The sequence below is a fragment of the Ursus maritimus genome, unplaced genomic scaffold (assembly GCF_017311325.1).
Source record: "Ursus maritimus isolate PB19 unplaced genomic scaffold, ASM1731132v1 scaffold_6, whole genome shotgun sequence".
NCBI lineage: Eukaryota > Metazoa > Chordata > Mammalia > Carnivora > Ursidae > Ursus > Ursus maritimus.
The window spans coordinates 53,461,600-53,605,778 of NW_024426774.1; the positions used below are offsets into that span (position 1 = coordinate 53,461,600).

Consider the following 144,179-nt stretch of genomic DNA (forward strand, 5'->3'; position numbering starts at 1 on the left):
TATTATGAAATAATTTTCCCAGTGAACGTAAATCCCATTTCACTTTAAGGCTTAAAATGCAGACAATCCTTGGAGAATCAAAATTCCAGCAAATGCTTTCCTAAGAGATCATTTTGATGGAAGAAGGAGAGGAAGAAGAGACACAAGTCAAACGTCTATTCCTCAATTTTTCACATATCACAAGTGGGATAATAACAGTGTCCTAACATCAGCCATCAGAGAGATCAAAGTGTCCTGAACATTTTAAAACTGTAATATTATCATTACTAACCAGCCTGTATACAGCTAGCTTTTATTGTGGGAAAGCTCTCATGCCTTTCATGCCTTACACTCTTTTTTTGAGGCAAAGAACAACAGTTTCAATGAGACCACCTCTCAAAATTTTCCCCAGCATCTTTCTTTGAAAACCTGTTGAGTCGTTCCTGTCTGACTCTGAACTCACTAGAAAACTGAGTTTCATAATCGATGTCTACAGAAGGTATAATGTAGGCATAGAAGAGACAGGAAAATAGGAATTCCTCGTATAAATATGGACTCAAAATCCTTTTTGTATCTAGTAGAAATACTGGAGTAGGAAGCAATGACACAAGAAAAGACACCTGTTTCTTAACGTTGTTCACAGTTCTGTCTGGTGTCAAATACCCAATACAAAATAAGCCTGTGCTTGCAGTGAACCCTTGCATACCTTCTCAGAATTGGGGAGGATAAAGAAGGCTCTTGGGCATAAATTAGGAGGCTGGGCTGCCATCAAGTCTCCTCCTTGTTTTAGGATCTATGACTATTGTACACTGACTAATGAAATTCACCACATATTTCTGGTTCATTCTTTCTACCCTTGATGTTAGGTACATCCATGTGACTTGCTTTGGCCAGAGAAATGTGAGTAAAAGTGAAAAGTAACACCTTGATGCAATTCATTCTATTCTCCTATTTGTTTCCTGCCATGGCAATGGCAACACTACAGAAGAAGTGCCCATCAGCCTGGGTTCTGAGGTCAGGATAATGCAAAGAAGCACCCCCGGCTGACCTGCAAAGAATATGGAGCATGAGCAAACCAGACTTTTTTTTTAACACAGTATCTCTAGATGTGGACTGAAGAGTCCACTCCCATCAATCTAGCATCCTAAACCCTACCTAGCTATGTCTTCCGCTAGCTTTTGTGTCCTTATTTCTCAACATGCTCCAACACAAAATGGAGATCTATTCATTTTTTTGATTGCTGTGTAACAAATTACCACAAATTTAGTGGCTTAAAACAACACCATTTGTCATCTCTGTTTAAACAGGTCAAGAGTCTGGCATGGCCCCTGCTCAGGAGGCCTCTGATCCAAATGCTATAGTCAAGGTGTTGGCCAAGGCTGTGGTCTTATCTGAGGATTGAGGTCCTCCTCTAAGCTCATCCAGGTTGTTGACAGGATTTTGGTTTTGGTGGCTATAGGACTGAGGCCCTCCGTGTGGTGCGTGAAGGCCACCTATCCCCTTAGGCAGTTAACATGGGTGTGTGATTTCTTCCAGGCTAACAGGCGAGTCTCTCTCATGCAAAGGTTCACTTGATTAGGCCAGGCCCACCATGAATATCTCCCTTTTGACTGACTCAAAGGCAGCTAATCAGAGAACTTAATTACATCTGCAAAGCTCCCTCTGTCTTTGCATATAACACAACATAATCACAGAAGCAACTTCCCATCATATCATAGGTCCTGGCCACACTCCAGGGAAGGGAACTGTGAAGGGTATGAGTCACTGGGGGTCATCTTGGAATCCTGCCTACCAAAGGAGGCCATTCTGCCTTGTCATGTCCATACACGAGGTCCAACCTTTCTTGTGGCTTGACTGATACAACACCCTCTTAAATGCAGTCTCTTCTTCCCCCTACGTTAGTCCAGAATTTCTACATCCTCTGGCCTAAGACAGGCCCCTCCTCTTGAGAGCCTCCTCTAAGACTGCCACCATGTGCAGAGAGCACTTTCAACTGCCTACTTCTCAAGTCTCAGCTCTAAGTCCTCATCACTGTATAGCACACACAGAACGGGAGATAAACTCTCAGGACCTTAATCATCTGTGTAACACATGTAGTAGGATGGTAAAATGAAAGTTTAAAATGATGCACAAAAATTCAGTATCTATGAAACTCCTACATGAAGCACCAGATGCAAATTTTCAAAAGAAATAACTAAGAACAGGTTTCCTAAGTCAACAAACTTCTTTCCCACAAGGAGAATATAAAGGAATTAAGAGACCTGGAATTGCAGAAGAGTATTTTTATAACAGCTGTTCAGCAGCCTCAAACCTCCCCTGTTGGTGGGGGGGGAGGGGGAAGAGTGCTTCTTATTCACCCCAAGCAAGAAGGGCGTCAGCAAGCAGCGTGGGGAGCTCATTATGTGAGAAGGTCAACAGAGCCTATGAGCAGACAGAACTCCCCTCCAATGACTGGTTAAACGTTTTAAGTCCTGAGGACCAAATGTTCAACTTGTCCCCCAGAGAATCTGCCTTGATGGTATAAGGGGAACCAGAAGTGAATGCTATGGGGGGAGGGGATGGAGCTAAACATGGGAATCAGGAGAGAAGTCAAGAAACCAACAGTGCTTACGTCAAGAGAATGGTGGGTGGGATGTCCAGAAGGTAATGTCAGTATAAGCCTGAACTTTCTCCAGGAGAGACAGAGTCATCTTCAACCCTCTGCTAGAACTTCCTGTCCAGAGAAAGCAAAGCCAGCTTGCAACAGGATCAGTCATGAAACAACTTTCCTTACTTCTTTCTAAAACCACGAAGGGGGTCTGAGATGGCAATTACGCAGTGGAGGAGAAGCCACCTGAGGAATAAGGGAGGCAGCAGGCAGGTGGCCAGGTGCCAGGTGGGCAGACTGGAGTGGGGAGGTGAACACTTACCTCTGTGTGAACTTGAAAAGTTGATTTGGAGTGCCCATCTTCACTTCTAAGTGGAGACTGTTGGGGTTTTTTTCTCCCTTGAGGTGGACATTGAATTTTTACCATCTGAAAATAAGCACAAAGGCCACAGGAGCCCATCTTTATCCGGTGGTAGAGAAAAACCTTTCCTCATTGAGCAGGTTTAAAGGGAGAAGTGGGGACAAAAATAAAGTCGCTCTTACGATTCCGCTCTGTAAGTCCTGTTGCTTCTTGTAAAATGTTCCTATCCAGCACACCTGTCTCTTCATGTGGTTGTGAGCTCTTTTAGGGGGACTACTTGTTGATTTTAAAGTTCAAAGTCATGGATTAGAGTCAGTCTTGTCACACTCATGGGAAACCAAGATGTGGCATTTCTTGTCTTTTCTGAGAAGGAAGAAACAGTGCAGATTTCAGCTACTACACACACACTCTCTCTCTCTCCCCTCCTCCGGTCTTCTTCAAAGGAGGCAGCACAATTCCAAGAACACCATATGTGCCACCATTTTACGTCTCTAGCAGCCAGCCTCCTCATCTCACATTAAATGCGGCACTGGGTCTTCTCTCTAGTTACTCAGCTTCGATTTGGGGGCTAAACAAGAATTCCTGGGGAAGGAGATTAAAAGATTCAAAGTGGGGATCAGAGATTTTATGCGAATGTACTGTGATTTGACTGATGAGAAAGCAATCGAGTTGAAATATCTCAGTGTTTTTCAGATGTTTGGAGAGTGAACAAGGAACGGAGCAGGGGGTGTCTCAAATGCCAAATATAATCATAAATATAATATAATCATACCTACAACTGATTTGTTTGAAGAAATAAGTCATAGGCTACTTCAGCACTCATTAACAAACAATTTAAGGGGAAATGTCAGTATCACAAAGGAAACACATATGCAGAGCCAAGTTAATGTGTGTGTATATGCATGTGTGTGTATATGTACTTTCACATAGCTATGAATTCCTCTTATATGATCACCCCTACCACCCTACCTGCCAAAGACCAGAAAAATCAGCCAGTGGAATCAGATATTGTTTCTAAAATGTTCATCTGCTTCTCCAATTACAGATACACTCAAGCCCTCCGTTCTACTTCTGTGTATTTATTTGTTTGCTGTTTTTTGCCAGTAAACCCCAACCACTGCAGCTCAGTGACAATATACTGACATTTGCTGCATGGCAGCATGAAAAATAAACCCAAAGGAGTCTTTTATTAAATGGCACTCTACAAAGACATTTCCCAGTGGCAAGGAGGCGAGAAGAGGCGTCCTCCCCTGGGCTGCCCTTGCACGGGGCTGGCGCAAAGTGAGCCGCATTCTCCAGATTACGTCAGGGACACTGGCTGTGGATGACCCAGGCCTGTGCATCAACCACATGCCATTGAATTGAGGAATCAGAGCCAAAGAAAAAGAGGAAAGTGATCTGGGATAAATTGGGGACTAATTGGGAAAGAGGGGCCAAGGAGCAGATTTATTTGTTTTGTGAATTATTAGCAAATTCCCTTGAGGTGCTGCTGATAAAGTGATACAGATCCCAGTGTTATGGAAGAGGAATGAGTCTGAGATATGAAAAAGACCGAGAGATGTATTATGAATATTAATACTTCTGTTAACAAGGCCTTAAATGTGCCTTCCTTGTATTGAAGCCTCAAAGGAACCTGTGTCTCCAAATGGACTTGAACAGGCTCCCTGCTGTATCACAGTCTTCTAAAAGCTGATAAATTGCTGTCTTCTGGGGAAAGAAAGGAACTTCAAAGCAGACATTTCACGGGGATAAGGATTTAGAGATTAAAAAAATAATAATAATTAATTTAAAATGTTTCAAAAAAGCAGGAAGCTGCATCTCTATAGTTTGTCATTTATTACAATGGAATTAAAACCTTAACCATGGATTGATGATGGGAACTCAAAATTAATAATGTCAGACACGTACTCATCTACTAAATTCTTGGAGAAACTGGTGCATGCTGCCCCTAGGGAATGAGCTGAACGTGTGGGGGTGGGGGCAGCCCAGGTACCCCAAGAAAGCACTGTAGTGACCTACGTGTCTGCCCCCGTTCAGTTCTCACGATGGCACTCTGAAGTAGGTTCTCTCATCATCCCCGATTTTACAGACGAGGAAACCAAGTCTGGGAGGATACAGAACTCTCTCAAGGTTGAGCAGATAGGCTCTGGCAGGGCCAAGATGATGGCACATTTTAGCCCAGCTCCAGAGTCCATACTCTCAATCACAACATCACTCCGTGAACTTGTAAGACCTCGAGTTGCAGTGGGAGCAAGTAAGTAGCAGCGGAAGTGAAGAACAAGTCTCGCAGCTAGGTGACAGACCAGTATGAAGACCGGAGAATGATTCCATAATCCCTTGAATGTGCCAGAAGCGTCATTCCTCCCTGCCATTGTGCAGGCTGATTCCTCCGCTGGGAAACCTTCTTCCTTTCTCCATCCCCACTCCTGCCTTCTGCTGGCAGGTGGGCCCTCCATTGTCTTTATGCCTGTGCCTCTGCTGCGGGGCTTCCCGTGTGGTACTCGCGATACTTCCGTTACCATATGTTGCATCATAAAGCGGGCTCTACCTATGTCTTTGCCGCTAGATGCCTAACAGAAGAGCAGAACCAATAGATAGATGAATCTTACTTAAATTGCCCTAGCTGTTAGCACGGAGCTAGCACAGAAGGGGCATCCATAAAAGAAATGAATTAATAAATGACTATGAGGCTAGGAGAAGTGGATGCCACGTTCATGTTATAATGAGAAAACTAATTTGGGCAAAGGAAAATAACATGAGGGGCAGAAATGGAGTTTGGGGTCAGATCATGGAGGTCATTCATCGAGTGCAAAGTTAAGGTACTTGGACTTGATATGGTATAAGCAGTAGGAGGCTGCGTAGGCTTTAGGCCAAGGGAATGACATGCTCCTCAGGGTTTAGTCAGTTAGCCTAGACCTTTAGTTGTAGAATAATGGGAAGTTAAGAAAGCCAGAAGTGAGCTCGTTGACAAAGGACAGATCTGGTATCATTAGTACGAAACTTCAGTTGGTTTTATCCTCTCCTTGACTTACGCACAATGAGCATGGACTCAAATACTGGCCAAGTCCACTCGACAATAATATATATATTGGTAACGACGTCCAAGCCAGGCACTCTTATTTGTAACATGTATTCCCTTTTGACCTTCACAACCTATCAGAGCCAAAAGAAGCCCAGTTATTTATTTTCTTTGTTCTAGGAAGCAGCATAAGTGTTAGTTTTCTTATTCTAGGATAGCTTATGTGACTGGCCCATAGTAATAGAGCTGGTAAGCAGTAGAGGTGAGACGTGACCCCAAGAAACCTCCCTCTAGAGCTCCCTTTTATCCCAGTATGGTGCTGTCGCTTGGATGCCTCACAGGTATTTCAAACTTAGTATTTCCCAAAGAGAACTCTAAATTCACTCCTTCCCAGCCTGCCTCATCTCAGTAAATGCCACCATAATCCACCAATTGCTGAAGCCAAAAACAATTAGTCCTCATTCCTTCTTTTATTAACTTCACCCCTCTCCCATCTGAACCACCAGTAAGCCCTGTCAGGCCTATCCCCAAATCTATCCCCAGTCTGCCCACACTTCTCCATCTCCTTTGCCTCCGCCCTAGTCCCAGAGACCATCAGCTCTCGCCTGGATAACACAACCACCTCCAGACAAGGATCCCTGTTTAATGTCCTGTACAAGTTATTCTGGACACAACAACCAAAGCAAACTTTTAGAAATTATAATGTCACATCACTGCTTGTTTAAAACCCTCCAGTGGCAACTCTGACTTCTCTTGGTCCTGACCAGTGGCTTTGGCCTTCTCACTCTGTGGAATGTTCTTCTTTGCATAACTGGCTTCTTATCAGTCAAGTCGCATTACTGTCACCTCCTCAGAGAGGCCTTCCTTGACTACTTTGTCCAATGAAGTCCCCTGCCAGGCACTTGCTATCACATCACACAGTCTTACTATCTTTAAAGCTTTCATCTCTACCTGAAAGTGTCTTCTTTATTTGTTGGTTGACATTTATGACTCTTCTATCTAGAACTCAACTCTCTGGGTGGTAGCCTTTCTTCTTCTTTTTTTTCTTTACCCCTTCATACCCAGTAACTAGACCGGTGCCTGACGTATAGTATGTACTGGATAAACATTAACTGAATGAGTGAAACACTGACCCTGCTCCTTATTTTCCGTGTAACGCAGAACAAGTGATTTGACTCTCTAAAATCTACCCCATAGAGTGATTGTGAGATTTGCATGGTATGAATTATGTGACATACATAGCACAGTACTTTGCACATATCAAGTGTTCGATTCGTTTCTGTCCCTCTCAAATACTAGAACGCATACCCATGTGTTACGTTTCCTTTAATTTTCCTTTAATTATTTATTCCACTGCCTGTTTCTGTTGCTGATAAGCATCCCTCCTGCTCTACCAGCACTTGCCTCCTGTAATGCTCCATTATGCTTCTTTTTCTATTGTCTGAAACAGCACTGGGAAAAGAGGTGCTCCTGGGGTGGGGTCATGTGACCGCACAAGCAGATTTTGCTAGTCGAAAGTGTCCAATAAAAATGGGAAGCTGCTTCCTAAATGTCTCTGGAAGTCTGTGGTTTAGTTCACAATATCTTAACAGATTAAGTTAATGCAAATAGCAGATGTATTTTGTAGCAACAAGACAAATGTTCAGGAGAATTAAAGTTATTCATGTGTAGTCACACTGGGAATATTTGCATGATATTTTGCTAATTGATCCAAAATCTGACTTATAGCAAATAAACAAATGGGAAAAAAATAAACCAGACAAAATTAGCCCCAGGCCTCTCTGGTTTCTCTTAAGCTCCCGATGTCTTTCTTCAATCCCTCAACCTTTTGCTCTTAAAACCCTGGTGGCATTTCTCAGTCTCCCAAACATGTTTTTGGACCCATCATTTCTGTGGAGACATGGTTTTCCCCTGGTAGTGAGAGGTCTTCGGAAGCACCAGATATTTTTCTCTCGCCGACTCCCAGTACCCTCCTCAGCCTTCAAATCTGTCTGCTTCTGTTTCCTAACTAAAGGATCATATTGATAGATTGCATCCCTTGGAAACAGTGTAAATTTGTCAAGTTTTCTTAAAATATTTCAGATGATTTTTTGTCAATATATACGAGGTGTATTACTTTCTGAGAGCTGACATAACAAAGCACCACAGACTGGGCTTGAAACAACAGAAATATATTGTCTAACAGTTTGAAGATCAGAAGTCTGAGGCCAATGGTATCGTAGGGTTGGTTCTGTCTGAGGGGTCCGAGGGAAAATTTGTTTTCCACACCCTCCTCCGAGCCTCCTGTGATGGCTGGCAAATCCTTTGCATTCCTTGGCTCCTAGATGCATCACTCCAATCCCTTCCTCCATGTTCACATGCCACTTTCCTTGTGTACCTCTGTCCACCTACGGCCATCCTATCAGGACAGCAGTCACACTGGATTAGAGCCCTACTTTCTCCAGTATGACCACATCTCAACTAAGTACATCTGTCACAATCTTATTCCTAAATAAGGTCACATTCTGAGGTACTGAGGGTTAGACTTTCAACAAATCTTTTTTTTGGTGGGGCGGGGGGACACAATTCAACCCGTAATACTAGGGGTCTCCAACTTTTATAAACATACATCCTTAGTAATTAAAATATCCATGCACACGCCTCCATATGTCTGTGTGTGTTTGTGTGATAGAAATATATATATATATATACATATATATATATATACATAGAAACATATATATATGTTATACATGTGTAAAGACTAATCTATTAATGTGTCATATATATTATAAAGCAAGCACAAAAATAGAAAAATTAAATAATAAAATTTTTTTTAAAGATTTTATTTATTTATTTGAGAGAGAGAGTGAGAGAGAGAGGGAGTGAGAGAACGTGAGTGGGAGGAGGAGCAGAGGGAGAGGGAGAAGCAGACTCCCCCTGAGCAGGGAGCCCGATGTGGGGCTCAATCCCAGGACCCTGAGATCATGACCTGAGCCAAAGGCAGATGCTTAACCGACTAAGCCACCCAGGTACCCCCCAAAATTTTTAAATGATGAGAAAAAAAGAGATTAGAAGTGACAGTACTTAGTACCCTCACTCCCAGAAGATCCTCTTGTCCTTCCTTTTTGAAAGACCACTTCCTGAATAACATGAAGGAGATGAATCCAACTCTATGAGAAAGAAAAAGGAAAAATAAATCATTAAAGAAAGAAAAGTAAGGCAACTGAACTTGAAAGATCTAGACTGGAACAAAATTGAAGAGTTTGTGGTGAAATGCACATTCTAAGTTCAAGTTCCTCATAATTAAAATAACTCACCATTAAATTAGAAATGGGAATTTTATTCCAAAAGAATAGGAATCATCGTAGTCTGCCCATGTACAATATGGTGACTAACATAATATAATAAAAAAATATTTTTTTAAAAAAAGCCCATTCTGTCTATTTCAGAAGGATTTTTAAGAATAAAATGGGAACATGGACAAAGAAATCCTTTACAATCAGTAAAAAAAATGCACCATACTGTAACACTGTAAGATTTTATTATTAGTGGATTGAGAATGCAAACATAGTTTTCTGATTCATGAATTTACTACGTGAAAGTAGAAATCAGTCTTCAGCTTTGAGAGACCAGAAGAGGAAACTCGGTGCCCTCAGCTGGTTAGTGTGTAAGCCCAGATCCAGACTTTACTGAGGAGGGCAGTAAAGTCCAGCGCCTGGATGCACTTCCAGCTAAGAGGGAGAAACCCACATTGAAACTACAACATGAGAGTACAACCTATAGTCTTCGATTTTCACATCACCAGTACCTACTAAAATCTTAGAGAAAATTATAGAAAAGCCTATCGTGTAAATTATTGCTCACTGTCTATGAGCTCTATTGTCTATGACCCCCTTTCTCTTCACCTCACCCCCAGCTCAGTTGCTCTTTTTTCTTCTGAAATTTGCGTTTTGGTTTAACCTTTTAGGACGCAGAAGGGTTGAAAACATGGAGCTCTGAAGACAGTCCTGGCTTCTGCGTAGCCGTCACTCAGGATCCTGCCTTCCTCTGTGGACGTCTGGTGAGGCTGTGCCTCCATGAGGATGGGCTGCATCCTGAGAAGACACTCCCCGAACATCACATGCCATCAGAGTGTCACCCAAGGGCTCCTGTGCAAAACAAATTATAGGGGCTCCGCCGCTTGGACAAAGAGCTCTCTGACACAGCGCTCCTACACTGGGGGTCTGGCAAGTGTGTTCGGTCTGAGTCTTGCTTGCTGTCACGCCCCTGGCTTTCCTCTTGATCTCAAGCACCTGCTATGATTTTCCTTCTCCTCACCACAAATCCACCTCCAAGCTTCCTCCCAGACCAATCTCTTCACCATCCGCTCTGCACAAGCTCCAATGTTCTACTGCCAAAGCCTCTCTCCCCATTTGTAAACATGTTTAGAAATTCTCACTTTTTTTCCAACCACTCTTCTGCAATCAACCAAAGAAGCATCTGGCAAGTCTTCTTTAGCCAACACAGGTATAGATATACAGGCTAAGGTTGCCCACCTCTAGTCTATCAGTCCTTCACTCTTCTGGGTCCGTTATTTATCATCTTACTTTCAGTTTGCATCTGAATCAAACTACAGCGGCCTCCTCTTATCTTAGCCGAACATTCACTCCACTTTTTGTCTGCCCCCCTCCACTCGCCTATGGAAAACTGCTCTCCATCTTAGAAGGCACATGGGAAGATGTCAAAAACAGGGCCCACTCAACTCTATTGCAGAGTAAGAGAGGGCCTGGGGCTTTGAAGCTGAGAATTAAGATCTGATCCTAACTTTGTGATTAAAAACTGTGTTTGAGGGGCGCCTGGGAGGCTCAGTCGTTAAGCGTCTGCCTTCAGCTCAGGGTGTGATCCCAGAGTTCTGGGATCGAGCCCCACATCAGGCTCCTCCGGTATGGGCCTGCTTCTTCCTCTCCCACTCCCCCTGCTTGTGTTCCCTCTCTCGCTGGCTGTCTCTCTCTCTGTCAAATGAATCAATAAAATCTTTTAAAAATTAAAACTAAATAAATAAATAAATAAAAATAAAAAATAAAAACTGTGTTTGAGGGCAAGCTCTCCGAAGCTCTGTTTCCTCATCTATAGAATAAAGACGGCAATACCCCCGTCATGGGATTTTCGTGAAGATTAAATTCAGTGAGATAATAAACTAAGCTCCAGGCACACTGACAACATTCAGTTCGTTAATAGCCATCCTCGCATTCTGCATAACACATCCACGGCAGTGAGCTATTCTAAAGACACGGATGAAGCTAGCACGCCTTTAGATTAGAGATTCACAACCCTGACTGCACAATTAATTCACTGGCGAGCTTTAAATGTCCTGATGCCCAGGCCACACCCAAGACCAGGTAAATCGGTCTCTCTGACACAGGACCCGAACATAGGTATCTTTAAAGTTCCCCGGATGATTTCGCAGTGCAGCTAAGGTTGGAAACCCCTGCTTTAGATCATCGTGTTTGCTTTTCCAAAGTACAAAAGATGAGGAGCACTCAGCTTGCTAACCTTGAGGATGAAGGGAGGAGGATGAAGAGGAAAACTGGCTCCAGAAATGTCCAGTTTAATACAACCGTACTGTCAAAAAAATACAAATTCCGTGTCCAAATACATTCCTTTCCATGCAGGTGGTAAACATCTAAATGACCTGTTTTCAGTCACCATATTTGGGGAAGGCCAACTGGGGACATCAAGACAGTACTTCTTTATAAGACTTCATGGAAAGCCAGCAAGAGTGTAAGAACATTGCACACCCCTGCCCCCCCCTACCCAGTCACACTTGGAAATCTAGAGTGTGTTAGCATAGGTTGGGTTAATGTTTCCCCTATAACCTTGGGACTGCAATACCCCCAAAATAGAAGTTTCTACTAAGCCAAATATACAAAACCTCACCTGATATTGCAGAAGCCAAATTATCAAACTCAGCACAAGCACAATTTAGTTTTTCTTTCTTAAAAAAAAAAAAAAAGGCCCAAAATAGTATTCTTGCAGGAAGCATAAATTGTATTGCTAGAAGTAATAGCAATCTCTTTAGCTATATCCCCTAGGACTCACTTCAGTCTATTTTCTTAAGTGCTGTATTTTTAAAGCTCTGTTGCATACCTCCCTCTTAGACATACTGAACTGAACATTCTACATTCTGAGCACTTAGTGATGCAAGGTTGGTTGAAGATGTACTCTTAGAAAAATGAGTCCCTTTATCAATCACTATTGCTATGTGAGACTCTGGGGAAGAAATTATTCACAGATCTGGCCTCAATTTAGAATTTCTTACTTGTTATTATACTTAGTGGTAGACTGATTATTGCTCAAAAATATTTACTCCTGACTTCCTATTTCTATAGGAGAAACATATTTCCCTGAGCTTGGACTCTGCCACGTGACTTTCTCTGCCAATGAGACATTAGCAGATATGATGCAAACTATGGCTTAAAATGTATTTATACAAATGAGCTTGCCCTCTTGTGCTTCTATCATCAATATGAGAAGAACTTGGGCCAGGATGAGTGAAAGCATATGGATCAGTCTGCAATAAGGAACTGGCCCTAGCCAGACCTGCAGCCATGATTCAGAATCACACAGCCAAGCCCAGCCTGGATTAGTCAACTCCCACACAACCCACAATTGTATGGGTCAGAATAAATGACTTCTCTTTTAAGCCCCTGTGTGTTTGGGATGGTTTGTTATACAGCAATAGCTGACAGATATACACCACAAAACTTGGTTTTAAATAAATAAGAACCCACGGCGGGGGGGGGGGGGGGGGGCTCAGTCAGTTAAGCAACCAACTCTTGATTTCAGCTCAGGTCATGATCTCAGGGTTGTGAGATTGAGCCCCACGTTGGCCTCTGTGCTTAGGCATGGAGCCTGCTTAAGATTTTCTCTCTCCCACTCTCCCTGCCCCCCCAAAATATATTTTTTGAAATGAGTTCCTGGGATGAAAGATTCATTTATGCTACAAATAATCATGCTATTGCAATCACCATTGAATGGCTGTTATTGGTATATGTAAGGAAAGCGAATAATTACTTCTCTGAATAACTATTTTAGACGGTTCAAAATTCTGTATCTTTGAAGCTAAATGGAAGAGTTGGCTACAGTCCACAGTGACATAAATAACAATTTTGCTATTAGCTGTAGAATAGTAATCATTACAGTTGTCATTCATTGAACACTTACTACAGTACTTTACCAATATTATCTCAAAATACTACACTAAGGTTGTGGTTATTTATACCTGTTTTATAGATGAGAACATTGAGGCTTGAACTGTTTAAGTAACTTGCCCAAGGGCACCAAGCTAGGAAGCAGCAACATGGAATCTGTCCCAAGTCTGTCTGGCTCAAGAGCGTAACTTCGACAAATGTGTAAGCAGAATGATGCAATAAGAATAAGGTCATTAACATGGTTCTTTTCCAATCAAGAATAAGTCATAACGTAAATCTCTATGACAAAATGTGGCTTTCTGGTTCCCCTCTTCTACCAACCATCTTGAGTTAATGTCTCAGATGTAAATATTCAATGCAATTGAACAAATATTTCTTTGGTCCTAATAGGTACCAGGCTTTATGTGCAGGCTCCGAATTACAGTTGAGTGTAGGACACCGTTCTTTCTTTTTAGAAGCTTTCAGTCTAGTAAATAATTGATGTTGAAAAGATCCTAACCAAAAATCCCAGTGTGAGCTCTATCATGTTCTAAACGCAGGGTGAACAGATGTTCCAACTAATGATTGCTGGGGTGGGAAGAGGGTGAGGGTTGGGGAGTTAGTTACATTTACTCACTGAGAATGTTCATTCCTTTCTGAAGGCAGCCAGCAGCCAAGAAAGAAGACAAATTCTAAATTAAAGGGGAGATCAAGCTGTGCAAGACTGCTGATTATAATGAGAGCGGAAAGATAATGGCTGCACGAGACAGTGCGTTCTAGTCCATCGTGGATGAACCGGGAGAGCAGCACACCCAGGCCTGGTGACTCAGATGGGAGTGTTGCTGGCCAACAGATAGTAAATTAAGGAAATTACGGGGGAAAAGGATGGATTCTGTGGAGCAGTCTGAGGCTGTCTCTTATATAAAAGGATCACAAGTTTATTAAGTGGAGATACTTTGCTTAAGTGAAAGTTATAACACAGTGTTATGGAGCTACTGTCCACATGGGTCGAATTTTCTACTGTCCCAAGACTATAGATTACAACAGATCCAAACGCCGACTCTGTTCCCTCAAACAAGCTGACATTTTCCAGCCCCTTTTTTCTATCCAGCCAGAAGGTAGGCCTCATCAGAGCTTCCCCCTACTTCTCCATACCATTTAAAGAGGAGGAATGAGGGAGTTTGCTAAAGCCATTTCACAAGTGGGATGCTAAATGTCAAGAGGTATTTATCATGGAGAGAAAGCATCCAGTGTTCCATAACTTTCCCTCACCGATTTAAAAGAAACCATTCTAATCTTAACTGTTTCATAAACAATTACCATCAGGGTATATTGATGTCATCCTGCATGGAGATATCAAGGATCGTCGTCAAATATTGTATATTATCAAACACTGTCTCTCTTTTCAGGAGAAAGTCAAAAGTTCATTTTTTTCATAATGCTAATTCCAAATGTGGCATCATCCCCAAATGTTGCTTGCTACCTCGCCTGTTACTTAACTGATCTGAACTTCAGTCTCCTCACCTGTAAAACAGGAGTAAGAAACCTACTGAAGGGTTGTTACTCATAACAGAAATAAGATCAGAAATAGGACACACAGGGCACTTTGCAAGATGCAGAGGGGCAAATCAATAAATGGTAACTATTACAGCTTTCCCCACTATCCGGAAGTAGGGTGTTCCTCTGAAAACTTTCTTTACCTGAAATGGCACAAAACAAAGAAGCAGTTACCATTGCAAAGATCCTCTTCAGATTTCCTTCAGTTAGCAAAAGCGAGTACTGATGTAGGTCTTTCATATATTGAGAATAATGAGTGCGTGTGTATGTGTGTGTGTTCCTTCAATCCTGTTGGCTTTCTTCACTGCTTTTCATTTTCTTTTTGTTCCTCAAAAAAGTGAAGGGGTGAAATCTAAACTAGAAAAACAAGGAATACCTATATCATTTTATTGACATTGCTCATATTTTAAACTCTGTTATCACTTACATATCCTAATTATTTTGTCATATGCTCTGATAAGTTTCCTTCTGAACAGAAAATTTAAAGCAAAATGGCCCTAACTACCTATGATCTAGTTGTGGGTCACAACTCCTTTGGATTTCAAAATGGCCCTGTTCTTCTCGCATTGCTCTGCGTGTAAGTAACTGGCGTTCACAACTGTAGCCCCTCCTGCCTCCCAGGCTTCTTGGGACCTTACTAAATTAACCAAAGTACTCTGTATCTGACTTGTATAGATTTAGGATTTAGTGCTTGTTTAAAATTAGTGTCAACCTCAAACTTTGATGGAAAGATGGGATTTAGAGACAGTCCCTATTAGTGACAGGACCCAGAGAAATCCTTGCAGTCAGCTGTCCCCTTAGTGAATAGGGATATCTCTCCTCTCCCACTGGTCCACAATTACTAATGTGGGACATGACCATGCTTATGAATGGGTCCTAGCTGGCACTGGATTTGGGGCATACCCCTTCGCTGAGCCAAGTCATTACCATCGTCACATCTTGGCACAAATTCTTATCTTATTGGCTATTAGCATAGCCTAGAAAACCTCAGCCAAAAGGAATGCCACTATAGTTAGAAAAATAATCTAACAATATTTTCTCATGTTGGATGATGTTAAAAACACATATTTTCCCCCATTCAAATTCCATTTCTCCTCTTTGGAAATTAGCAACTCCTTTCAGTCTTTCTATCTAAGAAAGAGTCCAGTGAGTCAAGGGGTTTGGGAGCTGGTGTTTTTCATGCTCCTCTTTATTTTCGTAACAGCACCCAGATTTCCTTTTGGGAACATGTGCAGTCTCAGTGGGGCCATCACACAAGATGCCATAACTGCCAATAATTCACTCATCCATTCTCCTCTTGATAGACATTTCAGTTATTCCAGCTTTCTGTTATTGTGAACAGAATGGTGAATAATCTTTTGGGGCTCAGGTTAGCCAAAGGGGTTTCTGTTGCTTGCAATCACAAAATATAAACTTATCTATAGGAATACAGAAAATCCCCAATTATCATATATCATTATTTATAAATGTAATTCATTATTCCTTATTAGGAACAAATTATTTTGCAAGTATAGGATTTAAGGAGTTCCCAAGGGCACCGTAGCACACTGTTCTGCTTTCACAGAGAGAGACTAGTGCACTCACTTTAGTTTCTGGTCATCTGTCATCTACCAATTGTGGATTTAATTATAAAAGACTTTAATCAACTGACTTCTCTTTCCTTCTTAATGAGAACTGAATAGGTAGTTACCTTGCTAGTAAAAAAAAAAAAAAAAAGCCAGGGGTAACACAAATTGCTAATAAATATTTTCAAAGATGCTCAAACTCATTAGCAATCATGGAGATGCAAATTAGGACCACAATGAGATACCATTTATACACTAGATTGGCATAAATTAAGACATCTCATAATATTAAAGAGTGAAAATGTGGATTTATGGGAACTTTTGGTCACATAGGCTGCTGAAAGGAAAGAAAACTGGTAGAACTGGGAAGGCATGTAGCAGTGGGTTATAAAGTAGAATATTCACTTGCTCTACAGCCCAGGGCAATAATCAAAGAAACTTTTGCCTGTGTGTCCCAGGAGATGTGAATAAAAATATTCATCGCAGTTCTGTTCACAGCAGCCCCCCCCCAAAAAAAAATCTGGGAAGCAACTTAAATGCCTACCGGCACAAGAATGGATGAAAAATTGTAGTATAGTCACATACTAGGAAATTACAGGGCAAGAAAAATAGACTAGAACTTCACGAACAACATGAGTGCATCTTATATATTGAATAAAAATAGCAAGTCCCAGCAGACCATGCAAGGTGTATCATTTTTATAAAGCTCAAAAACACCATCAAAATCAAACAACACTCTATATGGATGTGTGTATGTGTGTGTCTGCATGGGAGAGAGAGAGAGGAAGGGAGAATGATTTTTAGGTAAAACAAGCAACACAAAGTCCATCCCCAGGCTTGGAGGAAGCAGAAGCATGTGATATGGGAGGAGTGTATAAGCAATTACAACGATGCTTGGGTCCCAAACCTGAGCGGTGAATCCACACCCATTCAGTTTGCTGTTCTGCTTCATTACTTACATGTATGTTACGTTACATACATCCTTACGCTGAAGAATGTAATAAAGAAAAATAAACCAGAAGTAATAGCTTCATCCAAGGACATTGTAAGAGCCTAGGGCAATGATGTAGATATCTGGGATATATTCTGAGTTTCCACTCACTCAATACCTCAATAACCTCTCTTGCTCTGACTCTTTCTTTTTTCTTTTTTTTTTTTTTGTATCTGACTCATATGTTTTTCATAGACCACTTCCCAGTGAGCAGTCTGCAGCATTCTAACCACTTACTAGTCCTATAAACTGAGATAAGTAGAGTGAGAAGGTAACCGATCTCTTATAATTTTGCTAGTCACACGTTTAACGTGTACATTTTCTTCATAACAGAAGAGCCCATTTCTATCAGAACCATAAGGTTAATGTATTCTTTCCTTTCCAATCTCCCACCCCCATACACTAACCAACCCCTCTGGGAAAAAAGCTTTTATCTTATCAGAGGCCGATGCTTTGGGGATAATGCAGCAATATTTTATTATTGCTGCTAATATGTGCATGTGGCTATAGATGGAACAATAGGCAAAGAACATTGCTTTGTTCTATGAAGTCATAAACCCACATTGACCAGTTTAAGTGGCTTCTCAAAGGTCTGGATATGCAGAGGTCTGAAGAGAAGGTCTTTGGAAGAGATTCTTGCCCACTAAAGAGAAGAGAGGAAGCCTGTCTAAGGCTACTACAGCTAAAATGGTTCAAGTGCGTCATTTGCAAAAGTATGGGAAAAGCCTTAGTCACTGTGAGTTTAAAAAGGTGACAAATTGTTATCAGTTATAATGCCTGGGCTTAAAAATGAGTGAAGAAATGGATTAAGGGATCTGACATACACAAAAATGTGTTTTTCTGGCTAAATCTTTGTCTCAGCTACTCCTCCACTCATATCATCTGTACCCTTTACAATAAAAACTTGGACTGGAACACTCATCCATATTTATATTGTTTTATGTTATGTTATGTTATGTTATGTTATGTTATGTTATGTTATGTTGTTATGCTGAAAGCAACCCAATTTGCTAATAGCTCGTTATTCCCTAGCTGCATTTCCCCCAGGCCTAATACCATGGAATTCCATCTTAGGGTTGCTTTCTTCAGGGGATGCTGATTGAGAGCTGGACTTCAAATCTCTTCTTTCTTAGAAACAACATAAACAGGGAGCAACAGCAGCAACAGAAGTGAACAGACAGTATAAAGTGGATGTTGTATCACAGAGGCATACTAATATGAAATCATTGACTGCAATGTTACACCAAAGATTCATATCAGTTATTTTTTGGAAAATAAATGATTATTTCTCCATAGAGAAATAATCTTATTATGGAGAATTCCAATCCTTTTTTCAAGCTACCTCAGACATATTGAAAGCAATCAGGAAAGTCCAGGTTATGCTGCAGTGACAAAAGAGGCCACATATTCCAGTGGATTAAAACACAAAGGTGTAATTTTTGCACTGACTACATAACCTGCACAGGCTGGCTGAGAGCTCATCTCCACGTCATCCAACTCTGGAACCCAGATGTGCAAAGCCCACTGTATATTAAATGTTGCTGATTGCTAAAGTTCAGGAAAAGAGGAAGTGATGGTGGTGATTCATGTGCAGGCTTTTAAAGCTTACAACCAGAAGCGACATTCAAAACTTCCTCTCACATTTCAGTGGTGAGAGAAAAGGCCATTCATAACATAAAGGAGACAAGGAAATATCCTACCAACTGCCTAGAAGTAGAAAAAGACAAATATTTTGCAGATAGTAGATATTGAAACACGTCTTCTTAACAGTCCCCAGAAATGTATTCCTCCCAAGCTGTAGGGTGGGCATGGAAACAGGTTAATTTTTGATGCTTACTAAAGCATAGGGCTACTGCTGATGAAAAAGTATGGGCAGATGGAGAGACTCATTAAATCAGAACCCAAATCTGGAGTTGATACTCTGAATGGATGGTTACTACTTCCAGATCCCTGAATAAGGTTCTCAAAACTATTTCATAATATGAACCCAATGATACTGGCAATTTTAGAGTTGTAGCTAGTAGACTTTCCATTTTTAATATGCAGGCTGAAGTGAACATTTCCAAAAGAAATTTTTTCTCCTAAATTAACATATACCAAAATATTTCAAGCTATGGGTGCAGAGAAAAATTATTCATTATTTTTAAGGAGCCAAGAAAAGAAAATGTTGTAACTGGGAACTTTAAAAGATGAATGTGAAAAGCCAAAATGCTATAAATGTTCTCTATATGCCAGAAATGCCTGAACTTTCCATTTTTACTAAATTACATCTAATGTGAGCACATTTGGCCTTTTCCTTGCTTCCTTGCACTATGATATTCCAATCAAACTGTTTCAATATAAACTAAATCTTGATCCAATACTATTATCTCAACCAGAAGCTCATTTTAAAGCAATATAACCTTTAATGAGATATATGTACAATGGGTATGAGCAGTGATAAACCTAAAAGGCTGTTTCTCCAGAAAAAGACGATATATTTAATATATTATTCTAGCATCACCTTCACATTTCACTTGCCAGGGAATTAGGGGCAATAGCCTATGTGAGTTTCCAAGGAGCGGGAAGGTTCTGTTATAAACTTCCTCTCCTTCTTTCTGCTTTCTTTTCTTTCTTTTTTTTTTTTTTTTGAATTTCCAAGAGAGAAGGGAGAGCAGTAGGGCCCATGAAGTATCATTATAACCTCTCATTGACATTGAAAGCAGACAATAAAGACTCCCTTCAGCTTAATATATGCAAGTGCTCTCAGTCTGGGGCAGGGATCAGCAAACTTCCTCTGTAAAGAGCTAGATGGTTAATTTATTTGGCTATGCAGGCCATGAGGTCTCTGCTGTGAATATTCAATTCAGCCGTTGTAGTATGAAAGCAGCCATAAATAATATGTAAACAATGAGTATGACTTTCTTTCAATAAAACTTTATTTATAAAAACTGGAGACTGGGGGCACACGGGTGGCTCAATTGGTTTGGCATCTGACTGTTGATCTCAGCTCAGGTCTTGATCTCAGTGAGTTGAAGCCTCTCATTGGACTCCATGCTGGGTGTAGGGCTTACTTTAAAAAAAGGGGGGGGGCGCCTGGGTGGCACAGCGGTTAAGCATCTGCCTTCGGCTCAGGGCGTGATCCCGGCGTTATGGGATCGAGCCCCACATCAGGCTCTTCTGCTATGAGCCTGCTTCTTCCTCTCCCACTTCCCCTGCTTGTGTTCCCTCTCTCCCTGGCTGTCTCTATCTCTATCTAATAAATAAATAAAATCTTTAAAAAAATAAAATAAAATAAAAGGGACAACTGGAGACTGGTTATATTTGGTCCACGGGCTTCGGTTTGTTGATCCCTGCTCTTGGTAAGAAATACGGCCTGGTATTTGCATCTTAAATATGGCAGTGGGTCTGCCCGGCTTCTCATGTTCTTTTATGTCATCCTACTACCTTAAAAAAAAATTAAACCTTTACTTTGTTTCTCCCTTCAAATATTTCTTTCCTTTCAGAACCATGATAGTTGTTAAGTCCTATGGGTGAAATTTCAGGAAAGAAAAGTTGTTTCCTTTATTGTCTAGAAATTGATGTCTATTTACCTATAAATCTGATCAACCAGCATCACTTATTAGCTGGTAATGTGTAAAAAGCTCTTTCCTAGGTATTGAGCCAATAAAAAGGGAAGTAGCAGTCAGCCTTTGCCTCAAGCAGCTAATACTTTCATTGGAAGTGTCATGAGAAGAGACAACTTTGCATTTTTTTGACAGAAACGTGAATGCGTGTATACGAACAGGTGAAAGAGGACAAATGGCAAATAGATGTCTGGAGTTAGAAAGGTGTCCATGATGCTTAGAACTCAGAGCATTAGGAAAGTCCAAAGGCTGGAAGGTCACTGGAGAGCCTGGAAGAGAAAGAGTCATATGGAGAAGGAAACATACACATCTGAAAAAGAGGAGGACATGACTTCTTTCCACTTCTTACTTATTTTCTGATTAGTCTGACTTCCTTAGATAATAGACAAAGGTCAAATCTTAAACTTCCCTCCATCTCCTCACCGCTCTCCACCCCCTTCACTACCCCCCACCCCAACTCCAAAGAGGAAAATCCCTGATGTGAATCTAGACCAGTAGCACTACTATGTCCCAGCACCAAGCAGGGGGTGGGAGAGGAAGGTAGGGGTGAGGTGGAGAGTCTGTCAGTGTGCTTGGAAAAGATGTTTACATCTCAAGTGTACCTGAAGCACACTGTCACTCAAACCCCACATTTGGCTATTATTCTTCAGCCCATCTCTCTCTTCTCCTGTGAGGCTGACGTGGTAAGAAGGGCATGGAATTTCTTCCATATTGAAGGAGGCAGCTCTAACCTCTGTTCAGATTGGGATCCTGGAAAACGGAAGCACTGGTCAGACCATTAAGTCTGTCTTACTCTATATCAAAGGAGCATCTGAGAATTACAGCCCAAAACACCAACATGAGAGGTTCCATGCAGTGGTTGGTATGAGGCACAAGCTTACATATGTGCTGTGGACTGAACTTTTGTGCCTCCTCCAAAAGTTGTATGTTGAAGTCTAGCCCTCAGTGGGATGGCATTTGGAGGTAGGACCTTTGGGAAGTGATTAGTGCCCTTCTAAAACAGACATCAGAGAGTTCTCTTGCTCCCCATCTGCCATCTAAGGACACAGAAAAAAGACAGCCATCTATGAATCAGGAAGCAGGCTCTCACCAGACAGTGAATCTGCTGGCACCTTGATCTTGGAGTTCCCAGTCTGCAGAACTATGAGAAATAAATGGTTGCTGGTTAAGTCTCCCAGACTATGGTACTTTTGTTATAGCAGCCTGAACAGATTAATACAGTATGTAATTGATGAGTTTTTGTCTAGAGTCTCCCCCAGAACATCTCTCTTGAGCCGAAGTTTCTATCCTTTCCTCTCAGAAACAGGGCAAAGAGCAAAGATCCCTGTTTCACACAGGTGTGTTCATACACAAGGCAGAAGACCGCAGCATGTTTGCTTGATCAGGTTAATAACATGCAGTGTGACTATGACACTGAACTGGCAGGGACAATTCTCAGCCACACCACCTCCCAGCTGTGCAACCTTGGAGAAAGTAGTTAACTTTTCTGAGTTTCCAAATCCTCCTCTCCAAAATAAGCAATATTACTTGTTCTACCCACATTACAGGATTGGTAGTAGGATTAACTAAAATAATGGGCATACAACTATTCTATAAATGGAAAAACTATTTACAATATGAAGAAGTTATAATTACTATTATGACTGGCATTAGAGTTTTTAATCAAACTAGAAGATAATGTTTTTTTTCCTCAAGCTCTAAGCCAATATTAATAATGCTCCTGATAGATCGGGACAGCGTTTATCAAACCAAGGCTCTGCAGATTACTACTCTGTAAGATTTAAATAGTGATGCCATTAAAAAGGTATTCCAAAGGATTCTGGAAATATGGCAGTGGTAGTAGGAGCATAGCTGCTAGATCTTCCAGAATCCCTACATAAAAATTGGCAGACCAATTAAATAGCAAAACCAAAACTCATAAACTAATTTAGAACAAAACTAGATGGCAAAGTATTCCCATAAAGCTCAAAATATAAGCAAGTAGAGATAAACCACCAATAGCGCCGAGAACAGCATGCCATCACATCTATGCAGGTAAAAGCAGAAGGAAGCAATGGGGTGAGGAGAAAGCCAAAGTAGTGACTAGGTATTCACAGGAAAACGCACAGGGCTAATATGAGAACAGCAGCTGAATCTGGGAAGGATTTTGCCCACTTAAACAGTCTGGCCACCATAAACTCTTAAAACCGACTTTTCATGACTTCCTTCCCAGACAGAGCACCATACTGAAGGGGCTAAGAGTAGGATCAAATTTGAGCATGTCAGGAACGAGAGAGATGAAGAAAAGGTGGTATAGATAAAAATGGGGGAGAGAAGCAGAGTCAGGAATCTTTGAAAACAGCCACCATATTTTTAACATTACATAAAAGCAAAAGAAAATATGGGTCTGTGAAGTTTGAAAAGCTATCTGAATCAAGCCTCCTTACAACAGTTCACGAAAACTAATTTCACATTAAAAAGATCCACAGAAAAATATTCTGTACAAAGTTAATATCAGAAAAAGAATAAACAGCAGGATATTATTGCAGAAAATAAAAACACGCCAGAAAGACATATTCAAAATATAGATCAGAGCTGTAGCACCCTATTCCAAAATGAGCTAAAAGACATTAAGGAAATGATACAAAGCATGAAAGAAAAACATAAACCAAAATAAAAACTCAGAAATGAGATGATAAACTAAAAAAAAAAAAACTTAGAAAAATGTTGTTAAATCATGAAGACTAAACTATATTTAAGATGACTGATTCCAGAAAAGGGGAATGAAATACAAAAGATTAGATCAGAAACTCTTGACATATCAGAAAACAAGACAGTTCTCAACGATTAGGGGGCCATGTCAAAAGGACTCAAGACACAACTGGAAGAGAGTCTCATGGCCAAAGAGTCAACAAGCTGAAGTTCAATAGTATTAGAATTGCAATGAATTAAAATCCATCAACTATGTTTCAATGCATGAGTTCATAAAGATATTTGCCCAACAAAAGCATTTTAAGTTAGAAAATTGGGGGAAAGCTGAGTTAAACAGATTTTTTTTTCCTGTGGGACTTCTCAGAGCTATTAAAATGTGTTGTAAATCTTTAAAAGAGGAGAGACACTGAATGTTATCAAGTCCAAGACTCACATTTGTTTTTTACACTTTAACATCTGTGAAATTGGACTGCATCTTCCAATCAATGGCATGACATAATTTAATTAACAGTGCTTTTTCTTTCTTAGTAGTACATAAAATAATGGTGCATCTTACAAGCAAAGGTTTCTTAGATTCTGTGAAATACAATCGCGTGCTTCCCTTTCCATTCATTCTACCACCAGTATTTTTTCCAAAGCACACATATTAATGGACCTATGCTCAAGAAATGTTATATTTGAATAAAGGTACAGATCACATATTTACCCTCAAAATCTCCCAGAACTCCTCTAACATACAGACATTTTATTTCTCCACCTGCAAAAACACTTTCACTTTTGGTAGCTTATTTATGACAACTCAGCACATCTCTCGCCCCACTGTGGGCAGTGACCTCATCCTATCTATTTTTCTTAACTCATCCCAAGCCTAAGCACCTTATAAAGGTAGTTATTTTTTACTGACTAACTGGTTCAATTAATTCGCTGTTGAGATTTCCCTTAAAAGAGATACAATAAAAATGTAGGGATAGGCCGGTGATGGGTAGTAAGGAGGGCACGTATTGCATGGTGCACTGGGTGTTATACACAACTAATGAATCATCGAACTTTACATCGGAAACCAGGGATGTACTGTATGGTGACTAACATAATGTAATAAAAAAACATTAAAATAAAAAAATGTAGGTTTCATCTTCCTTCTTTTGAAAATTTCTATTACTCTAGGGTCTCAGAGGACTGGACTAATGTATTCTTGAATGATATCAGGGTTATTTGGTCCAAAATACATCTCCTCTCACAAGGGCACCTTGAGAATGCTGGAGAAAGCTTATCCTTACGGAGAGGCCATGAAGTTCAGGTTTAGTGGATTCATAACAAAACAAGAAAGACAATTTCAACTAGAAACCCAGCAGATACAAAAATAGGGTAATAAAAACCAAAACAGTAGCTTCTGACACACAGCCCATGATTATAGAAACATAACAAATAGATCACAAAGGAAGCTGACCTCCACCACCTCCTCACCTATTCACCAGGCTCATTAGCTGCTGGCAGCTGTGTGGGCATGGGTGCCAGCAACAGGGCCACTGTGGAAACAATTGGAGCTTTTTCTTTCAGGAAGTCACATCTAGAAAGTCACTGAAGAAGGATTTTTTTTTCCAAACCACAAAACTGAGTCAGACAACCTGTACCCAGCGTGAGGTATGGACTGTTGCCACCGGTTTCGGCTTCAGGCACTGGATTAAGAAGGAGATTATGTGAATTCTAGGTCAGCTAGGAAGCAAGGATGAAGGGCCAGATAGATGGATGGATGGATGGATGGATGGATGGATGGAATGACAGATGACAGCTAGATAGACAATTGCTGTACCTGTGGCTCTATATAATAGATAGAGGCGTGTCCTTCTCTCACTCCTGCTCCATCAAGCAGCTCGACGTCTACTCTCTGGCAGGAACAACCAGCTGCCAAGGAAACTTCTCTCTGTCCCTCTTTTTCCCTCTCTTGTTCCCTGTCTCCTCTCCCCTCTCTGATTCTGTCCAAACTAAAAAAATAGGGGAAAGAAATGGCATTAAGGGTTTGAGACGAATGGTCAGAGTTGGTGGAAGGACAATTGTTCCAGTTCTCTTTTTCTACTTTAGTGCTTGTTCAAAAAAAATGAAACAAAAACAAAAACCTAAAACTTTATTTTTGGGGAAAAAAATGAAGATATACAGTGAAGAAAAATGTGAAACAGGGAAAAGATACTGGGGTAAGGGTCCCAAGTTTGAGTTCCATTTCTGATTTTCCATCACAACTTCGAAGTATGTTGAGGTAAAAAAGCCGAAGTATGCCCTGGGCAACATAACATCCCCTTTTGTCATGAACACACAGCTCCCTCCACGTGGCCTCACAGCACTTGTCAGAAATCAGCTTGGGATCACTAAGTCTAAGATGGCCTTATGGACTCATGGGAGTTGGCCCTGCAAACGAAGGACAGCGAGGTAGCCTGAGTCTGCACTTCGGCGACAAGGTGTCCACAAATGCACAGCCCTGGGAGCCAGCCCACGGTCATCGGAATGGGCAGTTCCAGAGTCCCACAAACCCAGATCATGGTCTAGAAGTCTCCTAGGCATCACAGAGAGAAGGGAGTTCTCTCTCTCTTTTTTCCCATCCCCCTTTCAGATGAACATTACCTTACAATATGAGTGATATTTTAGGGTGTATGTATGAATATACTTGCCAGGGTTTGCTTATCATTTCCTGAATGTAGGAACAATGCCCTATGCCTCTTCACATCACCTAATATAGTCCTAAGCACGTTAGCAGGCACAAAAATGCATGTTAATAAATGTTGACTTTAGAACTCTATTCCGAAATTGCTTATATATTTTTGTCTATAATGTGTAAAATTGTACCATACACATACATGTGTAGAAGACTACAGGTGTTCTTATTCCCACCTGCACGGCTTGGTTAGTACGTATATTCTCATTTCCCCGGAATCACCTTCCTGCTAGACTCATGGCCAATACTCCGTGTGACTCTGGTTGTCTATTTTTCCCATCAAGATTCACTGAGTTATCTGGTACTTTATGAGCATTTGAAATTGGACAATTTCAGTGGTGCAACAGTCCCAAATACGTGAGTTTATGTACCAATAAGAGGAGCTTATGGTTTCTATATTTTCTGGTTTCACAACATAGTATACTAGTTTCAATGAGTAATTTTTGGTTTTTACCAAATTTGTCTTTTACTTAAAGCTTCTTTATATATGAAACTCTAGAGAACTGTTTGTGGGAACAGAAATGTGCCAGAAAACTCAACCATATAAATGAAAAAAGAAAGAAACCATCAAGCCGATAGGAAAAGCGCATATTTATAGGTTGACTATCCGACTGGAAAGCAGAAATAAAGCACAAATGTTCAAGGTAAATCTCTGCATTTTGGACACTGGCAAGCCAATTCCCTATTACCAACATTTATGGGGATTTTTTCCCTACTAGTTACAGAATATCAAGACTCTGAGGCAATTTTTCCTTCACAAAGTAGAATTAGCTTTCCATCCTCCTCTTCCTTCCCCGCATTAGCCATCTCCCCAGTGGCTACACACAAGAACCATTTATATTTACATTAAAAATGATTTGGCCTATGTACACTGCATTGTTTGACAGGAAAGATGGATGTTCGCTTATAATTAAGTTTCAGCATAAATGACATCATTCAGGAAGATAAGCGTTCCCTTATTCCCTCTCTGCTGGTTTTCTCATAGGATGCTGTGGGTTGTATGAAGACTCTGATGATTTTTCTAGGCCCTCTCATCAACAAACAGTTCTGCAGCAACTCAGTTACCTCTGAAAATCTGGAGGAAGTTTCCCCTAATTCATCAGCTATCTCTTGGTTCTTTGCTTTTGGAAAAGGAGGGTAGAGAGCCTTGCCACTTGAAATATGGCTTGATGCAGCATAGGCTTCACCCAGAAGTTACTAGAAATGGAGGATCTTACGGTCCCTCAGACCTATGGAATCAAAATCTGCATTTAAAAAAGAACAACTGGATGATTTTTCTACATGTGACAGTTTAAGAAATGCTGGTATAAGAGACATAAATAGATACAATGGGCAGCTTTGTGGAAAAGGTGCATTGTTTCAGGTTTTTTTCTGTCTTTAAACATCAGGCTGTGAGGGCTAGGTTTTCAAACTCTCATACATCCCTTTCCCCTGCTATAGTAAGAAAATGGTAAGAGAAGAAAGGCATAAAGAAAAGGGGGGTAATCAGAAGAGGGAATGAAGCATGAGAGACTATGGACTCTGAGAAACAAACTGAGGGCTTCAGAGGGGTGGGGGGTGGGGGAATGGGATAGGCTGGTGATGGGTAGTAAGGAGGGCACATATTGCATGGTGCAATGGGTGTTACATGCAACTAATGAATCATCGAACTTTACATCAAAAACCAGGGATGTACTGTATGGTGACTAACATAATATAATAAAAAATATTATTAAAAAAAAAGAAAACTATAAAATTACGTTTTTGTCTTGTATAAATCTCACATTACTCTGTGTGCATAACTTAATCTTCCCAACCAAGTTGTAGGGCAGCAACCATATAAAAAGAAATTATTCCACCTTTATTGTGTATTGAATACATTTAAGACATTATACCAGATATTAAAGATGGTATTACAGAGATGTATAAAATATCATCCCTGCCAAGAATAAATATTTGTTTGTTGTTTACTTGTTTCTTGTCCTTCGTCATCCCAGGACTATAAACTCCAACAAAGCAGGGATCGTGTTGTTCACTGTTGTACCTTCCACAATGCCTAGCACATAGTAGATGCTCAGTAAATATGTATTTCATAGATGAATGACTTTATAATATGGTAGGAAAAATAAGATGTATATACAAATATATAAAAGCCTGACATAAGTAATAAGTGCCATACAACCACGTTGTTCATATGTCTTCTATAAAACTGATATGCCTAAGAAAGAACTGAATCTGGGGCACCTGGCTGGCTCAGTCAGTAAAACATGTGACTCTTGATCTTGGGGTCATGAGTTCAAGCCCCATGTTGTGTGTAGAGTTACTTAATAAAAAAAATAATAATATAAAAAAATAAAATAGGGAGATTATTTTAAAAAGAAAGAAAGAACTGAACCAATCCTTCACAAACTATTCCAAAAAATAGAAGAGGAAGGAACACTTCTCAACTCATCGTATGAGAAAAAAACATAGCCGTCTCAACAAATGACTCTGGTACAACTGGATATTCACATGCAAAAGAATGAATTTGGAGTCCTACCTCACACCATATACACCAAAATGGATCAAAGACCCAAATGTAAGTGTTAAAACTATATAACTTTTAGAAGAAAATATAGGTGTAAATCTTTATGAACTTGGATTAGAGAATGGTTTCTTACACATGATACCAAAAACACAAACAACAACAAAAAATAATAACTAGACTTCATCAAAATTAAAAACATTTTTTAAAAGAAGTATTTATTTATTTTAGAGAGAAACAGCATGTGTGTGAATCAGGGGAGGGACAGAGGGACAGAATCTTCAAGCAGACTCCCCTCTGAGTGCAGAGCCCAACATGGGGCTTGATCTTATGACCCATGAGATCATGACCTGAGCCAGAACCAAGAGTTGGCTGCTTAACCAACTGAGCCACCCAGGTGCCCCCAAATTAAAAACTTTTGCACATCAAAAGACCCTATGAAGTAAATTAAAAAAAAAATTCACAGAAGGGGAGAAAATATTTGCAAATGATAAATCTGATAAATGACTATTATCCAGAATATATAAAGAATATTTACAACTCAACAATAAAAAATATAAATAATCTAATTAAAAATGGGCAAAGGATTTGAATAGGCAATTCTCCAAAGATGATATGCAAATGTCCAATAGGCACATGAAAAGATGTTTAACATTACCAGACATTAGGGAAATGCAAATCAAAAAAACAATGAGATTCTACTTCTCGCCTACTAGGATGGCTACAATCAAAAAATCAGAAAATAATCAAGTGTTGGCAAGGATATGGAGAACTGGCACACTTAGACATGGCTGAAGGGAAGGTAAAATGCTACTGCCACTTTGGAAACAGTTTGTCAGTTCTACAAAAAGTTAAGCACAGTGACCCTACCACATTACCACATGACCCTATATTTCCACTCCCTGGCATATACCCAATGAGAACCAAAACATGTCTACACAAAGCTTGTACGTGAATGTTCACAGAAGCATTTTTAATAATAGCCAGAAAGCAGAAACAATACAAATACCCATCAACTAATGAATGAATAAAGAAAATATTGTGTACACATAGAGTGGAATATAATTTGGCATAAAAGTGAATGAAATACTGACACATGCCACAGGATGGATGAACCTTGAACATTTTGTACTAAGTTTAAGAAACCAGACACCAGAAACCACATATTGTAAGATTCCATTTACATGAAATGGCTAGGATAAGTACCTCGTATACACAAAAAGTAGATTAATGGCTTACAGGGGCTTGGTTGAGGGGGTGAATGGACGTGGCTGTTTCTTCTGGGAGTGACAAAAATATTATGGGTTCTAGAGTGATAATGGCTGTGAAACTTTGTGAATTTACTAAAACCCACTAAACCCACCCACTATAAAGGGTGAATTTTATGATATATGAATTATATCTCAATTTCACTAAAAATTTGTGTGACAAAAATAAATAATCACCTCTTTCAAAATTACTTCTCTCCTACTTTGTAAAAAAATAGCATCTCTTTCATTCATTCTGTTCTTTTATGGTACATTCCCTGGGGTACATTGCCAAAACAGACAAATGATTCAAGATATTGGTGAATGACCCTAACAAGTCCTTTTGTGAGAAAGTTGATTTCCAACTTTTTGCTATCAAGGAAATTGCAGAAACAACTAATCAAGTTGTCAAATAAAAATAATTTTTGATGATAGATCACAATATAATTTTTAACGTAACTCAGAATAATTTCAAGGAACTGGGTGGACACCATTACAAAATTCTTTCTATGTGCACCTACTGATCTATGTGAACAAGTTTTTTCAGAACTTGCATCTATTACCATGAAAAGTAGGAATAAAATTGATGCTGAGATCTTCCTCATTCTATAATAATATTCTACAATATGCAAACTAATTGGGAAAAAGCTATGTGTTTCCAATAATTTTTACTATCTTTAATAATATTTTAAAATTTTAAATAAATTTTAATTATTTCTGATCAATTGAGTACTACAGGTATTTGTAATGTTAACTCTTCTCAGAATACATATTTTAATGCTTAAAACCCTATGGTTATAGGACATTTGAAAAGACAATAATAAAGCTTCAATTTATATGTATATTTCTGAGACAGAATTATGATTGAATAATCAACAAAAGGCTTTAAAACATAAAACAGTAACAATATAAAATTCCAACTGCTAAAGAAGAGCTTATTCATGCATTTTTAAATAAAACAAAATTCAGATTTTATTATGTAGAGAGAAAAAATGTAAAAACTTTTCCAAAACTTTTTATTATGAAAAATTTCAAACACCAGCAGCTTTAGCCTAAGAGATAAGGGCTTGGGCTATAAGACCATGTATGTTTAGAAATTACTATAAGGATTTGATGCAGGTAGTGTCTTTAGGGAAGTAATCCTAAGGAACAGGAGAAAGAGTCCAAAACAAAGTATAACAAGGAAGAAGAAAAGACCCATCAAGTGTATGTTATCAAACTGATCACACTGGGGGTTCCACTAGGAGCCCTCTGAATCTCCATGTAAGATACACTTCAGAATCGTCCAGAAGTTTTGTCCCCCATTGGTAATTGTCCCATGGAGTGTTAACTTTCTCACACTTTCAAATTTGTTCATGCATCAGAATGACATGCACGGTTTCTGTAGATGTTCTCTGTGGCGGGAGAGAAGTGTGCTTCAGCCCAAGCCCGGTACTGCTCCAGGGGTTCCTGCTACAATGGCTGAGGTGACCCCAAAGCAGGTATGGAAGGCGTAGGAGATGCCCAATGCACAAACTAAAGAAAATAGAATGCTGTGATGAACGTCAACATGCCCAGCATCCGGCACTGACAATGATCTTGCTTTATCTGTATCTCCATCTATATCCTTCTCTCCCACTGAAGTTTGAAGTAAAGCTCAGAAATCATGTCGTGTCATCTATGCATATTTCAATAGAAATCTCTAGAAGATAAGGACTCTCTCTCTTTCTTTTTTTTTTCCCCAAGATTTTATTTATTTATTTGAGAGAGAGAGAGTGCACAAGCGGGAGGGAGGGGCAGGAAGAGGGGGAGCAGCAGACTCCCCACGGAGCAGGGAGCCCAACGTGGGGCTCGATCCCAGGACCCTGAGATCATGACCTGAGCTAAAGGCAGATGCTTAACTGACTAAGCCAGCCAGGCACCCCGAGAAGATAAGGACTCAAAATAACTCCAAGCCTTAGATTTTCTTTTCCCCGGCATCTTGAAATAGTATATTATTTTACTTATAATAATCTTTTGACTGTCCTTTTCTGGATTTTTGAGATTAACGATCCAGTCTCATCAAAGACGGGTGCCTTAAACTCCAATCTACATTTACTTACGGCTTCAGTTTGACTTGGCCTGTTGGTTGCAGGGGGAGAAAACGGCGAAAGACACAAAACTCGCAATGACGACAAAACAAACAACAAAAAACTCACCTCCAAATCAGACACTTGAAAAGGAAGAGATATAAAAGTAAACAATCATGGGCCACATTCCCATTTTTCCCTCCCAAAGGCAATTGGGTGTTCTCCATAATTATTTATTTTTCATCAAGTTCAATGATTTAGGAATTGTTATCCACATACTCCAGTTTCACATTTTAGATAATAATACATTTTTTTTTTGTTACCTCCTTGGGATGTTTCTTAACCTTCCAGCTCAAATTCCATGGAACATCTGTGCGTATATGTACCGAAAATTATATAATCAAAGTAAATTTTTAATGAATTATGATGCATTCTGGGATTATCTAGCGCCTGTGTTGACGTATGTCTGACTTCTGCTTTCTGTCACAGGCCTCCAGCTTCCCTCTGGAGGTACATCCAGCTACCTATTAGGGATGAGAGCATGTGTTTACTCCAAGTTTAGAACCCACTAATGCCCATAGGTATAGGGTTACAAACCAACTTGAATCTTTTGGTGTTCAACTTTGTTTGTTCTTGGCAAACCTCAAAAAACTTAACGGGGCTCAAAAGATTTCTTGGACATGGACTTGAAGAAAAAGTATTTTGATGAGTAAAGCATAAATGAACCAGAACCCATATGGATCAAATTTTCCTCAAAATGCACATGGGTTTAATAATTAATGGAAAAAGTGCTTCTAGTATGCATTTGGGGTTTTATCAAACCCCAGATATTTGGAAAAAAAATAGTTTGATAGGTTCAAAGAACCCAAACTCTGATTTGATGCACCCACATTAATATCTCGATGTTGAATAAAAATGAGAACTATTTAGGTGTAATGGAAAACAGAGGCAGAACTTGTTCAAAAATTATGTGAATGAAAGAAAATAACATAATGCTACAAGTTCATCGTTGTTCGTATTTATTTTCGTAAATCCTTCTTTTGAGAATGTCTAACAATCTTTTAACTATACTCTGTCTTAGCATATTAAGAGTTTTGAAAGAAATTATTGATTGCAGCTAAGAAAGAAAAAGAAGCTGAATGAAATCCTTTGAGATGCATAATATGTCATGAAATTTTCTTATTTGCAAATGTTTCTGCCAATATCAATAAATCCCTAAAATTACAGGATAAACTGCATTAATTAAAGAATGTTGCTATGTATTTAGAAGTCCCTGGAAGTTGTATTTTTGAATTCACAGTAGTGGTGCTGTGTGTCTTAGCAAAATTTAGTTTTACCTCTTTTCCAACAAGGCAATTATGTTCAGTTTCAGGGGCACTTTCTCAGCAGAACCTGAGCATTTAAACTTTATGCACATTCAGTATGTTTACAACCCAAAGAACTCCCATAACTTGGAGGCAATTTATCTAATTTCCATTGAGTACATGAATCCTCTACAATCATAAATAAAAATAGCACTGTGTTTTCTTTATGTAGGCTTGTATGTATATAAAATAATAGTTAAAGCATTTTTCCGACAACAAACATGGAAATTTAACCTAACTTTCAGCTAAATTTGGGTAAGATATGTCAGACCAATAAAATTAATTCTCAATTATCTCACCCTTTAGCTCCTTAAGAAGCTACTGAAATTTTTGAATTATTTTATGTTTAGTTTAAATTCTACACAGAATAGTAATGATCGCTCCCTCTCGTTTGTACCTGTACATCTATAAAAAGTCATAGAAAATAGATACTTTAGTATTGCATCAAAGACACTGAACGAGAAGAACTTTCTTAAAAGACAAAATGCTTTCATGATGAAAACTGAAAATTCAGGTTTTATCATTGTCACTGTTTAAACAAAACAAAAAATAATACCGTCTTTCCTAATAGAAGCAAAGCTTGGTGTCTCGCAAAGGACTCAATGTTGGGTTTTCTCGGTCACTTCTGTGACTGTGGGCTAGCAAGTTGGCTACGACAAGCCTCAGGAAGTGGCGCCTCTGCAGGCATTTCCCTAAAGGTGGAGGAAGAACTCCACAACTAGGGTCACACTGTGTTCCAAGCAAACACAACTGCTTGGAGACATTTATGGATGAGCCATAAATGGAATTGAATGCTATCTCCACTCCAATTTTTCTTCCTCCTCCTACTCCTGCACACAAAAAAACTATTGTAGAAGGCATCCGTGGAGGTTGCCAGAAAGCCAGCAAAGCCATATTAACGACATGACTCTTTAGGATACACGTTTATTTATATTCAGTGAAGTAAGTTACTGACAATTTGGCCATTAATTTGCTGTTTATAAATCGTATTTTCCTTGTGTAGTAACCACAAGACTTTGACATTCACAGTCGTGTTGAAAGAAACAAGTTTATTAAAGAAGGCGAAGGGGAAAAAAAGATCGGTCCTTTAAAGTTCACCAAATTGCACATGTCAGCCACTAAGTAAGATCCTGGACTTGAAAAACAGCAAAATGCCTAGTATGGGGGAAAGAGAAGGGAAGGCGCCGTGTGTATTCAGTTCGCATCTTGAAGGGGAATCAGCAAAGAAAAGTCTAAGTATTCCAACCCTTAAAGAAATATAATCCGGAGTTTATATCAGATGGTTTATGGGAGTTTATTGGAATATACAACAGGGTTCATGTCGTGTGTCACAAGGTGACGCCTGTTCGCCAGTGATTTACAGGCTGCATGTGCCGGCGTTACTGTAATTTATAGAACGCAGATGGTCCGGGGTGCCCCGCTGACTTGCAGCTGAGTCAGGACCTAAGCCCCGTGTGTCATCTGCTCCAGGTACCTCAGGCTCCCTTCCCAAAATTACATGCCAACACGTTTCTGTTCTGAACTGGAAGATTCCAGAGACCCTTACCTGGTAACAAACTCAACTTAAAAATACGCGACTGCAGCCGAGCTGGGAAAAGACTGGCTGGGAGGAGATATTCTGTCCTCTCTGCCCAAAGACAGGTGGTGTCAGTCTCTTACCTTCCTTGGGGATTTTTTCATCAAGAGGTTTGTCACTGCCCTACTGTTAACAGGGAAACAAGACGCTGCTTTCCTTTCTGAATGCGTCCAAACTCCCTATCTCTGCTAACCGCCCCCACTCCAAAAACTATTCAAAAGGGAAAAAGGAAGGCTAAGACATTTAAAATGTTTTGCCTGTTTCTGCTATAGACTGCCAAAAAGCCTCTGTCCCTAGCCACTTTCAAAACTATTACATAATTGTGTCTTTATTACAAATCCTCTTTATTACCCTCAAAGGATATGCTTCAGAAAGATGGTGTAATAATGTGAGACGGATGTTTACAGAATCTAATGTAAATGGATTGACCTTTTTCAAAAGATTGTTTTATCAGCACTTTAATTCACAAATTAAGGCACACGTGTTGGTTTTGAACTCGCTTTCAGTCCCTTCATTTGAAGTTTCCAGCACTCCTTGTTCTGGTGCTAACATATCTCATAGCGCGTTTGAACCTCCGTTGGCCAAGGGGCACTTAGAGAAGAAAGGACCCTTGAAGTTCCATTCGTGCTGCTCAGACATCTCCCTTTGAGCTCTTTATTGAGAAATTGAGTCGAACAATCTGGCAATCACAAACACGTGCCTTAATAACTTGTTCCAGCACCCTGCACACTGCCACCGAGGGCTCCCATTTCCCCTTGCCGGCCAGCCCCTCACAGCCGTAGGGAAGGCAGGAAGGACAAGAAGAGGTGCTTCCAGTGTCTTCTTCCACGCTTCAGCGGGAAACGCAGGACCCAAGCTCTAGAACGGCGCTGTCCGATAAGAACAGTGTGAGCCATGTCTGTAACTCCAAATTGTTCAGTAGCCCCTCTCAAAAAAGTAAAAAGAAACAGGTGAAATGAAACCTTCATATTTTACACGACCGAATATATCCAAAATAATATTGTTCAACAAGTAATCAGTGTTAAAACTATCACAGAGATCTTACATTGGTTTTTTTGTGCTACATCTTCAAACTCTGGTGGGTCCTTGCCATCTACGGCTCATCTTAACGCAGACTCGGCGCAGTTCAAGTGCTCCAAGCTACCTGGGTCTGGGGGCTACCGAGTTGGGCCGCACCCTTCTAGAGCATTTCTCTGATGAAGAAGTTGATCTAGAAAACCTGAGACAGGTAATAACTCTTGTGCCTTTTTCCAGAAGAAGTAGCCATGTATACATGTTTTAATACATTTAAAAACATATAGGTGAGCAGTGTGTGTATATATATTATTTTCTTATCAAGCAAAAGGGGCGGGTTTGGGGGAGTCCGAGAGGAGAGCCAGGAGAGCTGTAATGGAAATAAAATTGACAGCCTCTCAAAACTCAGGTGGCACTTTCCTTTTCCAGTTAATTACGGTTTTAATTACATGGCTTCTTGCGACTCCTTGATACCTAATAAACCAGACTCTTTGGGGCAGCCAACTTGGGTTTTACTTGAACTGCAGGTGTAAGACTCAGCATGAAACATAAATCAACTTCTTAAACACGCTCCCAGGGCGTGTTCAAGCTTTTTCTTCCTGTTTGCTTGGAAAATCACATCTTTTCAGCATCGTTGGTAAAGAAATGATTGAAGCAGCTATGAGTTGAATAATAGCTGTGTGTTTTTGACTCACTTGGCCCAGCATAAAACATTTTGCCTCCGACAAAATAGAAGAGGAGAATACAAGATGGGTTTTTTTTCCCTCTTTCAGTCTTATGAATAATACATACTCCTAAATATTGACCATTTCATTTAAGAAAATAAATACCTGTTAGGGAACATAAAAATGAAGGCCCTGGGAATGCATTAGGATTTCTGGCTTGAGTATTTGGAACCCACCAGATGATGGGGAGCTGAATTCATTCCGGGCAACTGCTGCATGAGGTCAGTCTAGGTCAAACACGGTAGAGCGAGGGCCCTGCTTGGGGGCTCTGCTGCAGCGGAAAGCAGGGAGGGAGAGGAGCATTCTCGAAGTCCTCATGGGCTGAAAAACCAGCAGCATCTGATGGCATTAGGAGCAGCTTGAAATTTAGCTTCAGCAGCAGGAAAATCTGCACTTGATCAACTCTGCCATAACTAGTAAACGTCACTGTGGTGAATGTGGATTTCAATGGAAGGGTTTGCAGTGCCTAGTGATAATTCTGCCAGTCCTCCCTCCTTCCCTCCTCCACCCATAAAGAGAAAGTGCAACATATGGTATTTGCATGTTATCACAAAATATGAGATACTGGGTGAAATAAATTACGTGTGAAGGGGGTTTAGCCCATAATTTCTAGTAATTTCAAAAACATGAAAATGGCTTTTGAAGTAGGAGAGAGGGCCTTTCTCCTCGGGGAAAACTTCAAAACACATCACACGCTATATAAACACAAATGCGTTTACCTTGCCTGGGCCTCCCTTTTTTCTCCTTGGAATTCTGGCTAATTGTCAATGATGTCTGTGTTCTAACAAGAGGTTTCTTTTTCAGGCCTGAATTATTTGAATGCAAGCTCCCTGATAGGGAAGTTCTATTGTGAGTAGGAAAGTTCCTGGGGGAGGGCGTGTGGGGGAGGGTGGGGGAGGGAAGGAAGTCGCTGCACAGGAATCACAAATTTCTTAGGAAAGAAGATCCAAAGTTGATTCGTGGTTTGCTACTCCTCCCGGGTTCATCAATAATGCTAAGTCCTGAGAAGATGTGTTTCTTGTCTCTGAGTGGTCTCTACTTGCTCTTCTCTTATGAATTTTCACAGCTTTCTACCTGGAGATGCAATGATCAGATCAAACTTATAAACCCAGATAAGAAGGCATGATGCAGCCCTTGGAATATCCACATGTCTGGCTCCTACTGGCCCCTTAACCATGGTAGTATTTTGGAAAATATGTCCAGGATGAGTGTATGGGTGCATAGGAACTCTGAGCTGGAAGGCACTTTGTTCTTATGTTAACAAGGAAGACCTAGGAGCTGGTGTTCGTGGGTATTATTGTAACTGCAGCCCCAGAAGTCACTGGTTGTAAGAGTTTCTGTTCATCTTTCATTTAAAATAAATGCTTATTACTATGCATAATAGTTGATTAATAGGTATTTGTTAAGTCAGCACACAATCGGTGCTCAATAACCATTGGTTGAGCAAATAAATGAATTGAAGCAGACTTAAACTCCTCCATCTTTTCCTGACAGGTGAAGAAAGAGTGAGGACCCAGAAACACTGGGTCCAGTAACATATCATTAAAATGCTCATTAAGTTGTGGGGGGAAAAAGGGCTGAGAGACTCCAAATAGACTTTCCCTGAATTCCTCAATCTCTCTTCTAAGCCAGTACCCTGGCTGGCCCGAAATTCTAAGGAGATTATTTGCCCTTGGATGCCAAAGGCATCATCCTTGAAGCAAGTGGGATGGTGAGCAGAAGGAAATGATCATCAGGAAAAATCACTAGTAATTGGATGGCCCATGAGAGCTTAAAAAGCACTTTCGAAGAACTTTTTTCAGTTAATCTGCATAAAAATCTTATGTTAAACCTATTATCTTCATTTGGCAGAAGAGGAAACTAAGGTTCAGAGAAATGAAGTGCCTTGCCCAAAATCACAAATGATAAAAAATCATAGATCCTGGATTGATACCCAAGTTCTGAAACCAAGGAGACTGAGTCCTTTCTTAAGTTGTATTTTTAAAAATCAATTAGTAAAAAAATTGGGACACCTGGGTGGCTCAATCGATTAAGCATCTGCCTTCAGCTCAGGTCATGATCTCAGGGTCCTGGGATCAAGTCCTGCCTCAGGCTCTCTGCTCAGTGGGCAGTCTGCTTCTCCCTCTGTGCTCTCTCTCTCTCAAATAAATAAATAAAATCTAAAAAAAAAAAATCAACTATTAAAAAAATCAATTAGTGAAAACCTCTTTGTCTAAATCAGATCCCCAATTTTCATCCCCAGGGCAACTATTATCTAGTTTCTTTAGTATTCTTAGAGAAATTTAAGTGTATATGTAAGCACACACACACACAAACACACACACACACAAGTAGAGGCATGATATCACGTTCCTCTGATCACAGCTTTCCTTTGAAGAACCTGTAGCCGGGTGGGTATTTATACAAAGCTTCCCATCACATATGGATTTACATCATTGTATTAAATTTTACAAATATAATGTATTTTTCCATTTCCCCTTTAGTGGGTATTTAGGTTGCTTCTAGGAATTTGACATTGTAAACAATGCTGAAATATATGTAAAATTAGAAGATGACACAGCGAGAAGACCTAACAAGGTAGGATTGTGTATTGGGAAGAGATCCAGTGTAACAGTAGGGCACCTGGGTCCTGGTCTTAACAAGACCTGTGATAATGAAACCTCTCAAAGTCTAAATGACCTCAGAGACCTCCTGCCTCCTCCAAAATGGTCTAGAGGGGAGGTAATGTTCTCCAGTCGTTAGATTTATTGGTAGTGCTCTCAATGTAATTAACACTGCAATGGACGCCGTGGTTGCTCTCCATCCATACCTTCTTTTTTTTTTTTTTAAAGATTTTATTTATTTATTTGACAGAGATAGAGACAGCCAGTGAGAGAGGGGACACAAGCAGGGGGAGTGGGAGAGGAAGAAGCAGGCTCATAGCAGAGGAGCCTGATGTGGGGCTCGATCCCACAACGCCGGGATCATGCCCTGAGCCGAAGGCAGACGCTTAACGGCTGTGCCACCCAGGCGCCCCTCCATCCATACCCTCTTACTCCACATCACCCCTTGACAGCATCTATGTTTTGTGGGAAGCTGACATCAAGGCCTTAATGTGACTCAAGCCCAACTTCATCAATATAATCCCTTCCCCTGGTTACAGTTCTCAGGTCTGGGATGGGTATAGACCAAGTTGGATCACAAAGACACAGAAAGATCTGGGAAAGAAATTTCTCATTCTTTTGAGAGGCTTTCCTGGAGGAGGAAACATGTAAATCCAGAAAGTATTCGTGGCCATCTGCCAACCCCAAAGAAACGTCAGCCTTAAGATAAAGTTAACACCAGAAAGGAAGGATGGAGAGAAGGATGGTTCCGTGGACCTTGGTGATATTCTTAAACCACTGAACAATCCAACCTGAAGGCTTGCCCAACTTGGCCTATTTATGTCAGCCAATAAGCCCCTTTATGGTCTAAGTCTTTATGCTTAAGTTTGAATCGTATTTTTCTGTTACATGCAATTTAAGGCAGCTTAAGAAACAGGAATTAGGTACCAATATAGATACTCACGTAAGTACACAGTTTATTGATGTTTCTTGAATGTAGCCCGGATACTCTGCTACGTACTTCATAAGCATTACCCCTTTAATCATCATAGCAACCCATAAAAATAGATACTACCATACACATCTGGCAGATGAGAAAACAGCCTCAGAAATGTTAAGTAACAGTCCCTGTTACGCTGTTAATCAGCAGGGGAGGTGAAATCGCACAGCCCCAAAGCTCTTGCTTAGAAGTACATCCCTCTCTAGCCTCAGCTCAAATAAACACGTTTATGCAGTATACCATCGCTTCAAGCGACATTGTGAGGGTGGAGCCTTTTCTGTAGTGCCTTGCCCTACAGGAGCCCTCCTCCCACAAAGGTACACAGCGCCCTCGACTAAAACCCCTCCCCACCCAACATAAAGGAACTGGGTCCAGCTGGCAGCCATGTCTCTACCTCCGAGCTTCCTGCGGTCTCACACTTACTGGATCGGCGTCCCACTCCTCTGCTGCTAGATACCCATTCAAGTTACATTATTAATAGGTAAACATGTTTTCATGGGATGCTTTTCTCAACATATTTGCATGTTACCAGAAACCTTTGAAGTCTTTCCCCAGATGAGAGATTAATGGAGGACACTAAAGGGACCCAGTACATTGGAAGACAGATAGATGTGATTTTCAAATAGTTTTTTTTTGGGTGACAACATTTACCACCGGCCAGATTAGATGAACATCAAGCTCACATTTTATTGACTGAAAATTGATAAGTTCATTAACATGTGGCAAAAATCAAGAAAAAAATACCTCAGCTAAAAGCAAGAAATAATTAGCAACAGAGTCACATTTCTAACAACAAAATGTCAGAAAGGAATGAGCCCTTCTTTGGGCAGGAATGTGCCAGATGATTTATAAACAACCACACATACACACATACACATACATATCACACCGGTACCCATTCCTTTGTTTTCTTCTTTTCACAGCTTAAATACTTTTAGATTAAGTTCCTCCATATAACATTGTTCCAATTATTGTCTTTTGTTTATATAAACCAAAGGAAGGAAGAAAAGAAGGAAAATAAGAAGGAAGGGAGAGGGAGAGAGGAGGAAGGGAAAAAAAGGAAGGGAAACATCAAAAATAAATTCTTTGAACAGACTTTCAGAATAAAAATGAAAACTGTAAGTATATTTATTAATTCTTCTCTGCCATAATTTACACTGCGGTGTTTTATTATGTTGATTACTAGGAAGGAATAAAAGGACCTCACCAATAATTAATTAATTGTGCAATTAAAATCACACACCTGAATCTTCCACAAATGTTTAAATAAATCATTTTTAAGAGAATTAGTACGTAGTTGTTGTCCCAGATGTTCCAAAGGCAAACAGATGTGTTAATTAGCATACTTTAGGGCTTGAACTATACTTAAGTCTCTCCCTTATAATTTTTCCTTTTATTTCCGACTCTAAATTCCTTGGGTAAAAAAAGGTCAAAACCTGGCCTGATAACAACAATTAATGTCAGAAGAAAGTAAATACGTGTTTTGTGAATTAATAAATTGTATTTAAACTGCAAACAAGTTATGTATTATTTGCTTGAACTGGGATTATCTAACAAAATTAAAATTAAAATTAAGCCAAGCAAAAGTAATAGTAAACACGCATTTAAAAATATTCAAAAACAACTTCGATATGTATTATTCCAAGTTACCCTCACAGTGCCTCCGTGGGGAAAATGCCGTTTATTCTCCCCATTCTCAGTGAAGGAACCAGAGACAAAGATGGCTTCAGTCTCCACAGCAAGTGAGTTGCAGAAGCTGGTATTTCTGGAACCTGAAAATCCCAAATCCCACGCATGCTCTTTTCCTTACACAATCCTTTCTCCCAGGAGCTGAGGATTTCCCTAAGTCTGAAAAGAGCTTAGGAAAGAGATGTCAAGGAAGACAGGAGGGAGCATTCCTACAAAGTGGAAAGAGTCTGTGAGAAATTACTCAATGAGCCTATGGAAACCCAGTGAACATGTGTTTGGAGTAACATGGAAAAGATGAAATGCTATGAAGCTTTGGAACAAAGATTTATTTTCTGGCGAGACTACCGGAAACAGCCCCGCTTTAGCAAAATGTATTTGATGGCATGATGGAGTGAAGGCAGGCCTGGCAGAGGGAGGCCTGCTCCCGGGGGGATTTCCAAGAGCACTGATGCTCTGGGGAACCATGGAGAAGGGTAGGAGCCTGGTGACTTACTGCCACGCAGAAGGGGCTGTTTCCTTCCGCTATCATTTCCTTAAGAAGAACAACAACTTGGTTATCAGAGCAGAAGTTGCATAACAATGATGAGGCAGGAGAAAACAATCTGTGTAAAGTCCAGTGGCCTCCACTCTATCAGCTTACTTTTTTAATTAAGCGCAGAAGCCCACGCTTCAAGCACCTCAAGAAAGAAATGAAGCGCCCTGGACAGGAAGAATAAATCAAGGTGGGAGCTAGACATCCTTACACCAGAATTGCAGCACAAAGCAGGAGGCTTCAGAGACTAGGAACCCACCCTCTGAGGCTGCCTGGGGACTTCAACCAGTCGTGGATCCAAATTCTTCCTCCAAATTTGCTTACACATTGAGAAAATATTCAAAGCGGTAACTCCCACTGCCCTGTAAAGAACAAAGAAATCAGTGGGAAATCCAATAAGATCTAGAGGGGGAAGTTTACATTTGAAGGAAGAATCCTTGCTTTCAAATACTGATAAGAAAAGAAATGACCCACTATTACCATTATCACTGTTACAACGTGGAAGTCAGGGGCTCCAGGGATCTGGCCAAAGTCACAGAGGAATTAAAGAGCCAAGAAAGGATTGGAGAAGTGGACCCGAGTCTTCTGATTCTCCGGCCCGGGACTGCGGCGGCCAGGCCAGCACGCTTGGTCTGCCAGCCAGGGGAAGGCAGGCCCAGAGAGAGGCGGGCGCCGCTTGCCGAAATGGAAGTTGCAGGGGTACCCCCAGACAGGGGGGTGCACTCCACAGAACACAGAGAAGTGCTCCACGCAGCCCAGGCATTTTCATTGTCGATGTGTCTGTCAATTTGTCCTTGGTGAGGTCGTTCAGAAGTCCTGAACCTGATCCATGAATTATTTTAATTCATTTTATTTTCATTAAACCACTAATGTGGTTTGCTAATGTCTGTGTGCTTCGTTGCCTCGTGGCCACTACCGTTGGCAGGAATGTTCTACAAAAGCGCCTCTCTCTCCTCTGGCAACCTCCAGTTTGTAGACCATGTAGCAGCACTTTGGTTTAGAGGCGGCAGTTTCCAAACGCTCTCAGTTTTTGGCAAAGTAGCACTAGGCCAACCGTGAGTCCGTTTAGAACATCGCAGTATCGTTTCTTGTATGAGCAGAAACCAGAAGTCCAATTAGGAGTGGGAATGGCAGATAACCTTTTATAGGAGAGATTATGAGTACGTATCGGGCTCCCTTTAGAGAGGATTCATCTTAGAACAATTACAGAAACACCAATAGAGCAAGCCTTGGAATTCTTTGAGAACATAAGGATAAAGAAAAGCAGAGAGCTGGGGAGATTCTGCTACTATGTGTAGCCGTAATGTTGCTACCGAGCGCCGGGAGTATTTACCGTAAAGACAGGCGAGGAAGATCTAAGGCGTTTGGCAGGCATTGACAACAATTATTTGAAAAAGCGAAAAAGCCCTGGAACATTTAAAGAGAATTATAAAGGATTTTGTCAGACTCAAAGGGAGAGAAACTCCACAGTTGGAGATGTAGCTGGGGATCTGCGAACCTCTTGCCTGGGGGAGAGCGGAGCAGCCTTGGTGGGGAGCCCGGCGGCTGCCTTTCCAAGCCACCCTCTGACGGCTCTCGTCAGGCCTTTGAGGACTCATCGGCAACATGATTTACTCGGCCAGTTGTTCAGAGATCGTCTGGACTGTGGAGCGAATACGGAAAGGAGGGAGGCAGCCAGCTGAGCTGGGAGAATTGAGAGCAGACCCTGGGACCAACCGAAGTGACTTGCACTGCAGACAGGGAGAGGAGAGGGGCGCTTCCCCTCCTGCACTGGGTCTCCCCATGAGCCAGAGCTGCCCCCCCAAATGTGTGACCTGCACAGTTACACAGGCACCAAGTTCAGAAGGGCCCTGGGTTTGGTTTAAGGCTCTACTGTCACCATTTTGAACTCCTTAATTATTTTTGAGACCAGGACCTCACATTTTCATTTTGCACCGAGCCCACACATCAGGAAGCCGGGCCCGCTCTCCAGCAGACCAGCATGCGGTGTCGGGACCCTGTCACAAATGCCCCAAGCGGGGGTCTCTGTCTCCCGACCGACCAGCAGGCTCGAAAAAATATGGAAAAGGTCGAGGTAGAGAATTTTACTGACAAAGTGAGAAATTCGAGGCAATAGAATATTGTTTTCTTCTTGGTAATAACCTGACAAGGATTTATTTTCTGGTCTTTACTGGCATATCTTTTTCTAAAAGCCATTGGGGCTGTGGTTTGACCGGGTGTCATTTAAGAGACAGGATTGTAATCACTGGGCCTACAAGAGGGGAAATGCCCCATCGACTCAACCCAATTCAATATGCATTAACCTCCCTGGGAGGGAAATCTTGGTTAGGCCCTGTGGTGATTGTTCTAGAAGGGGTGTCACCGGTTCATTGAGTTGGAGAAACACAGCCCTGAACTGGCTGGCTACCACGCTGGGTGAATGCTTCCTGCTGGTCTGGAGGTACTGAAGGGTAGATCATTCCGGAACTGCTTCACATTCAGACCCTATTTAATTCAGATCCTCGCCTCAACAACCGTCCTGCAACGTCCTCACAAAAGAACACACTGCTTCTGTAGCACAGAAGGTCCGTATAAAAATTATTACGTTTCAATAAATAAGTAATATAATTAAGAGTAATCTTTTCCATATCCCAAAGTCAGCACTAAAATTAAACAAGCCCGCACATATTCCAGAGACAATAACCAAAGGGGAGGGAGTTTGAGGAAACAGATGAAAACAATATAAAGACATGGAAAACTGCTATTAGCTTGGGATAGATAAAAGAATTTCTAAATTATAGCTTTTGGTAATGTTTAAGTTGAGAGTCTAGTAATCTGGGTGCAAATTGTACTTGGGGGCATTTGTTCTTTGTAAAAGAAAATAGATTAAGAAAGAAGAAATAGAGTTGCTAAGCCCACCACCAGAAAACAAATCTTCAGAGGAGGGCTCCAGCCCTTTGAAACCTTATATAAAACCTATCACCACAGGGCTTCAAAGTTAGGACACCGAGCCAAGGCTGGCCTGTCGATTTCTAGAGCTGGAAGTGAACCTAGAAATCACTCACCTCATGAACCCCTTTTCTGGTAGGAGAGGTCCTAGGTAGAAGGACATCTGCTGACGTCCTCAATACGTACAGGAGGTAAAGGGCAGGGAGGGGGGCAGTGCACTCAGCACCATCACGACTCCTTCCCCAACATGGCCACTCATCTGGCCAACTTACCCAAGATGGCCCAGAGAGGATGGGACTTGCCCAAGATACATGGCTCAGTAGAGGTGGGTGTGGGAGTCCCACTCAGGCCCCTAGCCCCAGCCCAGTTCTTCCTCATGGGGAGGAGGCAGGAGCATACCAGTGCCCCCAGTCCCAGTCAAGCAGGAACAGCCATCCAGATCACTCCCAGCCTGGTACCCTGAGGCCACACTGTGCCAAGGCCCAGGCTGAGCCATCCTTGCTCAATGAAGCCATAGGGATGCGGAATGAAGATTTTCTAGGCATCTAGGGTCCACAAATTGATGAAGACTGTTCTTAGAAATTGCCTCTGGCTCTGAGTCCTGCAGTCAGAGCCTCAAAGATCTCTGAACTGGGCCTTCCTGGTTATCACTTCTATCTCCAAACAAAACACACACACACACACAAACATACACTCTCTCTCTCACTATTTTTATTTTTAAGATTTTATTTATTTATCTGAGAGAGAGAGAGAAAGCATGAGTGGGGGGTGGTTCAGAGGGAGAAGCAGACTCCCCACTGAGAAGGGAACCCCCCGCAGGGCTCCATCCCAAGACCCCAAGAGCATGACCTGAGCTGAAGGCAGACGCTTAATGGACTGAGCCACCCACGCGCCCCTCTCTCACTGGTTTTTTGTGTGACCAGAGCCTTCTCTACTGAGAAACTATTCCATGAAAATGCGATTTTCACCTTATCTTGAAAACCCCCAAATGTTAAACCCCCAAATGTTCATGCATCTGGCTTTGTGAGGAGCCGAAGTGCTATACATCAGTAGACCTCAAATTGAGGGTCCATCAGAACCCCCTGGGGGCCCGTTGAACAGATTGCTGGGCCCGTTCCTGGAAATTCTGCTCCAGCAGGTCCAGGGCGGAACCTGAGAATGTGCATTTCTGCAAGTTCCAAGTGCTGCCGCTACTGCTGGTCCAGGGACCGCTCTTGGCCCCTGCTGTCCACTGTGTCTGAAGGAACGCTGGCTCTGTGAAGCACGCTTCGCAGGGCTCCAGGGCTGAACAGCCCTTCCAAAGGGATGACGTCTCATCTCAGTGCTCTGCGAGGGCTGTCTTCCATGTGAAGTATCAAGAACAAGGCTTGTTAACACCCTCAGCCTCGGCTTTCCTGTGATGTCTTCTGCCCAGACTCATGCTCTCCGCTCGACAAGATGATCCAAACAGGACACTGGTGTCAGGGCTCCAGAAAGACCCCTCTCTTGCTTGTAGAGTGCAGGGTGAAGCCGCTGGGCACGCAGGACATGGTGGCTCTATGGACACTGGCAAGACCAAGAATGTGGACAGAAACTGCAACTGCACTAATGGTATTTTCTTGAAATTTCCAGATCGGCTATTTATATGGTCCCAAATCTCAGGTTCAAGCCCATGTTCCTTTGTCAGACAGGAGGCAGGAAAATCCTTCACTGGAAGAGGAAAGCAAAAAGCAAACTCTTCTTTAGAAATGATAAAGCTGGTGTTCATTAACATTTAAAGAGGCGGTACTTTTTTATATTCCAATAATTCTTTTATTCTTTTGGGTGAATTTAACAGACAGATTTCTCCTTCCAATTGTGTGTCCTATGAAAATAAGATAATTGATTTCAGAGAAATGTTATTTACAAATTAAGTTATTTTCTCATTTGTATTTTAATTTCTTGCTTAGTTCTGGTCAAAAATCTTATGAGCTATGCATTTTAATTTATAATTAAATAACCAAGTAATAATAAGACATTACTAATATGCTAATCATAAAAAATGACTACTGTAAAAAAATGCATAGGGACAATTCATTGTGAAGAAAACAGAGAAATACAGGTTAATTTAAAGTTGAAATTTGGTTCTTAATTTGCCATTATTACACTCTGGACTCAATTCCAGAATTGCCTCGTTGTGTGTTAGGCTCTATGGGAAAACCAATAAATTAATAGACATGAAAGAACCTCGTGAATGTTAAATCATGAAAAAAAAATTGCATTAGAAGTATTTAATAGGAGCATAAGATAATCTTGCTGCTCTCAAAATAGTTCGAGGACCCCCGGCAGGCGACCATCCAAGTCATCCTCCTTATAACGTGAACATCTTTTCCATAGCACCACTGACAGGGGTCATTAAGTGCTATTTAAACCATCTCGGATGCTCGGAAGATCTCCAGATAGTCCACACTGATGGGCCACGTGGGGTCAGCCCAGTACCTCTTCCAATGGGAACCCATGGAAACATAAACACAGCTTTCATGACCTCTACCCTAACTTCTCAGACACAGAGTCAACCGTTCTAGTTGTATTAAATTAGCAGAATCCTGCAAGTCTGAAATCTAGAAGGCAGGCTGGCAGGCTGGAGATTCAGTTAAGGGTTGATGCTGCAGTCTCGAGGAGAATCTGATCTTCTTCAGGGAACCTGTTTTTGCTCCCAAGGCCTTCGGCTGATTAGATAAGGCTCACCCACATTAGGGAGAGTAATCTGCTTTTGCAGAGTCTATTGATTGGAATGTTAATGACATCTTAAAAATACCCTCATGCAACGTCGAGACTGGTGTTTGACCAAACAACTGGACACCACAGCCTGGCCAAGTTGACACACAAAATGAACCTACACAGTGGTCCTTTCCCTGCTTTGGTCACATTGATACATCAGTTAGCGTTCTTGGGGAGAGGGCAACGACTTGCTTCTCTGGCTTTACGTTTCTCTGAGGAGATGTAGGGTCACACTGGTTGGCCTCATCGATGAATCCAGGAGGCTTCACTGAGTGTTCTAGGCTAAGTCCTCACAGGACCTTCTGCTTTAAAACTGCCTGCCTTTAGAGTCTGACTTTTTCCTTGCATGTGGTGAGCTTAAGGGGCAGGCCCCTTCCAGGCCTATGGTTCTGGAAGCTACACATGGCACTTGGTTTGGGGGTACAGGATTCACATGTCTGTTTAACCACAGCTCACGTTTCCTCTGAAAAAGCTTGACACCTGGATTCCTATCTGACTTCTTGTATTCCTCACTTGATTCAGAAATCAGAGAAGATGAAGATGTGATTATTTAGATATCACCTCTAAATCCTCAACAGCTCCCCCTCTCGGAATGCAGTCTGGTTTGTCTGTGGCCATCCTAACAACAGCACTCAGCACAGAAGACATGAGGTGCCCCTGCTTTGATCCATAGCCTTTGGAGTAGCCCAGTCACTGCTGTCTCATAAAAGTAATGTCGCCTTTGGCACATCGATCAATCCTCCTTAGCCTCTGTCTCCTCGTTCACAAAATAAAGCTATGATTACCTACTTCATGGAGGTGTTGTCAGGGCTGAGCTAGATGAGCGTATGAATTTAAAACAACCAATGAAAAAGCCCAAGAGATGGTAAGTAGGTGCTCAATAAATACGGGCTCATTTTGAGTCACTTTCGGACAAGGTCTCTTCCCACAACTTGCATTAGTTTAGTGAACTTCTTAGTCCAAAAAGCAGAATTTTATACCTCATTGATTTCAAAGTGAATCATTCTGGTGGATGACCTGTTGCAGTCCTGCCTGGGTTCAGTAGCCCCTGCGTCTTAGCTCGCACCCTTCCTAATTCTTTTAAACCATCACATGCTTGTCTGATTTAGGCCTGCCCTGTCTAAGTTCTTTGGGAACAGTTTTCCACCGGCCATGTTCCAGCCTAACTATAATCTCTAGGTTTATGGTATCCTTAATTATACATGGGAGATCTTGTGAAATTTAGGCTTTATTCATTTACTTGTTTGGTAAGCATGTATTGACCCTATTATCATAGGTTAGGCTCTGGATTGAGTGCTGGAATTGCCATAACGAAAGATCCAATCCCTGTCCTCAGAAGCTTCCAGACTAGGGGCGCCTGGTGGCTCAGTTAGTTAAGTGTCTGCCTTTGTCTCAGGTCATGATCCCAGGGTCCTGGGATCGAGCCCCGCATTGGGCTCTCTGCTTAGCAGGGGTCTGCTTCTCCTTCTCCCTCTGTCTCTGCCTGCAGCTCTGCCTACATGTGAGCTCTCTCTCTCTCTCAAATAAATAAATAAAATCTTTAAAAAAAAAAAAAAAAAAAGCTTCCAGACTAGTGGGCAACACAAACACCAACAGATACAACACAGCACACTAATGCGGCAATGGGAAGCAATGAGGACCAAACGGGCAGAAGAGAGGGCTATTCAGTGCATCCTAGAGATTCATGACAGGCTCCTTAGAGGAAGAGATGCCTCAGTTTAACATATAGGAAGCAGAGAAAGCAGAGAAGTGCGTTAACTTCAGAGGAAATGGTCCGTCCAAAAGCAAGGCATGGGGAAGAGAGAAGATGGCAAATAAGGGGAACATTGAGCTTCTTAGGGCCAGAGCCCAGGGCTCCCATGGGACAATGGATCCCAGGGGCCCATCATGGGGGGTCATGGGTGCAAATACTGTTATATTACCCCGTACGCAAGGAAAGGCAGTTGGAAGATTTTATGCAGGGAAGTTAACATGATCCCAATGGCATTTCGAAAGGTACGGAGGGCCTTGGTGGGAGGAAAGAAGTGTTCCTCCTTAAGAGATTTCCCGTCCCGTTGATGAAGGCAAAAAATCCAGAAGACAGTCCACAGCCAGAGATTTCTTTGTTGGAGTGCTGGATGGTAAAGATTTTGTGATTAGTAAGAGAGGGTACAATGCCCTCCAGTAAAGTAAGTAAACTGAATCAAATACTTAAGAATTGGGTGGGACCTCATAATGCCACCTGGACCGGGTCCCTGCTTTGAGGACGGCACCGTTTCCGGCAGGTATAATGCAGCCACAGCCGCTGAGTCTTGGGAAGGGAAGCGGTGGGTCCGCGTGATACAGTCTGCAGTCGCGGGTAGAACGCCAGGGTGTCATCTCCTGCTAAGCCTGTGACTCTCTCCGCCCACCGCGGGCTGTCGCCATGGAGGCGGCGGCAGGTGAAAACGCGCTGAAATGGACAACAGGTTTCTCATGTCAGATTTCCCAGGAAAGAAAAACTTATATTCAGCTTCTCTGTGCACAGACATGTCAACAATGATCCTCACGCAGATAATTTTTCTTTTAGTCTCCGTTTCGACATAATAGCAATATGAGGTACTCAATCACCTCTCCCCTGAAACAAACAAACAGCATTTTTGAAGAGGTTCATGTTAAGAAGAGACGCATTTGAAGAGATTGCTCATAGTTTCTTACAGATTTCTAAAAAGTGCATCAGGTCTGCTTCTCAAGTGCGACAACTAATTCTAGAATGTCAGGAAATGCAAAAACGCTAGTTTCCAAAGGAACGAGTCTGGAGGCATTTCTGGCCCTCGCATATTGTAGCATTTTACCTTATAAATGGAAGTCAAAAGAGATCAGATTTGGCCAACCGGGGAGCGAAGGAAGCATTCTTGGAAAGGAGGAGTCGAAGATAAGAACTAGTGAAAGACTAAGGCTGGAGAGCTGGACCAAGGTACTCTCTTGTCAAGTAAAAAGATGAGACTATACATAACAATGGGCAAGTGTTTTGTTTCACTGTCTAATAATAATTGCATCTTGTATTTTTGTGCCACTTATCCCGTGACGGTCATTGTTCTCAGAACTTGACGCGCATTAACTCGGGATTCTCACAACACCACAGTGAGATGGATACTGTTACTGGCCCCACCCGATAAGTGAGAAAATCGAGGCACAAAGAGATTGAGCAAGTCGTCCACCATCATACAACTAGACATTGAACCCAGGGAATCTGGCTTTTAACCTGAACTAGGAGGAATTGCATCTAGCTGGGATTTTGTTCTGTTGACTTACTAAAAGCCAATTCAAATAGGATCTTGAAAGTCAATTTGTTTTGAGTTGGAAACAAATGCCTTGTCCTTAATCCACACCCTGGGGAATTTTACTTTTAATTTCTTGGGTGTACTTCCTTGTGGCCCATAGTACTTTCACAAGTATAGTTGTAAGATAAAGAATAATTCTGAATCCTGGCTTATAGATTAAACAGCTGCTTAACTCAGGCACATTCAGATCAATTTAAGGCCGACATATCTTCCTTATGACAATTTTACTTCTTTTACATGTAAGAATTTGTTTTTATTCTTGCTGAACTCCAGAACTTAGGAAGAGACGTATTTATTTACTTTGGCCTACATCTAGTACGTGTGGCGTGGTCTATTCTTCTGAGTTTATTGTATCTCTTAATCTTCTACACATGCAACCAAGGACCTCAGTGATGAGGGCATTGGAAAAATCTAAACAAACAATAAATTCTGGCTACGAGATTCCCTATAAATGGAGTGCTTAATAAAATAATGCTTGGAAACGTGATGTGGGATTGATTAGATCTTTATGAAGTCACCAAATTATAAATTTCCAGTGCTTGCCGTAACTGGTAATATTTTTTTCTTATTGCCTGAAATATTTGTCATCAGTATTTTGTATGTGATAAAACAAAATAATTCCTTCTTTTAGGAAGCAAATGTGATTCAGTACTATGGTTCAGATAAACGTAGAAGCCATGATGTTTTCCTCCTAATCCTGAAGCTTCAATTACTGTTCGTGGCTCTTTTCTTTTCCTTGTATCATCCAATTTAGTCATTCGACGTTTGTTAAGTACCTACCATGCTCTAAGGACTGAGAAAAGGATGGTTAGTCAGAAAGACATAGCTACTGTCATCACAGGAAGATGCAGTGACGATAAAGTATAAAGTCTAGGAGCCCAAATGCAATGGAAATGTATGGAGAGAATATAAATATGAGAAGAAACACACCAAAATGTTGGAGTAGTTCTTAAGTGGTGGGAGTTTGGTGGATTCTTTCAAATTAAATCCTGTATTTCAAGGTCTTTTCCAAGTTTTATTTAATGGCCAAAAACATTTTTTTAAAAAGAAAATATATTTTTAGTCCATTCAAATACTGTTTCAAAAATTTTTTGAATATATCAAAAAATTTTTTATTATAAAAACACATTTTCATATTTTTTGTCACAAGGCATCATTTTTCAGGCTGTAACCATAAACCCCATGACCTAATGAAGCCACCGTTGGATAAACACCATTCTGAGTGCAAAAAGGTCTCAGGCGGCCCTCACCTCCACGTTGCCCCCCATGAGATCTCATCCTACCTCCTTCTTCCTCCTCTCAACTTCATGAGCAGCAACCGAAGAATCTAAACAATAGTCACATGAAATTCTAGAGATTCCATAAATGCATCCTCTGATTCCCTCTCCAGAACCTCTGATGTCAACAAAACAAGAGATAGATTACATTCATTTGTATAAGAAAAATCAAAAGCATCAGCAACTATAATGAGATAGCAAACCATGATTATGTCCGAAGACCAAGACAGTTTAGACGGAGGCCAACCTGAAGCAGCATGAGAACTTTGCAGATGCTCGGTTCTTGGTATCTGTCTGATAGAATATATTTTTCCAATTTGAAGGTAGAAATCATAGTCTTTGTTTCTTTGTGGTGCTGAAAGTTAATCAAGAAAAATTTTTCCAGGACACCTGGGTGGCTCAGTCAGTTAAGCGTCTGCATTCGGCACAGGTCATGATCCCAGGGTCCTGGGATCGAGTCCCACATCAGGCTCCTTGCTCAGCGGGGAGCCTGCTTCTCCCTCTGCCTGCTGCTCCCCCTGCCTGTGCTCTCTCTCTCTCTCTCAAATAAATAAATAAAATCTTTTAAAAAAAGAATATTTTTTCCAGGTGTTAAATACATTTCTTAGTAATAAAATAATAACACGTGCTTGTTAGAGAGGAACTTATAAAGTCCAGAAAAAGTTTAGAGAAGGAAACAGAATCCCACATAATCCAGCTGAGAAATGCCCACTTTTACTGTTAAGTCCGTGTATGGTTTTACGGTATATCTTGCTTTCTTCACTTAACATTATGTTGGGAGCAGGCCATTCCTTTTTTTAACAAAATTTTTTCATGACTACAATACTCTATCGAGTGGGTATATTACTTAACTATGTTTCTTATTCCTTTATACTTAGATTCCTTCTATTATTTTACTATTATGTTATAATGAATGTTTTGCATTAAGAACAACTTATACAAACATGTAAAGGACTCAATAATTATAAATCAAGATCAAAGAAGAAGTTTGAAGACACTTGATCCATGTTTTTACAGGGTATGAATGACAAATTAGCCTTGGTTTCCCACCTTTTTCGTGTTTAATTTAATAACACGTAGGTTTGTAAGCGCTTCAACCTATTTGTTTTAATATCCTGCTTTATTTCACAAATTCCTTAAGGAAACTTGAAGTTTTTGCCTCTTTAATAGAATATGTATTAGTTATATTTGCTGCGTAACAAATTACCCCCAAACTTAGCTTAGACAGACATGTATAGTCTCACCCAGTTTGTGTGGGTCAGGGGTGGTGTTGCTGGGCAATTCTGGGTCAAGGTGTCTCATGAGGTTCTAGCCAGACTATCAACTAGCAGCCATCTCAGATTCACTTCTAAGCCCACTAACACAGCGGTCAGTAGGTCACAGTTCCTGACTGGCTGGTGGGTGGAGGCCTCTGTTTCTCACCTTGCGGGCCTCTCCATAGTGGTACTCACAACACGACAGCTGCTTCCCCCAAAGGGAGAGATCCAAAAGGGACAGAAAGATAGAGGATGCCCCAAACAGAGCTACAGTCTTGTGTAACTTAATCCTATCATCACTTTTACTCTATTACTCTATTTACTCTATTTATTCTATTACTGTTACCTGGTAAATTGGAAATCTTACAACTGAGCAACTCCACCCCTGGATTTAACTTTCCAGAACCTCTCAGTCTTTCTTGTGTACACCAGGGCTCGTGGATAAGAATGCTCTGGGCAGCAGTGCTTGTAATAGCAATCAATCAATAACAACCCAGATGCCCATAATAGAAAAAAAAAAGTAAAATAAATCGTGGGGTATTGATATAATAAAATGCTATACAGCAGTGAAACCGAATGAACTAGAGCTGTCCACATCAATCCAGTTGCATCTGTTGAATGCAAAAAGCAAGACACAGAATATATTATACTACAATCCATTAATATAAAATTCCTGAAAGATAAAAACAAGGAACACATTGTTAAGAGGTACATTTATAAGAACTGAAATGTGGAAGTAAAGCAAGTATTTGATGATCCAAAGGTTGGGAGAGTAGTAACCTGCCGAGGGGAGGGACAGGAATGTGCTTAGAAAGGATTGCAGGGAACTATCAGACAGGGGAAGTTTTATTTTTTAGTCTGGGGTGGTGAGACTGTAGGTATTCACCCTATTTTTTTTTCCATCTACAGAAATGTTTTTACAGTCTTCCATAGGTATGGTATATTTCACAATAAAGTAAATACTTAAATCACATCATATAGTAACAGTATTTCAATAATACCTTGAACAAGGAAGTACTAGTTAGCTCAACCTAAGCATATCCCATGGGCATGGCACTGTGATAAGCACGTCCAGTGATTTCGTTTTCATTTAATGCTCATACCAGGTAGAAGGTTAACTCCCCCTCCCTCTTCATTTGCCAAAGGAGAAAACATAAACTTAGAGAAATGAAAACATTTGCCCAAGATTACACAACCAGCATGTCATGGAGCTGGGACTCCAACCCAGGCAGGACAATTCTGGAGCCAACTGCCCTAATTGCTAAATTAAAACTAGGCTTTGATCCTAGATTTAGCTCCGTGTGTAAAATGATGAAACGTACTGCTAAGTTGGCTTACGTGTTGGAACAACATCTGAATGGATAACTTGTCTTTGCACAGGTGAATGGGCCAACTCTCACAACCTCTCAAGGTTCTCCCATCTCTCCCCACTTTTCCCGATGATGAAATACCCCTCACCTTCCTAAGGATTCCAGATGCCTCTCTTGTAAGCACCAACCGAATAATAGGGCACATTTATTGAGTATCTACCGTAAGTCACCTACTAGATACCCATCCAAGTTCATAGATACATTAAGTCGTTGGGCCCTCACAACCACCTTATATGATAGACGTTACCATGATACCCATTTTACAGATGACAAAACAGGCCCCGAGAAAATGAGAAAATCATCCCCAACAGTTACATAGCTTATAAATGACAGCACCAGGGTTTAAACCCCAGCATTGTGGCTCCAGAGCCCATGATCATAATCGCTAATATGCTGCCTTCCATGAAATACTATGCTTAGAGTAAGCGAAAAAACTGGCTCCTTTTCTAAGGAAACATTGTATCAAATAGAGAGACCTCAATGATGTTGTAAAGAATTTCCATTATCAGATTTTCTTAAGGTGTCAGAAAATTATAACGTGTAATAGTGTATCAGGAAAAGAAACCATGACGGTTTCACCTCAGAGACAGTAAGAACAATATAATTGCGCTTGAGTTTTTAATTTAATTTTGTTACGAGTTCACTGTCTTTATCATCTTAAGCTAACAAGAGTTAATTCAACTAGTTAGCATTACAGGCATTTCATTCTCATTTACTTTAAGTCATTTTTTAGGATTGAAGAATGGTATTTTATATATTAATCTAAATTTACTCTCCATGTGAAGCTCCAGAACAGAAATCGAGTGGAAAAAGACATTGTCTCTGTGCACAGGGGGCCACAACCTCGCGGTAGACGATAATTACAGCGGATGTAATCACCGTTCAACGGTTTGGGGTCTCAAACAGGGGACCGTAATCTAGAAGGGACCAGATCGATTTTTGCTGCCCTAAAAAATAGGTGACTTTTGAACAGAGCCATGCACGATAAGTACACGTCACTAGGTGCAATTGGAGAGGAAGGGCACTCCTAGTAGAGGACGCAGCACGGTCAAAAGTCTGGAGACATAAAAGAGTATCACACGTATGCTTTTTTGCTGCCACAGTGCAAACTGCTTAGGGGGACATGGTGGAAAATGACCCTGGAAAGGCCAGTTGGCAGGAGATCATGAGGGCCTTTGCCCGACTCAGTGGTTAGACTCGAGGGAAACAGGGAATCTTCAAGATTTTTAAGCAGAAGAGTATTGTGCTTATGATTTTATAATGATAACTCTGGTGAAGTGAGGGTGCTGGATTACAGAAGGGAGAGCCTGGCTACAGAGAAAACAGCCTGAAAGCTATTTTAGCAGTTCAGTCAAGCAAAACCAAGAGTCTCACTTGGGCTACCTTATAAAATAAGTGGTATCTCCGGCCCCATTTTACAGATGAGAACATTGAGGCACAGAGGAGTAAAGTGACTTATCCAGTGCGGCCCAGCTGGCGAACTGGAGCCAGGATGCACACCCAGAGAGTGGGACTGGAATGCCCCTGCACTTGTCTCTGCTTTGCCTGCCTGGGTGGCCATCAGGGTTAAGATGAGACGGGAGAGAGTGGGGGCAGGCAGAAAGCCCTCAGCTTGGACGGTTGAGTGGGGTGGAAGGTGCTCCCAGTAAACGAGGGATGGATCTCGGAGAGGAAACAGGTCAGGTAAGGGATCAACGAGTCTAGTTTCAGACGTGTGGCCCAGAAGGACCCTGAAAGGCAGGCCAAGATGCCAGGAGCTCTGAAAGCAAAACACCAGGACTGGGCAGGAGGAGAGGCGAGGGCTGGAGAAAATCAACCAGGACACGGAATTTCGCCGCTAAAGAGACACCATTCCACCCCAGACCCTCATCCTGAAGACGCAGCACCTAAGGCCCTGAGAGGCGCCTCAGAAGAAACAGCTCGCAGGCAGCCTTACGTTCAAACTCTGGTCTCCGATGTATGTTCTGGGATAAGTTTCTTCACTCTTCACACCAGAGCTTTTCATTTATAAACAGAGACTGCCAATACTTCATTTGCCACATTGTCGTAGGACTAAAATTAATATATATCTAAAGCACCTAGCACGTTGCTTTCCAAAAGTAAGTGCTCCATAAATGGTGATATTATGTTGTCATCATTATTATTTCAAGGATTTGTTGAAGATGAGGCTCGAGTGCAGAAAACGCTCTGGGCTGCCAGCCCAGTCACTCTCTGGACAATTTTTCCCACAAAATTCTCTTACCTACACGGAATGTTTGCCACCCGAGAAAAGCAGCTCTTTTGAGGAACCTGAATTAGCCTTTCTTCTTTTTTTTTTTTTTAAATCAGTTCTCTATGAGCTAAAAGAAAAACCTGGAGAAATCAGATAAAGAGAACATGTATGTATATGTGATAAAATATACAATAGTGATGAAAACAAGTCAAGTGCCACCTTTTCCCAGTCTTAAGTGACGAAGCAAATCTGTGGCCCGGCTCCTTGCGTGCAAAGGAGAATCAGGGCAGACGAGTGATAGAAAGTGAGTCGTCAGTCAAGGTCACCTTGCTCAGGATTTTCTATTGTGACAATGTCCGTGTTCACAAGGGCCATGTCTCCCATGGAGGATGGTCTTTCAGGAATCACAGACAATAGTGAGATCTAAAACCCCAACAGCAAAGATTTGGGCTTGGGAAGAAAGTCAAAGCCTTGAAGATGGAAGGATACGCATTCATCACTTTGTCATTTCCAACTTCTTCCGACATGTTTTTCTTTGGGATTCAATGTGGTGACTAACAACATGGTTATTTAAGTCAAAGAGCTTGGGTTTGAAAAATTACAGTAAAGAACAGTTTCTGGTAAAGTGACTCCAATTCACATCACACACACACACCACCCAAAGTTCAAAACACAAACAAATACACTTAAGGGGCAAAAAGGACATCGGAAATAAATGGAATATATTGTTTAATGTGATCACCTCTAAGATAATACGTTTGGTAAGGATATGAAAATAAGCAATGTGGACAGTCAAAAAAAAAAAAAAGGAGAAGAAGCAGCAGTGCCAACCTCATCCATTAGAAATAAGGAGAGATGTTTTGAGACAAAAAATCTTTTTTCCTTCCCCGCTAAAGAGTCTTGGCCTCTTTAGTTCTCTTCTCTGAACATGGCTGTGGAGAATCAGATTCTGCGGGATGTCGCGCCTTCCAAGCCCCCACCCTCACCCACGCTTATCTGCATATATAAGCCTGCCCTTTGCTCAGATTTATGGGTCCGGCCGGGGCTGTGTGTATTTACAGTGTTCTGACCTGAGGACCCCGGGCTGAAGGAGAAGAGGAGGAAACCGGGCCCATTCCATAAACAGAGACAGATAGGAGGGGGAGGTAAAAGGCTTTGCTAGCACTTAACATTTTTAACTATTTGGCCAAGCTTAAGAATTAGCGATTAGATTAGAGTGAAAGAAAAACGAGAGATACGGGTGCAGACTTAGGGGGAGTCAACTGTGTATTTTTGCTTTAGTCTAGTTACTTGGAGGTTCTAGGTTGGGGGTAGGAGTGGGGTTGGATTTAACGTGGAAGGTCCGAAAGAAAATGAGTAGGTCAGACACAGAGGGAGCTGTAAAACGCTTTGGGAAGGCAGAAGAGTCTACAAAGATGAGGATATAAACAACATGTAATAAGTCGGACAATTTCTCCCACCTCGAGTTGCGCTCCTTGTGTGAAGCAAGACGACGTGCATTTTTTAAACTGTAATTGGTTATAGAAGAAAAATCTCCCGCTCCATGCTTAAATGAGAACACGTTGACATAGATTACCAAACCCCAATCAATTTTGAGTTGAAATATTTTTCTCAGGCCCTGCTGGCCACTTGAAAGCAGTTCCATTTTCCAACAGGGCTGCCTCGTAAATGGGCCATCCCTACGCAGAGCCGCCGGCACCCGCACCGGGTCCCGAGGGAAGGACAGAGCCACTGAATCTCCAGCCGTGCTTGGCACCCAAGAACTGAGCCCTCCTTCCCCAGGAGGGTTCTGTGAGCACAGGCAAACTGTGGAAGCACAACTTCTGTTTGAGCTACTCTCAAAGAAATTACTTGCTGGAAAAACTCGAGTCTGGGTGGAAAAACTGACCTACCGACTAAAGGAGAAATAACGTGGCATCATAAGTATAATATTCACCGGAGGCCCCAGGAGCAAAGCGACTGGGACAACATAGTAAGGGATTCATCCACAGATTAGTTTACATTGCAATAGAGCAAAGGGCTATCCCACTCATGAGTTAAGCTGGGATTGGAGAATTTGTGAAACCTCATCACATTGTGTCTTTTTTGCTCCTTTTAATACAAAGCAATCATATTCCCGGGATGTTACCTATGAAAGCATCTGCAGGACTGATGAGGAGACTGTTTGTTTGGAATTTTGTGTTTTCACCAAGATGTGTTCTGGGTAAGGAAGAGGGTTATTATTACAGCCCATTCTGCATGGGTTTTGTGACTTTGATTGCATTATCACTAATAACTGCCTGAGAAAATGCATGTGTGCTTAGCACTGTGTGTGGCATTTCATAAATGTTAACTTGTTAATTTGTGTGAGACTAACGTATGATATGATTATTCAATTCATAAGTCAGATATCAAAAGTAAAGTTAATTCTACAACTGAACTTTGAAAAAACTTATAATACAAAATGCATTTCAATGCATTTTCCTTTCCATTTATGTTTGGCATTTTATGCTGAAAATTACCCATAAAAGTCAAAGCTTTGGAGCCAAAGAAGGCATTGGATTATTACCTGGGTGCAAGCTGACTGTGTAACAGTGAAAAATTGGGAAAAAAAAAAAAGAAAAAGAAAAAAGATGAACGGGAAGGGCTACCCTAACAAGGTTGCATTTCTGAAATCTACAACAGTCTAGGAAACTAATTTTTTTATGGTTATCACGTTTGAACTTTTCTCTCCTCTAAAACAACGAAACTTCTGCTTTGTAAATAACACACGCTCAAAGCAGATGCAACCGCATGAGGAGTGTTTAGGAGGAATTTTGGGACAATTACCTCACAGCTAAAATGCTCTCCTTGTCATTTCTGTTGAGGTCCACTTGCCGGTGAAATCATGTTTTTCTCTAATACGGTGGGGATCACAGCAACAGTGGGTTCAGATGTAACCGTTTAGGTGCAGAGGCCTAGCTCAGTATGCCAGGGAAAGAAAAAAAAAAAAAAACACGCACCACAAAGAACATTGAGATGAATGGCTCTATTTTATGAGCCATAAAAGTTTTATTCATCTTGACACTGAAACAGGTTTAGGCAGTGAGTTGACACGCCTTAAATAAATAAGTGGAATTAATTCCCCAGCCCTTGAAACAATAGCAGCATGCACGTCGCACGGAGAAATGCCCCATTGTTTCCCGTGGCTGCCCGATATTGATATTATTTGTGTTTTTCTGTGCCGCTGCCTCAGGGGCCTGGTTGATCCACTTCAGATTCATCCCCTGTTTTATTAGAGGTTGAAAAAGGTTCAAGACCTGTTTGTACCACAGCTCCCACCGACAGCTAAGGAACCAGTTTGGCGTCTGGTTTGTCTGTTGTTTTACTGCTGACCTTCAAATCAACTTTAACCCCTGACCTCTGGAGGCATCTATCATGACAAGAGGCTGTTTAACACAAATGGTGCCCATTTATAGGGGAAGAGACTCGGAAGATTTCCTTTTTATGAAGAATTTAGTTTTTCACCCCTCTTTTCTCAGTCACCACAGGTGAAATCCCTCTTAGCAGCTGGCTTATGAAATAATGTGAAGGGAGGCCTTAATGAGCAGAAAGCACCCTCAGCTGGAGATAAATATATGCAAATGAGATGCACAAACAAAGGAGCCTGGACAGAGAAATATCTGCAATTCCAGCAAAATGCTGCCTGCAGCTCGAAGATGAACAGCTTTGATAAAATGGTAACAAAAAGCACCTTTTTATCCTCCAGCGTGTTTTACATTGCAATAGACCATTGTCATTGCGACCCAGTGGAGCATACAGAGGTTTTCTGCACTGTTTCAGAAAACTGTTTAAACATTTGTTTTAAGGCATTCATGAAATATAATCAATGGACTGCTTCTGTGTCGTTGTTGTGATTTTTTTTTTTCCTGAGTGTGTTTTAGATGTTGCTGTAGTTATTTTACCTGTTGGTCTTTTCGGGGTTTAATGTTGCCGTCTCGCTGTGCTATTTCACTTTCTGGTGACTTGTTTCTTCCACTGGCTAGAATGATTTTTTTTTTTTTTATTTCAGCGGAAAGAGATTTCGAGTTAATAACTAGTAAGAATCGGCTTTGAGGAAGGGTTTGAACCATCACAGAGCAGCACCCAAACAACTAGTTTTAATGATGGCAATCAAGTGTGTAGAGCTAATTCAGAGACAGGCATGTAACATGCTGATTTTAATAAGCTTTAAAAAGGCAATCTCTAACTTTTAAAAGTCTCTTTTTAATTTGATCGCCCTTGGTTCATATGATGCCAAACAAACAAAACCATTAAAATATGTTTTCAATATGTATCTGCGGTGTTATTTGATAGTGTTTTAAATTAGCATTGTGTTGGTAAAATATTGATTTGATGAGCTTTGAAAATGGAAGAGCTAAAATCATCAACCTATTTGGGAAAAAAAGGAACATTTCTCTCTAGAAAGGAATTACGCCCCAGCCCCAAGATCTTGCCAGACAGAGGCTGGACCCATGACACGGAAACTGCTGCATTTGAGCACACGTCTGATGTTTGGGTTAATAATCAAAGCAGTTGAGGTGAGAGAAGAAACACTATACACGTCCCACGTGTCAACATACTATTGCTTTAGAAGCTCAGCAAGATTCGGGTCTTTCATTTATAATACAGTCCTAGCATTCCGCAGCAGAGATGTACGAGGACCTTTACATTGCCTTTGCCTAAATTATTTCATCTTGGTTGCTTGGAGTGGAGACATTTCTTCTGAGTACTGTGTAGCTTTCACATTTTATGTGCATTTCATCAGGCAAATGTCAAATTTGCTAATAACAAGAAAATCTCCTCATTTTTAATCATGCCACTCCTGTTGCATGGGGGTGGGGGTGGCGAGGGGGGCTGGCGGAGGGAGCATAAATGCATGGAGGAGTCTGACCAAAGAGAAGAAGGAGAAAATGCTTGTTTGGCTTTTAAAATGACACATGCTCCGTTATCTCAATGTCTGTATCAGTGCATCGTTAAATTCAGGATTTCAGGAGTTAATAGAAACTTGGTTATATTAGGGATGCTTTTTCAAGCCCAGGTTTGAAGCAGCATAATTACGTTCAACTGCTGTTGTTTGGAAAGGGCGAACAGCATCTTAGGCACAGAACAATGAAATTACAGCTGAGATTTAGGTTCGCAAAAGCCGTCTTCTGCAGGCTTTTATGATTCATTATTTCCCATTAAATACAGTATTAGAAGTGTACACTAGATAGCTCACGGTTGCTGCTCTCGGAGCACATTATCTATATTACACAGGTCTGGGGAGCAGAATTAGAAAACTTTGGGGGAATGAGCAATATGTGTTTGCTGATAGAAGTACCATATGGCTCATCTTCTTCAATTGCTTTCATTGCGACTCTGATGCTGGAGAAATTAAAGTTTTATTTGATGTGGCACAGCTTAATGAACTGTCTTCTGTTAGGAAAATTGAATATGTTTCCTGTTATTTGAGCACAGAGCCTCCATGGTTTGGCTGATGAGGGATGCATTATGTATTGTTTATTTAGCATTTTGAAAACAAAAGCAAGATATTGAAGGTAAAATTGATTACTGCTGGATTGCATTATATAATCAAGTTTTCTCCTTTTAAATTTCCCTTTACAATCCTTTTGTAATGTTTTAATATGAGATCGTTCCACGTTTTCGTTTTTCAAAAATACACAGAGCTTGGTTTTTGTCGAGATACCTTTATTTGTAAACAAGCCACAGGAAACTCTAAACTCAGTATTGTTATATTTGTAAAGTTCGAAGAAGAATGTTTGGGAATAATGAACATAATTCAGTTTGTGTGAATCTAATTGCAAAACTTCCAGTTTGCCCCCAGTCGGTTTAGAGAATCCAACATTTGCTAGTCGAAAGAGGGATGTCATCTTCTTTTGTTTGAAATAGACCACTTCAGAACATGCTGGGGAGGGGCCATAGGAAAAGGAAGAGTTTTGGGATATTTGGAAATACAAACTTCAAAATACCAAATTTAAGATTTTTGAGTTAGTTGTCGGTAAATGAAAAAGTCGGATTCAACCTGTGAATTAAAAAAAAAAAAAGTGTATTTAGATTTAGATTTTTTTAACTAAATAAATATGACTAAAGAAAACACATAATCAAAAATATACTTACAGGATGAGAAAATTGGGATGTCAATCCGTGTGAATGTTCTCTACTCCCTGGAGAATCTGCAAAGAGATACATTTAGCATTTTGTTTAATTTCCCCATTTTTGTTTTGGATCTGATCATGTTTTAGAAATACAAAATCTGAATAAACTCTAAAAAGACTGAATGTAAAATCATCTAATCACTGTGCTTCTTTCTTTCATTTTTTCAGTGAGAAATAATCCTCACATGTGCTGATGACTCAGGCACATGAATCTGCAACAAGCAAGTAGGATAAAAAACAGTTAAAATGAATCAACATTTATCTGGAAGATACAGTCCTGACCTTAAAAAAAAAAAAAAAAAGTCATTTATCTTCAGTGTCCTGTGATGTTTTGAGGATTCTGGCAAATATGGCAGTTAAACAAACTTCTCTCACAATCTAAATACTGTCTGTTCAAGAGAGGCTTCCAATGTTTATAGCTCATAAGTAAAGAAAAAAAAAGAAAGAAAGAAAGAAAGAAAGAAACCCTGGTATTTTACCAAGACCAGTGCTCTTGAAAATGTCTCCGAACAAAGTGTGTAAGCAAAACTTTGGCCACAGATATTCCCAATTCCTCATTCTTCCTCTGATTTTTTTTTTCAATGAGATATTTTTGTATCCTATCACTGCGTTCCTTTTCTTGAAATTAACAAATTAATTTCAAAAAATTAACGCCTGACTAGTGACCTGGTCATACACACTTCCTTTAGAAAGAGTTGAGAAGAAAACATCACATTTTTATGAACCCCATCTCCTGCCAGGGGCCTCGGAGGAGGAGCACCATTATGCATTGTTATCAGCGTGGTGTAATTTGACTGTTGACAAAGTATCCGTGGCAGTGAGAATGAGCGCAGTTAGAAGTGTGGCGGATTGTAATCAAGAAGATGCTTAGCTGTGCAACACTGCATCTTGAGCAGATTTGAATCAACATTGCCTTAAGGGGACACACACACATACCAAAAGAAAAAAAAAATCCATTAATTTTTAGAGGAAAATTAGAGTGGCACTTGATGAAGTAAAATTTGACATGCGTTAATTGCTCTGCAGCTCTCCTAATTAGAGATTTTCAAATTCTTACACCGCTGTCACCATGATGGCACATTGTCTTGCTGGACAAATACTGAAAATGCAAATTCGTTTGATCAGGAAGTTTTATGGAGGAAGATTGGACTGTATGTTCTAGTCAGTCCACTTCCAAAAGGTGGACAGCTGGAGAGCAGAGAAGGATTTTCAGCATTACCTTCACCACAGATAAAAATAGGCTTACTAAAATAGTTTCATTACAAGACTTAATGTCAAGGAAGCAGGTGCTGATGCGATTTTCTTAAACAGACGGAAATGTTCCTCTGATACTCATGCCTCTGTTTCACATGAAATATTTCAGGTTGGGGGGGAAAGCCAGTGAAATGCTACATTATATACACATTCTCGTGTTTCTACTTATATTCTTCGGAAATCGGAGAGAGGAGATTCTGAAAGGCCATGTCACATTTTTCCCAGGTCTGAAGTCTAAGGCAGCAGCGTTCCTGGCTCCCCGTCTTATCTTAAAGTAATTATGCTGCTCTTTGGCCCTCAGGATGGCACCAAATATGACACCATAATAATTTTGGTTTCCCTTTTTCAACCCCTCTGTCTAGCCCTTGAACCTCTCTTAATTCATTAACATATTGAATTTTTTTCAATTTTCCATTTTCTTGCAATAACAATATTAATGCCGGGGTGAAAGCTTGATTGGAGCTAAATTACTTGTTACCTGCTGGCATTTATTTATATGGCATTGAATTATAAAGCTTTGCTATTGTCATGCCTTGGGCGAATTGTTTATGACACCAGTAATAGGAGTAATTGTTATTGTTGAAATTACCTGTCAGCTACCCATAGCAGTGGCCCTTGTCCCACTGACAAATAGTGACAAGGGAGAGGTATCCTCCATGCGTCCCCCTGATGGCTTCTCCTCTGATAATAAGAAGTGCAGGGCCTCTGATAATTTGCCTGTCACTGTTGAGTGCAGCTCAGAGAGAGTTAGCCAAATTGTTGTCATTCACTTTGACAAAGACAGCAAGAAGCTTCTGTGCAAGAGGAGGATTATCAAAATAAATGAAATCGCTTACACCCCCTTTGTTTGTTTGGCTCAAGAATCGCCTGGCTTTGTACGAGGTTGTGAAATCGGGGTCCAGTCCTCGGCATACCTCTGTTCATTCTAAGAGGAGGATCCCAGGGAGGAAAAGGCACTTTAGGAGACTTGTGATTTTGCAATTTGCCTTAGCTATTTAAAAATGATCTTTGGATATAAAGAGAAAGTCAATAAAATTGTAACGAGAAGTCTGAACGTGTGGTTGAGTGTGTTAGTCTAAAGCACATGTAAAATTCACACCTTTTCTCTCCTGTCTTCCTTTTAGCCCTCTTTTTTTTTTTTTTTGATCCACGCAGGCATTCAAATGCACTAAGTGTTCAAAACTGCACAAATTTCCCAGTCGCAACCAAGTTTTCTTTAAAACTGTAGAAATCTGCATCTTTGACTCTTAAAGTCTGTCAAGATTTTAGAGTCAAATTTAGGATTATCATTTCAAATGGCTGTTTCCTTTCCATAAATTATCTCGTATTTATGTAATATCTTCATGTGTAAAGAGATAAATGAAACGCAGTTCCAGGTATGAAGCATCAATTATCACAGGCTAACAGAGGAAGCAAAATGACTCTGTTATTGCCAGAGCTTCAATATAAATATTTGCATTTTAAAAACCCTTGGTTGCAGCCTGTGAACCTGTCATAGACAGAGAAGGGGACAGGAGAGTGGGGGGTGGTGTCTGGGACTGTCCACCTCTGAAAGAAAATGACTTTAAAGTAATCAAACCTTTGCTCTTATAAAAGCCAAAATCATTCTCACCATTCCACAAAAGGCATCATTTCACGCTAGGAAAATTCTTATTTTTAAGGGGCCTGTGAGGTTATTCCTCATCGATCTTCTTGACAAATACTTGCTGTTATAAGACGTGGAAAAGAAAAGAAAAGAAATAACTAGGATAAATGTAAAATATTGGCTCCTTATAGGATAGTAATCATCGGTTTATTGGTCTCTCTACCAGGCAAGTAATGACCAAGCCCAGCGTTAAGTGCCAGCAACATTGCCTTGGGCCCTTCCCTCCTAACACCGGCCATCATCTGATTAGAGAACCTCAAAGAAGTCACTATTGCATAATTTTCTGGGTCTTAACAGCCCAGGTTGGCTGGCAGGAAAACTACCTAGGAGGGTTGATAAAGCAACAGTGAAACATGATTTTATTTACTCCACTTACACCTTGCTCTCTGAAAAAGTCTCTGACTATCTCAGATGCTGGTGGCTACAGAAGAAACCCAAAATTGGTTCAAATAGGAATTGTGGGAAAGGTAGGAGAGTGGGGGTGGGGGGAGGGGGAGGACGGGGGCGGGGGCGGTGAGACAGGAAAAGTAAAATTACCTATCCCTTAAAGATTTCCATGAGCTGCACCTAGAAGTAATGAACAACATCGTTACGGCATCTAGACCTGTTCTTAGGTGTTCTGTATTTAAAGCAGGTAAATAAGTTTTTAGCAGTGCTAAAATCACATATGCAATAACATGGTGATGGGAATAAAATGAGTTTTTAATTCTTAATAATAATGCAGTCGTCTAAAGGCAACCGGTTAACCATGCTGAAGGTCCCTGATTAACAAGTGGAAGGCAGTGACATAATTAAGAGGTTATCGGTAGTAATAAAAATGCTCAAACCTGTCTTGGAATGTGATCCCTTTAACAGATAATTTTTAAGAATGTAGCATGTCCTTGCTTTCTCTGTCGAGACACACGTTAGTGATCCCAGGAGGGAAAATAAACATACGTTTTTAAATGAAGATATTTAAAATGTACCCCATATTTCAGCGTGTTGCTGTAACCTGGTCTTTTTTATGTTCCTCCTATAAAACCTAAATTAAGCCTCTTAGGAGAGGTTTTGCTGTAGGTTTCATCTAAGAACACAATACATTTTAAATGGTTCCAGTACTTGAGTGCACTTTAACATGTGATCACCAACGTGCATTTTCTTTCCTCTCTTCCAAGCAGCAGGCTTTTAAAAGGATGAGCCTTCTTTAAAATTTAGCTTCATTTGAAATGTAAACTTTTAACAAATAGTAATTGCTCCTGCAGCTCTATTGATAAAGTGACTGGCAGCAAATCTTTTCTCTCTCTCTCTCTCTCTCTCTCTCTCTCGTAACATTTTGAAACACCCATCAGTGTCAAAGGAAACTGCACACGTCTCCTTTGCTGCTCGAAATAAGGCTCAGCGATGTTAAGAAAAATGTCAGAAAAAGCTTAGTGGATTAAAGTAACATTTCTGCACCATGTCACAGAGAACGGCAGGGCAGACTGGTCTGCATAATTCTGAAAGATATTTTGTGCAAAATGCTTACTCTCTAAACCAAATGAAATTTTATTTGGAAAGATTTAAGATTGTATTTGATAACATACAACATCCAGTTGTTTTTCTAGATCTTGTTATTCCTTAATATGCCTTTGGTATGTATTTTTTAAATCAGAGCAATGATACACCCTTCTCTTTGTAGTGCGTTTCCCCACCCGTGTGCAGCGTCAAAATACATTTCAGACTCTTCAATGCATTTTTCTTTTCTTTCTCAAATTCCTAGGATGTGCATTCAGTGAAAGCAGTAAAAATGCTGGGCTCTTGCGCATGCAAATTTATTGAACTAATCAGTCCTTTTGCGCTTTAAATAAAATTTGTATATGGCTTTGGAGATGCTCAGAATAGTTCATTTATAGATACAAAAATATATACATAAAGCATTTATATTTCATTCATGTATTAAAAATAAATTATTGGTTTGAGATTTTTAGTTTTGTTCTATTTTTCTAAAGAATGTTCAATAATTGCAAAAGTATAACAATAGTAAAATATCTCGTAGTATCATAAGCATGTAATTAAAACTTAACAGTTAAAAAAGAAAATAAGTTACAGATTCATTACTGGATACCAATAGACATGGCAAGATTAGTTTTACAGAAACAAGGTAAATCTCAGCTGATTTTAAGTATAAACTTTTTCAAAACAGTTTAAAAATGAATTTAGACAAATTTGTCTCTTAACCTTTAAAGATTTCCTGCCTGTTTCTGTATGTCCTTTATTACATTAATTTTTTATTTAAATTACACCATTAACTGGATATGAATTTATCAAGAATACATGTATTGATTTATAAAACAGTACCATTAATTATTATAATAGCTAGATGTAGCTGATATTACAAAGCCATTTAAAGGTTTTTAATATAACTTGGACATACATAGATAGATAGACATTATGGACAAGACTACAATTTAAACTGGCTACTAGCAGTTAATGAAATCCTTGATTTATATTCTAGTTTAGAGATTGATTATATTGTTGCTTTGTAAAACTATTTATATTATGCCATTTTTCAAAGGATGTCTCAATAAAAAAGCTAAATAAAATATTCAGTCAATTCCCAAAGCAGATTTTGTTTTCTATATTTTAAATGCTAGTGAAAATAATTGATTGTGTGTGTTCCAAGCTTTGTCATTTCCATTCCAGAGGTGGCTTTCCTGAAGGGAGCCTTGTTTGCAATGCACACTTTCTCGCACACTCTTGATCTTGCAGAAACAAACCCCTTCTCTTTATTTCATTACCAACATCGCTCCCCGCCCTCCCCCCAACAAACCCATGTATATTTCACAAAACCCGCACATCAGGACACATAAGTCTTTTTGGCATCTTTTATGTTATGCATTTTTTTTTTCTTAAGGTTGTGGAAAACTGGGACTTACCCCAAAGCCGCAAAGCAGGCAATCACGAAGAGTATTTGGGTAAGAATGCAATCTGAAGAGAAAAAAAGAAAAATGAGGAAGAATATAAGCAAATAACTGTAACACTTTCAAATTACTTTTCAAATGATAATTAGCCAACGAATAGATTGAAAGTTAAATTCTTTTCACATTGTACTTGGTGTGGGTCTCCTGGTCTCTTTATTTATATCACTTTTCCTTGCCTGGCAACATATGTTACCGATTTATTATAGTATTTTTACTGTTAGCAGACAAATCTAAAGGCTAGCTGAGAAGGCTAGCTTCATCTGATGACTTTCACAACAACTGCAGGGCATCCTTGAGGGTGAGCCAATAGGCTCTTTTGAAGCTATAATACTATTAACCATTTTGATGCCGAAATATTTCTCATAGCTCAAGTTGGTTCTCTTTTTGTAGGTGCTCTGGGTTCTGTGTATATAAAAGTTTAATGTAAATGATTTGTTTAGTAAATATTTCACTAGCCTTCTAAGCACTTTCTTCCATGTGTCCTAAGTTGCATAAAAGCCATATGGATGCTTTGGTTTCTTTATTTTCCCTTTCTTTTACAGGACACTGAAATCTGGACACACATTTATAAGTAAACAGCTATCAAGCATCAAGTTAAGTTGTCACTTCTCCCTCCCGCATGCCATTAATTTTCTGCTACGCTACTAAGAGAAACAAATATTCTTTAGAGTTTCAATGATCACATCACTGATATATGTACAGACCAGAAAAGTAAAGTTCAAGGGAGAGAGATTCTTTTGGGCTAAGACTCTGAAATTACTTTCCAAATTAGAGATGCCGTTCACTATGGCCATTTTAATGGATACGTGGTACTAGCCAAAGGTTTATGCCTTTTAATATGTACACGTGAAAATGTCTGTTTTAGAACTGTACTTGTTGACTAAAGATATTCATTTTAAAGCTGCCAAATAACAAACTTCTATTTTTTATCACCTGTAATTTACTTCAGTCCAAATTATCTAGTTACTTTAATTTAAAATCCTGACAATCTCTTTCGCCACTTAAATGTCCCACGCAGTGTTCACTTACAACTCCAGGTACATTTTATAGAATCTCTTCTGAGCATACATGGCTTAAAATTTTAGAAATTAAGTCTCAGATTTTGGAAGCCAGTGTTTCTTGCCTACAAGGTCCAGCTCGGCAACTACAATGTAATACCATTTTGATACCAGAATTCAAGGAATAAAACTGAGACATCCGTGGTAGCACTTAGGGGTCTCACCGTCAAAAAAGTGAACTTTGAGGACCTGAAATGCACCCTGCACCCCTAAGATGCAGGGGATGCTGGGAGGTATTGTCTGTCCAAACTCACCTAGCATAGTAGACAGTCTGCAAATCATAGCAGTGCCATAACTTCCCAACATATTTCAGAACACACCGCCAACCTGGTTTTCAGACATTTGTATGTAGAATCTGCCTTTGGAACAGGTGGTAAAATAACTACCATCCATCTCACCATTCAGCTAATTCTATTTTTTCTTTATTAAAAGTTCCCAGATCTTCATCACTTAGACTTCAATATACTTTCCATAGATTTTATTTTGATATTAATTATAATTACTCCAGCACAATAATAACAAGTAAATTTTATATTAAACATATATAGACATATGGTTTTGTCCCAGTCTAATGTCGCTTAATCTTTAAGGGGGCTTACTGTTAAGACCTACTGTCAGATATCTACCATATGTATTTTTTTTTTTTGTCCCAAGGAGGCATCTTACAGTGACTCTAGGTAATTTTAAGTCAGGAGCAATTGTGATCAAAAGGATTTCAGCTTCTGAGAATGAGGCCAAGTTTCTGAAAGCATAAATGCACAGCAGTTCTGAAAGTGATCGCATGTAGGGTTACGAATACCCAGGTGACTCAGTGCTAGTCCTGTCATTTCATTCCATGAATGAGCCCATCCTAAAGGTACTGATTAGGACATGTTCATTTTAAAAATTAATTTTCTCAGAAAAATGAATGGAGACAACGCTGTTGAAGTCCCTAGAGTCTTCTTCTTCAAAAGATTATATTTTTGAACCAAGATAAAATCTCTAGCAGAGTTTTATCCCCACACATGGAAGCATGCCAACCGTGTACATGGCGCTCCAAGCTCCTCGATGCTTGATGCTTGTTTAGACTGGGTCCTCCGCTCCCTGATATAGTGCCCTTAATAGAGGAAATGGGCTGGACTGTCCCTTCTCTGCTTCTCTTAATCTGCCCCCTCCACCCACCACATTGTCTCTCCCTCCTCCACCTTAAGGCAGGTGCCTTTTAAAGGCCTGGATCTGAAGACACACGTTCCTCCAGCTTCCTGGCTGGGGCTCTGTCCTTATCATTCTGTAATATCTCTAACTGGCCCCTTCCAGCAACTGGTCCAACCCTAAGCTGGGATCCCCCCTTCCCTGTTGCTCCTCACCTCTACCCTGACCCCCAAGGGCCACCACCCTGCTTTCTGTTTTGTCCATCACCTCGGTTCTTTTCCCCTGTTTCTGACCTGCACTTTTTCTGGATCAGACGCAGGCAGGTTGAGAGGTAATGAGAACCAGATGGACACAGCGCAGAAATTGCCCAAATGGGTATGAGAATGTGGGGAGCTGTCAGGCATGGAGAGAAGCTGGAATTTTTCAGCAATAAAATGGGATTTATCGCCACTCTACCACAGTCATTGCCGACAACCGTTTACCTTGACAGAAACCCCATTCCAATAGGCCACGCCGATGCAGATTCTTTTTTCCCAAAGAGTGATGATTGGTATTTGTTCTAAGGCTCAAATGGCCTGCACTAAAGGTGAAGCATTAGGCCAAAGTCCTGTATTCCCCACTGAGGCAAATGAACCTGCTAAAATAAGTTCCTTCCACAATGGCTGTGTAATTGAAACCAGAAAGTGAGAGAATTTGATAAATTGCTTGACCCTGAAGGAATGTTAAGGTCATAAATTTTCATTGCATTTTTTTCTCTCTCTTTTTTTATTTTTATATATTGATTATATTTAGTATTTGCTTCAAAATTCAACAAGCTTACAGATCATCGGTTGTGGCCCCAGGGGAGAGCACAGTAAATCATCAATTAAGAGGGCAGGGGGGGCCATTCTCCTCTCATCTTCCAAAGAGGAATGTCAGCTCCTCAGTCTTCCAAGGACAGTCATGGAGGTGTCTCACATCTCAGAATTATTCCAACTTTGCACGCAATTTGTCCTGGCATGGACAAAGTCAAATCCGCAGGAAAGATTTTTCTCGGAGGGTGCTGCTACACTTCTATCATTTAAGAATGATGGACTGTTAAGAGACTGGCAATCCATTTACAGCGATCACACCCACACACCTTTTCCCCCTGGAACCTGAAAGAAGGAACAATGGTATTTTAGCTGAAAAAGGCAATCCTCTTTTTTTAGGTAAATGGAAAGTGTGCCTGTGTGTGTGTGCTTGAGAGCCCCCGTGCTGCTGAATGCTGGTTTTGGCAAGTCTGCTTTGAAATTTTTCAAACTTACTTTTTTAAAATCTGGATTATCTTCATGTGGAAATAAAACATAGGTCATAAAAACAGCCCAAACCACGTACGACATAATGTAAAACGGACTAAAATACTAAAGTCATCACATAGTAGCAAATTTCTACACGTCTTGCTTTAAGGTTTTACTTGTTTTTCTAAGAAGTGAATGAACTAGGCTTGTCAGCATTTTAATTTAGCTGTATTTTCTACCGATGGCTTGTCGTGATACATTACAAAGAGCGTATATATATATCTCACCACTCTAACAGGTTAAATAATTTCTGGATCGCCAAAACTTCTGGTCCTTGAAAATTTTAAAGAATAACCCATCTCCTTTGTGTTTGTGTGCTTAGCTTATTCTCACTGTAAAGTAAATAAAATCAGAAGTATTTAATCACGAATGCTTAGCTTTTATGTTCAGAATTTTCAGAATTCAAGAGACCCAAACTGGGACGCCAAGCAGAATTTCTGACTGACCACCAGGACAATTTCTCTAATTTAGGAAAGATTCGTGCCGATTTATTTTCAACTATTAATGATCAGTTTACAGATTGAAACCAATACTAGCTCAAGGGTGTGTAAGTATTAAATAAGCCCGTGTACATTTCTTGAAAACCATCTAAACTGTATAAGAAAAAGATAATTTATGGTGCATTCCTTAAAGTATCATTGGTAGGGGTGAGACTAAATAATTTCCAGTCCTGTATCGTATTTTCTTTTGCTCAAAAGTAATGAATGACAATATTTATTCAGAGTATTTCTATCTCAAAAAATTTTTCTTGGTCAAGTAAAGAAATTTGAAAGAGAGTCCATAAAAGAAATAAATCCAAATCCTTATTATCCCCAAACATGAAAGTCAGAGAATTTGTGAGTGAGGCAAAGTAGTAAGTAATAAATAGTTCCAAGGCTGTTGAAAATCTTAGAACCTGGCACCAAAGTGCAGGGGAAAAGATAACTTTCATACGTTAGTGCTTATATGTTTATAAATAATCTAATAGGAACTCAGCAAGCATGTGTCTTCATCTTATAGTAGGGAGATCATGATGGACCTATGATCTACTTTTAATCTAGTGGCTTTGTCAGTGTTAAAAACGTGACTTCCTTCCTCTGCACTTAAAAATTTCGTTGCAAGGCTGTTTCAGAAAAACAAAAAATAAATAAATATATGCGTATGTATGTATATATACATATCTATAAGTATAAATAAAATATGAACAGAAAATGGCTTCAATCACTAATATTTTTGCAAACTAATGTTCAGCTGATGCAACTCAATTTTATTTTGCATCACATTAGTGTCATAATGGTAATGACTAGCCTTTATTCACTAACAGTTTGAGTCAGCACTTTGAGACATTTTCAAATTAGGTCATACTGCACATTTGTGGCTGATACAAAGGTTGATTAAGAGAGCTGCACAATTTTAAAGTGATGTGGTGTGAGTTGAATTAAGTTCTCTCTCTGATAGTTACGGGAAATGTGAGCCACCATAACTAAGCAGAAATAATGTATGGGCTATAGGGGGAGAATATATTTCCACAGAGTGCTTGAAGTCATACTCATTTACAATTTCACAAAGTCCTCTGTCTGTTATGGAAGAATTCTATCATGGGGCCTAGAAACAAGCAATGAATTACAATAAGGACACTGGAGGCCTGGTCCTCAGTCCTGTTGCAGTGAAAGTCAGTTTTTGCCTTTATGTCCCTTTTGATCGTCTCAATAAAGAGCTCTTTTTTTTTTTTTCCTTCTAGTCACTGACTACTGCTTTTCTGAAGTCAAAATGATCCTGTGTCACAACCAAACCATTTACCCATAATGTGATGATGCTGAGGTCTGGCTAAATCGTTATGCAGGCTGGACCTGAAGAGAATAAAAAAGAAAAGAAGGAAGAAGGTCCACTTAAAGTGATATTGTCATGGCAGACCCACAACCTCACCTAAAATGTGTAGGCACAGGACCGTCTTTAATTCACCCCGCACTTCCAATGAATTATAAAAATTACCCCGGAAAAAGAGCACCTTTTCATTGGGTTTAGGGAGAAGAAAAATAAAAGCTGAAAGTCTTACTTGTTGGTTTGCTCAAAAGGGCAAAAATAGCTATTATTGACACTGTATTCACTTCACATTGCCCTCTCTGTAGCAGAAAGGAGCCATAGAAGACTATATATATGTCCATATATATATAAAATATTATTGGTACAAGTGACCTTAAAAACCAAGGAACCTGGAGGAAAACTGGAACCGTGTATGGCCCTGAGACGAAAGAAAACCTCCGTCCTTGGCTTAGCAGGCTTTGGTCCCGAGGACACAAAAGGAGTTCCCCATAGTTTCTCTTGCACATATCCCTGGCTTTCTTTGCATGGGCACCCTGAAACATATGGGATCAAATCACATTGTATTTATGTCTTTGTTGTGCTTTTTCAAATTTCCACTTCCCGTGCAGACCTTTCTGTACTCCTGGATTGCGTCCCTCCCGGAAGGGACGGCCAAGGTGGCCTGCCCTGCCCCCTGCGGACCGCTTACCTCCAGCTTCTTTTCAGTTTCTTTGAAATTCCATCTGAGCTTTCACGGAAGTTTGTACTGAACTTGTTTTCTTGGGGAAAAGACACAGGCAAAGTAAGAGGAAGGACCCCACTAAAAAAAAAAATTAAAAAAAAGTGTACATGTTGATTTTTTTTTTTTTTTAAATAAATGAGCCTGGGGCACCTGCGTGGCTCAGGTGGTTAAGGGTCTGGCTCCTGAGCTCAGCTCAGGTCTTGATCTCAGGGTCATGAGTTCAGGCCCCGCACCATTTATTATTAAAAAAATAATAAATGCACCTAATTGGGGACATAAAGTTGTATTAGTCACAATCACTCTCGATATTTATAATATGTTTATATTCCAGGCTCCTTAAGATTTTCACAAGAATAAAAGGCAAGCAGCCTTCAAATCTTGAGAGGGATATAAACAAGAACTCTTCGGAAGGCAGGGAGGGAAAAAAAAGGAAGAGAGAAAAACAGGGAGGGAAGGAGGGAAAGGAAGACTGATTTCAGCTCTTTCCCTCCATCCCAACAAAGTCCTGCTCCCGAGGCACCATCCCCAGTCACTGGTGTCTGTCCTTCTGCTGCGCGAGCTACGAGCCCTGCGAGTGACACGTAAACTGGCTGCCTTCAGTTCTGCCGTCGTGGCTTTCTTGTTACGCACAGAACCCACACTTCTAATAAGGCATAACTCGAATTTGGATAACTCCTTGCTCTTGCTGAACTACAGAGCTTGCTCTGCCTGACCTGACGATTTAGCCCAAGAGCAAGAGCCACGGAACGTCCTGAGACCCAGAGGAAAACACAAACATCCCTGGGTTCGTAGGCTGCCGATTTATACCTGAAGCGAAGGCCGCAGGATGTCTCAAGCACATACGTTCTACTTTCGAACACACCCCGGGGGTGTGCAATCACTTAATTTACATTTTCGAAAGGTCACTGGTGGTACTCGCTAGAAGGGATTAGGTATTTGACTTATTTTGAAGTAGGCTACTTTGCCTAGCTAGGGAGACACACCTTTCCAGCTACTGGGCTGACCTAAGTCTGAGTCGCCGTGATATCGCCAGGAGCAGACAAAAGTATTTTTGCCATTTTGTTAAGCAATTAAGGGAATACTTGAGTTTCTCCAACAGTTTAATTTAGTACACGAGAATAGCATCCAGTGAGCTATGTTTATTAATAGTGGGGGTTTTATTATTATTTTCCAGAACAGATACAGTAACATTACAGGGGTTCAGTGTGACTTTTGATGATCTGGCATGCCGTGATTAAATAAGGTTAACCCTCATTTTCTATGCTAATAGGATATTTATAATCTCCACAGCATATCCAATTTAACGATTTTATTCTCTGTTGTTCAGAAAGTATTTCTTATTAGTGAAAGAGAATACCCTTACATTCGCCACAGATGCTAGTTTAATTGGGCTTGAGTGCCTTGTGTATAATTAATCCACTTCTCTAATATTTCATCTATAATTACACAATGAACAATGTGCTTAAATTTCATAAAATTAGTGGGTTCAAAAGAAAGACTTCAAAAAAAATGAGCATTCCCTTCTCAAGCTTTCCCAAGCCTTACTGAGAGCCTGATGAAAATACGGCTCAGGCCAGTGTGAGTTCTGTGAATGCGGAATGGATGCCCAAAGGCTCTGAAGTTAAAAGCAAAGATAATGGTCTCCTCCAGCTCTGCTCATCTCACCAATGACAATGTCAGCAGCAGCACTGTTTGGTCCAGTCCCCGCTATCGCTGGAGAAATTGGATCAGAATCGCCACATACTGTATTCCGAAGGTCCCTGCAAATGTCCGTCTTCAAGAAGGTATTTCAAATGGCAAATCTGTTTGGTTTGGGGTTTGGGTATTTTTCTATCCCAGCATTTAGAGCTCTCTTTTGGGCAAACTCATTTCAGATAGCAGCCTATGAAGCTTATCATGGAAATCAACTTTTAGTTCTGTTAGGAATGTGACCAAGAAGAGAAAGAGGGAGAACAAAAAGAGAGAACCTGCTTTATGATTTTGAGCGTTCCTTTACTGATGGAAGGAAGTTAGTGGAACCCCTGAGTGTGCGTGTGTGTATTACCCATGTTAGTTCAAATGAGGATGTTTTTACACTGGCAGGATACTTGCTGACTTTATTAAAAAAAAAAAAAAGGATTTCAAGGACAAAAGAAAAATGCATTATGGGGATTTGGGAGAGTTTTTCCAAGGGCCACAGGAAACCTCCATGTTCATGCTCAGTGCTGTCCAGCTCGGGGGAGTTGTCCACATGCCGCCTTCAATGTGCCTTCTCTTGTACCCCTAAAATATCCATCTTATAAAGGTCCTTAGAGGTTACTTCCTCATTTTGCTTTCCAACATGTTCGTTCCACTTCTTCCAAAGAGAGTGCCAATTGCCAAAGTGACCACTGGGATTCAGCAGCCTACCCACTGGTCAACAGACAATGAAACACCCCCAAAGATGTCAAACAGAATCACCTTTTGAACCCACAACGTCTAAGTGAAAAAGCAGTTGGTTGTTGTATTAGTCAGGATCTGGTCGGGAAACTAGAATCACCACCAGATAGTTCAACAGGGGGATTTAAACTAGGGAACTAGTCACAAAGGTATCGAAAGAACTGAAAGGTCCAATAGAGACCCACCAAGAGTTTGGCAATAGTAGGAAGCCACTGCTATCCCTAGATCGAAGGAACCAAGGAAAGGGGACAGGTTCTGGGACCTCGGAGGAGATGCAGCCATTGCCAGAACCGCTTTGAAAGCACATGGAGACAGGGGGTGGAGTATCCCAGCCTCTCCCATCCTCTCTACTGAGAGGCTTCTTTGGCAGAACCTTTATAGAAGGCAGATGGCAAGGTGCTTGGCAGGGGTAAGCCCCCTAGAATATGAAAGAGCAAGAAAAGGGCAGGAATGGGGCTCAGAGCAAACAGGTGTATGACCAAGCAAGGTTCCTTCTCAACAGCCTTAAGACTCGTGTGTGAAGATAAAATTCCATACGAATCCCCGCGTGAAGACAGAAGGAAATTGGTATTTACGTTGTTTTCGAATTCCTGAGGTGCTACATCGAGGAGCACCAACTAGGAAAATGACTATCATGTCGACGATAAACATTTGAGCAAACTCAATCTACTTTAGCTATGTGGATTAAAAGGGGACACAGATGCTTAAAAAGTTGAGGCCACCCTCTATCCGAAACCTTCGAAGTTGTGTGTCATTTTCCAGCCCCGAGTGGCCCACCAGCAGCAAAGTGAGGTGCAAAGAGCGGGTCAACCTTGACTTCAAGTTTTCTGGACACCATAGACTTCGTACAGCCCAGGCTTTGCTTGAACAAAGTTGGAAGGTTTTTCTTGGGGATGCTTTGCTGCACCCCATCTGAGCAGCCCCAGACTGTTCGTGTTCTATGCCCCTTCACCATACAGCTGCCCCATGGCCAGATCAACTACTGAAAAAATAGTGTTTCTATTATCCTCATAACCCTCAAACTATTCTTCCTGGACACCTGCTAGCACTGGTAGGGTTTGTCGTTTAGGCTCAGGGACAAGGTCACCTCGAAGCCTAGACCCGAGTGTACTTTCAAGGTTTAACATCTTATCTTCCTGCTCCTCTATTTTCAGCCGTGTCACTTGTCCATTACAATGCATGCCGCAGTTAAAAGAGATTTGCATTTGGTCCTACAAAATGAAGATTTCATAAGTTAGCTTTTTTTTTCTTCCTGACCAGAATCCATATTACTTGGAAAGAGAAAGGCCAAAGGGAAATTATTGCTATTTTAGACAGCAGCATAAATTTTCTTCCTATTTTTAACCTAGCTTTTAATTTAATAAGTTTTATGACCCTTATATTAAGTACATATGTTTTACAAGACATTGTGTCCCTTGAGTCACCCTGAATTTGCTCTACTGTACCGGAGTTAAATGAACGAATACCATGTTTCTGATTTTAGCTCACCCTGCATTTGATCCTTATAATACGCCCGGTAAAGCTTCCTAAAAACAGAGAACCACAACACAACTCAAAGGCCATCTAAAGGCTGTCATATATTGTTTTAAATGAAGTGAATGACTGTGTGTCCCTCAGAAGTATTTTAAATTTTGGATTTCTCTTACTGGTACTTGTAATAAATAATGAAGGACCTACAAAGTCATGAAAATGGTGCCAACTAAGCAAACAAACACCTTTATGGGTTTATTCCATTGGCCAGTGTGAAGACAGTTCTCCTTCAAATTCAAGTTTCAAAATTGAAAACAATCAGATATGGTCATCTGAAGTAGTAATAATTTTCTTCTACAAAAATTTCCATCATCCTGTGTTCATGGTCATTTGAAAATGAGTTTGGTGCTATTTAAATACAGTGAGGGTCTCACCAATCCTAAAAGAAAGATTCTTTGAATAATAATTCTATGGTTATTTAAGAAGAACTTTTTGAATTCATACCAGAATGGAAGAAATCACCTACAATGTTAGTGTAGAGGTCGGTTTAGCAGTTAGTAGTTGGCTAATGAAGAGATAGGTTTTCCTAAGTCCACAGGGGGTGAGCAGTAGGCAAGAGCTGTGGGGGCAGATGCGTGCCCCGGCTCAGAGGCGTGTGTGTAAATAGTGCAAAACTATAACCACATTGCATTGGTGACCAAACTTGTTTTTTAATTAAGATGTAATGGATTTTTATACCCTACCAGAGTACAGGAGCCATTGATTAGCTGAATATTCAACCAGAAAATCTTTATAACGTAATACAATTTGTTTTGAAATATGCTTTATAAATTTTCTGCTTCAATTCTGATTTTCAAATGGTTTCCCTACATACGCCAAAGTTTAGTAAATCAAGAGCTTACTAAAAGTGCATTTTAGGTCAATGGATTGAGGGTGGCACAAACTCAAGATGGCAAAATTAGCCTTCACACCACAATTTCAGATTATGTGCCAGAATGTATGACTGTGTACACTTGAGTTTACTAATGCATCAAGTCCAATTCAAGAAGCCATTAATTTCTTTCCTTTTCATTTTGTTTGCTTTTGTCCTACTTCAGTGACTTTGAAGGACATGACCTTAAAATATAATTGGTTATTCAGTAGAACTTCCCTCAAAGATCTACATAAGAATTGATGTTTATTTCACAATCATGTATAGGCTCAAAATGGATATGTTGCCTCGTGATTTTATTGTCAGAGGAAACCATCCATTATTTTCAAAAGGAAAGAATCTCAGCTTCTCTGTATTTCATTTTCAAAACTGAGTGACAAAAATATTAGACCTGTGTGAAATCTATTTAAATATTGGCTCCTTGTAGATTATTTGCATTTAAAAGGTTGTTTTGTTTTTTTAGAAAACATGGAAGGGTCTCTAATATCTAGAAACTTTTGGTCAGTCCAACCATCTATGTTATGGCCACTCTGCTGAGAAATACAGGTTAGGATGGAATGTTGGCATTAGGCTCCAGGAAAACAAGGGCTGGCCATTTTAGCCCGTCAACTAGAACTCCTGGTCACCTCCCAAGGGGCAAATTGATGTCAAGTTCTGCTGTCTGTCAGGATTAAGTGCCTGTTTGCTTTTTCACTAACATGTGGTTTGAGAACAAAGCAGCTCAAATCTCCTCAGTCCCTAACAAAGCATCTCAAATTGCTGAGTAAAATTCCTTAATCCCCCATCTTAATCTGAAAACACCAGCAGCGCAGGGTAGAACACTGTGGTCTCTTTTTGTGTTGCTTCTCCACTCCACCCACCCCTATCGCCCCCATTCCTGACCACCTCCTCCTCAACACCACCATTAGCATGTGCATTTGACTCCCCCTTTCAGTGATTCTTCAGTAGAATATCATCAAGTTGGAAATCCAGGTAATGTGGTCGGAGATCGTACTGCATCTAGTCATTTTTATTCCTTATCAATTTCCTTTTTAAAAGTGAAGGGAAAAAAAATAAAGATCATAACAGAGGGATTAATTAACCACCTTCACATACCCTTGAAGTTTATATGTACATAAATAGTATTGTCAAAAGTCTTAATGGACAGGATTTGATTGCTTGCTTGCCATATTTGTCAATTCTCAGTCGGAAGTCGAAGGGATATGGGGATTTCGCATACAAACTTAGGATATTTTCACTAGGTAAGAGAAAGAAGCGAAATTCTCTTCGATGACTGGTTTGAAACTATGAAACAGTCTTTGTTAACATGTGGCAAAAGAATCAGCATTCAGAAAATATTTCCCATGATTTGCATATGTTCATTATATATTAAGGAAGATTTTATCCAACCACTAGAGTTGAAAGGCTTCAACTTTTGGATGCCTTAATTTGCAAAGCATTCCAGTCTGCACGTTGAATTACATAAAACCCTATTTCAACGCTTCATGATATCTTTCCTTACTAATTTTAGTCGAAAATAGGATTTGTAGATTTTTCTTAGGAGGATATTTTGGAGAGCTGCCAAATTAAGCTCTGGTCTTAGGGAAGCTGAAACTAACTCATGATGGTTATTTTTCCCCCCTATTTTTCTATAAAAAAGTTGAATTCACCATAAAAAAATAAAATAAGGGGCACCTGGGTGGTGCAGTCAAACTTCCTACTCTTGGTTTTGGCTCAGGTCATGATCTCAGGGTGTGAGATCAAGCCCCGAATCAGGCTCCACGATCAACACGGAGTCTGCTAGAGATTCTTTCTCCCTCTCCCTTTGTCCCTTCTGCTCATGCACTCTGTCTCTCTCTCTCAAATAAATTTTTAAAAAGGAATTTAAAATAAAATAAATAAAATAAAATCAGGGGCGCCTGGGTGGCACAGCGGTTAAGCGTCTGCCTTCGGCTCAGGGCGTGATCCCGGCGTTATGGGATCAAGTCCCACATCAGGCTCCTCCGCTATGAGCTTGCTTCTTCCTCTCCCACTCCCCCTGCTTGTGTTCCCTCTCTCGCTGGCTGTCTCTGTCTCTGTTGAATAAATAAATAAAATCTTTAAAAAAAAATAAAAATAAAAATAAAATAAAATCAGAAAACATTACCTCACTTCAAAAATTTCATTCAATTGAGTGCTAAGTTAAGATAGATCCTGATCTCATAGGTTCTCACTCTTTTTTCCTCTTCTTTCATAATGGTCTCCTCCTTAAAACAACTGATGTTAATAAAACCCCACTCCCTAGTAATCTGGGGCTCTGTTGCAGTATGTATATCTCTGAAAAATGGTAATTAAGCTTTATAGAGAATGTAAAAAATAGGAGACCTAAAACTTCCCAACACCCAGGCAAATAGCACCTGTACTACTTTAATACTATCTCTTCCCTCATTTTTCTTTCTGACATTTTCACTTTCTACTGGAATGGGTGAAGGGAAAGAGCAAAAAAGAGGGAAGTACCTGCAAACATCATCATTCTAGGTCAAGCCTTCACCGCCGACTATCCCTTTGAAATGTTAACCTTTATTAGAAAAAATAACATAATTGGAATTCAGATACAAAACACCACATTTCTCTCAGTAAATTCATTTATTCTCATAAAATTCCCACTTAAATAGCAGAAAAAGCTCCCTCCCCAATTCAGAAATGATTATCCTTTACAAATTACAGGTTTTTAAGCTCATCACTTTTAATATAAGAAAAATAGAAAATCTGGACAGTGTTGCAGCTTCCTAATCCATAAATCCTCAAACATGAAACTTTCTGCCTCAAGCCCAAGGTTGAAGGCAATGACCTCGGATGGCCTAAAAAAGAGCAATAATCCCAGAAAAGCTTGATAATACAGTACATAGTACATGCATAGGAGCTGTACCATGGAACCACAGCCAAGCTGTGTTTGAGTCCCGGTTCTTTTGTTTCCTAGCTGCGTGAACTTGGAAAAGTTACTTAACCTCTCTGTGCCTCAATTTCCCCCCGAAAATGAGAATTATGGTCATACCCAGCTCATAGGAATATTAAATGCATTAATATTTGTTGAATACAGCACTGTCTGAATTTTTTCTTAAATTATACCTTACCAGTATAGTTTGAAAATACAATCTCTCTTTTTCTACTCTATTCAAAGAAAAGCACTTTACATCCTAAGATGACAGCATGAGAAGAAAAGAAATAAAATGGTAGGAGAAGGGGGTTTTTGCTCAAAATAGGGAAGAATATGCAAGACCAAAAAATTGTGATTATGTGAAATACATGAAAAATATATCTTTAAGGGTTCAAAGGATTTGGAAAAGGATATGATGTGTTTCATGTCCTAATAGCCTACCTTAGTCATAACCAATAGTTCTTTGAGAACTCTTGATTATTCTAGGCAAGTTATTTTGTTAAACAAGCCATTGGATATTTAGACTATACCTACCTTGGCAAATAGGTATTACTAGAGTTGGACTTGAGCAAATAAATGCCATATTTTGGAACATCTTAACAACCTGAGTTGAGATCCCAAAACAAATATTTCTAGTAGTTGGGTCTTTTTTTTTTTTTTTCACTAATGGACATTCTCATTTTAAGCATTAAGTAAAATAGCACCTGGGTGGAAGTTTCTATAAGGTTTTCCCAAGCTTTCTCATATACCCTTCCAGCTATCATTTAAACCAGCACTCCTGGTTGCCCCATTGAAATAGTCACGAAGATATTTTCTTTCACTCACTCTTTCAGCCAGTATTCATTGAATCTCTACCTGGGCTAGGCCCTGCACTAGGTGTTGTAACACAACACTGAACTACACAGACACAACCCATGCCCAAAAGCATACGACTGGCAAAGATTCCCTGACGACTAACGTATACCCAAATGAGAATGTTGGAAAACCTTTTTCCAACCTGGACACATGTTTTCTCAGCCTCTTCAAGAATAGCAGTTATGGTGACTGGGCCACACAATCTGAATATTCAAGACTCTAGCTAAGAGATTTGGGTAACATTTCAAGACATTAATCTCACTCCAGTGTAACCAAGTTCCCAAGGCTAAGCTTGAATGAAAAACAACGAGAAAGTCCTTTAATACAGCTCAGCTCAGATAAAGCGTGTCTGTGGTCCAAGAGCAGCTCGATATTTTGTTGAGCGTAGTATCAAGAAAGTTTCTGTAAAGGACAAGGTTCAAAATGGGGGTGTTACCACCCGCACGTGTACTGGAACAATTAGAATGTGTGGGAGTCTCCAAACTTCCCTCAGGCCATAACTCTTCTTTGCAGGTTGTACTGCAACTGAAATTATTAAAGATGGCTCCAGTCATGTACTCATGAAGCCGGAGCCAATGATGCAATTCTCATGCTCTCTACTTGGTTTTGCCATATCTCGGAGGCATCAACTGGTCTAGTTGGTTTTGCCATATTTCACAAGTATAAACTGGTCTAGTTAGTTTTTCCATATCTCACAGCTATAAACTCATCCTAAACCTAAATAATCTAAAATTATATATTTGCAGGCACAACCAATCAAGGGAAAGATACCAATAAGTCAACTTACATACAAATTGAAAAAAACTTTCAAAATACATTCTTTAACAATAACAGAACTGCCGGTGTGTACAATGGACCACATATTAGTATTCCCTAAGAAAAGTCTTTCCAATCATATTTATTTATAAGCCCAAGGAAAACCTGGAAGAAACTCCTCATGAAAAGGAGGGCCTTATAATGAAATGCAAGGCAGCTAACACCTGCTTTTCTAACTTTCGTAAAGCTGGTACAGAACAGTGAAGGCCTGACCACACAAGTCTAAGGGTATTGATGTTTATCTCCACTTTATTCACGGCTTAACAGAACTTCAGCTTTCTATAATGGTTAAAAAGAAAGAAAGAGGGGCGCCTGGGTGGCACAGTGGTTGAGCGTCTGCCTTCGGCTCAGGGCGTGATCCCGGCGTTACGGGATCGAGCCCCACATCAGGCTCCTCCGCTATGAGCCTGCTTCTTCCTCTCCCACTCCCCCTGCTTGTGTTCCCTCTCTCGCTGGCTGTCTCTATCTCTGTCGAATAAATAAATAAAATCTTTAAAAAAAAAAAAAGAAAGAAAGAAAGAAAAACTGAAAATAACCTAATGGTCCATCAAGAGGCAACTGGCCATACAATTACTAAAAATGATCTCTGTGTGTGTACGTGTGTGTGTGTATGTATGTGTGTACGTGTGTGTGTGTATGTGTGTATGTGTGTATGTGGTCTTATCGGCATTCATGCCATATTCTTAACTTAAAAATGCAGGTGAGAAGATCATATGCATAGCATGACCCTATTCGGGAAAACACATCTGTTTTGAATAAATAATACAAGTCTGAGAGAGAACACAAAGAAGTGAATGACGGTTGTCTGTTCAGAGGGTTTTCCTTTCTCACTATATTCTGTGTCCCACCTATGGTTTCAGAAGTTGAAACCCAGGTAGGGCTTCATTACGTAAACCCAGATAGGCGCGGCCGAGCTCTCGCTTCTGAACATGAGTGCCCAGACGGAGGGCGTCTGTTAGCTTCCAGTACACAGAAACCTGGGCACTACTGCCTGCCAGTAAGTCTCACATAAATGAATACACCAGATATATGCACTGTTACGTACAGACATACACACAAACTTTACAGAAACACTATGAATGATGAAGACTATTATCAGTAATAATCACCCACATCTGTCCACATGGCTACGCTATCGGCAGTTCTCAAACTTCAGGGAGCATGAAAGACCCCCGAAAGTTTTGTTAAAACACCAATTGCTGGTGGACCTGCCCTCAGAGTCTCTGATGAAGCAGGTTTGGGGTGGGGCCCGAGAATCTGCATCTCTAACAGGTTCCCGGAGCCGCTGATGCCCCTGGTCAGGAAACCACTTTGAGAACTACCGACATAGCAACGCTATTTCGCCCACACGGTGGGAGGCTGAGGGTGATCTGGTGCCTCTCCGTTCAGTGTGCTCCAGTCTCCTCTCGGGAAGACGGTAAACAGCTGTTCTTTCTCCTCACTGGAGAAAAGAGAGGAGATGGAATTAACGTTCAGCGGAATGATTTAGGTTTGCTCTAGAGGGAAAACGTCCTTACGGAAGGGTTATTAAGTGCTAAGATGGGCTTAGAGGGTTACTAAGAGGAAGTTTTTGTTATCTGCCTCCCTGGAGATTTTTCAGAATTTATAAACCTAACTTGAATGAAAGGGAAGGAAGAGAGTCGGCAGAAGGGGCACTAGTTATTTTCAGGTGAACGAAACCCATTCCACTACCTTTTGCTGAACTGGGATAACTAAATGTTTTCTCTTCCTCTGTTCCCCAATCAGAGTGATATGCAAGTGTTCTCTCTGTTTTCTCTCTCTTCAAGGAGAGTGTCTCCGATTCATATCACACTGAAATGGTTTAATTTGTAACCTTTCCTTGAGACAGAAAAACGGATCAACCAGGGCATCTTCCTCATGCTTGGAAAGCACCAAATAAGAGGTTTACATCTATCTCCTTCGAGGAAAAAGCCCAGAGCTCAGATATCAGCTCAGTAAAGCTTACAAAAGGTTGCTTTCCACATGGGTCCGGAGCTTCGAGAGAGAACCTTTGGAGAATGAAAACAGGTTTAGTTATATTTTCTTCAGGTTAAACTCTTTGTTCTCAGCTGTTTGCCAGCTCACAGAATAAAACAAGTCTCCATCTACAGCCTATATTTCCCTTCCCTTGTTACACATGTGGACATTCCCATGGTTCCCATCATGCAACTGGGAAAACAGACATACCACTCTCCCACTGCATTTCAAGACCTTGGACTCTGGTGGGTGTAAAACCTAGATTCACAGCTCCACCGATATTTCCTGCCTGTGTGACCTTGAGCGGGTTACTTAATCTCTCTGTTCCTCCTCTGTATGATGGAATCAATCATACCTATTTACCTTGGAGAATAAACAAGATACAGTGTCAAGAGGACCAAGCCCAGTGCCTGCCTCACATGAGGACACACAAATGTTGTGTCACCCTTCAAAGCCCAGTCCAGGAGGGGAAAATGGGCTCCTGGACAGAAGCCATTTGACGGCTCTTAAGTCTGATTCAGTATGGGTTACAAAGATAATCTCGTACATAGATTTTGTCCACTGCCTCTCTTCTCCCAGGTCAATGCAACAACTTTGCTTCAATGAGTGTCTCTGAATTTTCAGTGGCCTGTGTGGTGGAATAGCCTTTCCTGCACTGGTACATTAATAAACTAAATTGTTTTGGATGCAATTATGTAATTAACTCCCAATCAACATTTCCTTTGGAACCCATTATTTCCTTTAATATGCAGTGAGAAAATGGAGAGACAGCTTTGGAGTCAACATTGGTATTCAGATTTCCGTGCTTTATTAAAAAAAGCAAATACTAAGCTCCAACTATTTTCAAATGGGGCCTTATTCAGATTATAACCAAAAAAAAAAAAAAAAGAAAGAAACACACAAAAAATAAAAAAACCAATAGCTACAAAATGAGAATATGATTATATATCTCCAAGCATTATTATGAGGATGAAATGGGATAATGCCTGCAAAAATACCTTGCAGAGTTCATAGGACATAGTTACCGGTAATTATTGTTATTATTATGGTGGTTTTGAGTACGTGATGATGAAAGTCCTCTTCAGATCTAAAATTAGGTGCTTAGAAGTAATTTAATCCTCAGGAAAGCCTGTCTCATTCCTTCACTCTATACATACCACCTTCCTAGACAGATAACACTTAGGGCCTGTGGACCATATCCACAGCAAATTCCTACTCGTGCCATAACTTTTTCATTAATCGGTAGGAGTGGGCATTTATGGACAATCTCTAAATACATTTCTTTCATAGTTGACTTATGTCTTCCATTCTTGCCCTCCCAGTCCACACTTCAGAAAATGAGCATGAAATCATAATCATTTGGAACTGAAGGGACCCCAGAGGTCATCTAATCCACCCTTGTTCTTTTGAAGATGAGAGACCTGAGGTTTGGAATGTGAGGTGACATCTCAAAGCCCCACAGCTGGCACTAACCCCCCCAGAACCCTAATTTCTTCCTTCCCATCCCAGCAGATAGGAAGTTAAGACAAGCCCTAATAGGTTTGGGATATTTGTTACGTGGATAGTATATCTGTTTTTCTTTTCCTATCTCCAGGAATTCTTTTTATCTGCAAATGACAAAAACCACACTTGAGGAATCCTTAGCAGAACGGGGTTCCATTGGTTCATATAATACGGCCCCAGGCTGCACAGAAATTCTGGACTCAAGGGACTTGAAGACCAGAACTCTTTTTTTGTGGATTGACTACATTTTCTCAGACTGACCTTCTCAATAAAGCTGCTCTAAAATTGGGAAAGGACTACACAGATTCGACCACACGATTCTGAATAAAACAGCAACGCACACACAGGAACATAACGGAATACAGGTGTTATTTTTCTCACACGGCAAGAATTACGAAGGTGAGCAGACTAAGGCTGGAGTAACTACTCAGGATGGTTTCAGTGATTCAAGCTGTCCCTATTCCTACTCCATAGTTCTTAGTCTTCAGACGTGCCGTGTTTCAAGCAGAAGGAGGGAGAAGATTAAGGGCAAAAGTCACCTGTCTGCTGAGAGTGACCCTTTTTATCAAGACAATAACTTTTCAGAAGTCCCACACAGTAGACTTTCATTTATATCACATTGACTGGAAAATGAGAGACAAGATCCCCTTTAGCTCCAGAAGAGTGTAAGGAGATAGATATTTTCAACTGGGAACATTCCCACTCAAAAAACAAATCAATCAATTTATCAATTAATTAATAATGGTGGGATTTTGTTCATAAGATAAAAGGGGAAACCAGATATACAGTAGGCAACTTGTTTGCCACAGGACATTCCTCTTATTTCCAACTAGACAAATCCTGCGAAGGGCCATGAATTGGCTCTCTTGGGCCCCAAAACCACCCTTGTGGCCAGAGTGGTGGGATATCCCGATTCATAGCCCCAGCTAGAACCACAGGCAGGCGAGGAGAGGATTCTCGACCTAAGGGGGAGGCACAATGGCCAGAAAAAAGGACAGGGTGCTCAGCAGGGGCGACCATAGACATCATGACAGTCCAAATTGTACCAGCGATATCCAAGACTCTATCCAAGAATTGTTCAATATTGAAAATACTGATCACATCAGGAATTTTGAAAAGCACCAAAAATTTCCTCTGATAAAGTTCAAAATGTATCCCAAAGCCACAGGGAAACCCGCAGCAAAAGGCCGATTCCAAATCTGAAATATATGAGATCGCACACCCATTTGTCAGGTGCACCATTTTACGGCCTACGGGTGAGTAATAGGTCAAGGCTAGGTATCTGCTGCCTCATCCGGTGATATTATCTTCAATCATGTTAATTAAATTAATAAGACTTGCACTAATGAAAACCGCAAAAATCTATTTTGGTTTCTATCAGCACATACATTTTGATAATTTAGTCCTGTCAGACTTGTGTGCCTCTCGGTATCAGATTCAATGCTCATAATATCAGGGTAATTTTAAGCGTTTTCTATACAAAACTAACAAAGAAAATGACTTGTGAACTAAATCTCACTTCGGTTGAGCAGCAAACCAAATCAAGGATTGTATATTCATGATGACTTTACTGACGCTGGTGGTTTGATCCATCCGTCTCTCTTTCTTAACATATATTCCTCTATGACATGTTTTCTAAGTGATTAGCCACCTGAGAAAATATTTAAATGAGCATATCATAAGGTAAAAGATTTATGACCTAAATTACATTAAACAAATTCAATATGCTGTGCATATGGAAATTAGAAGCTTCCAGATTATATTTTAGCCATTAAAATGTGCCTTAAAATATTTAGTTTCTGTTTGCAACAGTATGATTTTTTTTCCCCTGTTCATCTGATGGCAGATTCTCAAAGTAACCAAGCGAAAACAAATGACTTAGTCCTTGGTTCAGAGAAATAATGGGTTACTAGCATAATTAATTTTATGTTTAATTACTGTAGAATGAAACAATTCAACAATATCCAATCAATCCTTAGAATGACAGAACAGAAGGTCAGCAGTTGCTAAGTCAATTGTTTTGAAAGAGAAATTTATGTCAGGTTCTCTTTTATGTGCTATGGAAAGAAATTGGATAAAAGTGGTCAAGCAAACATTAATTAATTGTATAAATGTAATCTGGTTGTCATGCTAAATCATACAGGCCAGGGATACAGTTCTCAGAACGGTGGACAGGCACCCACTCCAAATTTCAGTGACATGCCCAAGCCACCCCCATTCCCAGGCCATACACAATCAAAAGCCCCCGAGTCAAATATTAACATCCCTAGAATTATTTTTCTAAAGTGTGCTTCGACAACCCCACGGAAAGGAGTGGATGGTTCCAGTCCATTTCCCTCCACACCACCCCTGCAGCATGTGGAGCTGAGACTAACCGAGCTCTCCATTCCCTCTGCGTCCCCGCCCATCTTGCTGTCCCATGAATAGCAAGAAGGAAAACGCCAAGTATTCCACAGAGCTATTCTCCTGATCCTTGCATCGATCCTATTGGGGAGCTCGTGTAGACAGTAAGCTAGTGGATCAGAAAAGCGGTCCCCATTACCTTTACGCACTTAAAGAGTTCATTATCCAAGATCTCTCCATGACTATGGATTTCCCCCACATTTTATGCATTTAAATACTCTGCTTATTCAACTCAGAAAACCCTAGCTTTCCCTTGACCATCACGAAGATACTTACATCGATACAATGGTGTATTTGCCCCAGGACTGTTTCTTTTGCCTCTATTACGATTCTTTTGGGAGATGCCCCCCGACATCCTATTTCCTTTTTTCTCAGTGGTTCCTTTCTGAACCCAGAGTATGGCGTAGCAGTTCCCCGGCAAGCACAAAGGTGAAAAGCCACATCTGCATCACCTGAGAATGTTCTGTGGAAAAAAACTGAGGCACCACCTTCTGGTTGTATCTACCAACTCCTTGAAGTCAGTCTTCAGAAACGCTGACGTGAGGAGACAGCGCCTTCCGTACCGAGGATGTGACTCAAAATGAAGAGTGTGCGGCCACTTAATTCATGGGACTCTGCAAAATGTAGGGCAAGCTCACTCATGGAGATGACCATCGGGAAGGCCCTGAGGCTCCCGGGGGGTGACTGCATCGAAGAGACGTGAGGGAGGCTGCCAGGTGCTGGAGAAGTTCTGGGTTTTGAGCTGGATGTTGGTTATGCGGATATGTTCCGTTCGTGCAAATTCACTAGGCTTGTAATTTAGATATTGTTCTGAATATAGGGATGTTCCCTGAACAGTGTGCCGAGTTCCCAGCACTGTGTGTGTATCTCCACGAATCAGAACAGTGGGGAACCCTCATGACAGCACCCGTCGGCCGTCTGGAGCAGCACGAAGTTATCCTGGGGGCCCGGATCAGCCACGCTATTGAAACCACGTATTTTCCAAAAGGAGAATTCAGCTTGTCTTCACATTCTTAAATACAAAGAAATGTGAGGATAACAAATTTACTGCCTTCAGAATAATCTATGAATTATTTCTTCCAGTATTAAGATTGCTCTCAGTAGCAAAATGGTTTGTCTACAGAAACAACCCTCTCAGACTGAGTAAATCCCAGGCTGACACCCACCTCGCCTGGACTCTGAGATCATTATTTCTGGTAGGAGAACTGGCGGACACTCTGAATGGCAAGATGGTACTCTCTAATAAATCCAATAAGGCCAGAAATAGAAATGCAGAAGCAGACTAGATTAAAACCATTAAATTATATTTCTCGAAAAAGGCACTTGATAAATCAGCCACTGATATTTTTGAATAAAGAAAGGGGGGGTAATCAGAAGGGGGAATGAAGCATGAGAGACTATGGACTCTGAGAAACAAACTGAGGGCTTCAGAGGGGAGGGGGGTGGGGGAATGGGATAGACCGGTGGGTAGTAAGGAGTGCACATATTGCATGGTGCACTGGGTGTTATACGCAACTAATGAATCATCAAACTTTGCATCAGAAACCAGGGATGTACTGTATGGTGACTAACATAATATAATACAAAGAACATTAAAAACAATCTGGTTTAATGTGTGTTGATTTATCCAAAGATATCCCATGCTTTGTGATATAAGTTCTTTACGACCACATTCTAATTTCTCAATTATACAAATACTAGGTTCTAATACCCTCATTAAAAAAAACTATGTGCCTTCTGTATGGATTACACATCGATGGGTATATTATAGTATAGCATAATATTGTCTTGTTCAATATTGTACGTCATCGAAACTAAGAAACCAACTCTGAGAAGCACAATTACTATTTTTCCTTTTTTATTGAACAAATTTGACATGAAACCCTGTGCACGATTAAAGCGTACGACGTGTTACTTTAATGCATTTATACTTTGTATAATACAATTGCATTGTAGCACTATTTATTATATTACACAATAATTACATAATTACAATATATTCATTATACCGTGTTAGATCCCTAGGTATTATTTTCTACTGGTTATAAATTCGTACCCTTAAACACCATCAATCTTGTCCATCCCCATTTTACTCTCTGTTTTTTACAGGTTTGCCTTTTTTCAGATTCCACGTATGTGTTTTCATGTAGTGCCTTTCTCTGTCTGAGTTATTTTGCTTAGCATAATGGAAGCACAATGATTTTATGTAATATCACGAAGAAAGTAAAAAAAAAATCCTAATTTAAAAAATTTCAGGACATCTCTTTTAAGAAGCAGCCTTATTTCAGATATTAAAAGATGAAAAATGTATCTTAGGCGTGCTGAAATATGTATTTTTTCCTACTATCAAAAAAAATGTCAGAAGAAACTTCCAGCTCATTTTAAAATTCAATGGCAATCACCAATTGACAAGGGTTTCTTGGGGGAGGAGGAGGCTGATGTTTTTAAATACATTGCACTGATTGCCTTTTTATGATATAATATGAAAGAGGAAAATATTGTTTTGCTTCTTTAAAAACAAAGTTGCTGATGGGTCACTTAGGTGGCTCAGTCAGTTAAGCGTCTGCCTTGGGCTCAGCTCATGATCCCCGGGTCCTGGGATCAGCCCAGGGTCTGGCGCCCTGCTCAGCAGGAAGCCTGCTTCTCCCTTTCAATGTGCCGTTCCGCCTGCTTGTGGTCTCTTGCATGCTCTCGCTCTCTCGCTCTCGCTCTCTCTCAAATAAATAAATAAAATCTTTAAAAAAAAAAATGCTCCTGCCTTTTACGAAGGGAACATAAAAGGTCACAGTCCGCTCTTCCCTTTCCTGCAGTAGTTTTTGCACTGCTAATGAAAATACGACATCAGACGGAGTACGAAGATCCGCACAACCGTAATTCACAAAATGCAGCTTCTCAATATTTCCTTTAAACACAACTCTGAAGCAGTTCTACAGCCACTTTACAAGACCTTAGACATGCATAATTATAGAAGAGAAGTGCATTTGCAGCACTGATTTCAACCACATTCTCTTAAACTTGATCCCCCAATGTCCCTGGCAGTAATAAAACTATCATTTGCCCCAGTGAATGTGCTTTGAAATTAATTTTTCTTTCCATTTTTAATTATAACACATTTTGCTTTCAAGAGAATAAGTAGAAGTCTAAATTAGAAGAAAACTCAATTATCTGAAACTTATAATTCATTCTAAACATATCGCTGAAAAACTGCTTGAAGCAGGAAAGTTCATGGGTCTTTTCCCTTTTTGAGTGGAGCTGGTATGAATCCTCTAGATTTGGGGCTTGAATCCTCCAACTATTTTGAAACCTTAGAAGAAAACAGGTTTATGAGATTGAAGCTTTTAAAATTCTGAGTAGGGGATAATGCTTCCACACGCCCGCCAATTTAAATGTAGTGAAATGGCAATAGCTAAATTGTGGAAGGAGCCGAGATGCCCTGCAACAGATGACTGGATTAAGAAGTTGTGGTCCATATATACAATGGAATATTACTCAGCCATCAGAAAGAACGAGTTCTCAACATTTGCTACAACATGGACGGCACTGGAGGAGATAATGCTAAGTGAAATAAGTAGAGAAAGACAACTATCATATGATTTCTCTCATCTATGGAACATAAGAACTAGGATGATCGGTAGGGGAAGAAAGGGATAAAGAAAGGGGGGGTCATCAGAAGGGGGAATGAAACATGAGAGACTATGGACTATGAGAAACAAACTGAGGGCTTCAGAGGGGAGGGGGGTGGGGGAATGGGATAGACCGGTGATGGGTAGTAAGGAGGGCACGTATTGCATGGTGCACTGGGTGTTATACGCAACTAATGAATCATCGAGCCTTACATCGGAAACCGGGGATGTACTGTATGGTGACTAACATAATATAATAAAAAATCATTAAAAAAAAAATAATAATAAATAAATTTAGTGAAATGGGATAAAGAATGAAATACTTTAGGAAAAGACGACCACTATGTGGATGATACACTTTACCAGTGGGATCAGTTAGAAATACTTTGGGACAAAACATGACGAGAACTTTATCACTAGCCCTTTCTGAGCATTGTGGATCAACGTTCCTGTGCTTTCCTTTTTACTCACAGAATTCTATATAAATGCTTAACAACAAATGCAAGATGTAAATTTTGATTGAATCCTGGATTTTATTTTTTTAAAGATTTTACCTATTTGAGAGAGAGAGCATGAGTGGTGGGGTGGGGGACAGGCAGAGGGAGAAGCAGACTCCCCCCTGGGAGGAGGGAGACAATGTGGGGCTCAATCCCAGGACCCCAGAACCACGACCCGAGCCAAAAACAGACGCCCAACCCACTGAGCCACCCAGGGGCCCCTGAAATCTGGATTTTAAAAGGCAACTCTAAAATGCATTTTGGGGACAACTGGGAAACTGGAATATGCACTATATATTAGATTATATTAATGAATTGTTAATTTTCTTTGGTGTGATAATGGTGTTTTAGCCACATGAGAAAATGTCCTAGCTCTTAGAGGACACATGCTGAAGGTTTAGGAGTAAAGTGTCATGATGTCTGTAATTTACTTTCAAGTAGTACTAACACACACATGGACACGCATGAAAGAGAGAGAGAACACACAAATGTGACAAAAGGTTAACAATTGGTGAATCCAGGTGGAAGGTGTACAGGTATTCATGATATCATGTTTTCTACTTTGCTGTAGGTTTGAAATGTTTTCAAAATAAAGAAGTTGAGGGGACCTTGATTCAATGCATGGAAAAAATTTTCATCTGAATGACATTGAATACATGCATTTTTCTCTCTTTCCCTACATTACAACAGTTGATTTTAATATGTGCTTCTCTGATGTTCCAATAAAATACTTCTGGAAGAAGAGCAGGTCAGCAGGCCTTGTCTTAAGTTTATTAACTGACAATCTACTTTCAATGCAAAAGAAAATGTAACCTAGGTCTGTTTTAAGGCAATGATTGTCAGCTCACATGGTCAATATGTCATGCAGGGTACACTTCATTAAGGAGTGAATTACTTTGCTTGTAATCTGAGCTAAATGAATGTCAATGTCAGGTTGCATAAATCATAGATTAAAATGTATCACTAAGTGCAATCAGAGAGGCAGCGTCACCCTTTGCCCTCCAAAAAACAACCCCAAATCAGGGCTCATCTTATACAAGTTTTCCGAGTGGCAGATAGAAGTCTCTTGTACCGCGGAAAGGACCACAGGGCTTAGATGTAATGTTTATATGCCTTACTGCCACTCCATCTCTGGGAAGATCGAAAAGTAAGACTTCACTCTGTCCAGGGGTTCATTAGCTAAACGAGCACATTCTCCAGGTTGATATCCCATGTAATGATAAGAGAAACAAACAAAAACTCCCTGCCAAGGGTAAATACTAAAAAGTATATTATTTTGGCAGAATCTCTCTCATATCCTAAGCTTTATAGAAAAGGCAAATGTCCTTGAAAAGCTGCCCTCCAAAGATAAGGCCCCCCATCTACATAAAAGCATCTAGTGTAATGCACTCATCCTTGGCCAAGGCAACGAAATGCATCTCTGGTCTCTGGTTCTTCCAAAGGAGACAAGTACATTCAGCAGCCACGTCTAGCTAACGAGGCACCCACTGACCATGCTGATGGTTCTGAACACGGGAGAGGTTTGTGAAGTGGACAGACAGCTGACTCCAGCGTCAGAGAAGAAAGGGATTTGCACCCCAGTGCTGCTGCTGTCTGTCCGCATAAGCTTGAGCAGTCAGTTAAGATTTCTCCTCCTTGGTTTCTTCATCAATGAAATAGGTACGATGATGCCCACCTCTCCAGATTGTTGGAATAGTTAGCAGTAACATATGAAAAACACCTTGTAAGGGCCTGACATGTATCAGCTACTCAACAAAAGGTGAATTATTATAAATTGTTTAAAGCAGTAAATTCTATTTTTCAAAGATATGAGTGGTTTCTGATGGAGCAGATCCCTCCGGTCTTGATCTCAGTAGGTAATAAATGCACTTTGGGTGGAGAGTTCTGTGCATATATCAGTGATCCGGTGATACTCAGTAAGGCACCTTGTGCACAATACCAAGTAAGCTAGAAAGCCGGCTTATTACTATGGCGTCTCACCACTGCTCGAGGAAGATCTGAATTTTCCAACTGGGAAGAATGGCAGGAGAGAGACAAAAACTATATAATTTCCCTCATATGTGGACTCTAAAAACCAAATAAATAAACAAACAAACAAAAAGCAGAATCAGACCTGTAAACACAGAAAACACATGGATGGTTTTCAGAGGGGACGGGGGTAGTGGGACCGGCAAAATGGGTGAGGGGAGAGGAAGCAACAGGCTCCCAGTTAGACGGTAGCTGCGTGAGCATAGCCCAGTGTTTAAACTTGTCCCATCACTATGTTTTCCACTTGAATGTGGCATGTGTGTCAACTATACTCAAATGTAAAAATTAATAATAAAAGAAAAGAATGGTAGGTAAAGGCCAAATACCTACTCCATTTTGTTCCATGTCCCTATTTCTTTTTTCTTCTTTCTTTTTTTTTTTTTTAAGGTTTTATTTATTTATTTTGACAGAGAAAGCGAGAGAGGGAACACAAGCAAGGGGAGTGGGAGAGGGAGAAGCAGGCTTCCCGCTGAGCAGGGAGCCCGATGCGGGGCTCGATCCCACGACCCTGGGATCATGACCTGAGCCAAAGTCAGACGCTTAACGGCTGAGCCACCCAGACACCCCACCATGTCCCTATTTCTACATGAGATCTCCCAACCTTGTGTGGAAGAGGACCAGCTACTTTCCCTTTCTCAGGAGTGCAGCGTGAGGAAGGGACCCCACACTGGCTTCCACAGTGGGGATCCATCTGGCAGGGGAATATGAGAGGGAAAAGTTCCACGGAGCACAACCACCCGATGCAGGGGGCTTCTAGAAGTTCTTACTTGAAGATTTACTAGATTTACTAGGTGAGGCTATTTGTTCTTTTTAATCTGTGGGCCTGACCTCCCGCTTGTAGAGTCCCATCCTATATCCGTAGCATTTCACTGTGAAGTTACATCGGCAAAAGTAAAACAAGCTGTATCTTCTAAATCGTCAGGACCAAAGTTGTTTTGTTTTCTGTTGAGATGGTCCCCAATGACTCTTCTCTCTGTAGATATGTGGAAATAACGTTTTTTGAGATGTGATCCTTGGTCTCCAGGAAGAGGGGTAGGATTGGGTAGAAAGGGCCCAGCTCAGGGCCAGACACACAGTAGGTGTTCCATACGTACACAGAGAACGAACGCGTGCCAGAGGGTTTTCCTTCCGCTTAAAGTCAAAAGAGACAATAGGCATTATCATCCTAAAGGAAGAGCTCTCTGAAGAGCGTCCTCTAGAAAAGCACCGTGGCCAACCAAGCAAGATTGCATTTTCAGTGTTAACCTAAACCATCTTTTAAGTTGGCTAGAAGGTCAAGACAGCAGCTCTTAAACCAGCAACTGAATTTACAATAAAGGAGTGTCCTTCCCCTGCATGGGAAATTTTTACCTTGCCCTCTCCTTTGGTCACACACTGCATGAGAATTTCTTTAGATTTTTCAAAAGTGAAAGTTGGACTAAATAAGATGTGAGCTTTAGAGGCTGAGACCGGCTGGATGTGTTTTTTAAACAGCTCTTTCGATGGGCGAATCCGGCAGCCTGATGAAGAGACACATGCCTAGATCATCTGTCATCTGCTTGACTTTAAGCCCTGAGGGGTAGTTTGTGCCAGAGCAGGAAAGAAGTATGCCCCAAGAGACTGAGGACAGCACTACCTGGTAATCAAAAAAGAGAAATGAACATGGCATTGAAGAGACTTAAAGAGGCGGGCACAAAACTCATTTGTTTACCCCCTAATATAAATTTCCTCACAGACCTCGTTCATTTCTGCTATCCTTCTCCCCAGCTGGGGAAGAAATTGCATCATTTCTCTTCCTTGCCTTTACATCTCCACTCGCATAGAGTGCCACTTGCATCCCCGAGCACACTGGGTATAGGCATTGCCCACAGCTCAGGACGAGGCCGGCGGGGTCCGCAGCTCCGAGTGGCTTTTACAGATTTTCATGGGGCCAAGGGCTCTTCTCACAGGAGGTCAGCTACAGGACCTTGGGAGTCTAGGCAACGAGAATGCAGAGAGAGGGTCCCAGACAGAGTCTGAGAGGTTCTATCTCAGCTACAGAAATCCCTGCCCCAAATCCAGCTCCTGCCACCCCATTCCAGATGGGTATAAGCCTGAAGTGACTCAGGAGACCCCACTCATTCTTTCTGGTACAGAGGCTCCAAATGGGTTTATATCCATGGTACTTTGCTACATCTCCTCTTCGGACACCAGCTAGAACTCACTCACTCTGGTGGTTTTCATTTTGTATTCCCCGTTTTGTAAAGTGAAGTTGTTTCCGCTCCAGAACCCCGTGATACCTATTCCAGTGCGATAGACACAGCAGTCTAGGTAACATACTTCATCAACGAATACCTGAATTACAGAATTCTTTGCGAAAAGGGGTTACAGCATTTACTTTAAATCCTGTATTCCACATCATTAATTAGGTTGATAGAACGTCTTATATTTGTTTCAGAGGGTAAAACTGCCTTCTAAGAAAAATTCATTGACACTGAGAAGTTTTGAAATCAAAGAACATTCCTCCTAAATGTCATTTCTTTGCCAAATTATGAAATTTGGCAACTGGTGAAAAAGAATGCATATTAAACCTTTAGGAGTATAACGAGTCAGGGAATAAAAAATCTCATTATAATAATTTTTAATTCACTTATTGTAAAGTGTTTTTGAAAATAGAGATTGGTATGAATAACAATATAGAATGCCTTTGGGGCTGCCATGCAGGTTAAAAAAGTGAAATATTATAAGCATAGCTGTGGTTGTCATCCTAAAGCATTTGTTTATACTTCCACACATATGTAAATTTCTCTAGCCAACATACAGCAGCATTTGGCATATTTTTAAATTCTGCCTAAATGGTACCCTCTCGTACCTATGTAATTTGTGTTTTTTTAATGCAGACTTTTAAAAATACATCTGCACTGATCCGTGTTGTTCTAATTTCTTCATTTTTTCTTTGTCACATACTATTCCACCATATGAAGATACCACAGTCCAGTCAGCCATTGAGAGCCTGGTTTTCAAAAGAGAAGAAACCTTTATCATGTGAAAGAAAGAACAATCAGGTAAAACCGACCCTTCAGTTGTATACACCATGTTCCAAACCAGGGCTTGTTGGAGTCTTGTCTCCGTGCGGCTCGGGAATGCCGCTGAGGGAGTGGCTAAGGCAGAATTGGGCAGGAAGCTAATGCACAGAGTGTAAGACAGGAGGTGGCAGAAAGTAGCGCTGAGCAGCCCCGTGCCTCTCCCTGGGGTAATGGCCCCGGGGATGCCAAGTCATACCGATGACCGGCTGGCCATCCCATGCCAAATCACCTTCTGGTCCTCTAGGAAAATCACTTACTTGTTCACTTCATTAAAACTGGGTACTTGGAGGTATGTCTTCCCGAAACACCTGGAAGTTATGCTCTTTGCCTACACGAATCACTTCCCTGGATGATCCAGGAGTTATCCAATAATTAATTGAAAGCAAGATCAGTTGCTGCTCAAAGACAAGCCCCGACCTGAGCAGTTTCCCTGCCCCCCGGCCACAGATACCCCGCCCTGCCATTCTTGGCCTTCAAACCAGCAAGTGGGAGGATGGGGCAAAGAGCGGTGAGCTAACGGAGGATCCGGGACACCTCACCCACCTGGGGGGTCTCCTCTACCCAGTTCAGTGTACACACTGACACCGGCTTGCCCAGGCCCCTGCACCAAGGATATGCCCGAAGGAGTGGGAGCCCAGAATTAATAGTGTCCGGAGGGCAAGGCCAACGCCCTGCCAAGGGTGGGGCCTCTTGTTGACACCCAGAGGGAGGAAGAAACCCACTGACAACAACAAAAGGCGCAGGTCATCCAATCCGTTAGTTCTACACTTTCCTTTCAGTAGCAAGATTCTGATCCACATTTTTAAAAAAGGCTCTCCAAGCATACTTATAATTATTCCAATTTAATGGATCACCGATCTTAAAGAAAAAGGTATGAAATAAACAGGCTACTCATATTTGCTTCTTAGTTCCAAAATAAACAATATAACACTGTTATTAATGTTTATAGTAAATCTAGTCTGGAATGACATCACTTGAAACCTTTCTGCATAAAGATAATTCAAGCCTCTAAATATCTGCTTTGTATAGAAAGTACTATTGCTAGGTTCAAAAGGGACAAATAGAATATTCTAAGAAAAGCAAGGTACAAAAAGTACTTGGTGTCACATCACTCAGTAATTTAGGGAAAAGCATTTGCTAGAACCCAAGCGTCTGGTGCTCTTTTGCTGTATTTCCAAATATGATGAACCTTGAGCTAAGGAGTGAAGATGTATGGAAGATTCCAGCATCAGTCAGTGGTTACCTTCCCTATATTCCTAAAATTGCATCTTTTTTTTTCAAGAGGTTCCCCGTTAGTTTTTAAATGCAAGTTGCAGAGTGAAACAGTTTATCTACAGTGATACAAACAGAAGAGGCAGCCTCCCCGAGTGAGACCAGCAAGGACCGACAGAGAGGAAAAGGAAAACACAGAGTCACACTTGGGTAATCTCAGCAACGGTGAGAGGAAGTTGTTAGGCTACGTTAGCAGCCTTTTACAAGGCTGAAGACTCACCCTCTGGTATCCTCTACAAAGATATTTCAAGAGGCTTTCTTTCTTTCACTCACCCAACAAATATGTGGCATGCCCATGATGGGACAAGCGCTTTTCAAGGTGCGATGTGCTCGGGTGAACACACTTGTGCCACATCCGCTCTCTCCCCACATCCGCTGCTCCTCGCTCCAGCTCTTCTCCCTTCAGACAACTTCTGCAGTTTCGGTGGAACTAGCCTCAGCCATCTGCTGGGAAGGAAAGCACTTGGATTGACCAATATTCCTCTATTGTCAGAATAATGAATAGTCCGTTCACATGGCATTCTCCTCCTACACACACACACACACACACACACACACACACACACACACATTTGCATTGTAAAAGCTAATGCTTGTTAGCCCAAATGGCCCTTCAATTGTGGGATTTCAGGTAGATAACAAAATGAAGTCAAATTAAAGATTTGGAAAGTAGAGGAAGGAGGATAATTGGCAAGCAGGAGGGTATCGAGGGGTTGGCCCCTAGGATCAGCACTGCAAGTATGGCTTTCCCTGCTTCTCCTTGCTTCTTCCTTTCATCTTCACTGGAATCCACCATTTAAAAAAAATAGATGTAAGGATTTTATATGAGGGATGAGGGTGTTTCGAAGGTGGAGAAGTTCTACCCCATGCAAGATGAAGGGGCAAAGGAGAAATGTTTGCATGTCCATCATTTTTAGAGTGGAGGTTTTTAGGTTAGAGAATATACAAATCGAAATTTTAAGTTCGATTTTCCAGGAACTTCTTGGGGACTAAATGGCAAGCAAAGAATTTCACACCCTTTATTATGGACTGAAGGTTTGTGTCCCTCCCAAATGCATATGTAGACACCCTCACCCCCAGTGTCACAGTATTTCGAGATGGCACTTTTGGGAGGTAATTTGAGTTAGATGAGGTCATGAGGGGGAGGCCTTCGTGATGGGATTAGTGGCCCCAGATGCTGGCTCTCTGTCTCTCTGCCTCTGCACACACAAAGAAAAGGTCATGTGAGCCCACGACAAGATGGCAGCCTCGTACCAGCCAAGAGAAGAAGACTCAGAATGAAACCTACTTGGCCTGCACCTTAATATTGGACTTCCCAGGTTCCAGAACTCTGAGAAATAAATTCCTATTGTTTCAGCCATCAGGTCTGTGATACCGTGTTATGCAGCCTGGGCTAATATACCCCTACTCCTTATTTCTAAATCAGAAATAATAATTTGCTGTGATTCCTGATTATATTAACTTTCCCCCCCAGGAGGCCTGGGTGGCTCAGTCGGTTGAGCATCCAACTCTTAATTTTGGCTCAGGTCATGAGATCAAGCCCTGTGACTGGCTCCGTGCTCAGCAGGGAGTCTGCTGGAGATTCCCTCTCCCTCTCCCCCTGTCCCTCCCCCAACTCATGCTTGCTCACTCCCTAAAATAAATAAATAAATCCTTTTTAAAAAAACCTCCCCCCCTTATTCTTTCCTTTCCCTCTCTCTCTCTCTTCATACACACACACAGAAGCTAAGAAAATAACTACATCAACAAAATTGCTAAAATCGAACAGGTTTTTTTTCATTTGCTATGCATACCCTATGCAGCTTGAACTGAAAAGGAAATAGATTAGCTTGACTAAGAATAATTTTTTTTTCTGGTTGCTTTGTTATCTTTTGTGAGGAGTCCTTATAAAGCTCATGTGGAAAAGATGAACAATGGGCACCAGCCTATCTTTAACACTCCCCACTCTGCTTTCTTCCCCTGATTCAGAATGTCCTAAAGCTACTCAAGCCCTCCCCACTATTTTGGCTCGATCAGTGGGGTTTATTTTTCCTGCAGGGCTCCAAGCGAGGTGCTGAGTGTCTCACAGTGAGGACCCCAGCAGGGCTGCCGGGAGAGCTGAGCTGAGTTGAGTAGCCTGGGGAGTAAGTTCATACATGGAGGAACTCATTTATCTTCCACAGGACCCTCCCCCCTCTCACCCCCTCCACCAACTACAAACTACTTAACCCCTCCAAACTGAGAGCTGACCAAAGTCACTCTCCTCCTGGGACTGTAAACACCTCCATAATCACAAAGCTTGGCAAGCTAGCACACTCTTGATGGGTTTAAACTGCTAAAACCCTGACTATCTTGAGATTCAGATTTCTTACTTAAATCACTAGTCATTTTCTAAACACGGTTAAAGAATTGGAACTGAAGACAAAAATGAATGAGGAGTCACAGGACCATCAGGTTCTTTTCTCTGGGGCTTCAGACTTCTCCGATAGGGCAAGAGTATTGCAATCTACCCGGTTTCCACGGACTCGGAAAGGGGATGTCACATTTTATAATCAAGCAAACGTTTTACTTGAACAGGAATCCAGGAGTTTAAGGGAACTCTAGGAATGCTAATGTGAATGACTTGCGACATTAACATAGTTAGGAATTCTGATGCCTTTTTGCCGTTCTGAAATATGCTGAACCATGCAAAAGGGTTTGAATAATATCTTTTTTTCTTAAGTTGCTATGTGTTTGGAGTCCTAAATCACTGGCAATTGGTTATCTTCATTCACATTATTTTTTTGTCCTCTTCATTCAGTTGTCACAAATATCTATTGCTGGCTAAGATGTATAATCAGGAATATTGATTGCAAAAAAAAAAAAAACCCAATATTGATTACAAGTGTTCACTTATATCAAAAATTAAAAAGAATCGGGGCGCCTGGGTGGGACAGCGGTTAAGCGTCTGCCTTCGGCTCAGAGCATGATCCCGGCGTTATGGGATCGAGCCCCACATCAGGCTCCTCCGCTGGGAGCCTGCTTCTTCCTCTCCCACTCCCCCTGCTTGTGTTCCCTCTCTCGCTGGCTGTCTCTAGCCTGTCAAATAAATAAATAAATAAATCTTTAAAAAAAAAAAATTAAAAAGAACCTACATGTTCCCCATAAGGAGTCAATTAAGCGAGCCATGGTCCATCCACAAAGTGGAATAGTGTGCATCAGTTAAAAGATGTGGGGTAGGGGTGCCTGGGTGGCTCAGTTGGTTAAGCGTCTGCCTTTAGCTCAGGTCATGAACCCAGGGTCCTGGGATTGAGCCCCGCATCGGGCTGCCTGCTCAGCAGGGAGCCTGTTTCTTCCTCTCTCTCTGCCTGCCACTCTGCCTATTTGTGCTCTCTCTCTTTCTCTGTCAAATAAATGAATAAAATCTTAAAAAAAAAAAAAAAAAGATGTGGGGTAGACTTAAAGTCTGGACACAGAGAAATACAACCTTGCTATATGGATAAGGGCAGGGAGAAGCAGATTATAGAATAGCATTTCCAGTGGGATGCTTTTAAATTAAATTATATGTATGTGTGAGCACATATGTGTAGGTCTACAAGAGTCTAGAAAATATATATCAACTTAATTTGGTAACAGTGGCTATCTCTGGGGCATTACTTTTCTACTATTTGAATTTTTTTACAATAAGCTAATCCATTAATCTCTTCATCACACAGTTGAAGTTCATTGTTTGGGGAGCCCATAGAAGAATTACACACCCAGGACCCCTTGTGGTTGGGTTGTACCATATGATTGGTTCTGTCTAATGAAGTGTAAGCAAAAATGGCATGTGTCACTTCCAGGCTGGAACATTCAGCTGCTCCAGAGCTCTTTTCTTCTGTCATAAAACCCACCAATATTTGAGATAGTGACTTCAGCATAGGTCCTAAACCAGAAGCTGTGGGTGGAGTGGAGCCCATAGCCAACCTCCATGGCGTGGCATGAGAGCAAAACATAAACTCTTACTATTTATAAACCTCTAAGCTTTGGGAATTGCTCATGAAGAATGACCTAGTCTATTCTGACCAGGACAAGTAAGCATTTTTAATTTTATCTTTGAAATAGAGATGTTGAGGGGCGCCTGGGTGGCTCAGTCGTTAAGTGTCTGCCTTCGGCTCAGGGCCTGATCCTGGAGTCCTGGGATCGAGCCCCACATCAGGCTCCTCCACTGGGGGCCTGCTTCTTCCTCTCCCACTCCCCCTGCTTGTGTTCCCTCTCTCCCTGGCTGTCTCTCTCTCTGTCAAATAAATAAATAAAATCTTTAAAAAAATAAAAAATAAATAAAATAAAATAAAATAGAGATGTCGAGTGGCGCCTGGTGGCTCAGTCAGTTAAGCCACTGACACTTGATTTTGGCTCAGGTTATGATATCAGGGTCAAGAATAGAGCCCTGTTTCTGGCTCCACACTCAGTGGGGAGTCTGCTGGAGATACTCTCTCTCCCTCTCTCTCTCTAAAATAAATAAATAAACCTTTAAAATAGAGATGTTGCTCTTCTGAAAAGTAGTATGTGTGAGCCTGTCACTCTTCTGGGCGATAAAATAGTAAAAAGAAAAAGAAATACCTCACCCTTTAGGACCTCAAGTTGAATCATATTTTAATTGTATTATGAGTTTTTCATAAATGCCTTTTATTAGATTGAAGAAGTTCATTTCTCCTAGTCTGTTGAGTGTTTTTTTTTTTTTAAAGATTTTATTTATTTATTTGACAGAGAGAGAGACATCCAGCGAGAGAGGGAACACAAGCAGGGGGAGTGGGAGAGGAAGAAGCAGGCTCCCAGTGGAGAAGCCTGATGTGGGGCTCGATCCCAGAACGCCGGGATCACGCCCTGGGCCAAAGGCAGACGCTCAACGACTGCGCCACCCAGGCGCCCCTGTGGAGTGTTTTTATCATAAAAGGGTGTTGGATTTTTTTCAAATACTTTCTCTACATCTGTTGACATGATTACATGGGCTTTTTGCCCTCTACTGACATGGTTTGTTATATTAATTGATTTTTAGGTATTGAAAGGAGTGTTTCATCCTTTGAAAGAACTGGTAGATATTTGTAGAAAATGATGTGGAAATTCACAGTTTCATTTCACCCCCCCCTTGCTTCATCCTCTGTATTCATCGGGATGGGCTAAATCATGCCACTGTGACAAGCGACTGCAAAATCGCAGTGTTTAATGCAGACACGCTTGTTTCTCCCTGACACGAAGACCACTGTCGAGGGGACCACTCTCCATCATGGGGTGCTTTCCCATCCATACGGTGACTCACAGATGCTGGCTGTTCGGATCCCATCGCACTGCTCTCGTGCTCGCTTCCCTAAGGGCCATCCACATACTGTGAGTCACGCCGTTCTCCCTCCCTCAACCCAAGAGTCCCACACATCTCTCATTCGCAGATTTCATTGTCCATAATTAATCACATGGTCTTGTGTTACCCCCAGGGGACTAGAAAATACAAATTGTATTGTGCCCGGGAGGGAAGACTATGAAACAGAATTTGTGAACACATAGAGTTTTCTCTGCCATAGACTCGGTATATTCCTTCGCACTTGTTATGGGTTGAATTGTGTGCCCCCCCCAACCCCCGCAAAAGATATGCGGCAGGGCTAACCCGCAGTACCTCAAAATGTTGAGTCCATTTGGAAATGGGATCATCGTAGATGTAATTAGTTAAGATGATGGCATACTGGGGTAGCAGGGGGAGCCCTTACTCCAATATGACTGCTGTCATGTGAAGAGAGACACACAGAATACCCTGTGATTGCAAAGGCAGAGACTGGAATGGCGCAGCTAGCTAGAAGCCAAGAAATGCCAACGATTGACGGCCACCACCAGTAACCAGAAAGAGGCAAGCGGGAATTCTCCCAAAGCCTCAGAGGACACATGACCTTGCTGACACCTTTGATTTCAGGCTTCTAGCCTCCAGAATTCTGAAAGAAAACAATTCTGTGGTTTTAAGCCACCTAATGTGTGTTACCTTGTTACTATAGATCTAAAAACCATTGTTACAAAATTTTCACTGAATCTAAGATTACACCACCGGTAAGAAAGGAATTATGTCATGGATGTCTGAGAAAGAAAAAAATACTGCCAGTTAAACTACAACGCCCTCTCCTTAATGATAACCCCGCATGATGCATAAATTGGTCCCGCCATCCTCTCAATGTGGTGCAACAGCTTCCCTCCATACCAAGAGCTTTGGCAATGCCGTGTGTCTTCAAGTGTATTGCTTGGCATGTGGTAGGTAATCACTTTGCACATCGCTCAGTAACAACATACGATACAGCCATAGCTACTTGTGGGTCTGTTCCCTTATTGTGTACCATAAAGCACTCCCAGTCTTGTGCAAGAAAATACATGATTCCATTCATCCTTCCAAAATTGCTTCACTAGTATCAAATTTATGCCCCACTGTTCTGTATCTTTGCCTTTCTACAGTAACTTTCTACAGTAACTCCTTATTTCAGCACCACATTATACTGTAGGTTCTGAAAAGAAAAATTTTAAACAGCAATTAAACTCAACACATAATAGCAACAACGCACATAATTCAAACAAAATGGTGACAACATGAATAACCATGCTCCAGTTCATGCCTGCACAGGCAATGACAGCTATGTCACAACAGCTATTGTAAAACGCTGTTAATGTAAGACATATCCCAAATTCAGAGTGTGAAGAAATGGGCCTCGTAGAATCAGGAAACTATAGTCCTGAAACAATAGAATCAGGTCAAGCAGTCCTGGCCAAGCCTAAGCCTTTGCTCTAGAATATTCTCTCAGTGAGGTCTGGAGACCTGAGATCTTTTCAGGAAGTCTGTGAATTCAAATCTATTTCCACAATAATACTGAGATGATTTTTGAATGGTCATTCTTCTATCATTACAGTATGATGGAGTTTTCCAGAGACTATGGGTCATGAAATACCACAACAAATTGAACACAAAATCAGATATGAGAACCTGTGGTCTATTAAGCTGAACATCTTACCACTCTTTTTACTAATTTTTTTTTTGTTTTTGGAAATGCATTTTCATAAAAAAAGAATATTATTTATGGAAATATGAAATGGGGTTGTTATTATCTAGATGAGTTAATAATTCATTTTTTTCTCGGTTTTAGTTTCTACTACAGTAAATATGGATGGATATAACGACAAAACAAAAGTCCTCGATGATTTTTAAGAGTGTATAGGGATACTGAGATCAAAAGCTCAAAAATCACTGTTCTAGTAAAACAATGCTTCAACTGCCTTTGACTTTAAAGATGCACGTCTTGGTCCCCTGAACATTCTCACAGTTGAGATTAGACCAACACTGTAAGATTGGATCAAACACTGAAAAGATTATAATGTCCTACTCTGTCATATGTAATTCAAAAGCAAAAATACTAAATAATAAGATATAATTTGATATTTCAATAAGATAGTTTATAAAATAGCTTCGTCTTTGATTGTGTATGAGTGTGTCTGTCTGGGTGTCCTTCCCTTCCCATCTCTCCTGTTTTTTGACCCCTAAAGCATGTGCCTGGCCAGCCTGCAGCCTCGGCCATGGGCTGACTTGGCTTTCCACAGGCTGCATCCAAAGCCGACGTGCCTGAACTCCTGCGCATGGTCTTTTTCACAAGCAACCTGCACAACTCTCTCATGAGTCCCTCCCCTTTCATGACTTCCTTCCAACGGGATGCTTTCTTTTCCTTAAGGTTCAGGCAAGGAACCGGAAAAGCTATCACAGCCATCTGTTTGGTCTCACGGAACGATATGGGCACATTCTTTTTCTGGTGCTTTGCACCGAAACTCTGTAAGCTTGAGAATTCCACTTCAGTTAGCAAAACTGTAACTGGTGTGTGAAGTTTGGTACGAAGTATGGGTGGATTTAGTTCGCCCTCGGAGCTAGCCACTGCCCCAGCCCTCTACCTCTTCCTGAAGTGGTGACCCATCCAGGCAGCACGGATGGCAAATGAACCCCTAGGGTAGTGGGTTTTTTTTTTAAGTTTTTATTTAAATTCCAGTTAGTTAGCATACGGTGTTGTATTCGTTTCCACACCTCCCTACATTAGCTGGTACTCATCACAAGTGCACTCTCCATCCCCATCACCTGTTTCACCCATTCCCCCCTCCCTGCCCACCTCCCCTCTGGTAACCATATGCTTGTTCTCTGTAGTTAAGAGTCTGTTTCTCAGTTTGCCTCTTTCTCTCTCTTTTTCCCCCTTTGCTTGTTTGTTTTGTTTCTTAAATTCCACATTTGAGTGAAATCATATGGTATTTGTCTTTCTCCGACCGACTTATTTTGCTTAACATTATATTCTCTAGCTCCACCCATGTCGTTGCAAATGGGAAGATCTCATTTTTTATGGGTGAGTAATATTTCATTATATATATAAATATATATGCCACATCTTTATCCATCATTAAGTGATAGCGGCTTTGGGTAGGACCCTATGGATGATTTACACTTAGAAAGGTGACTCTTAAAGATCACAAAGTCAAGGCACCTGGGTGGCTCAGTCCATTAAGCGTCTGACTCTTGATTTTGGCTCAGGTCAGGATCTCAGGGTCATCAAGGCCCGCATCAGGATCTCAGGCCCTCATCAAGCCCCGTGTAGGGCTCCACACTGGGTGTGGAGCCTGCTTAAGATTCTCTCTCCCTCTCTCTCTCTCCCTCTCCTTCTATCCCTTCCCCCCTTAAAAAAAGTCATTAAGAACCAAATAAATTAAGCTATCAGGTGAAATGGCAGGCAGTGGAATAACTATCTTTTATCCATCTTAGCGTGTCTAATGTTGAAATTAATGGTTAACATTTATTGAGTGCTTCCTACATGGTAAGCACTGTTCCGAACCCTTTGCATGTGGTAACTTAGTTCATCTTCACGAGCAACCTAGCAGGTAGATACTATTATTGCTCCCATTTTCAGTCCCGGAGAGATCAAATTACTTCCCTGGGATCGCACAGTGTAACTAGGAGTCTGGATTCAATTCTAGGCAGTGTGACCTCAGAGTTATGCACATAATCACTAGACTATATGGCCCCTTGAATCACGTCCTTGCCAGCTTGGAGGGCTGATATATCTTTTGTTTCTTAAGGGAAAACTATTTACTCCAGTGAGTTTTTAATTTGCCTCAGTTTCAGATCTAAAATATATGTTAACCCATGATGAAAATCTGCTTTCTTTTTCTTAATTCACTGTGTTTTTCTCATGAAATTTTTCCGGACTCAGCACTCCTCCACCCTTGAACCCAAACTCTGCGGGTTACCCACCCAAAGACATGTTCCCATTTGTTCCCCATCTGGCTGGAATTCCTTTTGAAGACGGAGGTTTGGGCTTCAAAGAGATCCTCGAACATGCACCTTAGTGAATCTACCCATCTCTTCCTGCCAGCCATATTTTAATCCTTTCATCTTACGCAGATCCCCTGGCTACCCCCTACCTCAACAACACCTATCCTGAGGAAAGAACTTGGCCTGAAGCTAGCCAACCCCATAAAGGAAATGGGTAGGCTTCTGAGCGCCATCATGATCAGAAAGGACAGTTCATGTTGGTTTTCTCCACAGCCCTTCCAAACAGGCAGAGTGAACTCCGACCTACCACCATTCTGCTGATGGACTGAGGAAGAAGGGGCTTGTCAGAAACAGAATTAGCACTAAGTAATTTTCCCTTTCTTTTTGTAAACAATTGCCCTTCAATATACAACAACTCTGAGGTGTTCAGGTTACATGCTTATTTTAAGATCTTTTGTTTACTTTCTGATCTTCATAGGTCATTGACATCCCATTTAGCCCCGGTGACCCTGTTTATACAATTTTGATATAAATTAAAAAGTGTTCTTGGAGATAACATTAACATTCTTGATCTCAATCTACCACATAAGCAAACAATAGCCTTTGCTCAGTCCTGTATATAATTGTTCAAATGTTTCAAAGCAGACTCCAATTCCAGACAGAGAAAATTTTATCAAACAGATGTGCTTTTTTACTTTCTATTCTAAGCAGGATGAGATTCCAGCCTATGTAAAGTCCAGTGAAATATCTTATGGGGCCCCTGACAGAACGGAGTCATAACACTAATAAAACACGAGATAGAGTATTTCAGGCTTTCATTACTGAGAAGAGGCAAATCCTTCATAGAAATAGTAGGGATCTATGTCTACATCTTAACTTGAATTTAAAACGTGTTTCCTTCCCATTTAAAACCAGAAGGCATTGCTCCTCCTAAGCTTTTTTGATCCTCTACAAGGGGGTGAGGGAAACAATGCCTTTTGAATTTGCCTTTTCCCCTTATTTTTTAATGAGGGCAGCTCCCAGTTTCCATACTGAAAAAACATCTTGATATCTACTCTTTTATAAATGCATATTAATCTTATGAGTAATTTCAAGTATTTAGCAAACTACATTTCCGACAGCCTACTCCGCTGCTACTAGTTCATACTTCAGGAGTAAACACGCTTGAACTAAATCCTCAGCCTATTTTTTATGAAACACTTACCCTCCTGCGTGAAGAAACAAATCTTGGAATACAGATAAATTAAAAGGTCTGGGCTAGATCTTTTTCAGGAGCTTATCCTAAGGAAATAATTGGGCAAACTTACAGAAAGAGATGTACAAGGTGTTAATTTCTACATAACTTAACAAATGCAAAAAAAATAGAAAATAACTAAACATCCATCAATCAGGAGCTGTTTAAGGTACAACCAGTGGTATACTTATAGCACCAAAAAGGATGAAGTGGACCCCCATGTACTGGTATAAATAGATATCCATGATATATGTAGTTCATTATCCAATTATTAACATAATGACCTAGAATTTAGTTCATTATCTAATTGTTAAAATAATCATCTAGAAATCAGTAAATAATGATTTTTGAGTATGCCTCTGTGGGGTGGGGGGGGGGTGTGCGTGCGCGTGTGTAAAGAACATTGTTGACCAAAGTATGCTTCAAAGAAAAAAAATCTTTCGGAAAAAAGCATTCTTGGGACAAATAAGTTCGAGAAATTCTACATTTCATCTTCTTTTTGTGTGGACCATAATACACTTCAGCATATTAAAGGCTTTGCGAATTCCCACAGCAAAAGAAACCCTGTTTAAATGCATTTAATCCAAAATTTTCCAAGCTTAATTTAGCATAAATACCTTCTTTCTTTGTTCTTTATTTATTTGAGAGAGAGAGAGCAGAGTGAGTGAGAACATGAGGGGGGAGGGGTAGAAGGAGAGAGAAAAAGAGGGAGAAGCAGACCCCCTCCCAAGCAAAGATCCAGGATTCAGGGGGGTCAGGGGGGTGGTTCCCAGGACCCCGGGATCATGGCCTGAGTGGAAGGCAGACGCTTTACTGACTTAGCCACCCAGGCGCCCCGAAATAACTTCTTTTAAGCACCCTCCAGAACAAATGTCAGCAACTTTTGGCAGTAGTATTGAAGATTTTTACCTTTATTTTTGTATATTTCTAAATTATTTTGCAATAAATATGTATTGCTTTATAATTAAAAATAGAGCTATTTAAAATTATTTTTTAAATTATGTTGGAGGAAATGACAAAGAGATATAGTAAGAGATAGATATACTGCTATATAACATGGCATTTTATGAAACATCGTATTTAATGTGACAGGTCTTCCTTTTTATAAAAACAAGAAATTAACAGAAATAAAAAGAAGGGAAAAAAGAGAAGGGGAGGAAGGAAGGAGGAAAAGGAGATAATTGGGAGGACACAAACATTCAAGTTTTACCGTGAATATTTCTGTGTGATCAATGATAGGTAATTTTTTGTACAGTGGCTACATCAATTTACATTCCCACCAAAGTGCTTGAATGTTCCATTCACTCTTCACCACTGTCTCGCCAGTACCTGTTATTTCTTGTCTTCTTGATACTAGCCATTCTGACTGATGTGAGATGACATCTCATTGTGATTTTTAAAAATTTATTATTGAAGTATAACCAACACACCATGTTATATCAGTTTCAGGTGCACAACATTGATGTGACCATTGTATACATTACTCGGTGCTTGCCAAAATGAGTAGTCACCAGCTGTCACTATATAACGTTATTATAATATATTGACTATATTCCCTATGCTGTACTCTTCCTCTCTGTGACTGACTTATTTAAATCTGGAAGTTTGTACCTCTTAATCCCCTTCACCTATTTCACCCCCCACCTACCTCCCCTCTGGCAACCACTAGTTTGTTCTCTGTATTAAAGAGTCTGTGGTTTTTTTGTTTTTGTTTTTGTCTGTTCATTTCTTTTGTTTTTTAGATTCCACATATAAGTGAAATCTTATAGTATTTGTCTTTTCTCTGTCTGACTTATTTTACTTAGCATAATATACTCTAGGTCCATCCATGTTGTCACAAATGGCCAGATTTCATTCTTTTTTTATGGGTGACTAATATTCCATTATATATAGACACACACCACATCCTTTAATCCAGTCATCTATGGATGGACACTTGAGTTGCTTCCGTATCTATTGTAAATAATGCTGCAATAAACATAGGGCTGCATCCATGTTTTCAAATTAGTGTTTTCATTTTCTTTGGGTAAATGACCAGTAGCGGGAATCCTGGATCATATGGCATTCCCATTCTTAATTTTTTGAGGAACCTCCATACTGTTTCCCATGTTGTTGTACCAATTTACATTCCTACCAACAGTGCATGAGGGTTCCCTTTTCTTCACATCCTCACCAACACTTGTTGTTTCTTGTGTTTTTGATTTGATCCATTCTGACAGGTGTGAGGTGATCTCTCATTGTGGTTTTGATTTGCATTTCCCTGATGATGAGTGATGTTGGGCATCTTTGCATGTGTCTGTTGGCCAACGATGGGTAATTTTTATCGCTTGCTTCTTTGTTTTAAAAGTGTTCCTCATTAAGTATGTATTTATTTTGCAATTAGAAAAATAACAGTCATTTTTTGTATTTATGTGGGATGAAAGTGGCACATGTGTATTTTAACAGAGAGAAAGAGAAACATACCAAAGGAAGACATGTTCCATAGTCTCAATTCAAACTTATTCATTGTTGCTTCTATTTCTGAGGCTTTAACCTCCTCACGTTAAATCTATTTGAAATAAAAATAATCCCACATATTGTCCGTTTGAACATTTCCCTTCCTTCCTGACTATGCCTCTATCCCTGCCACCCTGCCCCCACCATGGGCCCCAGCCTGCTCTCTTACAACACTTGACTCCATGATGAGAAAAATAAAGAACTGTTTTTCCTGCCCCCTCACTGGTCGCCCCCAGAATACCACCCACAAAGGACAACATAGGTTTCAGTAACTCAAGAGGAATACTCCCGTGACGAAAGTACATCATGTCAGGCAGGTGAGGGCAATTCGTAGCAGAGCATCCACAGATTTCTTGAAGGAGATACAAATTACGAATGTGCTGACCGTTTCTTATATTTGTTTAAATTATCTTTCTAAGGGAGAATAAGAGGGCTCTTTTCATAATGTACAAATATAGAGTAATGAGACTTCTAAAATACACATTAGCTTCCATAACCAAATGGAAACTGTCCTTCAAAAATTTAGGTAAGGAGGCAATGCGTAATCCAGGGATGCTTCCGCCACTTAAGACATTTGAAAATCCTTTAAAACTACATCATAAGACAGAACAAAAACTCAGTCCATCTTTTTAATATCACACTGTAATTCTGAACAAAAATAGTACCTGCAACTTGAACATCCACCTTATTTATTTTATATGTATCATCTCCAGTTGCTTCGGGAGTGTCTCCAAAAATAAGCCAAACACCAAAGAATAACAAGTACTTGCTGAAAGTATGAAAACAAACAACAACCACAAAAGCCCTATCGCAGACTGGGAAGTTTTTCAAAGCATGAAACTTCCTTTAAGCACTGATAACATTCAAATTTTGCAGGAATAAATATTCATGGATATTTGGGAGTCCATAAGAGACTGATTTGAATACGTACACACACACACACTCACACACAGAAGAGAGAGTTGTCTATATTTATATAGTTATATGTATAGTTATATAATTATATTTAGCTTTGAAATGTGATTACATCCAATCAGAGACTGATGCACAGATTACAATCTGTACTAGAAGAAAATCTATGAAAACAGAAGCAAGTTTCTGTCAATCATCCTGATCTAGTAAAGCATGAGGTAATACTAAGGAAAAATCTTGCATTTGAAACTCTGAGCATCAAAGTAGACCATCCAAATTTGTTATACAGAATTCTGGAGTATTCGATTTTTGTGATTACGTAGAGACAAACTCTAACAAATGTATGGTACCCATATGCTTCCTTGCCTCTAAGCCTGGACCCCACTAGAATTAAAAGCTATGCCCAGCTTTCTGGCAGAAGATAGATTGGTTTAAGAAGAAAATTATAGGCCACTTAAATCAAAGAAACTTTGAGACACTAGCTGTTTGCTCGAGATTTGTATAACCAATCCTAACAAACAATTTCTTCTTTACATCATGATTCTTCTCTTCCAAAAATGTTCAAAGGGCTTTCCAATCTAATCTTAAGACACTGAAGTCAAAGTCTTCAAGGACCAATGATAGGAACACGTGTTTAATATTTTCCAGAGTAGTGACTGACTCCCACCTTTCAAGTAAAACTCCGTTGTGAAGGAATGATCTCGTTGACCATCCAGCAGCTGGAAGACTACAGCCCATCAGCCAAATCATACAGACCAACTGCTTTTGTAAACAGTTGATTGGAACACAGCCCCGCCCATCTGTTTACACGCCGTCTATGGCCACACAAAGGCAGAGCTGAATAATTGCACCTAGACACCTACGGCCAGCCAAACCTAAAAGGTTTGCCATCTGGCTCGTTACAAAAAGTTTGCTAACGTCTGGAGTAGAGCATTAATTTTGTTTATAATAAAATCACTTCTAATAACTATTTGTCAATAACAGCGAATTCACAAGTATTTTCCCATTCCATTGGCTAGAACACTAAGTTAGAGCCAATGGCGCAAGACAAGCTCTAACGACCTCATGTTTCCCAACAGAGAGACGTGTGGGGCTGGTGATGTATCATCTCGGCCTAGCACCACACCTGCTTGGTCTAGATCCACACATCTGTATCAGGGACACAGTATGCGATTCACATTTTCTGCCATTTTCACAAGAACAAAGCTTCAGTATAAAGACTTAGTCACATAGAGTATTTATAATGATATATCAAAATCATCAAGTGAATTACAAATAAGACATGATGAACTGGTGTTTAGAATGGGAAGGACATTTCTCACCAGGTGCTAATAATTTGAAGGTCTATTTGACTGCAGGCTTACATCAGTTGATACAGAGCTCCCTTAATCAAAGGATAGTTAAAAAGAATATGAAATGAGCTGACACATTTTGACAGGATTGCCGCCCGCAGATCAGACACACGTGCACTGCACATTGGGAACGCACCGGCAAGAGTCTTCATTCCTTCATGTTATGGATTTTAAATCAGTTCCTGAGACGAACATTTCAAACCTTTAAGTTTAAAGTTCTAAAACACTCACCCAAACCTGGGAAATGGAACATGTGCACGAAACTGCTGCCCATCCCGGCACACCCCCATGTGACTTTGAATTACTAAGTAAACGCTCAAAGAACCAGAAGAAAATACAACTTTTGGGTGGAGCGGGGAAGAATATCTAAACAGAAAAGCAAAGGAAGCAACTATAAAGGAAAATAGACACAAAGAACTTTAAAATACTGTGTAGCAAAAAGAGTCCTACAAACTACAAGGCAAAAGAAAGACATACATAATACGAACGGTTGTATTCTCCATATATTGCAAACCTTTAACCTTTCTGAAAAAGAGAGAAAATATTTTTTAAATTAACCATTCAACAAACTTTAATTGAACTCCTACCCTAATACTGTTTGAGCTTCCTTGGGTGACCTCACTGTTCCAGGACTGACGTGGGTCCTGGGACGTGAGACTTTTTAGTGATAAAACCAGAATAGCCCCAGGCAGCCCCGAAGCCAGACAGACCTGGACACAAGTTCCTGTTCTGCCATCATGTTTCCTTCGACATGTTACTCCACCTTCACGAGTCTCGATTTCTTCATCTTTACATGGGTATTAATACAGGTATTTACTTAATTCTTAGGGTTGCAGTGAAGATGGAGCAAGATGACGTATAGAGCTCACACACCTGGCATATAGCACTCGCTCAATAAATGACACCTGTTGTAATCGTCACCCTCATTAACATCCCTGTTTGTCAGCTGCGAAGGCTTACTCGCTGCTTCTCAGGATCAGTCTGGAGAACCCCAGTCTGGGGGAAGGGTTAGACAAGTACCGCTGAGTTCCTCAGTAGAGGTCGTCATCTGACCGAGTTCTGGCCACTGAGAAAGAAAGGGGACATTTTTGGTTGAGACGTTCAAGAAGGCTTCTTAAAATACACGAACGTATGGGGCGGGAGGGTGGGGGTTGTAGGGGGACATATTGGTACATACATTTTGTCTTTCCTTCTTCCACTTCTTCCTGCCTGGAACACAGGTGGCACTTCCACCACCTCCTACCTAGAAGCAAAGCGGCTACCTGTGACGCCAAGGGTGACAAGAATGAGCTAAGGGTGGCTGGTGGAAAGACACAGGGAGTCCCTCTCTCCCCTGGCATCATGGAGCCACTGTACCCAACTTAGATTTCTGACTTTTGGACTTCTCATTCCATGAGAAAAAATAAAACCTCCAATTTGCTTAAGTTGCTGTTTCCAGGTTTCTGTTATTCAACACCAAACGGAATTTTCAACCAACATTAGGCATGTGCCAATAGAAATACAGGCGAAGGACGCAAACAGGCAATTTAACAAACAAAAGCAAATGTCATGTAAGTCTGTGACAAAACTTATTATATAAATATAAGCGTGACACCATGTTTAACTGTCATGTTGACAATGAAGTACAGAGAATAATATTTAAAACATCATATTTAACAATTAACAAAATGTAACAATTATTTTTGTTATGTTATATATTCTTCTGACTTCTTTGAAAGAACTAAAATACAACAGATGAACTGGAAGCTCCCCTTTCCCTTCTGCCTAATCCATTCATCTCCCTTCCTCCCCACGTTTATCCAATATCCTAAAGATGCTGAGTGTTCTTATCTAATTTTTATACCTTTAGTACAGAAGTATATATATGCAAAAAAATACACTGTACAAGTTACCTATTAACATATTTTTAAAATTCGTATGTTATAATTCCATCCATATCTTTTTATGAACGGCTTCTTTAACTCAGTCGTATAATTTTGAGGTTTACCCAGATGCATACACATGTCTAGTTTATTCATTTTAATAATTCTACTGTCTTCCATTGCAAAATTTACTATAATTTATTTACCAATTCTTTCTTTGTTAAACATACATATTTTTCTAACTTTTCCCATTAACACATGCTTGAATACACATGGAAAAGTCCCTCATTATTGTTCTAATTTGTATATCATTGATCAGTATGTGTTTATTGGTTATTTGGTTTTTCTCTTCCGTGAATTTCTTGTTCTTGACTTATGCATATTACCTGGTGGACATTTTGTTTCTTAGCTAGTTATCTATGCTCTTATATGGCATTACTTTAAATTTTAACGTAAAATTAATCAATCTTTTCCTTGATTCTTCTTTTTTAATTGAAATACATTTCACATATCATAAAATTCATCCTTTTAAAGCATAGAATTCCATGGGTTTTAGTATATTCAAAGTTATGCAACCATCACCACTATTTAATCCCAGAACATTTTCATCACCTCAAAAGAAACCCCATACGCATCAGCAATCACTCCCCACTAGCCCACCCTCCAGCCCTTGGCAACCACTAATCTACTCCTGTCTCTTTGGATTCACCTATTCTGGATATTTCATATATAAGTGGAACCATACAATATGTGCCCTTTTGTGACTGGGCTTCTTTTCCTAAGATTATTGGTTTCAAAATTCATGCATGTTGTAATATGTATCAGTGCTTCATTTATTTTTATGGGTGAATAATATTCAATTACATGGATATACCACATTTTGTTTTTCCATTTATCAACTGATGGAAATTCAGTTTGTTTTCACTTACGGATAATGCCACTATGAACGTTCAAGTAAAAGGTTTCGGTGGACACATGTTTTCAGTTTTCTTGGGCATGTGTGTAGGTATGGAATTGTTGAGTCTTCCAGAAAGTCTGTTCTCAGGAGCTGCCGGAGTCTTTTCCAAAGTGTCTGTACCATTTTGTATTCCCACCTGCCAAGTATGAGGGTTCCAATTTTTCCTCATACTCTGCAACACTCCAAATGTCCATCTTTTTTATTGTAGCCATGCTAGTGGGAGTGAAATGGTATGATATTTTACTGTGGCTCTGATTTGCATTTCCCTGATAGCCAATAATGTTGAGCATCTTTTCATGTGCTTATTGCCATTTGTGTATCTTTTTTGGGTAAACATCTATTCGAATTCTTTGCCCATTTTAAAAATTGGGTTATCTGTCTTGTTATTGTTCAGTTGTAAGAATTCATTATACATCCTGGATACTAGCACTTTATTAGATATATGTTTGCAATATTCTCTCATTCTGTAAATTTTCATTTTGCTTTCTTGGTAGTGCCCTTTGATAAAGGCACAGATGTTTTCAATCTTGATGAAGTCCAATTCATCTGTTTCTTTTGTTACTTGTGCTTTTGATGTCATATCTAGGAAATCATTGCCAACTCCAATGTTAAACTCCAAGTTTAAAATAAAATTTGTCCTTATTTTTTTCTTCTATGAGTTTTATAGTTTTAGCTCTTCTATTTAGAGCCATGATTCATTTTTTAGTTAATTTTTGTGCACGGTGTGAGATATAGGTCCAACTTCATTCTCTTGCATGTGGGTCTCTAGCTGCCCTATCCTTAATGGCTTTATTGTGTGACTACTTTAAGAAATGCTTCTAGACCCTGACAAAATATTTATCTACAATTTTCCCTGAAAGGTTGAATCTTTTGTTTATATTTTTAGGTCCTTAATCCAGATAAATTTTATTTTGTGGTTAGTATAAAGCAGAGATCCAATCTTCTTTTTCCTATATGGTTATCATTTGACACAATGGCATTTGCTAAGTACTCTATCCTTTCCCCCTCATCTGGAACGCTTCCTCTGTCAAATGGCAAGTTTCCATCCACGCTCAGGTATATTTCTGGGTTCTCTAGTCTGTCCTACTGTTCTATTTATCGAACGTTTAAATCAATATGGCTTTCTAATAAGTCAATGGATTTTTCTAAATTTCAGTATTTTGTTTTTCACTTCCACAACTTCTATCTGGCCTTTTTACAAATATGGCTCTTTTTCTTCCATGATTTTTGAATGTTTCTTTATGATTTCGATTTCTTCTTTTATCTAAAGTCAATTAACATATTGAATATATTGACTCATTTAGATTATTCTATAATTTCCAACGTCAAGGCTGCTGATCTCCTATTTGTTATAGCTGTTGGTTCTCCCCAGGGAGGCTCCTGTCTTCATTTGTGAGGTCATCCATTATGGGAGTTCCTTTACTGAGGAGTCTGGCAGGAAGGAAGTATATTAACAGAGCAATTTTCATTCGCTCCTGCTAGGATCCCAAGAGTAGTGCCTATTTTGTGACTTACTTTAGGAAAATTTATTGACTAGAAGTCCCCAAACCATGTGAACAGGAAACTTTCAGACCCCTCTTCTGGTCATAGTGTTTTGATTTCATTCAGATGACTCTTCCATACTTTTTCCCAGCATATGACAAGATCATATTCACCTCCCTGGACCAGTGGACGTTTTCTAATCCCCTTTTGATGGACAAGGCACCTTTGAAGACTTCTAGCTTTATCCGAGATTAACAGAGATTAACATTAATACTGCTGTGGGGTGGGGGGGAGCCTGGGTGGCTCAGTCCGTTAAGCACCTGACTTTGGCTCACGTCATGATCTCAGGATCCTGGGATCCAGCTCCGAGGAGGGCTCCTCACTCAGAGGGGAGTCTGCTTCTCCCTCTGCCCCTCCCCCTGCTCGTGCTCTCTCTTTTTCTCTCTCTCTCTCAAATAAATGAATACAATCTTTTAAAAAATACTGCTTTCTTGGGAATACATATTAACAAAGGCTGTTAAGGTACTTTTAAAACACTGCAACATCATGAATGTTTGTAGGTATCATGTCTAAGCAGACTACTACATTAAAACAATACACTTATTTATGATAAAGCCTTATAATGGCATTGTACTTTCAAACTTGATTAGAAGGGAAAGAGCCAACATGTAGACCTTCATCTCAAAAATGGTTGAACAATATAACCTTTTACCTAGAACAAAAGTAACCAACCTTCTGCCGCCTGTCTCTAAAAAGTATTTCACTCCACTTGAGGTTCGGTTCTAAGTGACAGTACCTCATGAACGAAGGCATAAAACATAGGCATCAAACTGTTTAAAACTGGACAACAGTTTGCAGATGGGGGGAATATTCTGTTTTGCACTTTATGACATTGACATCTACTTACATACATCAGCAAACCTTAAGGAAAATTCAATCAGTTCCTTTTCTTCAATCTTATATCTCTAAAAGAGTAATGCCCTATAGTTGGGTTTTTTTAAGCAATTCCATTCAACACTCCTCACCATTCACAAGTTTTATAATATCTGTACCTTTTGGATTGTAATATTCTATTTATTTTGAGGAGGATTTAACCTAGTATCATGAGTATTGAATAAATAACAAATACTATTTAATGTTGCAGATGTTATAATGTCCCCATGGCATTTCCAACAAGCATAAGTGTTCCTGAAGTTTTATGCAAGTTGAATAAATCTTATTGCTAATGTTATAGAAAATTACTTGGCATGGAAATGCCATAATGAACTTTTTTTTATTAATAAATTACAAACCCCTAATTTATCAGAAAGTTCTGATTGCTGTTTATGAGGTCTCATAAGACAAGGGCATTAGCCTCTAGTCACAACCAACTCTTTGAGGGAAATTCAAAATGGCGGAATTGAAAACCAAAGTATGGTGGACTATAAGACACATGAAGCCTCTTGGAGAATCTTCGAATAAATTCAATAATACCAGTTAAGGAGGGGCGCCTGGGTGGTGCAGTCGTTAAGCGTCTGCCTTCGGCTCGGGGCGTGATCCCAGTGTTCTGGGATCCAGCCCCGCATCAGGCTCCTCTGCTGGGAGCCTGCTTCTTCCTCTCCCACTCCCCCTACTTGTGCTCCCTCTCTCGCTGGCTGTCTCTCTCCGTCAAATAAATAAATAAAAATCTTTAAAAAAATAATAATAATACCAGTTAAGGAAAAACACTTTTTCTATTTTACACTATTGTGAGTTCCATTTTTTAGAAAAGTTAATTAACAGAAACCAATTATTTGCCTTCCTGGATTTAAAAAATAGTCCATTTAAGTACATGTGAAAATGTATTTAACATATTGCAAAATTTATCACATCTTCACAGAAATACACATATTAGTAGCAAGATAATAGGCAATGAGTAACATTTTCTCCAAGCTATTAAATTCTTTTAGTGTTCTATGGCACAAGGAAATATGGATCTAATGTGAAGTTATACTTTTAAGGATTCTTATCTTGATCTCTCCAGTGAGTAATTACTATGGAGCATTTGTAACTCTTAGTAGAGAAATCTCCCATTTCATATTCCTGCAAGTTGGAACCAAAAGAAAGTGAGAGTTTCTGACACTAAAAGTTTTAATTTTCCTAGCACAACCAAACTATTAGAAGTTTGACTGTTATCCAATATACTGAATGTCCTTTATGTTTCCTGTTCATTTTGGATGGGAGCAGGGGAACCGACCCTGGGTCATCCCTGAAGTCTCCCCCTTAAGAACAGAGATTTAACACTAGCAATTGCACAGGTGCCGCCTGCCGACCCAGCGCTCAGATCATAGGAGGTGAAGAACGACTTTTTCTCCAATTCCAAAAACACAGGAGATGACCCAGAGTCCAAAGTCAAAGAGAGAGGTGGGAGGTCTGAAACATGGGGAATCTTATTAAACCAATCAGTCAAGAAATATTTATAAAGTGCCGAACCGCGTTTAGTGTTATGTTACACGAGGAAAGGTCAAACATTGAGGCTAGGGGGAAAATAAATACTTGAGGAAAAACATTCTTGCTACATAAAGATAAAATTCATCTCAAAAGAGGGAACCGAAAAGCAAAGAGGATACAAGTAAAACCAGAAGTACAAAACAGAGAAACAATTGAAAAAGAGAATTAGTATAAAGAACTGGCCAAAAAGCGGAAGTGAATAATTGTTATAGAAAGCGATTGCTAAGGAGGGCGGCACCTGGCCCAGAAGAAGGGAGGAGAATTGAAAGAACGAGACCTCATCTGAGATAATATCATGTCTGAACTAGGGGAGACCTCAGGCCTGACCTACTGCTCCCTCCAGGAAGAAAGACAATTGCCCTGCCTTAAGGTCCCACGGAGAAACAGACCAAAGACTAGAACCCGGACTCCCATGCTGCCACTTTCAATCCAGAGCTAGTTCAAGGTCTCCAAGCAAAAAAGAGAAATCATGAAAGCCTTGGCCATAAAGGGGAGAAGGGGCTTGGGGACAGAAAGGGGGGACGTGAGTGGAGGACACAGTAGCAAAACGTCATTAGCGAGGCCAGAATTCGAGGAGGGCCAGCCAAGAAGAAGAGGCCGCACATTTTATTTCCACATGCCCAATAATTATCTGAGTTTTAAAATGCCCATTTACCTGTGTACACACGCGCTTGACTTGAGCGCGTGTGTACACAGACCCTTTGCTTTTTTCCATAGCACCTACTTTTTTTCCGCTCATAGGCGCTGAAATACAATCTGAGAAACACTATAGCACACCCGACCTTTTTCAAATCTCCCAGACAAACTCCAAACTCACCGGCTTTCCCCATCTCAGGAGTGTGAAATCTTATTTTCCAGTTCTCTGCTCAAATTTAACAAGCCACCTCCTGCTTAACCTTCTTCGGTGAAACCTGAAAGCATCAGACGATTGTATGCCCAACCCTTGCTCCTCGGAGCTCTCCATCTCTCCCCATCAGGAGTCCACAGAACCACCATTTCAAATCTCTGATAATCGCCCTCCACTGCCCGGAGTGTAACGCAAGGGTTTAACTTCTATCTTTGCACCTTAAATACAAAAGAACACCCACCCCCCCCAGTGAAAAGCATCTTTCTAACCATCTTCTCACCCTCTGACTTGAAGACAGAGGCATTTAGACTGCATTTAATTATCTCCAAACTATCAAAGACTGATTAAATGAATCTATGCCTAGACGGGGTTTTGCTGATCATACTGTTGTTGTTACTGCTTTCTGGTGAAGACGTACTTAGCGAAAACACAACGGCTCTCAATTAGGCAGCTGGGTGACTTATAAATATATATTTATGTTTGAAGCCTAAGTGGCCATTGGCTTCCCTACTGTTTTACTTAGCTAACAAAACAACTCTATCAAAGTAAGTATTATTCCAAAACCCAACTTCCTGTGCAGAATGCTCCCATGTGCTCCATCAGTCTGGCTCTCTGATGAACTACATCGTTTCTTATAAACTGTCCATGGCCCATAAATTTCCAAGCATAAAGGCTATTACTGTGCTGTGCAGATCTGCTGAGAATTTGGGCCTTTCGAACTCCGTTTTACCTGGTTGGAAATGAGATGGGGGAGAAAGTCCGTCGGCAAACTTCCTCTCTCCCCTCCTCCCAGACCCTCTCCAATTTTGATCAGGGAGAATTATTTAGTGCACACAGCCCGGAACAAGGGTTTATTTTGACTAATTTTAAACAGCTTTCTGCATCAAATTAGCATTTTCTTTCTGCAAATGCTACACACTAGAAAAGAGAAAAGAGATATTGGGGCAATTTTCTAATTAATCCGGGAACTGTGGATTGGAAAATTCAGAAGGTTAAAAAAAAATCTTTGTGTGTGCGTGTGCTCGCTAAATAATTCTAGATAATAGTGGCAGAGGAATCAGAAGACAATGCTTTAGAATCCCAGTGAACGGCTACCACTAGTCTGTATCAGTACAAACTAGGTACTCGAGACCATAAAATAATCAGAAGATGGAAGCCTGTGACCAAATTTCTAGTCTAAAAATGAGTAACGTTGTCAGACAGCATCATAATCACCACTGGCATCATCTGCTTACGTTTGTGCTTTACAGTTTACCGCCGGTTCATAGACATAATCTCATCTGATCTTTATGAATAGGTACAAAGGATTTAGGAGAAACGGGGCACTGACATGTCCTCGTCCCTGAGATTTCCTGACAACTCATCACCAACTTCATTCAGTTTCATTTACTGATGAAAACAATACTGGTGATATCGATAGGAGCTAGACTGTGCAGCATGACCTGGACACCAGGGTATCACTAAGCATTTGCTACAAAGGAAATTAAAACATAAGCTGATGTTTTCCAAAGCTAAACCACTTAAGATTTATCAACATTAAATCTGACAGTTTCAAGAGCAAATTAATACATCCCAGAATTTTTATGGCAAACAGGGAGGATTCCCCAAGGGAGGGAGGGAGGGAGGGAAGGAAGGAAGGAAGGTGAGAGGGAAGAGGGAAGAAGGTAGGGAAGGAGAATACTCTATTTCAGACATGACATTTCCAGAGGCTTTTTTTCCTTGTGCTAAAGAAGCGGTCTCATCTCCCCATCGTCTAACCCAGAATCTGTCTTTGCATCTTCACATTTCCATTCACTTCTCATTAAGTAAACAGTGAGATGCTGGTGCTATTGTTAGTCTCTTTGACACAGAATTTACTGTTTTGTGAAGAATTCTTCCTGGCAATAAAAGGAAATGGTGGTTGGTTGTGTGATGTATTTAGTGCAAAGGGGACTAGTAAATTCTGGGGAGAAAAGAAGGGTTTTGCTTTCTTAATCCCTTTAAAACCATTAAAACTGTTTTATCAGGGTGCCTGGTTGGCTCAGTCGTTAAGCATCTGCCTTTGGCTCAGGGCCTGATCCCAGAGTCATGGGATCGAGCCCCACATCAGGCTCCTCTGTTGGGAGCCCACTTCTTCCTCTCCCACTCCCCCTGCTTGTGTTCCCTCTCTCGCTGGCTGTCTCTCTCTGTCAAATAAATAAATAAAATCTTAAAAAAAGTAACTGTTTTTTCCAGGCAATTATAATCCTAATGAGAAAATATTCATCGAGTAAAGTAATTGTGTCTAATCTAGAGGATTTGAGGTAGAGGAGAACACAGAAGAAAACACCATCTCACCATCTCAGGGTCTGGGTCTAAATATTCCTTTTAATGAAGTCCTACTTACTAAATGTCTGTTGCCTTCCTACTATCATGATAGTTTTCGCTTTCATTTCTGGAAAAATCTGGTTTATTGTGCTATATAACATGTTTCCCACAATAAGTAGGATTCAGCAGGGCCATAATTTTTTCCAGATGTAATTCTCTTCCCTATTTATATAGAAGACTTTCACTAAAATTCTCTGTCTAGGCAAATATTCAAAATTAATAATATAATTTTTAATAGAATCACTACCATTACGTGCTATTGAATGATTTGTAAAATCTCGATATAAAAATCCCAGGTGACTGAACTAAGATGTAAAAACTAGCATGGTAAGTTATTTTTCATTGTTTGCTCTGGAATTCTTTCATTTGAAGTGCTTATTACGGTGTACAAGATGAGGTCGTTCCCTCATGCAAGTTTTCTTTTAAAAAGATCATAAAACCTCACTGCGAATATTTAACTGAAGAGTAACAACGTAGTGTCAGATCCTTACACAGCATCGTGGTGTGACACTCTGCATTCTGACATCTGTCCAGACAGATGTTTAAAAGTTAAGTTCTTCAAGATTTTTTTTTAAGTTTCATAGAAAAAGATCTGGGAATCATTTCTTATACCAAACCTACTTTTGTGTTACAATTTCACTGTCAACAATTTAATTAATGGAAACAGAGACAGAGAAGCCAGTGATTTATAAAGGCCTTCTAAGAAGAATTTGGTCAAGAGGGAAAAAAAGATCTACAATTAACTTTTCTTACTGACATACCACCATCAATCTCCTTGTCTATTTACATGGTTTACACGCATATGTAAAATAGTTCCTTATTTTGATTTTTTTTTTCTTGATTTGATTATGGCAAGTAACTTAATCTTAAAAAGGAATCATTAACCTTCAAAGCAACCATAGCCATGTTTTGTGAGGAAGTGTTTAGAAAGTAGCCCTGAGGTATCCTTCTCATATGCCGTAATACCGCTGCTGAATATGAACGTGATATATTTCTTTTTAATTAAAAGTAGTTGTATTGTGGTGTGATTTTTAATAACTTCAATGTCTTCAGATTTCTACATTTTAGATTCATGTTGAAACTTGTACACCACCACATGCTGATTGCAAAATTCATTACCACGTAAATCATGTTTTAGTGATAGTCCTTTAAACAAAGTTGGTTTGATTGCGAAGTGCTCGCTGGTTGGCTTATTTATTATGAAGGTTTGTCAGGCAGAGCAGTTAAGTTAATCAGTACCCAATAAAAGATTTAAGCCTATAGATATGTCACCCGATTTATTACTAACAAAGGTTTGGGGCTTCTTAATAAACACTCATGAAAACATGTTGTAATGGTTACTTCAGAAACCTGATTTCCATACTGCATGCGAAGTTGAAAGGAGATTCCCTAGTTCTGTTGAAAATAAAGAAGAGCATACATTATTTTCCTGAGTTTTATTATCTGACTAGATGTCCATAGAAGATACTTAACTTGATTTGCTTTGGAATCAATATGCAGTTTGCTATTTCTGTTTTCCTACATGGCTTGTGTGCTATCCCGTAAACTAGAATAAGTCTTTCACTTAGCCCGTGTCTCTTGTAGGTGTAGAATGTCAGTGACTTTCAACAAGGTTAAGCAAACTCACTTTCGGAAGGTTTTGATGTTACAATCTTCTTATTGGGTATTTTATGGAAGAAAATCACGATGCCAAATGTAATTAGGACCAAATTCAAACTGATGGGCAAAAGCTCCTTTTCCTCCACTAGATCATTTTAGAAAATAAACAAAAAGTGTGACACCTGATGCCTTTAACAGTGGAATTTATGTATAAGCTGTGAGACTTTGGAAAATCTCTGTGTCTCAGTTTCCTCATCTTTAAAATGGTGCCAGGGGAGGGGGGGAAAGGATTGAAATAGATCATATGCAAATTTCTGGCAAATACTGAAATCGTATGATCTCATGAGTCCATTGACAGTCCTCATTCAACTCGGTGGAGAACATGCTTTTAACTCCAAAGCTAATGCAATGTCATGCAAATCATGTATTTTCAACACTAGTAACCAAAAGTGATTACTTGGTCCTTATAGATCCTGTTCTATAAGGGAAAGTTAAGGGGCGCCTGGGTGGCACAGCGGTTAAAGCGTCTGCCTTCGCTCAGGGCCTGATCCCAGCGTTGTGGGATCGAGCCCCACATCAGGCTCTTCCACTATGAGCCTGCTTCTTCCTCTCCCACTCCCCCTGCTTGTGTTCCCTCTCTCACTGGCTGTCTCTATCTCTGTTGAATAAATAAATAAAATCTTCATAAGGGAAAGTTAAGGGAAACTTTATGGCTTTTGCCTAGAAAATTCAGTTCAATCTAATTTATGATAGGGCTAGACAATCAAGGTTTAAGAACAGAATTAATAGTCTCACCTATTTTTGCCTGATTTATTCAGATGATTGATTTCTTATCTAGTTTCATTTTCATCTTATCTAGTTTCATCTAGACACGGAGCATTCATATAATTATTTCTTCATTCTCTATACCCAGAAAATACCAACATAGACTGATGAACCAGAGAGCTAACCACTGAAATGTGATTTCACTTAAACACAGCCAAATGTTTTTTGGTCTATTTATTTTAACTCTTGCCGTCAACAAAGGAGATACATAAAATATTTCCACCAACTCTGGTTCTTAAGTACAAAACTATGTCTTTCTAATGCACCTTCCACCTGTGCCCAAAGTTCAGATGTCGGGAGGACAGGACTATCTAGTGTCAGTTCTGTGCCTGACGCTAAAATAAGAATGGGAGGGGGAGTCCCACCTGGAGTAAATTTTGAGTTTTGTTTGATGCAATAATTTTTATCACAAAAACATCATAATCCTTCCAAATCCATTTGTAGCATGACCTTGAAAGGTGTGCAGTCTCTGGTGAACTTGATAGGAATAGCTTTAGAGGAGAAAGACCCTATTTTCTTCAAAAAGCATCCTTCTCTGAATGAAATAGTAAGGGGTGAGGGACTGTGAATATCTGTTAATGTGTTTTAACTGCTAAAAGTGCTTTAGCTCAAAAAGATGTTAAAGGATATAAAGGCCCAAAATATTCAGCTGCGCATATTTCCATGACCCTTAATAATTTGTACGGTAAGCACATTCAACTGAATGCCGAGCCAGTAGGCTCAGGGCTTTGCCGGCTTTCCCAGGACATCAAAACGCGCCCAAAGGAAGCGAACCGTAATTAGAATTGCCTTGTTGCATATAATAGACAAACCCAAAATAAAGGTGACAAAGAAAAAGGAAAGGAGGAAGGGAGGGAGGAAAGGAGGAAGGAAGGAACGAAGGAAGGAAAAAGAGAGGGAAGGAAAGAAGGACAGAAGGAAGGAATAGAAAGGAGGAAGGACGGGAGGAGAAAAGAAGGAAAGGAGGAAGGAGAGAAGAAGGGAGGAGAGGAAGGAAGGGAAGAGAGGGGAAGGGAACGGAAGGGAAGGAAGGAAGGAAAGAAAAGAAGGAAGAGAGGGAGGGAGAGAGGGTGGGAGGAAATTCATTTCCTTCTCATGTAAAAATAAAGGTAGGCAGGGGCGCCTGGGTGGCACAGCGGTTAAGCGTCTGCCTTCGGCTCAGGGCGTGATCCCGGCGTTATGGGATTGAGCCCCACATCAGGCTCCTCTGCTGTGAGCCTGCTTCTTCCTCTCCCACTCCCCCTGCTTGTGTTCCCTCTCTCGCTGGCTGTCTCTCTCTCTGTCGAATAAATAAATAAATAAATAAATAAATAAATAAATAAATAAATAAATGTAGGCAGCCAGGAACAGGTAGAGTGACTCCAATTTGTCATCAGCCTCCTGTCTTTCTTTCGTGGTTTCCATCCTCAAGGTCAAGTCATGATTCAAGACAGCTGCTAGAACTTGAGCCATTACTTCTCTTCTCAGTTGCCGCACTAACAGAGTAGGAATAACAGAAGGACAAAAGGCTTCCTCCCAGCTGAGTCTACTCCTTTTAAGCAGCTTTCCTAGAATCCCACAGAGCGCTTCTGCTCTTTGGCCAGAGCTCCGTCACAGGACCACACTTAGCTACAGGAGAGGCTGAGAACTGTCTCTAACTCTGGGTGGCAGGAGACCTGACTGAAGTTCTCTTCGCCAGGTGGAGGAAAGTAGATACCAGCAAAGACAAGAAGCAGCCTCTGTGACAGGAACGCTTAAACGACTAGGGTGTGAAATATTTTTCAAGGACTATTCCAAGACCTCAGAAGGGGAAGAGGTTGGCCGTTGAAGGCTACCCCTACTGCCAAACTGTGGAATCTGAGCAGCGATGGGTAGAGTGCTGAAAGTCTTAGGGGCTGGACCTCACTGGAGTCTGGTACAAACCAACTTCCATGCCGTAAAATAAAGTGTACATCTCTTGCCAGTTTTTCCAGCTCGCTGGAGACATTATGGGGTGAAAACTGAGGTGTGGCAGCACTAGACACCCAGAGAGTTCGTTGGCTTCTATGTTAAACACAGAAAACAGCATAGAAGAGCAACAGGGCTTGGGGCTTTGACATCGCGCAGACCTGGTTTGGAATGGGAAGTCCGCCTTCGTCCTTAACCCTCTTATCCTGGGTTTCTTTGCCTCCAAAACAAAGGCAGAGTTATGCCTCACACGGTCACTTATGATATTAAAGTAGGAATTACACAAAGCACATACGCTCAGTAAACAGTAGCTATTAGGACTATTATTAGGCATGTTTTAAACCTATTTCGAACAAGATAAGCAACCAAATGCCGCAGAGACACAGGGGGTGGTGTTCACTTGGTTTGCCCACTAAGTATATGTCTCAACTTTCCCGTCTTTTCTCCTGCACTTTACCTGCTGTTTCTAGCCCCGGTTTTTAATTCTCCCTTACCACAAATGAGGGCTCTCAACTGTATCTACTTAATAATATCACGTAGCCTCCTAATTTATGAAAAGAGCATGCTCTAAGAGTCATAGTTACAAGAAGAAGGAGAGCATAATGATTAAGGTCTTGACCTCTGGCATCAAACCTGAAACCCCAGCACCAGCATTTGGTCAAAGGTCCTTAACTTCTTCAGGGCTCAGTTTTCTCATCTGTAAATTGGAAATAATTCCTCTCTCACAAGTAGTATACGTCAAGCACCGAGGTCAAAGTCTAGCACACGGTATGCAACGAATGGTGGTGATAACGCTGTGAGGAGGAAGGGTGGGAGGGAGGAAAAGTCACGGTCATCGGGGCCTCCTCTATGCCAGGCACTATGCTTTACATTGAAATTTTATATCGTTTTTACTCCTTCCACTGATCCTATGAGTTACGAACCTTTCTCTTTTTTTAAATATTTTATTTATTTATTAGAGAGAGAGACAGGGGGAGGGGCAGAGGGAGAAGCAGACTCCCTGCTGAGCAGAGAGCCCCATGCGGGGCTCAATCCCGGGACCCTGGGATCAGGACCTGAGCCAAAGGCAGATGCTTAACCAACTGAGCCACCCAGGTGCCCTGAGTTATGAACCTTTCTATGCAGATGAGGAAACCGATGCTTGGAATCACAAAAGCACTTGCCAGAGAGAGAGAATAAATCAATCACAGCAGCACTATTTGGTCCCAGGTCTGTGTTTCCAAAGGTCATGCTCGTTCTACTCATTCACCAGAAGGAAGCTGGCATACCAATTTCTAATTCAACCTCTCAATACACCAAAGAGGGAGAGCAAAATTTAGGACACAGGCTATAATGATTACTTTCAGCACTGAGTTGACCTCAAGAGTGTGTTTTCAACTTTTGACATAAATAAGTCTTCTTTTAAATATGGGGTTTATCATCCAATTTATTTTTTTTTATCATCCAATTTATTTTCAATGTCAAAAGGGTTCAATGGCAATGGAATTTTAGAAAACCTACTGCCAGTATGGTTTTCTAAATTTTAATTTAAATGTTATTTTTGTTGTACCCCAAACTAAAATTTCTTTTACATGACTATCTTTCAAATATTACACGTGGTCCTGAAATAGTTAAGTAAGACGAACATTATTTTTTTAATGAAACCTCTCACGTAAGAAATATGTGTATTTATAGATCTTCTGGTAATTCTCTACATTAATTCCTTGACCTCAAACTGACCAGAGAAGGTCAACAATTCCTGTAATGTCCCTGAGTGGTACATTTTCATCCCTAACTTAGCTGAAAAGTATATAAAAGCACAGGCAGTCAGAAAGCACCCAAATAGCCATACAGCTGAGTGACCCCAAAATGCAAGTTAATCCCTCCAAGGTCAACTGTAATTTATGCTCAATTAACTGGCTCAAGAAACCTGTTTTAGACAGAAGCCAGAAATTAGGAAACCCATTGCTTCACTTTCTAGTGGGGAGTATTTCTGCAAAAACCACCATCAGGGACCCAAAAGCCCCGCAGGCTTTTCTTTTAACTGAGCGCACATAAGTCTCTCCCATGCTCCTGAACCGACCACACGGACTCCCTCCAGGGATATGCTACGACCCGGGAGGATTTGGACAGAAACTCTATTGTTCCTGAGCCTGGATTGCCGTGAACAGGACTGCCGAGCTCAGCCTCCATTCCACCACTCAAGGTACCAAGTTAAGCCGTCTCTAGGGCGTGTGAGAAAGAAAGACACAGAAGGTAGTGGGAGGGGCTCCCGCAGGCCACGCCCAAGAAATTTAAACATCAGAAGAAATAACACAGTAATGAAACAGAACCCATTAAATAAGAATCCATAAGTTCATATTGATAAAAATAAGTAAATGAATAAATAAATAAAGGAGGGAAAAGAAAAACCTCTTCCTTTTAAGAGAATGCCAACTAATATACTGGGGCTCCTGCATGGCTCAGTCCTTTAAGACACCAACTCTTGATTTCAGCTAAGGTCATGATCTCAGGGCTCTCAGGGTTGTAAGATTGAGGAGTCAGCCTGCTTAAGATTCTCTCTCTCCCTCTTCCTCTGCCCCTCCTCACCACAGCTCATGTGAGCAAGCGTATTCTCTCTCTCTCTAAAAAAAAAAAAGAATGCCAACTAGTATTTTAAAATGATGGCGTTAGAAGTTCATCAATGCATGTGAAAACCAGTGAGTAAAGGTTTGATAAGGAACAGGATATGACATCATAATCTCAAACTATCTCCCACATGGCGGACAACACCTTAACCAAGGGAACAAAGAGAACAGCAGCACTGCCGGGGCAGACTTTGAGCGCAGCTGACACCATGGACGGAGGGCACCGCATCTCTCCTGTGCTGCTCCAGCCAGAAATGCACAACCTGAACCCAATTATATGGAAACATCCGACAGACCGCAACTCAGGGACATTCCACAAACTAACTGGTCTGTACTCTTCAAAAACGTCATGGTCAGGAAAGACCGAGGTACTGTTTGTTCTAGATTTAAGGAGACTAAAGAGAGATGACAAGTAAGATGTAATGTATGATCCTGGATTCGATTCTAGGTCAGAAAAAATGATATAAAGCACGTTATTGTGGCAATCGATGAAATTCGAATATGGACTGTGCATTAGAGAACAGTATTGCATCTGTGTTAAACTTCCTAATTTTAGTAATAATTCCGTTCTGTAGAAACAGAAAAAATGTCCTACAGCACAGCTGGCATCAGAAACCCTAGGAATTTGAAAAGCTTTCAGAAAGGCAGCCATAGGGGAAGAAGCCTTCCTCACCACGCTTTGAGATGACACATCCCCATATATTGCACGTAACTTATCAATAGGTTCTAGAAGATTTCCACCTGGGTAACATTTATACTGTCTTTCGGAAATTAAATCTTGGGGAAATTTGTAGGAAAAAAATCACTGCCTAATGTAAGATTGAAAGCAAAAGTCGACATCAAACTTCAGGAGACACTCCCTGAAACAAGATCACCCTCGGAGTCCAGCTACAAACCCTAATCACAGGAGAGATCGCCCCGTTTATTGTGATCTTCATCCTGAAGACGGCCCAGGAGCAATTGCATTTACAACGGGAGAAAGCAAAAGGGCCATTAAGTGAAACCATTTAGTGGCAACCGCAGTAATAATAAGTTTAATATATTGTATAGCATGTCTTAAAAAGCACCACAAAGACATTCGTTATTGAATTTTATGCTCACAGCACCTGTAGGGTAGGCTTGAAACACAGCCTTCATCCCTAGTTCAAGAGTGAATAGACTGGTGCTTACCATGACCGACTTCACCAAAGTCACATCATAAGTAAGTGGAGATGCTGGGATCTGTTCCTAAAGTTTCCCAACTCCCAATCCCCAGTGTTATTCCCAAGAGCAATGGCAGGAAAATTCAGGGGAGATGAACACTGAATGAACATTCCCCTGCTCATAGCAGGCTCCATACCTCAGCTGCCCTTGTCTCTAAAGTAGACTTTATAATTCAGGATAGATGTTCTAAGTCAACAGTTACTGATAGATTTGCAAAACAAAGTCAGAGCTGTTTCTGGTCTTTTGCAACATTTCTGGGAGAATCTGATATCAACACATGATTCACAGAAACATTCAACTTGATGCCATGGCGATTCTCTTGTCAACATTATGTGCCTAGGAGAATTTTAGAATATCATTTTTAATTAAAAGTGCCAAATATCAGAATCAATCTGAGATATTCTAAATACTAAAGAGAATTAACCAGCTAGGATGACTGGCCTACATTTCACAGGAATGAGGGAAGTGAAACCATTAAATTAACCTTTGTGTTCAGATGGAGGCTTAATCCCTACTAAACGTAATGAAAATGCTGCCTACAAACCCCATAACCAAACTCCATAAAAATGGCAGCACTGTCATTTGAAACGTACTGTACTTTAAAAATGACTCCAGTAGAATGTATGCAGGTGCGGATACACCAGGCGGCGGGCGAGGTTCAGAGACAGCCAGGAGCAGAGAGAGGGACGAAGTCACCTCCTGTGGTAAGCACTGCAAAAGTGTTTGCTAAGTTTGATGCGTAAATAAAATGGAGGTAAATGCAGGGTTTTCTTAGCAGACATCTCTTACGTTTGTTTTTATATTTAAAAAAAAAGCTGATGTGTCTACTAGTTCTCAAATAGTTGAGGCATCCCAATGAAATCTCCCTGTATTAGCTCTCTAAGGCTGCCGAAACAGATAGCACAGACTGGGCGGAAGTGAGAGTGGAGGTAAACAACAGAAATTATTCTTTCACAGTTCCGGTCTCTTAAGTTCCAAAATCAAGCAGTTGGTGGGTTTGATTTCTTCTGAGTCCTCTCTCCTTGGCTTGTAGATGGCTGCCTTCTTCCTGGGTCTTCACATGGTCCTTCTTCTCTGATGTCTCTTCTGTGTCCAAATTTCCTCTTCTTTCAAGGACATCAGTCATATTGGGTTAGGGCCCACCCGATGGCCTCATCTAACCTTCATTACCCCGTTTAAGTCCCCATCCCCAGATACAGTCACATTCTGAGGTACCAGGAGTTAAGGGCTTCGGCATATGGATGTGGGGGGGGGGACACGATTCAGCCCACTAACATTCCTATTGTCCAAAGCCTCATTCTATTCAGGGGAGGTTTTGATCCAAGCTGCATCAAACTTCAATGAAATCTGAGTGGCTTCCCCAAACCAAGGTGTGTTTCAGATTTTCACCAAACCCATGTCATTTGAGTTCCCCTTGTACCCTATTTCTGTCCCATACTGTAAGTTTAGAGGTAGCGGTTTGCTCTAATTATAGAGCAAAAATTAGAGAAAACACCTCTTTGCCTATTTGGGGGCTATCTAATTTTATTCCGTACAAAAAGAAAAGGCAATCCCCCGGATATTTACTTGAATCTCCTTATTGGAGCTCATTGCCCAATTTGCCCTGTTACCAACTAGACAACCATATATTTACCTTTCTCTCTGTTTCTATAACCAACAAATCCAAAAGCTACCTAATTTAGCCAATGACAAAGGCAAAATACTGCCAAGGCGTGCCTTGCGCACAGCATGCGGATAGAGCCTGCAACGAGCTATCAGGAGTTGAGGCTGGGTCAGGACCTTCAGCTCCCTGCTTCTTATCTCAAGACACTGCTTAATGACCGCAGTCTGTAAGTTCCTGTTCTAGATGACGGTGTATTATGAATACATGTCTGTATCTCAGAGATGCCTCGAGATACTGTGGAATGTTGTAACTCAGCCACTTGTCAATGATGTAAAAAGAAAGAAAGAGTGACGTTGTACGTCATTGACAGCAACATCTTCCACCTAATAGGTCACGCTATTCTGGTAACCTTGCCGCTGAGTTTCACTGTTCTTCTGCCCCCAGACTGAGACCTCTGATACTGCATACCTAGGATTGCAGAAAGTCCTCCAAACACACCTCTGGCTGAATTAGCACACGCTGTCCTGGAAAGACAACTCGAAATGCTTAAGCATTGCTGCAGAAAGTCCCACAGCCACGGATAAGAGGCTGCCCCTCGGTCTGTAGTTCCACCTGAGTCCTTGATGCTAGCCAGCAAGCTTTGCACTTCTGGTCAGTCCCCTCTCCCATTTTCCATCCTGATGTTGACATTTAACCTTCCCCTCGAGCCCCTTCCTTTCCCTACCTGAGAGTGACCAGACTTCCTGGTTTGTCCAGGACGGAAGGGGGCTCCCCGGGCAGGATGTGGGACTTTCCCAGCAGAAACCCGGTTACTCTCCTACCTCTTCACTCCTCATCTAATGACACCACTAGTCATCTCTCCAAAAAGAAAATTAAGGCTATCAGGTGTGAGCTGCTTCCCCTTTTCCCCTTATCATCCCTTACCTGGACACGACATCTGTACCCACCACTTGCCTTCAATCTTGGAGGCTAGGATAGCCCACTGCTGACTCACAGCTCAATTCCCCACCTTTATGATGGATCTCCCCATTATTTAACACCTCTTTCTTGCAATTTCGACACTTCTTCACCTTTCCCCTCATTATACAAATACGTACAAGTTCCTCCCGTCGTTAAAATCACATATTCTTCCCCCATCATGTTCCCCTTTATCAACAGCCCTACTCCTCACCCTTCCCTCACCATAAACTTTTTTTTAATTGAGGTATAACTGACATACAATCTTATGTTAATTTCAGGTGTACAACATAATGATTCGATATGTGTATGCATTGTGAAATGATCACAATAAATCTAGTTAACATTCATCACCACACATAGTTACAGAACGCAACAGTATTATCTACAGTCAACGTGCTGTACATAAGTCGCTCCTGTGACTTATGTATTTTATATCTGGAAGTTCGCTCCTTATAACTCCCTTCACCCATTTTGCCAATCCCCAAGCCCCTGCCTCTGGCTTGGGTTTTTTTGTTTTTGTTTTCAGATTCCACATATAAATGAGATCATAAAGTATTTGCCTTTCTCTGTCTGACTTATTGCACTTAGCATCATGCCCTTGGGTCCATCCATGTGGTTGCAAATGGTGAGATTCCGTTCTTTTTTATGGCTGAGTAATATTCCATTGTATACCTCTTCTTTATCCATTCATCCATCAACGGGCACTTACGTTGCTTCCAGGTCTTGGCTACTGTAAATAAGGCTGCAGTGAACAGGGGGGTGTGAGTTATCTTTTTGAGTTAGTGTTATTGTTGTCTTCGGATAAATATCCAGAAGTGAAACTGCTGGATCATATGGTGATTCTACTCTTAACTTTCTAAGGAGCCTCCACACTGTTTTCCTTAGTGGCCACACCAATTTACTTTCCCATAACCAGTGCACAAGGGTTCCCTTTTCTCCACATCCTCACCAACACTTGTTATTTCTTATCTTTTTGAGACTAGCCATTCCAACAGGTCTGAGCTGATATCTATTTGTGACCACAAACGTTTTCACCATGATCCTGAATGACCTCATCTGCTCCAGCAGGTCCTCCCAAATCTTCATCTCCAGACGCCTCTACTAAAATACAGGCCCAGGTCTTCAAGCTCCTAATGACCATCTCTATCGCCATAACCCCCAAGTATCTTAAACTCAAATGCCTAAAGCAAAGTTTTCATCTTTCTTTCTAATGTGTCTCCTTCTAAAGTTACTGTCCCAGCAAATGAAACCACAATCTGTTTCATTTTCCAGACCACAGATCATGTCATTGTTTTCATCTTCTCTTTATGCCTCACCCCCCTCATCCGTACCAGCCTCCTGTCCTGAGTGCCTTTCCTTACGCTCCACTCTTGCCCTTAGTCCCTGCTGTCCTCACCACAGCCTCCTGGTTGGTTTCTTAGCTCCCTAATCTTCTCCCACCTGCTTCTTCACACTGTCCTTCAGGAGGCTGCCATCTGTGAGGTCATGGACCAAGCTATTCCTATTATGTGGGAGTAGAGAAACTCTTGGGAGTTAGCCCTCTGAACGCTAAAGTGGCCACAAGAATGTCTCCTTGGAGTTGGTGAACAATTTCTAATATGTTCATGAAAATGACTGTCCCCACTGGTTTTGTGGCCGACTGAAGTAACAGTGTAGATTGACTGAAGGTGGTCAAGGAGGCTTCCTGTATTTCTCTGTAGGAAAGCCGGGTGCCGGTAGGCAGCACTGCACCTGCATGGAGACCTCACTGTGCCTTTGTTTCTGCAGTGTTAGCCCTGTAATCTGTATTACCCTGGCCTCTGGGGGTTAATGGCTGCTAACAAGTTGAGCTGTTACAGATTTTCAACTCGTGGCCTACAAGGTCCTCGTCCTGCCCCTTTGCTGTGGACACACTGGCAAACTGGCCATTTTCTCCGTGAGCCACTTTCTCTCCCAACTCAGTGCCCTTGTCTGGAACCTCCGCCTCCTCCTTCAACATTCCCAAACAAATAAACCCAGAAATTAACAATAGTGCTTTCCCTTTGGAAAAAATAAAATAAGAAGACCGCCAGAGCATAACATCTGCCTAGAAGCTGTGTGGCTCCTGGATCTGTTTGCCTTCAAAGCTATTCCTTGCTCTGCTCTATATTGCAGGATGGAGACCTTGATCTTGTGTTTCCCAGGATCTTTGTCAGCTGGTTTCTTGCTGGCTTTAGCCAAAAGGAGGTACTGATGACAGATTAGAGAGTGAAAGAAAAGACTCCAGAATTATTTCTCCCTCTCTTATCTCCCCATAGCTCCAGTCCCGCGAGGCATGCCTGCCCTGCTTATGACTCCGACCGGGTGACCCCTGGACTCTGGCACCTCACCTGTTCCCTCTGTCTCTAGTTAATGTGGGACAACCGTTCCTTGTGACTGCTCAGTTTCCAGTCCCTCGTTGTCCCCTGGTTGCCTTCACAGCCTCTTCTGTCCCCGGTGTAGCCAATTCCCTGCATTAAATTCTTTCCCTTGTACACACGCAGAGTGGCTTCTGTTTTCTTGGCTGAACTCAGATAGGAAAACATGTCTTGATCTCTACTTCTCCTTACCTTGGCCTGTCACAAGGGCTTTTAGGGGCTCCCTTTTTCTAGGTTGGGTACATTAGGCGCTTGGATTTTATAATACGCACACAACCTTTTTCATTCTTAAAAAGGATTCAAAGTAATATGCGAGAAATACATGACGAAGTAAGGCAAGATCCTGACCAGAACAACACAGAATTTAGATAGAAAACTAGTATATCTGCAGATTCACTTTTTTCACTAAAGGTAAGGCTCCAGTCGTTGGGCTTCACTCTTCTCTTTGGCGTCTGGCAAGCTGTAGTCAGTCTACTGGACCACAGTCCAATCACAGGCGGACAAGTCACCTGTCATCTCTGTGAAGCGACTTAATCAATAGATGTATTAATTACTCTCAGCAAATTCTTTGGAACAGTAAGGGACTGTCATTTTACTTCTGGTGGCCAGACAGGGAAAATGAAAGGGAGGCATCTCAGGATTCTAAGAGGCCCTTAGGACTTTGAGAACAGAGGAATATCTCTTATGAGTCAGGACTCCTCTGGAAAAAATCTGGAGCTCTTTGAGAGACCGACTTTATTACTATATTCAATAGAATGTAAAGCTGTTCCATACCACACTGCATAATGCAGAGTGATTTACAAGGCAGAAATATATTAATATCATTTAGAGATTAGGAAAGAGATCCATCGAAGATAAATTACATCATGTTCAAGTGATAGAGTCAGGATTACTAAACAGAGGCCGGGGGAGTGTGGTCACTTAGCCTCAGCACCACCCCCACCTCCACCCAACCACCACTAAGTCTTTCCACTACAGGACCCTTTCCAGCTTGGGCCTAGGCAGCGAACAACAGTATTTATCTGGACTCTATTATTATGGCCATCTTGAACGCAACATACCTAATAAAGTCCTTAACCATTAAACTTTAACATAAAGTCACTGCAGCACCCCTTAATTTGTAATATATTTACTGCAAAGAAACCAGAAAAGAGGCTTCTCATCACTTCCTTAAGATTGTGGAGGGATGTGCAAAAAGCTTTCATTCCTCCTTGATCAGAACAGTGTATTTCATATTACAGAATGTGCCTAGAGTTGACTTCCTGCTCTGGTGTGAATCATGGTAGTGGCTGTCTTGGCTAGGTATGGCCCATGTGTCGTGTGAAATACTACAGGTGCCAGTTGCAACAAAGTCCCCATTGTCTTTCTGTAATGAACTCATTTTCAACAGCTAAGTGTCCTAAAGTGAATCCAAGTGGGCCTGGTATCCAGAAGGTCAATGACCACATCATGTTAGACGACGGGATTGCATTACTACTAACCAGGTTGCTTTGGGCTTTTTGTTTTAATAATGCTAGTCTATTAGAATATAGGAACCTCGCACAGCAGACACTGAGTCAGACATCGTGACACGATGACAGATCTAAATTGCCACAGTTTACACAAACTCCATAAAACGACACTGACCCTGAATCAAACGGAACATTTTATATACAATTTCCAGCAAACGCCAGACTTGCTTTGGAGGAATTTTACTTGAAACAAGTAGATACGACTTAAGTATTTTTTGCTATCCTTGTAATGACTCTTACAGCCAATTCCCACTTTTTTGTGGTGAGGGGAATGGATATTGAACTAGCTCGCACTCTAATATTTTGCAGAAAACTTCCAGAACATTTATCTTACTTCAAACAAGCTTCAACAGTCATTTCCTTGGATTTTCACATTTGTAGCTTGGTACTGCTCTTCAAAGATGTTTCCTTCTAACATGAAAATTCGGTTAATTCCTAAATTCTTCATGGGACAACAAAACAGGCTTTTTCCAAAGACAAAAAAAATCTTGATGGAAAACAATATATTAAAATAGTACATTGTTACATATATAAACAATATGTCTATTAAACTAAAGTGTCATATAGTTTGCTGAAATTTACAAAATAATTCATCACTTCCTTTTAAAGTCTTACTTTTTCCTTTAGTGAACGCTGTTTCATTTAAGGCAAACCTTATTATTTAAAAATGACAAACGTGAGTTGAACTATAGAAATAGCATCTGAATTTAATATATTTGAAAAGATTTTTAAAGTAGTCTCTTTATTTTAATCTGAGGGTGAATAAGTACATTTCTCTGTTGCAAAATCAGAGAAACTCAAGCACTTAACATTTCTTGGCATTAATTCTTATTGTCTAGGCACCAAAAGTTGATTTAAAATACTAAAATTATTTGTTTTTAAACTTTCCATATGGAATTCTAAAAGGGCATTTTTTTTCCTACCAGACGTATTTAGGTGAAATCAAGCTGAGCGATTTTTTAAAATTAACTTTTTAAAACTTGATAGTTACAGATGTTTTAATCTTTGGAAGCCATTACATGTTCATTTTCCTTTCAGCATTAATTACACATAATGACCTCCACCTATCATATATTCTGGAAGAAAACTATATTTGTTTACATTTTCCAATGCTTTTAAAAATAAAAGTAGTTTTCATTATTATCAATAAGGACAGACTTTTTAATTGTTAAAATTTTGGTATTTTTGAAGACTTGTCTTTGGCTATTCTCACTGGAAAGTTCTATCGTGAATAAAACTGTTACATAAATTCCCTGAATAATAGCTTAATTACTTATAAACTCTGGAAACAATTAGTTTATCATCCTTTGAAGTGAGTAAGGCAACTTGCCAGGCTGAGACCAAAACGCTTGTCACTTGTTCATGTAATGAGCTTAGTTTCTTTTTGTTATTTTAGATTATTTGGAAAAGGAAACTCAGTGGAATACACTTTAATGTTCAAAAGATTAAAAGTTGAATCATTCACTTCATAAATGGCCTCTGCAATAACACTTAATAAAGTACAGAAAGAAATATTGAAGGCTCTGAAGATTATAATTTATGTGCTTATGGAAATCATTGAAACAGATATTCTGGTTCAAAGATAAAGTTGTGCTTGAATGACACCAATATTGTAAAAGATTGACGAGGACTGTCCTCTTTCTCAGCCTTATAATATCATCCCTCATATAAACCACCAAATTACAGAAACAGCCTCTTCTGTTCCATCTCGCAGATCACTCTGCTGTCTCTCTTCAGTCCCACCCCCATCACACACACACTTCGCTGCCTTTAGGCCTGGATCTTCCCCCACCCACCCCCACGTACACACCTTTCTCTCTCACCCCACCAGACCACCCCTCCCGCTTCCTCGGAGCTGCTTTTGTCATCGCAGTTCCCTGTCAGGTGTTGTTTTTTTTTTTTCCTGGCCAAACAGAGATCAAAGGAAGTTCTGAATGTAAGTGGTTATTGTGAGGTTGAAACACTATATGTCCGAATATTACCCCAAAAACGAGACAGAAAAAAAGACTCTCAGAAGAGGATGCTGACTTCATGTTGGTCTGCCTGAGTTGTCGCAGAGCGCAGGTGGGGGGAGAGAAGCTCTCGGAGGCCGCCTTGTTAAAGGCCAGCCCGGCGACTGTTCTTGCAGCCATTGCGTCAGATAGAGCCAACACCTGAGGCCGCCTGCTCCCTTCTGACCTTGGCGGTCCCCAAGCAAGGTCATCGGTAATTCCATCACCTGACTGTAGGCTTGTTTGCCCGGCTCAAGGGAGAGAAACTGAGGGCCAAGAAAGGCGGACAAGTCCCAAGAGCCAGGAGGCTCCCCTTGGGATCTGTCCAGCCGGGTGAGGACCCATACCAGATCCCGCACAGCAAACTTTTGCACCATTTTGCAGGTTTCAAAATGATATTAACATGCTTCCTATACCGCCCCCCTCCTGTAAGTCATAATTACAAACTCACCCTTCCCTTTGTCGGCAGGAATCTCTTTAAGCAGTCCCAGCAAGTCAACCTACTTTGGGGATGTATTTTGCATTTTTCATTGCCCCTCATCCCTCCCCAGACCTGTATGTCAAGGAATAGGGAGTTGAGACATGACACATTAATGTTTTTATCAGGGGACGCTCTCTGCTCCCACAGAAAGGGAGGGAGATCAGCAGGAGAGCTCGGCGGAGAAGGAGAGGAAAGGAATCACTCCGCAGCTCCTGCGGAAATTCATATTCTGTGTATGTTCCTCTCTCACCTGAAATAAATCCTGCAGGGCCTCCCCACACAAACCCAGCAGCACTTATTTATTTGCATGTCATGCTTATAATATGGTAGAAAGCAAGACGGATCTGCGAGGAGGGGAGGAGATGAGGCTCACCTTTCAGACTCGCTCTCTTAAATAAAAAAGAATTGTCCAGCTGGGCGCCTAAGAATTTATCTTGAGTTTGTGGTCATTATCTCTATTATATAGCCCTGGCAATAAATAAATCGAGTAGTTACTACCCAACAATAAAACTGTAGTGTATGGGACACCTTACTATTACTTTCT

At 40.6% G+C, this 144,179-nt stretch overlaps 1 long non-coding RNA gene across 2 annotated transcripts; it reads right to left on the reverse strand.

Annotated features, from left to right (window-relative positions):
- Positions 1–63,241: 63,241 nt before the first annotated feature.
- On the reverse strand, positions 63,242–101,983 carry LOC103671332. Of its 2 annotated transcripts, XR_570844.1 has the most exons (5): positions 101,606–101,983; positions 69,523–69,574; positions 67,166–67,195; positions 63,692–63,747; positions 63,242–63,596 (listed from the first exon to the last, which is right to left on the reverse strand). It is a non-coding gene; the product is annotated as an uncharacterized LOC103671332 (long non-coding RNA). The 2 variants fall into 2 exon arrangements; XR_570845.1 differs by lacking the exon at positions 67,166–67,195.
- Between the last annotated feature and the right edge of the window lie 42,196 nt (positions 101,984–144,179).